This window comes from Cervus elaphus, chromosome 23 (genome assembly GCF_910594005.1).
Source record: "Cervus elaphus chromosome 23, mCerEla1.1, whole genome shotgun sequence".
Taxonomy (NCBI): Eukaryota; Metazoa; Chordata; class Mammalia; order Artiodactyla; family Cervidae; genus Cervus; species Cervus elaphus.
The window spans coordinates 54,176,895-54,281,724 of NC_057837.1; the positions used below are offsets into that span (position 1 = coordinate 54,176,895).

At 53.8% G+C, this 104,830-nt stretch overlaps 3 protein-coding genes and 1 long non-coding RNA gene across 8 annotated transcripts; 2 read left to right on the forward strand and 2 right to left on the reverse strand.

Annotated features, from left to right (window-relative positions):
- Positions 1-27,609: 27,609 nt before the first annotated feature.
- On the reverse strand, positions 27,610-42,221 carry SLC17A9 (solute carrier family 17 member 9). Of its 2 annotated transcripts, XM_043884625.1 has the most exons (13): positions 42,019-42,213; positions 36,116-36,313; positions 35,745-35,884; positions 33,878-33,977; positions 32,451-32,581; positions 31,857-31,953; positions 31,593-31,689; positions 30,926-31,013; positions 30,241-30,275; positions 29,760-29,875; positions 29,094-29,149; positions 28,919-28,948; positions 27,610-28,536 (listed from the first exon to the last, which is right to left on the reverse strand). In XM_043884625.1, exons 1-13 carry the CDS (start codon positions 42,075-42,077, stop codon positions 28,373-28,375), a joined length of 1,311 nt encoding a protein of 436 aa, XP_043740560.1. In that variant the 5' UTR covers positions 42,078-42,213; the 3' UTR covers positions 27,610-28,372. The 2 variants fall into 2 exon arrangements, with proteins under 2 accessions (XP_043740560.1, XP_043740561.1); XM_043884626.1 differs by lacking the exon at positions 31,593-31,689 and having other exon boundaries at positions 31,857-31,975; positions 42,019-42,221.
- A 131-nt stretch (positions 42,222-42,352) lies between these two features.
- Positions 42,353-47,488, forward strand: LOC122681985. Its single transcript, XR_006337181.1, has 2 exons — positions 42,353-42,509; positions 45,936-47,488. It is a non-coding gene; the product is annotated as an uncharacterized LOC122681985 (long non-coding RNA).
- GID8 (GID complex subunit 8 homolog) lies at positions 46,840-53,203 on the reverse strand. The gene is made up of 5 exons (XM_043884627.1): positions 53,027-53,203; positions 50,288-50,417; positions 49,239-49,435; positions 48,410-48,607; positions 46,840-47,747 (listed from the first exon to the last, which is right to left on the reverse strand). Exons 2-5 carry the CDS (start codon positions 50,403-50,405, stop codon positions 47,574-47,576), a joined length of 687 nt encoding a protein of 228 aa, XP_043740562.1. The 5' UTR covers positions 50,406-50,417; positions 53,027-53,203; the 3' UTR covers positions 46,840-47,573.
- A 145-nt stretch (positions 53,204-53,348) lies between these two features.
- On the forward strand, positions 53,349-102,589 carry DIDO1 (death inducer-obliterator 1). 4 transcript variants are annotated; one of them, XM_043884622.1, is made up of 17 exons: positions 53,349-53,491; positions 71,212-71,385; positions 71,977-72,090; positions 72,769-73,606; positions 74,420-74,741; positions 76,578-76,790; positions 77,457-77,670; positions 86,044-86,515; positions 86,782-86,941; positions 87,336-87,452; positions 87,599-87,703; positions 87,939-88,074; positions 88,205-88,733; positions 89,283-89,436; positions 90,627-90,716; positions 91,431-91,626; positions 98,195-102,589. In XM_043884622.1, the coding sequence occupies exons 4-17, from the start codon at positions 72,771-72,773 to the stop codon at positions 101,236-101,238; spliced, it is 6,588 nt and encodes a 2,195-aa protein (XP_043740557.1). In that variant the 5' UTR covers positions 53,349-53,491; positions 71,212-71,385; positions 71,977-72,090; positions 72,769-72,770; the 3' UTR covers positions 101,239-102,589. The 4 variants fall into 4 exon arrangements, with proteins under 4 accessions (XP_043740557.1, XP_043740558.1, XP_043740556.1 ...); XM_043884623.1 differs by having other exon boundaries at positions 71,212-71,316; XM_043884621.1 differs by lacking the exon at positions 53,349-53,491 and adding an exon at positions 61,035-61,188.
- Positions 102,590-104,830: the final 2,241 nt, after the last annotated feature.

The window sequence follows — 104,830 nt, forward strand, 5'->3', positions numbered from 1 at the left end:
GCAGGATGTTAATAATAAGGGTGGGGTGGGGAAACAGGGTGTGTGGGAACTCTGTACTTTCCCATCCATTTATCTGTAAACTTTGAAACTGTTCTTTAAAATAAGTGTATAAAATTTTTTAATGCCCATAATGCTGAGTCTAAACCAAGTTTCAACAAAGAAAATAAGCAACCACATTCATTTCCTTAGGGAACAAATTTTTCAGATGAATCTTAACATACCCAATATAAGAGCTTAATGGACTGTTGTTGATTTTTTCTCACCATCTGTCAATTTTTGTCTGATATATTCAATAATATGGTAAAAGACGTTCTCACATCTGTTTCAGCACCTATCAGACAAATACTCAAGTAAGAATATAAAGGATTTGAACAACACAGCACACTTGATTGAAGACATATATATATATATATATAATTTCAACTATGTCCAATAAAATCCCCATCATATATATGAACCATCATATATATGAACTGCAATGTGATGAAACTAGAAATCAACAAGAAAGGAAAACCCCAAAGGTATTTGTAAATTTGGGTGTTTCACCCAATATTTATTTAGACTAGCTTTCCTATGAGGAAATCTTCTAACACTGTTACAGAGAAACTTAAAGACTCTGGGCCTAAACCTGGGGAAGCAGGCAGTAATCTCAGAGGGAAATGATGAGTCTTGATCTAATGTTACAAGCTTTTGGCCAAGCTTATCACTCTTAATGAGCCACAGTGGGTGGACATCTTGTATGGCTGGGGGAGGATGTCAGGAGTGCTTCCTGGAGGAGGAGGTGCATTCAGGCCAGTGGGATGGGCAGGGTGTGCCAGGTGGGCAGAGAGCCAAACCCAAAGCACAGAAACCAGAAACATGCACATCACTGGGGCAGTGCAGTCCATCCTGCCAGTGCTGAGGGCGAGCTGTGACATGGCTCTGGAGCAGGGCTGGGCAGGTGTAAAGACCTGGAACGCCCCAAGGAGCAGGGACTCTATCCCACAGGTGACCGGGACCTACCAGGAATCTTAAGTGGAAGGAGATGAGGTCAGCCAGGAATCTGTGCTGATGGAGAAGGAGGGGCAGAGAAGATGCAAGAAAATCAGAGCTGAAGCCACCAGCGCCAGAACCCTGGGAGGCCCCACTGCCTCGAGTTTCCTGTGGACTCAGGAGCTCTCTCGTTATTACTCAGGGGCAACAGTTTTGCCGCTAACCAAGGAGTCATTTGGGGAGACATATTCATGTTGATGCATTCCATGCATGCCACCTAAACACACAGCAGGGACCACCTCTGCAGGGGGACCCAAAGGTCCAGTGGGTGGAATGTGATGTGGCAGTCATGAGCAACATTCGGGAGATGGTCAGAACCAGGGGACTGTCTCCTACATACCTCACCCAGAGGCCACAAACCAGCAGCTCATATAGCATTAATACCTCCTCTCCTGCAACATGGATAAACTTGGGAACATGTGCAGTGAGAGAAGCCAGTCACAAAAAGCCACACAGTGTGTGAGTCCATTTACGTGAAACATCCAGAGCAGGCAAATCCATGGAGACAGAAGGCAGATGCTGGTTGCCATGGGCTTTGCGAAAGGAGGAACGGGAGGGATGTGGGTCTAACGTATGTGGGTCTTTTTGGGGTGACAAACGTGCCCTGGAACAGATTGTTGTGATGGACACGTGATACTGTGAATAATCTAAAAACCTTGACTTATACACTTTGAATGGGTAAACTGTGTAGTACTTGAATTATATCTTGATAACGCTTTTTTTTAAAATTCTTCTCATCACCCTGGACTCACCCAGCATGGTGCACACTAGTGGAGTGGAGGGAGAGAGGGAGGGGGAAGGGAGGGCTTCATAAGCTGTCAAGTCCTGTCCACGTGCAGGAGGTGGTGCTCCTGTGGGGCTTCTAACAACCTTAACAAACAGGTTCTGGTAAGAGGGCTGGGAGCATCTTTCTTTGCCTTCCCCCCACGGGACACAGAGATGGTGGACAGTCAGAGGCCAAAGCTGCCACCTGGAGGCTCTGCCACTCTACTTAGGGGACTTGAAGGGCAATTACCAAGCATTACCCAGAGGTACTTGGCGAGAGGTACAGGGAACACACACCCCTAAAGTGAACCTCGGCCCAGGCCCTCCATCACCGGAGAGCCCCAAATGCAGGACCAGTGTTGCCCCAAAGCAGCTGCTAACCTCTTCCCTGCTTGGCAGGGCCTGACACTTACTGGCTGTCCCAACCTGCTGCCCTCAGCCTACCCACGGGGACCTCACCCCAGAGGAACCGCCCACACCAAACAGCAAAGAGCTGACCGCATTTAACCTTCTGCACTTAGGAAATAGCCCAGAAAAAAAAAATCACAACCCAAAAGCAAGTGTGGGCATGCAACACAAAACCAATAAAAACATGAAGAGGTTTGAAATCAATGTTCTTTGGGCCTCTTTCAGCCATGTTCCAGGATTGGCCATGGAATGCCTCTTAGTGTAAACAATTAAACAACTGCCCATCAATGACGTTTGGAAAGAAACTGCTGAGACATCAGAAGTGACATAAGGAACAAGGAACACCCTCTGAGCAGGTGGTGGAGCAGGCGGGGTTCTTGTGCCCACCCTGGAAGGCAGATTCTTCCCCAGGGCTGGCATGGCTTCCGAAGAAGCCGGCCAGGTCTGGGGCAGCGGCCAGGTTTGGGGTAGCAGCTGCACCTGGGTGCCTTGTGTTTTACCCAATTCTAGTGAAGCACTGGCCTTTGGAGCTGCCAAAGGCCTCCAAAAGCAGAGAGGGGAGACTTGCCAAGGTGTCAAGGGTGCCTCACTGTGCCTGGCTGTGCCAGGAAGTGAGGCTAATGGGGACGGGAGGGCCTGAGAACGCGCATTAAACAGCAGGGCCCGCAGGTGGAGTGCAATCTCCCAGGAGGCCAGCAGGTGGCAGCGTCTGCCCAAAAACCACGCCTGTCCAGGCATATTCGGGACTCTCAGCCACGGAGATTGCTTCTACTGCCTCTGTCAGAACCCGTGGGGGGGTGGGGGGCCGGGCTGACGTCGGATTTAACTGAACCTCCCAGCGATGCTGACCTGCAGCCACAGCGGGAGCTCCGCTCCAGCCCCTGTTTTGAAAGTCGATCTCCTGGGTGCCTGTGGTTTCAATGAGTACATATTCTGATGACATTCCCACGACCCCACAAGTGCCTGCCAGACACCCCTTGGTTGGTTCAAACGCCCCCATCCTCAGTTTGTCCACTGAGCATACCCTCCCCCTCAACCCCACCCCCAGCCCTGAGGCCCAGAGGCAGGAGGCCCTCAGCTCCCATCAGACCCTACCACTTGCAAGGGCCCGGGGGCATCAGTGGAGATGGCCCACCTCTGCTTACAACCCCTTTCACCCGGAACAGCTCTGCCAGGCCGGGAGGGACGCCCAGGAGGAAGCGCCCCCAATCCCCTGAGGGCTGCGGTGCAGTGGTCTGCAGAAAGCCTTCCCCTGAGCTCCTTCTGGGTGGCCTCTGGCCTCCCAGCAAAGACCAAACTCCCGACCAGGACCAGCCACGCGGGCCTCTGCGCCCACTCCCACCCCCGCCCTCTGCTGCCCCTCCAACAGCCTGGATGCCCCCTGCCCCTCAGTGTGCTTCCCCACTCCAGCGGCTGGGCCTCCCCCATCGCTCTCCAGACCTTGGCCCAGGAAGCAGTGCAGGGGCTCCTTGGAAAAGGCCTCCCCCAGACCCTCCTGGTCCTTCATTCCCAGCCGGACACGCAGGTAGGTGAGACCTGCTCTCCTAAGCATCTGCCCCAGGTTCCGCTCCCCTCATTCCGGGGCCAGAGCGCCGGTCTCTAATGTTCCCACGATAGATGATCCACGTGTTTGCGCTGTCTACTCGAACACTCCCATCCAGTACCGAAGTCCTGGAGAGCCAGCAGGCCCTGGAAGGAGCGCTGGGAGCGCCCAGTTTGCCCCTCGGGTTACCTGGCTGTGCGGTACTACTAGGACACCCATTGGGGAGGAACGCCCCAGGCGTGCGCCCAGCACCTGATCCGGACTCGGCTGGTCGGGCTCCGCGGTATTCTGCGCGCTCCCTGCTCTGATCCCTGCCTGCGCGACGCCGGACGTGGCTCCTGCAAACGGCACAGAAGAAGAGAAGGAGCCGGACTGAGGCGGGTGCCCACGAGGGACAGGAGCGTACAGCGGCTGCACCCCCGGGGGCGGCAGAAAGCAGCGCTGAGACGCGGAGACGCGGGAACAGCGCTTCTAGGCCCCACCGCGTCCACCACTGTCTCCAACCAGACCCCCGGCTCGCTCATCCCGGTGGCTCCCCCACCCTCGGCTGTCGGTCTGCGCCGCCGAAGCGGCCGGGCTCCGGAAAGAGGCGGTCACCAGGTCCCCTCTGATTGGACGGCCGCGAAGTTCCAGCGGGCGCCTCCGCACCTTAAAGGGGGAGTGGCGGCGAGAGTGGGAGGTAAGCGCTCCCCAGCCCAGCCCTGCGCGCTGCGACGAGAGGTGGTGGGTGGGGGTGGGGGGGGCGGTAGGAGAGAAAGAGATGGAATAGGAGGGGGAGGGGAGAAAGGGGAGGGGGAGGCGACCAGGAGGCGGGGCCGAGATGCTGGGAGGCTCGGGGACTGACCGACTGCCGGACGGAAGCGCTAGCCGAGAGCGGCACCGAGGCGGCGCTGGCGGCCAGCGCGCGCGCGGACCCTGGGGCGGCACGGCCTGGGCCGTAGGAGCACCTGCCCTCCCGGCGGGCCCTCGGGCCCAGAGGCGCAGCCATGGCAGAGCTCAAGTCGCTGTCGGGGGACGCGTACCTGGAGCTGAGCCACGGCTACGCGGCGGCGGGCCTCGCCTACGGGGCGGCCCGGGGGCCCGAGGCGGCCCGCGGCTACGGCATGCCGGGCACGGGAGGTGACCTCCCCGCGGCGTCCGCGCCCAGAGCCCCGGCCGCGGCGGCCGAGAGCAGCGGCGAGCAGAGCGGGGACGAGGACGACGCCTTCGAGCGGCGGAGGCGGCGGCGCGGGCCCGGGAGCGCGGCGGACGGGCGGCGGCGGCCGCGGGAGCAGCGGTCGCTGCGGCTGAGCATCAACGCCCGGGAGCGCCGGCGGATGCACGACCTGAACGACGCGCTGGACGGCTTGCGCGCGGTGATCCCCTACGCGCACAGCCCGTCGGTGCGCAAGCTCTCCAAGATCGCCACGCTGCTGCTCGCCAAGAACTACATCCTCATGCAGGCGCAGGCCCTGGACGAGATGCGGCGCCTGGTGGCCTACCTCAACCACGGCCAGGGCTTGGCCGCGCCGGTGGCCGCCGCGCCCTTGACGCCCTTCGGCCAGGCTGCAGTGTACCCCTTCTCTGCCAGCGCCGCGCTGCCCTGTCCAGACAAGTGCGCCGCCTTCTCCGGGACGCCCTCGGCGCTTTGCAAACACTGTAACGAGAAGCCCTAAGGGCCCTGGGCGGTCCCTCCTTCAGCACGCGTCCTTCATTTTACCTTGCCCCCATAACTGCCAGCCTCCCCCACTGGACTCCGCTCTCGGGGAGAAGACGGCCGCACCTCGCTTCCAGCCCCTGTGCTCTGAGCAGTTGGGCCGGCGGAACAGAAGGGCAAAGCCCAGACGGGAGTGGGACTGAACCGGACAACGGGGTGCTGGAATCCAGGTCCTAGAGCCTGCAGCGCCCCTGGGCACTCTCCGGACGCCGCCAGCCATCGACCCTGGAGACAGGACCGGGCTGACCAACCGTGTTTGTCTGGGCGCCACCGCTCAGCCTCAAAAAGAAACCCGGGGTCGCAGCGGGAACAGGGGTTGGCGCGATCGCCGCGCGGGTGGTCCTCCCCAGAGCCACCTGGGGGCTCGCAGAGCGCAGGGACGCAGGGTAGCCCGGGTCCCGGTCCTCTCGGGGCGCGTGTTTGGCCTCCGTCGGCAGTCTTGCCAGCCGCAAGGCCGCGCTCTGGGTGGACGTGTTCCGCGTCTGCCCGCTCCATGACCGCCCCCCACCCCTCCGCCCCGCGCCTCAGGAGCGGAATTGCGGGATGCGCCCCAACCCGGTCCCGCAACTGTGGTTGCAAGGGAGCTAGACCGCGGACACAAGAAGACCCCGGTTGGTAGCTTTTCGCCTTTCCCGTTTGTTACGTTTCTTTTCTAGCCTGCCTGGAGATGCTGACCTCTGGGTGAGCGGACGTTGACGCCGGCTGCTTCCCATTGTCCCTAAGCAGCCCCTGGACTCTCCGGCCACCACCGACCTGGCGCGGCCCTGGTGAAGCTGTATGGAGATGCGCCCTCTGCTTAAAGGCGGCTGCTTGGAGGAGGGCTCCTGGGGTGTCAGGGGAGGGCCTAGTTTAGCCCTGGTAACAGGCCAAGGCCCCTCTCCACCGACCCCGCACAATTCTGGGAGAGGTGACCCGGCCACGGTGAGTACACGCTGCTCGGGGCACGCCCCGGCCGATGTGCACGGTGACGGGATCTCTTTTAAAGGCAGTTCTCAACTCAGAACTCTGCCGCCAGCCGGGGTCCACGCGCCGCGCACAGCCTGGGCCTCCCAGAGGGACCGAGCTGTGCTCGCCGGTTTGCGCTGGAGCGGTTCTGCCACAATACCCGGCTTTATTAACCCAATTTCCTCGGCTGTCCTTAATGCTGTGCTAATAGGGGCAGGACTGCGGCCCTACAAAGCGGCCTGTCTACAGCGGTTAACTTTAATTAATACATTTCAAAAGGCCCTTTTGTATTTGCAAAATGAAGTGTGTGATTAAGTCTTATTCATAAAGACATATGTTTAATACTGGTTTTTGCTAATTTCCATATTTATTTCTTATTGTTTCCCCCCCCCCCCTCCGAAACAGACTAGTTTATCAGTTTTGCACGTTCTAAAAGCTGAATGTTGGAAAGTGTGTTTCACATGCCTTTTAGATAACTGCATACTGAGTGTCATCAATTTCTAGGGTCATTTCAAAGTGACTCTGAATCAACTTTACAAATTACTTATAATCTGAAACAGAGCTGCTTATTCTAAAGTCAGAAATGTTTAGCACATCATTTATATTCAGAATAAAGTATTTGATTTCCACTGATTTTTTAAAATAATATGGTGAAATTTTATTATCAAATTAAATAGTGCTCATTTGTGACAGAACTCATAATTTCAGCATTCTGAGAGTTGTGTCAGTTTGGGCCACATGCTTCTAAATCAGTCTAAGAAGTCTCTAAGACACAGGCAACTGATCCGTAAGCAGCCACTCAGCAAATACACCAAATAATAAGAAAAAGAGCTTCCCTGGTGGCTCAGATGGTGAAGAATCTGCCTGCCGATGCAGATGCAGGACACCCGGGTTCAATCCCTGGGTTGGGAAGATCCCTTGGAGTAGGAAATGGCAAGCCATTCCAGTATTCTTGCCTGGAGAATTCCATGGACAGAGGAGCCTGACAGGCTACAGTCCATGGGATCGCAAAGAGTCAGACACAACTGAGGAACTAACACACACACACAATAAGAAAAAGGGGAAGAAAAAAATTTCTCTGCCCCTCTAGGTGAAAAATAACAAATTTTAAAAAGAACCATTAAAGTGAATTCTTCCAATAATTTCGTTTAAGTAAAAGTTAAATTTAAATATTTTTAAAAGCTGCAAACCTGTTTATCCATGTCCTCCCAAAATGGTAGCCATGCTGTTCCCTGGGATTGAGTGAAGGAGTTTTATAAAGTGAAATTAGGTGGGTTTCTCAACAGCAGCCGCTAATCACGCAATCTGAAATATTAAAATGAATGCTTGTTTGGCTTCTCCCAAGTTTATACGACAAAACTCCTCATTCTAAGACAACCTAGACATTGGAAGAACATTCCCAACAGGAAGGGTCTGACCACTCCATGGCCTGTGTGTCCCCAGTATAACCAGCCAGAGGTGCCTGTTTGTGAGCCCGAAACTCTGGGAGCTTCTGATGGGGTTTCTGGTGTCTTCCCCTAAGGCTCATTTTCCTGCAGGGGTGGCATGAGTTGCTGTGAATGAACTTGAGAAAACTCATCACCTGGCGCCTAACCCAGAGCTCGCCTCCTGAACAGGGGACAGGCGGGGGCGGAGGCAGGGGAGGAATTCAGTGGGAAAGAGCTTTTTGTAGCTCAGGTTTGACAGAGCTTATTTTCAAAGGATGTTGTTTAGTCACTCAGTCGTGTCCGACTCTCTGAGACCCCATGGACTGCAGCATGCCAGGCTTCCCTGTCCTTCACTATCTCCTGGAATTTGCTTAGACGCACGTCAATTGAGTCAGTGATGCCATCCAGCCATCTCATCCTTTGCCACCCCCTTCTCCTCTTACCCTCCATCTTTCCCAACACCAATGGGAAATCAGTCTTTTCCAATGAGTCGACTCTTCACATCAGGTGGCCAAAGTATTGGAGCTTCCCATCAGCATCAGTCCTTCTAGTAAATATTCAGGGTTGATTCTTGGAGGAGCAAGATACTAAGGCAAGCCTTTTTTTTTTTTTTTTTAAGGCAAGCCTTTTAAAACCGGCTGCCCAACACAGATAGTGCTGGCCGTGTGTGGAATCTTACATTTTCTGGTGGCTATGTAAAGAAAATAGAAGTAGATGAAATTAGCTTTAATGACTTATTTATTCCACCATAGCCCAACTATTATCATTTTAACATGTAATCAGTATTTTTTAATTATTAGGAAAATATAAATTACTAGGGAAATATTTTACATTTTTTCTTTTTTGTCCTGAGTCTTCAGAATCCAGTGTGTCTTGCATTCAATTGTGCAATTCACACAATCAATTCACAATTCACAATTCAATCAATTGTGTCTGACATTGACAGAGCCCATGTCAGTTCGGAACAGCCCATTTCAAGTGCCCAGTGTCCACGTCCCGGTGGAGATAGCAGCTCGAGATGATAAAAGTGCAAAGCATTCAAAGTGCATTTTTTAAGTCTTTATTTTTAATTGGAAAATAATTGCTTTCCAATGTGTTGGTTTCTGCTGTACATCAGCCTCACACAGTCCAACCACACTGACTCCTGGGGAGTCAGTGGAGTGACCCTGGGGTCCTCCCCGCTCTGGCCAAGGGGTTGTCTTGATTCAGCGGGGCCTTCCTCTACTGCCCCACAGATGAAGGGCTCGACCGCACTGGCTGCTTGCGTGAGTCACTCTCGGACCGAGACTCCTTCACACTCAGGTTACGAGCCCAAGAACCCCGGCTCCTGGCAGCTTGGGGCAGGCTTCTCAAGCCCAGTGGCTCCATGGTGACTCTGGCCAGGGTCAGAAGAGGCAAATTACTTGATCACAGTCCTGCACCTCATTTTCATTTACTGACTGACATGACGGGTGTGGCTCCAGCACTTTCGGTTCTGATGGTGCCCAACACACTTTATGCCCAAAGATCATTCTTTTCTTGGTAGGAAGTTCACGTACCTAAAGCAGCATCCCAGTTTCCAGTAATAGGTAAGGGCGCTCAGACTCCGAGGGCAGAACTCTACCTACACCAGGCTCTACCCCCAGAGACCAGGAGCGTGGACCACACAGAAGGCATCCAGCCCCCACTAGCTCAGGGGTGGACCCCCGAGCACCACACGCATGCTTCCATTGTTTCATTTTGTTGACTTCATCCCAAAGGTGAGGTTTCCTTTTCACATCTGCAGAGGTCATGGAAACCTCCGGGAACCTCGTTTTCCCTTACGAGTAAGCTGAGGAGCGTCCTAGTGCAGATGCTTGCTTTGTCAAGTATGCCTGTCTGTCTCTTTGCAGTCTGGGGGCATTAAAAGAAGTTCTGCCTCACAAAGGACAGATACATGTTTTCCTGAATTGATGGGGAAATGCATCAACCATCACTCTGCCTGGCCCAGCCAGCCTGCCTCTCCCTCTGCTCCGCAGAGGCTCCGGGCCCTGCTTAATCCAGCAGAGAGTGATTACAGCAATTTTATCATGTGAATTTGCCTGGGATATGTTTTTAGTCTTTAATCCCTTTGGGCATCCCATTTGAAGGGATGGGATAGAAGGATTTATGATGGATTAAATAATTTCTCCCTCAATTGCCTCTTTGGGCTTGCAACTCGATGTTCCAACTCCCCAAGTCTGTTCATAAAATCAGAGAGTTAATACACATTTGTACATTTAACCCCAAAGGAGCAAAACCCACATTACCATAAATGCAGGATAGCTGAAATAATTAGCAAAGTAACCTTTGATCCAGGGTTTACCCCATTTAAAAAAGTGACTTGTGCCATTTTCTTCCCAGCCCGAAGTGCCTGAGGCATATGCGTTCATATCACAGTATAAAAGCTGTTTTTTCAGTGTGGCTCTGAGTGGGAAGGCGGCCAGAGTTTTTCTGGAGGTTAACATCAGGGGGTCGAGTTTGTAAATGAGGATGTTTCGCTGTCTGGGCTCTGCAGGACTCCCGGCTGGTGCCCGGTAGGGACACAAAGGGAAGATGCTCTGTGGCCCCCGTGTCTGGGTCCGCACTTCCTGGGGGCACAGCCCCCTGAATGCACCACAGAGACCCATGTGGCCTTGTCCCCCACGACCCACAAGGCCTCCTGGGGTGCCAGCCCAGCAAGGTGCTATGCTGCCACCGGGGATGGCAGTGAGGGAGGTACTTGCGAGAGAAGCTTGCCTGCATGTTGGAAGCAGCCCAACCTTCCCAGAGGCCTGGCTTTGCCTCCAAGCTCCATTTTGTCTAAAGTGATGAGTCCACAGTCAGTTGCTCTCCTGGGGGCCCTGATTCAGCCTGATGGCAGCACAGTCTCCCCAGTTCCGCGTGGACAGCTCTCGCTGCCCTAATGAGGCCAAGGCCAGCCTGGGAACCTGGCTTCCAGTCCCGAGATGCCGTAGGGAAGCGCGGGGCTCTTGGACGGCCTCGAGGCATCTGCCAGGATGCGTTTTGTCGCCTTTCTCACTCCGCAGCCACTAGCTCGGGGCACCAGCTTGCATCCTTGCCTTTGACCACAGACGGCACCCAAGTTACAAGATCCATGGGAATGAGTGGCCGGTCTGAGTGCCTCGTGCATGTGGGGTGACAGGTCTGGGTTGGGCCCAGCCTGCACCTGCCGGGGGTCCAGAGACAGGCTCACGTGATGCAGCCCCGAGTCATCACCGAGCAGGCGGGAAGTCAGGTCCCCCCTGCCAAAGTCACTCCAGGTTCCAGGATGGTTTGGGTAGAGCAGCCTGGATGCTGACCGAAAGCTTGATAGGGGCCAGCTCACCACTCAGGAGTGGACACGTCCATGGGGCTTGGTAACAGGGGCACAGAAACCCCACTGTTCATAAGTTGCTCTCTGGCCCATGGCGCCCAGACTGTGGGTGGGAGGAGCTGGGTCTCAAGCCTCTGGGCATTAAGACCCTTTGTCCTTCCAGCACCTCCCTGAGCCGGCCCTCAGCCACCCTTGAACCACTGAAGGCCTAAGACGGCAGGGCTTCCTTTGACGCATCACAGACTCATGGGAAGGTGTTTGTTTTCCATGCAGGCATCTGGGTTTCCCAAATTAATGTGAAGTCTGTAACCTGCTTCCTGGACGTGAAAACACTACTCTTCATCCACCCTGAGCCCTTCTGGGTTCAGGGTCAGCAGTGATGTTCCAGAGCTTTCCATGAGCTATCCCCCCCTCGCCCCACCTCAGGGACCTGGGGCTGCCAGATGGGATGAAAGCGCTGTCCTCAAATGTCCCAGGGCTGCTTCCAGGGAACAGAAGCTGCCTCTAGGTCCCCTGCACATACAGCCTGGCTCATCTCCTCCCTTTCTCTCTTGCTCTCTCTTTCTCTGTTTCTCCCTGTCCTTCTCTCTGCTGCAGCTACTTCTGGGGAGAAGAGACTATAACCCTCCCTTCCCTTTGGCAAGCCCTCCTCCCCTAACAAACACATTCCTTCAAATATTGCAGGTTTAGGGTCTCATGACCCTGCTCACTGCCCCTAATGCAATGCTGGTTGCCTCTGCTTTGGGAAGACCTGGCTGGTCTGGAAAGGGAACACCTGATCCAGAACAGCTGACCATCCCCTTTCAGTCCAGCCTGGAGCCGGGTGGACACAGCCTGGGGCAACCATGCTGTCTGCCCAAGCATCACCTGAACTCACATTCAGGTGAGCACGCTCACGTCCACGAGTGCATGTACAGGCAAGACACACTGTAGACGGTTTCCTCTCTGCCAGGGCCACATGGTGCCCTTCAGGGGTGGGAGGGGGCTGTTGGGGAGGTGGGTGAGACAGCTCTGTAGGTCAGCGGGCAGGACCCGAGAGGGGACAGCCTCACCATGAAGGAGCCTGGATGGCCGAATGTGGCCACTGTCGAAGGGACTCTGCAGAGACGGGGGTGAGGGCAGTGTTCCCCGAGCTGCGGTCATGTCCTGAGTCCCCCAGACTGGCCGGCCCCAGCACCCGACCCTCCGCACTTAACCTGTAGCCCAGCCCGATTTCAACAGAGGCAGAGGGGAGCTGGCCGAGAGGGAGGAGGCCTTGGCCGCCGCTGGAGCTGCAGGAACGTTGGGCAAGGGTCAGCACCTACTAATCAGCACGTTGTCGGCAGGTTTGCTCTTGTTTTCTGTTTAACACGCTGGTTAAACAGTGCTTTTGAAGGGCCATGGGTGCCCACACCTGTCGTTCTCACCTCTCTCTGCACTGCAGGGAACGCCGCGGCTAATTAATGTCGTGCTGTGAAGTGGCCATGCTGACGGATGAGGGATGCAGATGAACTTTCAAGGATACTGACTTCATTAAACCGGCTCATTACAGCCGCAGACCTGCTAAAGACGTTTTTGAAACAAGGCCCTTGGCTTTCAACTGCTCCTCCGCCCACCGCGTCTGGGAAAGAACAGTGTTTCCAAAATAACTACAAATGAGCAGACACGATTGAGACCCAGTGAGCATCAGCCCAGCACCCAGGCAAGGATGCAGAGCCCAGCACCCGTTTTCCCCTCTGTCCAGGGACCCTGTGCCACAGGAGAATTGAGTGGGGGTCCTGAGAAGCAGCTTCCACCGCTCCCACCCTGTCAAGGCTTCATCAGTGCCAACTGTGCTCCCGGCCAGGGGAGGTCACAGCCAGCGTCTGGGATCACGTACTCGGTGACCCTTTGCTGAAGATCCCACCCCCACCCCCTTAGGCCCCCTGCAGAGCCTGCAGGAAAAGATGAGAGGGCAACTGGGCACCACTACTCCAGAGGGGCAGTCCCTTCATTCTTCAAGGGGTTACTGCTTCCTGTATCTTTTTTTTTTTTTTTGGCTGCACTGGGTCTTTGTTGCTGCGAGAGGGCTTTCTCTAGCTGTCAGGAGTGGGGACTCCTTTTCCTTGTGAAGTACAGGCTCCAGAGTTCTTGGGCTCAGTAGTTGGGGGAGTGGTCTTTGTTACCCTGAGATGTGTGGAATCTTCCTGGACCAGGGATGGAACCCAGGTCCCCTGCACTGGCAGGTGGATTCTTAACCTCTGGACCACCAGTGAAGTCCTTTACAGTATCTTTTTATTGTGGTGAAACATACTTACATAAAACACTGTTTAACCCCTTTTTGAATGTATGATTTGTTGGCACTAAGAACATTCACAAGGTCATGCAACCACCACCTCCCCGCCAGTCTATTTCCAGAGAGCTCTGTTAACACCTAGAATTTGATTTTTTCAAGTTAGGTTTATTGAGGTGCAATTTGCACCCAGTAAAATGCACCCCTTAGATGCAGTTCATTGGATGTGGGTAAATGCATACAACCTGAGACACAGCAGAGCAAGATACACACTCTAGCCATTACCCCAAAAGCCCTCTTGTGCTCACCTGCCCTGAAACCACGGGCCTGCTGTCTGGCCCTACAGTGAGTTTCTCAGGAATGTCTCCTAAATGGATTCTTAGGGCGTGGGGTTTGGGGCCTGGCCTCTGTCACTCGGCCCAGGGAGTCTGGAGCTTGTAGAGGTTACCATCTGCTATGTGGGTGGTGAACTCAATGGTGCTGGAGATATGGGAGCTGGGTGGTGGTGTCTCCTATTGCTCCAACATGGGCACTGATCTCTGAAAGTCAGGGGCCACCCTGATTGTTGCAGAGCCTTGCATGAGCCGCCGTGTTGTGGAAGAGGCTCTGGGGGGACTCAAGCACCCCACTTTGCTCTTTATGGAGCTGTTTCTGAAGATGACCCTGCTGGCCATCTGGGGCACCCCATAAAGGAGGTCCAGCATCTACCACTCCGTCCATGCCAATCACCCTCTGGAGTCCTCTGTCTCCTGCATTTACTCTTCCTTCCAAAGACATGTCCTCTCCAGGGACACCTGGGTTTGGCTTCCCTGACAAGGTGGGGGCAGTGAGGTGGTCCAGGCCCAGGAAAGGTGAGGGAGAGTGGTCACGTCCGGCCCCTGAGCTGCCTGGTGTCCATACATGTCCTTGTGAGGGGCCGGGCCAGTGCGTCTGAGTAAATGGGGCTGACAGCAGTGGTCAGGGAGGGGCCCCAGGAGGGCCAGGCGGGCACGTGGCTCATGATATCACTTTTCCATGAGTCCAGTGCCCAGGGCTGCTGCTAAGCTGCTTGTCAGTTAGCGTTAACCTGGAGACACCAGGCCCCTTCCTGGGAACCACAGAAGGGCAGCCAGAAGCCTCAGACTCTCCTGAGGGAACAGGAAAAGCTTGCATAGTGGGCAGGGCCCTGCCTGGGAGGTGTGATGATGTGCTGGTGGGGAGATGATCCAGTGCGGGGAGACGAGAGGCCATATCTCAACCACTGTCTCCACAAAGTGGGAATGTAGCCCAGGGTTTTGTGCTTGAATTTTGTCTCAGGTTTTCCTCCTGTTGTACTTTTTTGATAGAGAAAAATATGGAGAAGGTTCTAGAGAGCAAAGTGAGTGTCATGGGCTGTGGTCGGGGTGAATTACTGCTGCTGGGGTGACCTGAGTGCCCCAACACACCCTTCCTTGTCCTGGGGGGTGGCTGTGGGGGCCCAAGGCACAGACATCAGGGGAAACTGTCCTAGCAAACAGGAGGCGTTCCTAATCCCCGCGTGGCAGCTCCATTATCCATTGGGTGGCACGGGGATGTTCGGATGGGACTGTGATTAAATTTCCTTGCATAACGAATGACCCTGAGTAGGTTTCTGCAATTTTCATTTTATGGAGATTTAATATAAATCAGTGCCCTGTTGCTGGCCCCATTTTAATCCAGAATCACTCATTAGATGAAGACCAGCAGACATTGGTGGGTGAGGCCTATGGGCTGAGCCACGGACTGGACCCACCTGAGTGCATCCAGATGGACGGCTGCTGCCCTGGATCTGTGATGGGTGCTAATCTCAGGCCTTGGCCCGCTTCCTCCCATTACACATATTAAATGCAGCCAAAATTCCAGGGTGGCACTGTCCCCGCTACTCTCCTGAGACTCCTCTGTTGCTGCTCCCGCCTGCCCACCCCACACAGAAGCAAAGCTGCCCAGGAGCCGGGGCTGGGGGGTGCCCACTGACAGATGCCTCCTGGAGACCGGCAGTGTCCGCATCCTCCTGGCCAGACACACAGCTGGCTTCCCAGGTGAAGAGCAGGAAGTCATTTTAGTAAGCCTCTGCCTGAAGTAACTGCACGGTTCGTACTTAATACTGAAGACACATTTCCTGATCATCTGAATTCAGATTGCAGCAGGTGTCCTGTGTTGGTATTTGCTGCTCTGGCCACTGTCCTGGCCCCCGCACGCTTAGCCCTGAGCCTCCCCGAAACCCATTGACCGGGTCACTCATGTGGCTGCAGACCCCCTGGCAGCCCTGCCTCCTACGACTCCATGGGTTTCCTGGGGGCCAGATGAGCTACAGAATAGCAGTCCCAGTGCAAAATGAAACTATGGGGCCCTGGCTCCAAAGTGATTAAGAATTACAGGATGGAAATTACAGAATTACAGTGCTGGGCTCCTGGCACACTGTTCAGGTCAGGCTGCCTCCTGCAAAGCCAGCCCTGCTGGGGGAGGAGGAATGCAAAGAAGCTTGCCTCCACATGCTCACACACAAGCATGCACACATGTATTGAGACACATGTTCACATTTGCACACATGCATACATGTATCCAGACACATGTTCGCATTTGCACACATGCTCACATGTGTGTACATGCATGCACATACTGCCCATTTACAGGCATGGTGACAGGTCTGGCTTGGTTGTGTCCCCCTCTCTGCATAACTGACTGTAACCTTGCAGGTTCTGCATTTATGAGCTCCCCCCATGCTGAGATCTGACAGAACACAATTCAGGTGCTTCTTGAATCTGTTTCTCCCAGGCTTCAGTCCTAATAAACCCCAAGTAAGCACTAGCATTTTAATCAGGTCTCCATTTCAGAAATTTTGGTTGACACGACAATAGGCATGATTAAGGATCCTGAGAAGAGGCAGCTACCTGACTCATCTGGGTGGGCTCTGAGTGCTGTTACATCTGTCCGCATGAGAGAAGGTGGAGGGAGCTCAGTGACAAGAGCCACAGAGGGACAGCTCCCGCCAGAGTGGCCACAGGCAAGGGTGATGCTCCCTGGAGTCTCCAGAGACTGTGGCCCTGCCCACACTGACTTAGGACCTCTGGCCCCCAGACTGCATAAAAGCAAGTTTCTACTGTTGAGCCCAGGTCTGTGGGCACTTCCATGGCAGCTGCAGAAGCCATGGCCAAGCCCACCCTGGAGGATACAAGGACCCCACCAACCCTCATGGCACTACCTCTCCTTCATGGGCTGTCCAGGGCTCCTCCATGGCTTTATCCTCCCAGAGGTTCAGGGGGGCAGGGAAGGGCCCATGGTGGCTGCTCCAGGCCCCCTGGCCGACTGTGTGCACACAGCCCCTGGGGTGCTCACAGCACCACCATCCTCTTTGCAGGTCAGTCCATGGGTCGTCAGAAACAGCACAGAGCTGCCTAGATGGACCCACAACCTCTGCATCACTAGGAGCCGTGTCGCAGAGTTGTGGGAGGGTCACGTGGACCCTGACACAGTCACGAGCTGGGCATGCCTACTGGACCCTCTGGGGACCCCAAGGTGTTAGTCGTTCTGGGAAAACCACCCTCACATCTCACAGGTGGGAGACAGTGAAGCAGGTGGAAGGCTGTCTTGAGTCACGATGGCCACGGGGCAGCTAGTCCCTGAGGCAAACAATGATGGGTGACATCGGCTTAGAAATCACAGTCACCCCTCCCACCACTTTTTATTCATTAGAAGCACATAGTTATGCCCAGGCCACACTCAAGAAGAGGGAATTAAGCCTTCTCCTGTGGTGAGGACTGTCAAATAATCTGGAGGTGTATTTTAAAACCATCATGCTAGAATAGGTCACTTGAAGGGGTGGAAAGAAAGTCACCAAAAGATACCCTGTCTGGCATGTAAAAATGTTCCCACAATCACAGAGTCTGATTGCAACTTTTAGGTGTTCATTTCTTTAAGCATCTAGTCCCCAAGTTCTAAAGTTGGATGCGACTGTCTCAACAAGGGGTCACGTGCGAGGAAACTCCTTGTCAATCCTTTCCAAGAGCAAACTGCTGTCCTCTCTCTCTGGGTCTCTGCTGACTGTCCCCTCAGCCCCTGGGTCATGCTCAGAAATAGGAGGCACTCAATGAGGAGATGTGACATGTGACCCTGGACCCCAATGGGGCCCCAATCCTCTCCAGTAAGTCCCCCAAGTCCGGACGTCAGGCCCAGGTGCTCAGGAGGCAGAGAGCCCGAGATACTGGCTCCATCAGTGCCCTGATGTTGTCCTTCATTGGCAGCAATAAATGCCTGTGCTATTTAATGGAATGAGTTTAATTGTGATAATGATTTTGTATCATAGGAGTGGCCATTCAGAGTCTGATATAAAAGCTACAGTAATAAAACTTCCTCTGTGGTCTTTTCATTTCATCTCTATTTTTTTGCAATGTGGATTGTGCTAGAATGTTCTGGAAGAGGTGCCCTTCTGGGCATGGAAGGAGTCCCGGGACTGGAACAGCCCACAGGACATTTCCCACTGCAGATGTTATGGTCTAGCTGGACAGGGGCCGGCTGTGAGCAGCAGATGGGGCGCCCCTGACCAGGCAGGACCCAAGGCCTGGATCGGCCACTGGCCACCTGGAGCCTCAGTGTCCTGGTGTGTAAAATGGGTTAAGTCTCTGCTGGGCTGGGAGGTGCCCATGGGACCAACAGACACCCAGATGGGCAGTGCCCTCAAACAAAAGTCTCGCCTGGGTCCCCTGACATTGTGTAAAGGGTCGAGCACAGACCCAGCTTGTGTGTGACTCTCCTGATAATCATGCTGTTCTCCAGGACAAGACCCTTAAGTCTCCCACGTGGATCAGCTCCCGGGACTCATTCTTGGTTGCCAGACTCTGGGGCTAACTGTGCTGATTGACTCCGTGCAGACATGGGGAGGCCACGTGGGCAGAGGGCTTCTCAAATGCCAAAGAGGGTGGATCGGAACCAGAGGCCCTCCCCCAAGAGGCCTGGACCAGGCCTTTCAGGGGGCCCAACTGGGCTCAGGTGGTGGGAGCTCCAGGCCAAAACCACTGTCACCAGCACAGTCAGAACCAGCAACTCAGGGGTGCAAATGAGACCAGACCATCCACACTTGGAAGACCCAGCTCTTTCCCCTCTCCCTCCATTGGCAAGGCCAACAGTCCCCACCTTCCTAGACCCCATGGTTAGTTCTTCCTGAGCTACATGTGCTACACTTGGAGAGCAGTGCTAGATATTAACCCCTGGATTTAAAAATCAGCCAACTGAGTTCAGGCTTTCTGCTGATTAAATAGTTCTCAGCTGTCTATGCTCCTCTCGGGGCCCCATCCCTCCCTGCACCCCACCCCTCAGGGCTCCCCTTTCTCCCTCTCTTCCTCTCAGTCTGGGGAGGGCTCTGCCCTCTGCCCTCACAGGCGCCTAGGGTGATCTTCCATCTCCCAGGTGAGGACCATGGCCTCCCAGGTCCCTCTGTGTCTCAGATGCTTCTGCAGACTCTGAAGGCAGAGTGCTATTTGCAGCCCAAGCAGAGAGCTGACATACTGCAGAGAGAGGAGAGAGGAGAGGTGCCGGCCAACCATGAATATTGATGGCCCTTCCTCTGTGACACGTCCCACCTGGGCCTGCCGCAGAGCAGAGCCGCGGCCGCGCTGAGATCCATGTGCCTTTGTTGAGTGTCGGGACGCACGGCGCGACAGATGGACGCTTGCCTTCAAACCCCCGTGCCCGAGCCCGAGCACCGCGCTGAGGGCCGGGACGTTTCTAGTATCACACACTTGCCTCGGGGCTTGTTCTAAATCCCACTTACTGGGGGCTCCAGCTTTTTATCAGTCAAACGCCTTAAGCACTTTGTCAACTTGGACATCTGGCCGAACAGTTTAAAATTTTTTTATTTGCTAAAATATTTAAGATTTTTATATTTCAGGGGTTTCACAGGGGACTTGTGCTGCCAGGCATATGTGGACGTCAGCCACTCCAGCAGAGAACTACGGGGCCGCTAGGCACAGGCCTGGGCAGCAGCGATAGCAGACACTGTCCTGGCTGGCACAGTCCTCCCTGGTTGAGAGGTTAGAATTCACTTCATTTGGGAAGGGAGCACTTTGTCCCTCTTGAAATTGGGAGTGGCTGATGGCCAAGGGAGGGTCATGGGCTCCCAGGACGGTCACAGTTGAGAACAGGGACGCGGGACTTTGGACGCCTGTGTCTCTGCAGCCCCTCAACATGCTCCTCTTGCTGCTGAGTACTGAAAAGGAGCCTAAACCAGAACCAACCAAATGCCCACCAGCTGAGGAGTAACCAACAGAAGGGGCTCATCTATTACTCAGCTATACCCTGATGAACCCAGAGGATATCACCATCAGTGAGAAAAGCCAGACACAGGAGACCCCACAGTGTGTGATTCCACTTGTACAAAATGCCCAGAAGAGGCAAATCCAGGAAGACAGAAGTAGATTATTAGTTGTTAGGAGCTGGAGTAAAAGAGTGTTGTGGTGACTACTAATGGGTACAAAATATCCTTTTGGGGTGGTGAAAAGGTTCTGAAACTTGATAGAGGTGTTGACTGTACAACATTAAAACCAGTGAAAGTGGTAAATTTGAAAAAGACAGTCACCACGATGAGATGATGTTGGTATCAATCGTAATGACCTAACCCTGACCAATTAACTGACTAACCTACTCAAAGATTGTTAATGATCAAGCGTCTCCATGTGCCAGGCATAGCTGTCTGCTGAAGACAAATTGTGAGCAAGAACAGGTGAACCCTGGCAGAACCCACCGTTGAGAACTAGCATGGACAGTAATCAGATAAGTTAACCTGAGATGAAGGAAGGCTTCCTGGAGGAGGTGACCTTGGGCTGAGCTTGGGAGGATGGGGTGAGCAAGCCAGGCAGAGGAATAGCAGGTACAGAGGCCCCAGGGCAGCAGTGGGGCCCTAAGGGATGAGGGAAGGATGAACTTGATGGAGAGGTAAGAGGTTGGGAGGGCAGGGCTAGGGTCCCCGCTGAGCAGAGGTGAGGAGTACAGGACCAATGGCGGGAGCGTCCCCACAGCAGTGGACACCACTGTAGGAAGAAGGTGAGTCCAGGGCAGCTCATGTGCCTGACACCAAGCCTTTCTCTGAGCCTGGTCAGCACCTTGGACAGGGCCTGGGGGCTGAAGCCCAGCAAGGACACCAGAAAGACTTCACAAGGCTGTCACCCTGACTCCCAGAGAAGAGGACAGCAGACGTGACACAGCAGCAGGCACTGGACCTGCTCGACCTGGCAGGGGAGAGGCAGCAGAGGCCGGGGATGGGGAGGGGGAGGGGAGAGCGGGCAGCACACAGAAGTTGGCATGCCCATGCAGCCTCATCGGAGACTCTGTGTCCTTCTCACTTCTTCCAAGGGGAACTTGTCCTCCTCTCAAGGAGACCAGCTCCCCAGCCCCCGTCCTTGGGTGAGCTTTTATGTCCCACAAAGGCCCAGAGTGGACGGGAAACGGTCTGTGGATCCCATGCTCCGGTGGCCTGTGTCTCAGGCTGACCCTGGTCACATCCATCCCCCGATGATCCCCTGCTTCTGTCCTGCACCCGATCCCTGGTGGGTCTGGGCCTGCAGCCCCCTCCACCAGCAACACGGGGACCCAAGCCAGCCGGTTTGGATTCTGTTGTTTCTCTTACCTTTAGATGTTCAACAGCATGAATATTCTTATTTTTTATTTAAAACTAATTTGGAGTTCTCGCTCTCCAAGGGGCTTCTAATCACCAAAAAGTGCCTACGGCAAGAGCTGATTGACAGGCCAGCGTGGCCACTTCTGAAGAACAAATTGGCCATTGGCAGAGCCACATACAAAGGAGGACGCCCAGGGCTGGTTATTTATGAGCTATTAGGGAGGCGCAGTCAGCATCTGTTTCCCACATGGGCAAAAACACCTGTCAGACATCAGGAGGCTGTAAAACACACACGTTTAACAGTTACTTTGTTTAAAAAGTCATTAAAATTGAATGTCAGCTAAAACTTAGGAAAACATTTATTCTTCAAACCCCTTTGAATCTTGCTGGTGAGCCAGAGACAGGACTGTCTCTAATTCAACAAAGACATGAGTGTGTAAACAGGCAGGCGAGGCCCCGGGGTGGCCATAGCGACAGAACAGAGTGTGGAAGGAAAGGCACCCACCAGGGCCACCCAAGCCTCCTGCCCACCCCGCGCTGACCGCAGATGAGCTGGCCCTCCACCTACGAGGAGGCAGTTACCGGCGCCCCACTCCCATTTGCCCAGAGCTGCCCATTAGGCCAACTCTGGAGACAAGTCCATGATGGGAACCCACTGGCCCAGGCCCAGGATGGGGTCCAAGCAGCAGGCAGGACCTGGGGCAGGGGTTAATCCAGGAGTTACAGCAGGGCCAGGCCAGCCCTGAGGGTCTCCTGCCAGAAGGCTGAGACCATATCCTGCTGCTTCTGAATCACAGATGTGCCCAGGACGAGAGGGTAGATGCCCAGGACGAGAGCATAGGTGGATATAGGCCTCAGAGACTGGACTTTATAACTGGTCAATTTTGACATAGACCAAGTAGCCGAGCCTTGTATGTTTTTCACGTAAAAGGATTAACCAGGGGACTTCCCTGATGGTCCAGTGGCTAAGACGCCTCACAACCAATGCATGGGACCCGGGTTCGATCCCTGGTCAGGGAACTAGATCCCACAGGCTACAACTAAGAGTTTGCCTGCCGCAACAAAGTTTGAAGATACCGTATGCTGCAACTAAGACTTGGAAGCTGCTGCTAAGTCACTTTAGTCGTGTCCGACTCTGTGTGACCCCATAGATGGCAGCCCACCAGGCTCCTCTGTCCCTGGGATTCTCCAGGCAAGAATACTGGAGTGGGTTGCCATTTCCTTCTCCAACGCATGCATGCATGCTAAGTCACTTCAGTCGTGTCCGACTCTGTGCGACCCTATGGACAGCAGCCCTCCAGGCTCCTCGGTCCACAGGATTCTCCAAGCAAGAATACTGGAGTGGGTTGCCATTTCCTTCTCCCTGGAAGAGCCAAACAAATAAATTAAAATAAATGTTAAAAAAAAATTAACCCTGGGAATTCCCTGGTAGTCCAGTGGTTAAGACTCTGCACTTCCACTGCAGGGGGCATGGATTCAATCTCTGGTCGGGAAACTAAGATCCCATATGCTGCATAGTGCAGCCAAGAAGAAAGAAAGAATTGACCTTGGTGATTTTCACTTCAGAAAAGGAAGCATGGAAATAGAAATGATAAAAATGTGAGTGGTCCAAAGGACAGATGACTGATGAATAGGAAAAGCCCAGCAGTGGGGAGACAGTTGGGAGGGGGTGTAGCTCTGGGACCTTCATCACCTGGCTCCTTGGACCTGTCCGTGTTCAGTTCATCCACTTGGGGCAAAAATACTGGAGAGTGAGAAGACAGAGAAACCTCCTGAAGTCTCGCCAGCCTATGGGGAGAACTCCGGGAAACTATGGTGCTGAGGGTCCTTAGGACCCTGGACTCTGAGGTGCTGCAGCACTGTGAGTGTCTCCCACCCCCGAGCCCCAACCTGACCAAGCTTGTCCTTAGCCAAAGAGAGAAAAAGTGCTGCCTAAGCCCAGCTCCACCGTCCCTCAGACGAGGGCCGGGCTGCAGGGTGTTGGTCCCCACCTCCTCTGGGAGCAGGATCAGGCTGGGCTGTCACTTACTGATCGCCTGGGGCCTGGAGGGCAGTTCATCCGTGTGGCATCTTCTAGTCTAACGGATGGAGAGTCTCAGATGCAGGAGCTGTGTGTCCCTCCCAAGTTGGGAGGGGTTCTGGAAGCCCCCAGCCTGGGATGCAGGGCCTGCCTGCAGATGAGGCTGAGGTGGAGATTTGCAGCAGGAGGTCATGGGGGTAGTCTCAGCACCAGTGGTTTGAGGGGAGCAGGGGGGAGCAGGGGAGGAATTGGGATGCTTTGCTGCTACAACCGAAGGCTCCACCACCCCATGGGAGCTCTGAAACCTGATACTCTTTAGGGTTGTCCCAGCTGAGGCCAAGGGCAGGGCCTCTGTCCCTCCATGCTGGAGAGGGGTCAACCCCAGGAAGGAGACTCAGCTGTGAGCCGCTAGCAACCCCACCCCATCCATAAGGGGGTCTGAGTGGCCCACAGCACCCACTAGGTCTCCAGGGCAGCTTCTCCTGGTTCCTATGGCTCTGGGCTCCAGACAGGTAGAAGTGGGGGAGCCACACTGTTATGAGCTGAACGAGGTCCCCAAAATTCATATGTTGACGTCCTGAACCCCCAGGATCTCAGAACGTGACTGTGTTTGGAAATAAGGCCTTTCCAGGGTGGGGATAACTTTAAACCAAGATCCCTAGGGTGGCCCTGATCTGATCTGTTTGTCCTGATAAGAAGAGATTAGGACAAAGACATAGAGAAGGGACAAGCCCATGAGGACACGGGGCGGGGTAGGGGTGGGGGGGTCACCATCCACATGCATAAGAGAGGAGGGACCTCTGCTGGAACCTCGACCCCAGACTTCCAGCCTCCAGGCCTGTGAGAGGTCTGCTGTCCCAGCCCCGGGGCTGAGAGCTTGATCCTGCAGCCCCAGGACACTACCACCTCCAGACCGCAGGGGAGAGCTGGGCTTCACCCTGTGCATGTGCCTTGTTCTGGTCACAAAACGCATCCACACCCATCAGAACAGAACAGAGACTCGGAGCCCAGGAGTGGGAGGAGGGCTCAGCCAACTGGCCCAGGGGTCTTCCGTCCTGCCCCAAGGTGTCAGGGCACTGCTTTGAGCCCCCACTCACAGGACACTAGCCCGCAGGGCTGCGAATACATCACTCTCTGGGCCCTCCTGCCCGGGACCCCTTCTGCGCTGACCTGTGACCCCACAGGACCTCACATGGCCACCGCCTCTGGGCTCAGGGAGGAACAGCTGGGGCCCTTGGCCTCAGAGGGGCTGGAAGGCGGAGGGTCCCGAAGCCGGAGGACGCCAGTCCCCTGAGGCCTGCACCAGCCTCCTGGCCAGTTTCTTTGAAAATTCAGATCCTCTTTTGTCTTCCAAAGGTCAAAGGGCCAAGCTTGCCTTTAATTAAAATGCACATCCTTTAATTAAAGTCCCCATAACACATGAAGGGCATCCACTGAAATACGACGTGTGACACAGTCATTTCTCTGCTGTTAATTACTAATTAATGAAGCTATTTCAATTAATAGCTTTCCCACCTCGCTCCCCCTTTGACAGGCCGTGTGCTGGGTGCGTCCTGCAGTCTTGCAGTCTGAAGAGGCTCCTGCCACCTCGCTGAATATTCATGCCATGGCCTCAACGGCCTTCAATTAAACATGATAAAGCAAATTCCCTAAAAGTGTGTTTCTACGTGCAGCTCAGCTCCCTCTGCTGCGGAGGGGGATAGTGGCTCCACTGCACACGGGAAAGAACTCAGCCGTGGTCCCCAGGGTTGGGGGTGGTCCAACTGCCCAGGGTGGCCCCCCGTACCTCCCACCCAGGGAAAGGTGAGCAAGGGGTCCCCAGGGGCAAGTGGTGACCCACAGGGCCTTGCCTCCTAGGGCTGAAAGACAAAGCCAAGAAATGGGGGTGGGGAGCCCAGAGGGGTGGGTCTAATTAGCGTGCTAATTACAAATATTAAGTGGCCGTTAAAGATCCTATTTTAAAGAAAAGACAGAAAAGAGTCACTTACTGAGGGGACACCTTACCTGTGGGGGTAGGGGTGGGGGTGGGGGCAGAGGGGTTTGGGGGGTGGGGCACCTAGTGAGGCCTGTGTGCGGCTTTTGGGGTCTAGGACAGGACCTGGGGGGACTTCAACCGGCCCTGAGCCCTTCAATCCTGAGCACCGGAGGGACCCCAGCCCCACCTGAGGCCAGACTTCCGCAGTCCCGAATGGGGTGGGGGGACAGTCCTGCCCCTGAGGACACCTGCGCCCTGGGGAGAGGAGAGGGTGGGGGGAACGGACCTCGGGGCCTCCAACCATTAAGTCCTGCTGGCATGTCATCTTCTTATTAGAAGTGGACACAGAAACCCCGCGTGTGCAGGAGGCCTGACGGCCAGTGGGAGGTACTCAGACTGGGGGAGGGGTGGTGAGAGAGGGCCCCCGTCCCCGGAAGTCGCCCCACGTGCGCACTCCCAGGCCCGGCCACTCCTGGGTCCCCCTCCTGCTTCGGGCTCCAGTCATGTGCATCCTCATTCCTGGAACATCCTTCCAACCTATTCCTTCCTACAGAACCGAGGGGCCCGAGCGCCGGTGCACTGGTGGCCAACCGGATCCCTCAGCCCCCAACCTGGCGTCCCAGGGAAGAGCCAGGTCTGCTGCTGGGGGGCCAGGACAAAGCCCTGTCGGGCGGCGCCCTCTGTCGGCCGGCTGCGGGGCAACAACAGCCTGGTCCTCCCAATGCACTTCTGGCCGCGGGTGATGCAGGCATAGACAGGAGGCACGCGCGCCCGCGCGCGCGCGCACACACACACAAACACCGCGCACAAATGCACACTCATGGCCCTGGGCAGCCAGAGCCCCTCCTCTCGGGAGTGAAGGCACAGCAGGTTTGGTGCCCAGGGTCTAGTGACCCTGCAGAAGCCTGCCCGCCCCCTGCCTGACCCCGGCTTCCCGCCACTGCACTCAGGGTCAGTGTTGGCTCTGGGATCCTGCCAGGGCCACCCAGGGGTGAGGCCGTGTCTGGGCCTGCCTGCACCAGATAACACATGGCTTCCTGCCCGCCCTGTCTCTGCTAACAGCACTTGTCTGCCCACCAGCAAACGCTTTCACCTAGAATCCAAGGAGCCCATTCCAGGGCCCAGCATTGGCCTTGGGAAGGGGTGGAGCTGTACCCAGCTCCCAGAAGACGCTCAGGACCAGGAACAGCAGTGATGGGAGGAGAAGGCCCAGCTGCTCACAGCAGGCCCAGTGCCCCCACCCCGGCTCCTCCTTCTCCTGCCCTCTGAGGTGGTGACTGCGAGGCCGTGACAGAAGTCCAACCGAGGCCTGGGATCCCAATTTACACGAGTGCCCTGGGCCCCCATCCCTCAGGACTCAGGCACAGAGATACCAAATGGGATAGCTGTGTTCCCACAGGCTGGGCCGTCTCTCTCAGTCTCTCCAAGAGTTTACAGTTCGCTGTGGGTTAAAGACAAAGGAGAAGAGGATGAAAGAAGATGAGATGGTTGGATGGCATCATCAACTCAACGGACATGAGTTTGAGCAAATTCTGGGAGATAGTGAAGGACAGGGGAGCCTAGTGTGCTGCAGCCCATGAAGTTGCAAAGCTTAGCAGATGACCAGTGACTGAACAACAAGAGACAAAAGTGTTATTCTTACACCCAGGCTCACAGCAGTGAATTCACAGTGGCCAAGAGGTGGAAGCAGCCCGTGTTCCCCTGACGGATGAAGAGATAAACAAGACGTGGTCCATCCACACGATGGAATATTACATGGACTTAAAAGGAAGGTGATCCTGGTACATGATTCAGCATGGATGCACAGTGAGGACATCATGTTTAGCGAAACGAGCCATCATGAAAGGACAACTACTGTAGGATGGGTTCCCATGAGGGCCTCGAGGGGTCAGCGTCATAGAGACAGAACACAGATGGTGGATGCCAGGGGCTGGCAGGGAGGGGACAGTTCTCATTCTGGAAGAAAGTCATGGCGGAGATGGGGGTGACGCTTGCCCAACAAGGTGAACGTACAGCGGCACTCATAAACAGCCACAAGCCCATGGCTGGCCCGCGTCCCGTGTCCTAAGGAGGACACCCTACTATGGGGGAACTTTCTGGGCTGGGTTCCCAGCTCAGGTCAGCACAGCCTGGAATTCCACCTGAGGTTTCTCGTGAAAAACCCCAGCCGAGCAAAGAGAAAGGCCTTCATGGTAAATTCATATTCTTGCTGCGTCTCTGTAAACAATCAGGCCAAACCTAGAGAGGCCAGACTCACTTTGTAATCGAGAATCTTTCTTTCTGATTCTTCCTGATCAAAAGTGGGGGTGAGGGGCTGTCGGGGGAAATCTTTGCTCACATGGAAAATTAGAATTTGTCTGATTCTAGAATCTGCACAGAGGACAGCACTGCCAAGAGGCTCTGACACAGACGCACAGACAGGGTCTGTCTGGGGTGGAGCAAGGAAGGCCCATCTCAGTGGTGCTTGCGCATTCATGTCAGCACCCACGTGGATCAGTGTGTCTGTCTGTTCGTGATGTTTTCCTTGAACTGTTTGTAACGCTTTGCTGGTTTCCTCAAGTGAATGAAATAAATCTTTAACATGTGTTTATTCTTTTTATAAATAGAGTGTTAAATGACATAATGGTCTTCTTTTTAAATAGTTTAATAGTCATCATTTAAATAAGGCTTTGGTGTGATTTTCCATATTCTCATAGTTTCTTTTTTCTACATATACATCTTGCAGAGTCTATTATTAATCTGTAAGACGACTGGCCCCTCTAGTGTAAACAGGGAGGGAGAAAAACAAGGACAGGGGTTTCACTGGTTCAGGGTGTGTCCTGGCCAGGAGGGGTGCCCATGCACCCTCAAGAGGCACTAGGGGAGCAGGTCCATCAGCAGTGCCCAGGGATTCACAGGAGGGGGCACCAGGGACAGGTCCCCTGGGGACACTTGGTCATGTCAGGGGGCAGGGCTGGCTGTTGGGACTAGGGGCCTGTCTGGTGGGTGGGGGCCAAGGATAGTGCTAAAGACCCTAAAGTGCATAGGATGGCCCCCTCCAGAGCATGATCTGGCCCCCAGTGTCGAAACACAAAGCCAAGCAGGTTCTGGGGGGAGACTCCAGTCGACCACCTCCCTGACCACAGGGAGGGATGACTGCGTGGGGCTCGTATGAATCTACACAGAACAGACCGTGTCTGTCATGAAGCTGCTGCTACTAAAGATACTAATCCATCCACACCGAAGTTTCACCAACTGGAAGAAGGGTGAGACCCCCATGGGCGGAGGAAGCAGGCCGCAGCCCCCCTGGGCTGAGGCTCCCTCCCTTTAGGGCCAGGAGCAAAGGGGCCCCTAAGCAGGGCCCATTTCCCTGCTGATGGCCCAAGGTCCTCAGGGATGTAGGTCAGGGCGGCTAGAGGTCCTCATGGGCGGGACTCAGGTCCACCCGCTGGGCCTTCCCAAACACAAGGAAGGTGCACAGCCCCAGGCTGCTGATGGCGGCCACCAGGTTGAACACAGATGTCCAGGAGCCCGTGGTCTCGATGAGGTAGCCGCCCAGGCACACGCCCACTACACCTGTACCGCAAGAGGGGACAGGCTGGTTGGGGGACAGACAGGCCGGCTTGAGGACAGGCTGTCCAGCCCCTGCGAGGACAGTGCAGAGAGAAGCTAGGGGCCCTGAGGGCACCAGGTCTGTCACTGCAATCCAGTCCTCAGCCTCTGAGGACCCGCACATGTGCAGGGGCTCCACATCATTGTGAGCGTGAACACCACGAAGGGCAGCTCTATTCTCGCCCCACAGCCAGCTCCAGGGTCTGAGCTCCCCCCAACTGCTCTAACACTATGGGACCCCCAAGGGGCACCATGCCGCATCCTGAGGGCTGAGGCAGAGGGTGGGAGGACACAGGGGTGGGGCAGCTTGAAACCCGCAGGCAGGGGACCCCAGCCCACCTCTCACCTGCCAAGGCCCCGGCTGTGTTGGCCACGCCTGGAATAGGACAGGGAGAATGAGGATTGGTCAGTGGAAGCCCACTGGAACCCTCCCACAGCCCACATGCCAGGGGGTAGGCCCTAGGGGCCCTGAGCAGGAAGGGGCAGCTACTCCCTATTCAAAGAGGGCCTGTGGTCCTTACCAAACAGAAAGCCGGCACAGGAAGGGGCCAGATCCTGGATATTAACGGAAATGCCGCTGCGGGAAAGAGGAGAGAACGGGGTCGAGTGATCATAGGATGGCTGCCACCCACCATGCCAGCTGTAGCTCTTTTGATCACCTGGATCCCAGAGGCCAGCCAGGCCTGTCCACCACACCAGGAGGTCAGCCCCAGCTCAGCAGTAGTGATGGCGCGGGACCCACTCCCAGAATGAAATAAGACGAGAGGCAAGCTTGCTTGAGTGCATGCTCAACTTTGCTGCCCAATAATTTGGAAAATGACATCAAGTTCCAACTCAGAACAATTCAGAGCTGTTTTCCTGATTAAACCCTGAGCTGTAGCGCAGGTTAGGGGCCTGTAGAGCAGGTTGTGGGACATGAGGCTCGATCCCCACCTTCGGCTCAAAGGATGCTGCTCAGAGATCAGCATCTCCTCTGCCAGCCGCCCCCCAAACACCGCTTCATTTTCCCAAAAAGCCCTGGTCCTCGCCGGCTCCATTTCTCTTTGCCTCATGGTTCACTCATGGGGACCTGTCACCACCCACCCTCCATGCGCATGCTGAGACACATGGCTCCTCCCCCGTACCCAAGACCCGGGAGCCCAAAGGCGGCGCGGGGGGATCTGGTGGATGAGTCACCTGGCCCTCACCTGTGGTTGAAGGTCTGGAGGCCGATGGAGGCTGATGCGAAGACCACAGAGTTACAAAAGCTTGACGTGTGGCCCAGACACAGGGCAAAAACACTGGACAGGCCGAGGCCCATCACCTGCAGGAGAGACAAGTGGGGACGCGGTGGGAGCCTTGGGCCTTCCTGGGCTGCCCGGGGTGCCCTGAATGAGGGTGGGTGGGGCTCCCTCTCATGCCCGGAGGACATGGGACAAGGCTACGCTAACCAGCTGGCCGTGCTAGTTGCAGCCAGAGAAGCCCCAGTCGACGAGTGCAGACTCAGGCCCAAAAATGGGTACCGGGGCTCAGGGAAGGGCCTCAGCTAGCCAGGCCAGTCCCCAGAGCTGACCCAGGGAGTCCTCCAGCCGCTGCACCACACTAGCCACCTTCTAGGTCAGGGGCCCTGGGAGCAAAACAGGGTCAGAGTGGGAAAGTCAGGAGAGAGCGGTCTCAGGACCTTCCTACCTGCATGAACTTCCGAACGGTGATGGTTCTGTAACCTGGACAGGGGAAGACCAGAGAGTCCCGCTGGCCATCTGTGCCGCCCCACCCCTGACAGCATCTGGAGGGGTCCCACCTGGCAGGGCTGCAGGGAGAGGAGGGCCGGGCCAGGCTCGCGGGGGACAGCCTGCATCATCTGAGCCATGTGCACATGTGTATGAGTGTGTGTGTGCACTTAGAGGCCAAGCAAAGCAAGGCGCTCAATGATTACAAAATGTTTTCTTTGTGTTTCTGCAAATTTTCTACTTTTCCCTCAGTGAGTGGGTGGTTCCTTTGGTAACAAGGACAAGACTGATATTTAAGGCCATGTAGGGCAGGGTTGTGGGGAGCGTGCCTGTGAGATGATCATCCTCGGGTGTGCATGGGTGTGCAGGTCTGTGCTCTGACCCCACCAGGGGGGCTGTGTCTAGCACCCAGGTGGGAGAATCTACTGCTACATGGTGAATATGTCCCCTTCACGGGGAACAGGCTAGGGAGGAGGCAGGCTGGAGGCAGCCATTGGCTGTCGGGCTGGGAGCCAGGCAGGAGCCCCCAGGGCTGGCTCTCTGGACCGGGGACCCACATCATGGCTAGTCCTCAGGGGTGAGGCCTCCTCCTTCCTACAGTGGCACCCAGGAGGGATGCCTCCCTCCCCTCCCCCAGGGCTCACCCTGATTGATGAGATGGTCAGAGAGAAGCCCGCTGAGCAGACTGGCAGGAATGGCCACCAGCCAGGGCACCACGTTGAAGATCCAGCCCTGGAGGGAGGGAGTGGAGGGATGTAAGAGGCATCCAGAGTGGGCACCTGGCCACCCGGAGAGGACAAAGGAGTGGGGTGGCTGCTACCCATGACCACTGTGCAGTAAGTCTCTCTTCTGCCCACAGGCTAGGCCTCCCAGCCCCTAATCCATCCCCGACACGGACCGAGCGCTGGGCCCACTGGTGATGTCTCCCCTGTGAGCAGGACCTCCCTCGTGGCTCCCCACAGGGTGGGGGCAGAGCTGGGGATTGCATCCTGCCCAGAGTGTGTGACCCGACGTTCCTGGTCACCAGACCGGGGGGTCTGGTGGCTGGGCGGCTGGAGTGAAGCCAGCCAGGCTGACTGCAGCACATCTGTGCCCACATCAGGAAGCCTGCATGCCCCCCAACCCCAGGAAGGACTGTCCACAGTTGGGTGGGCAGACAGGGCAGCAGCTGGGCCTCTCCTGTGTGCACCCAGGCGCCGGCGCTGAGCCACAGGGTGTCAGAACTGCCAGAGCCTGGGCAGAAGGAACCCAGCTCTCTGCACACGCCTTGCGGTGCCCCCCACCCTGCGAGCTGCCTGGTGGCCAACCCACCTTGGAGCTGGGGAAGGTCTCCTTAAAGAAGGTCGGCAGCCAGGAGAGGAGGATGAAGAAGGAGCAGGCCGCCGAGAGCTGGGAGATGATGGCTGCCCTGGGGGGCGGGTGCCAGGCTCAGCATCCACACCTGGAGCCCCTCCCCACACCAGGATGGCCAGGGGCTGAGAGCGGGGAGCCGAGTGGAGCTGCCTCCATGCCGGCCGCTCCCCTGTGGTGGTGGACCCAGGCCCCCAAACCCCATCCCCACGACAGCCCGCTCACCAGACAGAAGGCTTTCGGAAGAGCTGTCTCCAGGGCACCTTGGTGTGTCTGGACACGGGCAGGCCCTGCGCCAGGATGCCCAGGGCCAGGATGAGATCTGAGGGGGGAGGCAGGTCCACCTGAAAGCCATCCAGGGGAGGATGGACCTGCTCCCAGAGACCAGAGGCTGGGGGCAGCTTGTGGGCCCCTGGCTGTGCGTGGGGGCTGTACACCCTCTCTGCCAGCCTCTGGGGTCAGCAGCACTTGCCTTTGGGGGTGGACATTAGTGCTGACTATCTGTCCCCTGAGCCCTCAAACCTCCCAGGCCCCATTCCTGTCACTGGAGGCCACCACTTCCCCTGCAAACTGCCTGTGCCGGCCGAGCAGCCCCTGCACGTCTGCATTCATCCAACAGCTCCCAGACTTGACTGTAGCCCGGATGAGACTCAGGGAGCAGGCATCCTCTCTATTTGGGGCATCCTTCTCTGGAGGGCAGAGCCACAGCCCCGGGTCCCCGGGCCCACCTGCTCTCAGGGTTCAGTGGCCCCTCCCTGGAGGGGACGATGCACCAGGAGGGCACCAGGCCTCCCAACCTCCCCAGGGAGCGGCACGTACCTCTCTCATTCAGGAGACACCTGTACACATAACCCACCCACAGCAGGGTGAGCCCGCCCGAGAAGTAGAAGACGCTCGGCCAGCCGTACCAGTCCAGAAGCAGGGAGCCCACAGCCCCAGTCACCAGCGTCCTGCAAAGACAGTGGGCGTGGCCAGGACCCTCACTTCACAGGGGCCAGAGCTGCCTCTGGGACCCCACCTTGTGTGAGCTGAGTCCCTGGAAAACAGGGCACCCTGTCATCTGTGGAGCAGCTGCCCAGGAGGGCAGGCTCTGTGCGGGATGCTAGGGGTGCGAGCTGGCAGGGCATTCTGATGCCACGGGCCGGCGTGGGACTCAGGCATAGCCACGCAGCCATGATGTGGCACAGGGGCCCTGCTTTGCTCTAGGATCTCTCTACTAGGCCTTCAGTTGCCCTACACTTGCACATGAATCTTTTTAAAATAAAAAAAGGCAACGAGAAGACAGTGATGACAAGAATTCGCTGACATAAAACCACCACGCTGTTTTCAGCTCCTCGTTATCAGAGAGGATGAAATTTCAAAAAGACTTCTAAATGCAGAAACAACCTCCAAACCCCACTGCCTCCTTGTGTCCCCCTTGTGGGGGCCTCCCCGCCACAGGCTGGCCTGTCTGCCCAGGAGCTTCTCCCCACTGCCCCCCATCTGCTGAGGCTCGACCAGGAGATGGTTAAAAAAGGAAAAAGCTTCCCACCAAGGCCCATGGAGGCTGCCTTCTGCTCTGAGCCTCCATTTCCCCATCTGAAGGGAGGGGGGTGGGCACGGTCTCTCCCTGTGCCTCCCCTCTACCTGCTCCCACCCAACAGGTCCAGGTCACCCAGTGAGATGGGATTTCAGATGCACTGTGAACCTTTCTTGGTGTGATTCGTCTCATATTGCTTCTCTGAAATTCATGTTTCACTGGGCACCCAGGGCTTCCATTTGGGCAGCTCCCAGCACCCCCACAGGCACCCCTGGCCCCTCTGCATTCTTGCCTGGAACATGGCAGCAGTGAAGTGAGGCCCTGAACCCAGGGGTTGTAAAGCCCCATTAGGACAGCAAGACACCCCACGGAGGGTCTGGTGCTCTGGGGGACATGCACTGGAGAGGGACACAGGATCAGATCTGTCATGACTGGACCACTATAGGTGCCCTCTAAAGCAAACGCAGGCCACCTCCCCCATGGGGAAGGCCCCCATCCAGTTCTGTCAGTGCAGATGGAAGGGAACATAAGTGGGCAAGAGCCCCAAAGCCCATTTCATCTGCCACTGGCCCCAGGGAGGCAGAACAAACACAGTGATGGGGGGGGGGAGGTGGGCAGCAAGTGCCTCCAGGAGCAGACTCTCCATGCGTCACCATCACTGAACGTGTGTGGCCCTGTGGCATTCGCACGAGTGGCCTGTCCCCGTCAGCCCCAGGCTGGGACTCACCCGAACTGGGAGCCGGCCCCCACGGTGCTATAGGTGAAGGCTCGCTCACTCTCCCGCACCTTCTGGGACAGCAGGCTGGTCAGCGCAGGGAAGTAAACCCCTGGAGCAGGTAGAGAAAGAAGGGGCCATGTGGAGCTGTGTCCCAAGCCAGCTGGCCCACGAGGCCCACCAGGGCAGCAGGTCGAGGCATGAGAGATGGGCTGGAAGTACCAGGGGCCCTGGGTGATTGTCCAAGCCCAGGTCTCCTTCCTCCTTGCATCACCCCCAGGACAGTAGATCTGGGCTTTTCCTGACACTTGGCTAAGAAGACATTCAGCTAGGGCAGTTGGGGGTGGTGCGGAGGGGGGCTTATGCCGGCTCTCAAGGCCACAGGGCTCCAGAGTCCTGGCACTGACACAGAGGATCATGCACACACGTGACAAGTGCACACACTAACACACACGGTGCACGAATGTTGGGTGAGACCTGCAAGGCCTTGAGGGACCACAGTGCCGGGTCCTGGCTGTGACATTGCCCTGTAGCTGTGGAATATGTCGCTGCAGGGAGGTGGAGGGGGGGCAGGGGGGAGCAGCTTGGGGCCTCCCTGCAGCCTTGATTGCAACTTCCTGTGAAGCTATAATTATTTCAAAATCTAGTTTTGAAAAAAACAAAACTGTACTGGGGGCCTGCAACTCTTGCCTGTTACACTGGGTTTTTCTCCAAAAGCACCCAGGAGAGGCTCAGAGGCAGGGGCACTGGGAAGGGACATGGCCCCCACCTTCCCTTTGGAACCCAGCACTGCCCACACCAAGCGCTGGTCACCCAGGGTGAGAATTGCCCCTGGACCCCTGGTCTGTTCACTGTAACAGGCCACAAAGAGAAGTCCTTCCGCCTCCTAGGAGGGTGGGGAGAAACAGCCGGGTGCCCAGGGGGCAGCCACCAGCCAGATGTCACACAGCTCAGTCCTGCCTCAGCCGCAGGACAGACAGTACTAGACATGGTCACGTGGGGTGAGTTGGAAGGAGTGCAGGTGCTGGACTGCCTAGAGCACCAGGACCACCCCTAGGCTGGGCTGATGGGGCTGATCAGGAATCAGGGAGAGGCCCAGTCCAGGATGTCTGGGATCCTGGGGGTGTGGGCTGGAGGCAAGCCCACCCCCAGCCCAGGCTCTGGGAAGCAGGAGATATGGTAAGGAACAGGGTGTATCCTGTCAGATGCCAGGCTGGGGTAGGGCAGGAGCTCAGAAGGTCATCCCACCCCCGGAGGGAGGGCGTGAGACCCTGCCACCAACTCCCCCCGCCCCCTGGGGGCCTTTGAGGAGCCCTCTCTCCAGAAGCGTAACGTCCCCAAAGCATGAGACCCAGAGGTCTTGGGAAAGCTGGCATCCCTCTGCCCGCTGGCCCAGCCAGCATGGGATGTGGCCTGCAACTGGGCACATCTCCGTGGTGGAGCTGACAGCACCACGAGGCAGCCTGGTGGCCACCATCCCTGGAGCAGACTTTGTGGCAGGAGGACAAGTGACATTAGAACGTGCCAGCCAGCCTGTGAAGTGACTCTAGAAAACAAAGTGTTCGGGTGCCAAGGCACCAGAGCACAGACAAACACCGGTGCAGGGATGTGAGACTGAGAGCTGGCTGCCCACTAGTGGGAAGGGTCCTCCGCTGACCACCTGCCCCACCAGGCGCGGCCTCACCAGCAACAGCCTTGGGTGCTAATGCACCCACTGTGATCTGAGGCAGAGTTTGAGGCATATCATACACAGGCCCCCACACGAGGACACGTATGCATGCTCAGGAGCACCTGCCTGAACATGCACCCATACGCACAGGTACACATGCACACACACGTGTGCACACAATCCCTTGCTCTGCTGTGCTTGGGCCCCCACCTTGGAGCAAGCCTGTGAGGATGCGAGAGAAGGTCATGAAGGCCAGGTGGGCGCTGCCGAGGTGCGCGAGCAGTGGAGTGGCCACGGTGATGAAGCCCCAGGCAGAAGCCGAGAGCAGGATGACCTTCTCGCCGCCGATCCTGCAAGGGGGACAAGAGGGAGGCCATGCGGAGCTATGCGGCCAGGCTGCCAGGATGGGCTGGACCAGGAGATCCTGCTGAGGAGGGGATGGGGTCCCCAAGGAGCCAAGCACCCCGAGACAGCTGAGTGCTGGCCAAGCCCACCCCAGCTCAGACCTCGGGTCTTCCAGTCCCCACATTCTGTTCCTAGGAGCCCCCTCTCCCAGCCTGGCCTGGGGGGGCAGGGATTACCGATCCCCCAGGTGGCCGCCCACCACCTGAGTCAGGCAGTAGCCCCAGAAGAAGCTGCTGAGCACGACGCCGGCCTCTTTCTTGTTCCAGCCGAAGTCCTGGCTCATGGAGGCGGCGCAGACAGGCATGCTGACACGGGCACAGTAGAGCAGGCATGTGCCCAACAGCAGCGTCCCTGTCCATACCTGGCACTCGGGCCTGGGGAGAGAGAGGCTGATGTGAGGGACAGCTCGGCCACTTCTCGAATGCCCACCTGCCCACGTCTGGTGACTCCTGGGAGGAACAGGCAGATGCTAGAAATGACGCCTGAGGTCCCCTGAAACAGCGGAGGTGGAGCACACGGTGGCCAGCAAGGGCAGGTTAATAAGCTGCAGTGGGGGAGATCCAGTGCTCCAGGACATAGGCAGTCAGTTTCCACAGACCAAGGGTAACCCACCAAGGGGGCAATGGGCTGGCAAGAGGACCCCAGTTGAGGCAAAGGGGAGGTAGGAGCTGTGCTGTGGCCCCTGCAAGGCCCCCAGGAAAGCTGGGTCTGCTCAGCAGGGAACCCAGGGGAAAGTGGTGTGAGGTGGCCGTGGGGGCCAGAGGCCCCTTAGAGGAGCCTGGGCAGCAGGGAGGCAGCCCCGATCTTCTAGGAAGGTTGCCAGACAATATCCATACCGGGACTGTCTTCCAAACTCCTGGCCAGCACTCCTTAATTATCAGTCACCAAATCAGGAGAAGCCTGAGACAAGAGCCCAGGGGCTCAGCACCTATGGGACCCTGGTCCAAGGAGGGTGGGAAGAGGCATCCCAGGACATCAGGGGGAAGTGCAGGACCCAAGCACAGTGTGGCTTGGTGGCAGTACTGTCCACGGCAGTCCACGGACAGTGACAAATGGACACTGATCTGGGATGTGAAAGGGGGACTCTAGTATGGGGCACAGAGAAGTCTTTACCAGCTTCGCGGTAGCTCTGTAAATCTGTGTGTGCATATTAAGTCTCTTTAGTCATGTCCAACTGTTTGAGACTCTACTTTGGGACTGTAACCCGCCAGGCTCCTCTGTCCATGGGATTCTCCAGGCAAGAATACTGGAGAGGGTTGCCAGGCCCTCCTCCGGGGGATCTTCCTGATCCAATCTACAACTGTTCTTAAAGATGAGATGGGGGTGGTGGGATTTTTGAATGAGAGAGAGAAGCGCCTCAGTGCCCTTTCTGTGGGGGGAGGATGGGGAATGGCCTGGGAGAGGGCACCACTAGTGACTTGTGATGTCTTTGTGCAATGTGGGGACATCCCCTGCAGGGGTCACAGCATTGGGGAGTTCAGGAGGGGGGAGGCCTTGAGGCAGCCTTGGGGTGCCTTGGGGATACTGCATACACCTGGGCTCACCTGCCTAACTGGGGCAAGGGTTCTCCTGGGGCAGGGGTGAGGTGGGGGCGGGGTCAGGAGAGTGGGGAGGCCTTGAGGCAGCCTTGAGGGGGTGTCTCGGGCATCCTGTTTACACCTGGGCTCACCTGCCTAAATGGGGCAAGGGTTCTCCTGGGGCAGGGGTGAGGTGGAGGGGGGGTCAAGAGAGTGGGGAGGCCTTGAGGCAGCCTTGTGGGGGTGTCTCGGGCATCCTGTTTACACCTGGGCTCACCTGCCTAAATGCGCAAGGGTTCTCCTAGGGCAGGGGTGAGGTCGGGGGGCAGGGGAGTGAGATGCTGCTCGGGTTGTGGGGAGGAGACAGGGCAGAGGCTTCAAGTCTGCCCCCCCCCCCCCCATCCCCAGGCCTGGTGGAAAGGGGCCAAGGCATCAGTGCTGTAAGGCTTTGGACAGGCCACTGGGCAGGCAAGGTCGGCAGGAGTGCATGGGCAGTTCTCAGAACAGTTCAGTTTAGTTCAGTCGCTCAGTCGTGTCCGACTCTTTGCAACCCCATGAACCGCAGCATGCCAGGCCTCCCTGTCCATCACCAACTGCCGGAGTCTACCCAAACCCATGTCCAAGAGAGGGAATTCCCCTGTGATCCAGTGATTAGGACTCTGGGGCAGGGGGTAGGGGGTGGGGGTGGGAGGTGGGTTTCAATCCCTGGTCGGGAAACTAAGATCTCACAAGGCATGCAGTGGTGTCGCCAAAAAAAAAAAGGAACAGAGGAGGGCAGGGACCTCAAACCTGGCAGATGAGCCAGAACCCTGGAGTCTCACCCTTGCGCCCCAAGCCCATTCAAACTTTTGAACCCCTGTCTGGACCTGGCGGGGGCTCCCTTGGCTGCCTTGCTGGGCATTGGCCTGAAAACAGCGAGAGGGGCCAAGGGCGGCAGAAGCTTGGACTCCATCTGTGGGCACGGAGGCATATCCCCTCCCTGTGGCATCCCCCCAGGCTGAGGCCGCCTTGGGGGACAGTCCAGGGTGAGGCCAGGACCAGCCCTGGGAGAGCCAGAGCCCTTGTCTGGATGCCTCCCAGGAGTAAGAGACCTCAGAGGCCCTGAGTGTAACTTCGTGCCCTGAGCCAGTGGGCATCACGCGCACCAGGAGACTGGTAAATGGGCATGATGGGCCATGTCCATTATCTCCAGGTCATGGCCACTGCCACCTGGGGTAAGTGCAGCCATATGGGGGGGCGGACATGGGCCCTGCCACCAGGCCTCCTGAGCTTCAGTTTCCTCGGTGAAGATGGGCTCATTCCCCTGACGCCTGTCTCCTTCACACGTCAGTGACTAGCAAGGTGACTGCCAGCACCCGAAGCCCCAACAAGGAGCTGTTGACTTGGGGGGTGGGGCCGGGGGAGGCTTGGCAAGAGCGTCTACCTCCTGCCAGCATTTCCCCCCCAACCCCGTTCCGCTCCCCCTAGCAACTCAGTGCACTTTCCCACAGGCCAGGAAATGAGATGGGCAGCCTTCCTATGTCTCAGGCTTGCAGAGGCCCTGGGTGGGGAGAGGCTCAGGGCCACATCATCCAGCTGCTGCCCCCTGGAGGCTGTGGGGTCCTGCAATCCCAGCAGTGGAGACAGACCTCCACTTGAGGGGACTTGGGGGGCATAAGCCCAGCCTGCTTCCCCAGAGGGTCGTGTTTGCCAGTTAGGAGTCTGGGAATTACTGTCCAAAGTGCTATTAGCTCTGGACGAAGGGAATGGTCTGATGTGATGAGCAACTCTCCCAAGGAGACACTTGGGTGCTACTCTGGGCCCCAGCCTGACTGGGGGAGCCCCCCTTTCCCTGGCCCTCAGTTTCCCCAGGTGCACTGGACCACAGATTTCATGCTGCGTCTCTGGTCTCTGGGTGCCCTAAGGAGGGACAAGGACAGGGCTCCTGGGCAGTACTCTGTGACAATTTGCATTTTATGTTAGAGCTTCCTATGAGTCCAATGGGAAAGTGTCCCATGTTGGAAGGCCCGCCGTTCTGCAGTCCCAGGAGCCATCTGCTTGACTGGTTGGGGGCAGATGCCCCCTTGGAAGCTGCCTAGTGACCCTGAGTGACCAGGGAGAGGCCATCGTGCCCCCACCTTCCTTCCTGTTTGGCAAACTGTGACTGGAATGACTCAGAAGTGGGGATAGCAGCGCAGTGGCTGATGAGGCAGGTCTGGGGGCTGCCCCTCTCGAGAGGTGAAGCGGGGGCAGAACCCCATAGGGCAGGTGGAGGACTCTCCTGGGGCCTGGTGGCCTCAAATGCTAATTTTCTTTACAGAACCAGACTGTGAGTGGGGTCTGGGGGTAGGACAGGGGAGGGGCATCAGGAAGGCCAAGGAGGCCACAGGAGGCACTGGCTCAGCGACCCCCAGAGGAGCTCAGGGCCTGTCTCCTCTGGGGCTCTGACCGTGGAAATGACGTCTCCAGTCCCCCCTCTTGCCCCCACTTTTCCAGCCTGGCACGGCAGGCCAGCCGGCAGGAGCGGGCAGAGGACTGGTGAGTGCAGGTCCATGAGCCTCAGAGGCTGGCGCAGGGTGACCTCCACAGCCTGCAGGTGAGCCCTGCGAGCCCAGGCGCAGGGGAGCAGAGCTTCCAACATCCATGAACAGCCACAGCTGGAAGGTGCCTTTAAAAAGGAAGCTTTGTTCCTTTCTGTGGCCAAAGTTATGAAGGGTCACCTGCATAGATGGGACCGCGCCCCTAGCACACCTGCCCCTCCTTTGGAGCAATTTGCCAGCGCCCCAGGAGCCTGGTTCTGTTTGCTCTCTGGGTGGGAAGTCCAGTTGGAAACCGGGGAAAGCCGGCTGAGACTGGCCTACTCTGGAAGGCTGGCAGGGCACCTAGAGGTCAGGAAAGGCATCAGCTTCCAGACCACCAGTTGGCCCTGAGCTTGAGGCACCAGAATGGGGACCCCCACAGGAGTTGGGGGGCCAGGTGCTATGGGCTTCCTCCCAGGGCCCTGGAGGACCCGCAGCCCTGTCCCTGAGCTGGCAGGCAGTGCCGCTGGCCGGGCGAAGGGACATCCTCCATGGGTGCTGGGGACACCGAACCAGCAAGTCTGCTGGTGCAGGTGACCCAGATATGGCGGCTGATCAGAACGCCAGACCCAGAATCCTGATCTCCGGAAGGGCTTACTGGGAACACGTAAGGTCATGACAGGATCAGCCATGAAAAGTCCCGAAGACCTTCGTCCCCTCATTCTGCCCAGTCCTGAGTCTTGTCCATGCCCCCAACTTTTCTAGAAACTTCTGTTTCCTGCCAAAGGCCCCCATGCCTGAGAAGCACCCATGGTTGAGCAAACACGAGGTCACGTGGACCCTCGATTCAGAAAAGGGAACTGTGCCTGCTGCTGGGGACAGAGGGCAAGGGCCAGAGAGGAGCGGGGCTGAGGCTGCTGGCGGCCCTGTCAGATATGTCCCTGGGGAATGGCCCTGCCTCTGGGTGGTCCACACAGCAGTCAGCAGCTGCACACGGTCGCCACAACCCTTTGTCACAGTTCTCATCACCTTTATCCACACAGGGTGTGAACCACTCCACCCAGGACCCTGCTGCCTGCCTGTAAGGTGCTCCTTTCTAAACCAGGCAGGGAGGGAGGGAGGTGGTGAAGGCAAAACCAGACTGCTACAAAGCAACAGGACTCTCTAGAAGCTCCAGCCCTCTGCCCAGCCGCCTGCAGAGCTCCTATCACTTGGGTTGGCTCCTGGGTCAGCTCGAGGGAGGAGGCCTCGCCTAAACAACCAGCAGGGTGGGGAGGGAGCAGGTGAATGGGAGGCAGTTACACCCAGTGTGCAGCCCTCCTGGCACCTGGCACCTGGTGGGTGATTTGGGCTCTAGAGCTCCCCTGTCCTTGGGCCCTGTCCCCAGGGAGCCCCTGGCTTCCAAGGTCTTCCTGTGACTGGCTCTGGGATGCTGGGGGAGGGGAAGGCAGAGGTGATGAACCAGCCCTGGAAACAGGGCCAGTTCAGGGGAGGCAGGGGAATGTCAGGGGCGGCAGGGCCTAATGTTCACTGACTTGGGGACCTCAGTCCCCCCAGAACCGGAGGGGGTTCTCTTGCTCCTGGTCACTGTGTGAGGCACGCTGGGGGGAGAGCCCCCAGCCCAGGGGCATGACCTGCCCAAGGTCTCCCTGTATGGTGAACCCCCAGCCCCGGGGCGGGGGGACCTTGTGTGCATCACACAGCTGGCCCAGGATGGCAGGGGTCAGAGTCTGCTGCAGGCTCCAGCGTAGCCCCCTGCCCCCAGCCCACTGACTGGGCACCTACAGGTGGCCCTCCGGTGGGTGGTCACAGGTGGGGGCTGGGGCCTGTCAACGTGTGTGGTCCTGAGCTCGGAGGCCCTGCCCCCAGCCCTCCCATCCCCCCAAGACCCGACCTAGCCTGCAGAGAGCTGACGGCGCTGTGGGGAACCGGGCCCTGGATGGAAGGGAGGCGGCCGGGTGGTACGTGGCCCCTAGGCGGAGCAAAGGTGCCGCCAGCGGGAGCTGTCTCCGCCCAGGACGCCCGCACCCTCCCCTGACCATCCCCCGACGCGCGCGGCCCTACCTGGACCACTGGGTGTCCTCGGCCGCGTCCCTGCGGGTCTCGTCCGGGGGCGGCTGCATCGGGCGCAGACGGCGCGGGCGCAGCGTGTCCGGGGCCGCTCCCGCCCGGCCGAGCCACCGGGCAGCGCCGCCCAAGTCCACGTGTCAGTCCCAGCGGCGCTTCCGTCCGGCGCGCTCCCAGGACGTGTCGCCCCCGGACGGCCACCGCGGGGGGCGGGCGGGCAGGGCGGGGCTCGCAACTCGGTACACGCCCCACTCACATCCGTCGGGGAGGCCGGGCCTGGCGCTCCCGCGGTCTGGGCAGACCCCTGCGCGCCCCAGGGCATTCTCGCGGCCGCCGCGGACGTCCGGGACGGCGCGGGCGCTTCCCCTGCAGCTGGCCGGAAGGATGGGGCTCTGGAGGGGCTGAGCCGGCGGTGACCCTGGCGGGCAGCCTGCATGCCGTCCACACATGGGGGGGCTCCTCACCTCGCAGGGCTGTGCACACCTCAGGTGAGAGTTGGGGTTGGTCTCACCCACTGCAAGGGGAGCAAGACTGGAAAGGAACCAGTTTCAAAATGGGTCTTTGAAGGTGGGCTCTGGCCCCGGGACCCTGGAGCAGTAGGGGGAAGCCTGGCGATCCAGAGCCCACGGAGGGGACCGAGAGTTCTGACTCCTGGCAGGTGCCAGGCCCCGCCCTCGAATCCCTGGATCCTCGCTCTTGGGGGGATTCTCGTGACTTCAGAAGCCTTGACGCCCAGGGGTGGTGGGCACAGCCACAGAGAGGCAGCAAGTGGACTTCTGGGCAATTTCGCTTCTCCTAGCTGCTGCCTCTTCACACCCACAACCCCACCTCCACCCCACTCCCCTGGGTTCATCCTTCACATGGCAGCATGGTGAACCTGGCCGGGTCACACCAGGAGAAAGCCCTCTGAACAAAACCTAAAATGCCCTACCCCTTGGCCTTGGCCTTCCCCCTCCCCCAGCTCCTTCTGTGCAGTGGTGCCCACCGCAGGCCTGGCTCACCCTGCTCCACACACGCTAGCGGAACAGGCGGCACTTCTTCTACCCATACGATGCTCAATGGGACAGAAAGATGGTATGGAGAGAGGGGTGCTCCCCCAAATAACCCAGAACTGAGGAAAGTGTGAGAATCCTTGCTAAATTCTACCTGGCAGTTCACTGCCACCCACTGCCCCAGGTGCTTTGATGATGATTTAAAAAATTTATTTTTGGCTGCATTGGGTCTTTTTTTTTTTTAATCTATTTGTTTACTTTAGGCTGTGCTGGGTCTTCGTTGCTACACAGGCTTTTCTCTAGCTGTGATGAGTGGGGGTTACTCATCGTTGTGGTGCATGGACTTCTCACTGCGGTGGCGTCTCTTGTGAAGCACAGGCTTCAGTAGTTGTGGTGCTTGGGCTCAGCAGTTGCGGTTCCCAGGCTCTGGAGCACAGGCTCAATAGTTGAGGTGCACTCACTTAGTTGCTCCGTGGCATGTGGGATCTTCCCGGATCGGGGATCCAACCTGTGTCTCCTGCATAGGCAGGTGGATTTTGAACCACTGAGTCCCCAGGGAAGCCCTGCACTGGGTCTTAGTTGTGGTATGCAGGATTTCTCATACATACAATGCAGTGTGCGGACTTCTCTCTAGTTGTGGCATGCAGGCTCAGCAGTTGCAGCACATGGACTTACTACTCCCCCCACAGCCTGTGGGATCTTAGTTCCCTGGCCAGGGATCAAACCTGTGTTCCCTGCATTGGAAGGTGGATTCTTAACTACTGGACCACCAGGGTAGTCCCTCATGGTGATTTTATATGAAAACCCAGAGCCGCACCATGGGGGACATTTGTCATTTGCTTACCCAAAGCCCCTCTGCTCCTGGAGCTGTGCATGAGCAAAACACAGAAAGGAAACCAAGAGGGCAGGGAAGGGTGGCTTCTGCCATGGGATTGGCTGGGAAGTGTCCCTGAAAAGACCTACGCTTCAAGTCTGAGAGCAATGAGCAGGGCATGAGGGTGGGGTGGGCAGAGGCCCAGGGTAGCTCCAGGACCACAAGGAGCCTGGTGGGTGAGTAAGGGGACAGGAAGGGGGACAAAGCAGTGGGGAAGGGCAGGCTCATGGGTCTTGGTGGTCAGGTAGAGTCCAGCCAGGGCTCTGACACTGAAAGCCCTAGAGGGTCACAGGATCACTCTGGCTGCTGTGAGGACCACTCAGGGTGGCCAGGGCAGAGGCAAGGAAGGACAGGCCACTGCAATACTCCAGGCCCAAAGTGAGGAGGCTTTGGCTAGTGGGGAACAAGAGGTGGAGGGTTGCTCGGAATGCACAGAGGCCAATGGAGGGCCAGGGGTGAGCATCTGACCCCTTCCTGAGCCTCTGAGCTGGGCAGGGTCATCCTCCATGAGGCAGAAAATCTGGGCGTCAGCTAGGGCTACTAGACCACATGTCCCAACCCGAGAGGAAGCCACGCTCACGTTGGCAGCAGCTGGACACGCCTCCAGCTTCCAGTAACCTCTGTGAGGGACCTCATATCCAGCCAACCCACTGTTCCTGAGTTTCAAGGTGCAGAGTGATCAGTGGGTCGTGTAGAGACTAGCCCTGGCCCCCAGTGCTGGTGACAGCTGTTCCGGCCGTGCCCACTGGTGTTGGGGCCTTGGCTCTTACTCGTTTGGGGCCTGTGCACCTTGCCTGAGTTTTACTTCCAGTTTTGCTGCCTAGACACACCACAAAGGCCTCACTGCTATGTTGTGACCTCACCTTCCTCAGCCTCCAGACCCGTACCTACTGCGCAGCACAGATGGGCTGCTACATCTGGCACTTCTGGCCAAGTGCAGCCCCGCTGGACCATGGCCTGGGTGTTCCTGGGGTCCTCGCCACCTCTGGCCCCTGTGTAGCCCAGTCAGCATTTGGGGAAAGCACAGACGTCACGCTGCTTTAGGAAAGCTGCCCACCACATGCTTGCTCTGCATGTCGGTCTTCAGGGGGCATCCTGGCTGGACGGTAGAGCCAGCCTTGCAGCCACCAGGCTCACCCCTGGCATTTCAGTCTGCGCCAGGACCCATCCCAACCAACAGCTGCCTTTTCTAGAAGCTGGAAACCTTAATTCAAATAACAAAATACAGTATTTCTCATGTGCCTTGCAATAATCCCTATGCTTTGAAAGAATTCAAACTAGGGGTCATTCCTCATGTGACTTCACAATATCAGGAACACAGAGCACCAAAATATTGTCACGTTTTATTTATTTCAAGGCACTTTCCACCAGAAAGTGTAAAAAAGAAGAAATAAACTACCCTGGCAAAACATCACATTTTAACAAACATGACAGCGAGATTCAAATGAGATGAAGTAGAAAAATCGACATACTTAATGTTCATTATCTTGAAATGCTTGCTGGAAAAAAAAAAAACAGACTGCAAAAGGAGGAAACAGAAAAGTCTGCAAAGTCGCCCCTTTAAAGATTTCCAGCCCATGGGAAAGGAACCACGCTCTTTATACAAAGGAAAAGAACCTAACAGCACCATCTGAGTTCTCCACATCTCGCTGGCACCCAGCTCACATGGGTCTTTGCACTGACTGGTCAAGCCCCTCACTGACTAAATGGTGAACAAGCCAGCAGTACTTCTCTTAAGCATTTGGCAACACTTCCTACACGTGACAGGCCCTCCTCAGGTCCCTATAGTTTATGGATGATTCTTACCCAGTAATATACATCTCAAACCCGCTATTTTGAAAAATGTCAGATTGATTGTATGTTAATGATGCACATAAATTAGCTTATATACACTAATAATAAAGGATAGGAATATGCTGAATTACTTCGTGCTTTTCGAAAAGTTTAATTTTACCTCTACTTCCCTAATATTTTTCTTCAGCTTCTGCTGTATTTATCACCTGAAAATTAAAGGCCCCTTTCTCCCTACATTTATTCCCAAATCTTAGGAGGAAATGATCATACAGAAAGGTCACATCTGAGTTGATGACTGAGACAGAGATGAAGCTCATCACTTCCAGGGGGTGAGCAAAGGACCCGTCCCAGGGCCTGATGGTCTCCTGATGATCTATGAAGACCTCAGCGCTTTTGCCTTTGCTCTGTGACTGGGGAGGGAAAACTCTGCCTGAAGCTGTACCCACTGAAAACCAGTGACCTGCAGCCTTCAAGCGCAGCTGGAAATGAGTGGGGAGAGGAGCTGAAGCCAGAGACCTTGCGGGACAAACACTGAGTGTGTGGGGATGTGACTGAGACACCCCACAGCCAGAGCAGACCTGACCTCCCCAAAGACCTGCCCAGCCGAGCACTAAGGCCAACGGACTCTCCAGATTCGTCTGCTGCTGATGTGTGTCTCTGTGGAGCCCAGGTGCCAGCACAGCCCACCATGCGGGAGGGATCAGGTGAGAACTGAATCCCAGCCACGCAGGTGCTCCCATCAGAGGATGTGTGGGGGTCACCAGCCCCAGGAGCTCTACACGCCAGGGCCCCTCCATCTCCACCGGCCTCACTGAGGGCCGGCAGCTCTGCACTGGCACCCTGGGCCACCTGCCCCAAACCCCAACACCTGAGCCTGCACTCAGGACTCTTGACAGCAGTGGGCACTGGGCAGGGGACAGACGTGAGGGAATAGGAGCTGGACGTCTGCCATACTGGCTGACGAGGGAGAGGCAGAAGTGTGGGTCACAGAGCCCACAGCACCGTAGCGCACGCCTGGCACCATCACGTGTTACCAGGAGCTGCCCCCTTCTGGCTGTAGGTACCAGATAGTGTCACCACGGTCACCCCGGGGAAGCCACCCTAAAAGCAAAAGTTGTGCTCGAGATGATGAACACTTCTGAGAGACCATTGTGGTCATTCTTGAAATTAAGGAGAAACCTTTATTTTCAACAAAAGTGCCCAGGAGAGATGGTTCATTGATCCACTAGGAAAGAGTCTCTCACCACTTACAGCACCAAAATATATATTTAAAAAATTAAAAAACACACAGCCCACCCCGCATACACACACACACACACCCATCTCCCCCAAAGCCACATGACCCAGACCAAACAGGAAGACAACCAAACTGAGTGCCCTCGCACAAAAGAAGTCTTTGAATTGGGGTTTACAAATTCATATAGTCTTTCCTATGAAAAAACAAAAACAAACCAAAAACCAAAGAGGGAAAGAAAACACTTCTACACGAAGGCCGGCCGTGATGGGGGGGAGGAGGACACGCTGTCCTCCTGGATGCTGACAGAACAAGATGGTCATCAGTGCTGCCTGGTGCTCTGAGCGGGGCCTCGGGTGGACCAGCGGCCCTAAGATGAGGCGCCTTCAGGAGCTGAAGTGCCCAGAACGCTGAGCACACGCCATGGGGCAGTCCTTGCCGGCCTTCCAGAAGAGACGGTATCTTGCACTGGGAGTTTTCCAGTGCTTAAAAGGGCCAGTTTCCCTTTCAAAATGATGCTGGGTCAAAAAAAAAAAAAACAAAAAACAAAAACACAAACAGTAAAAGAAGGGAGAAGAGAGTCCTCTGCTGCCGTAAAAATCTTCAGTCCCAGGTGGCGCCCGCGGGCCCAGGGCCATGCAGCGGGGCCCCACACAGACTACTTGGGCTCCTCGATCACGCCTTTGCTGAGGTCTGTCATTTTAGGGTATTTTACTTTCTTCTGGTCCAGCTCATTCTGAGCCCAGAGGAGTAGTTTCAGCAACTTTGCCAGCTTGGGTGTTGACTCACGATTCTCATAATCCAGGACAGCTTGGTTCACTTCACTCCACACCTATAAAATGGACAGCCAATAAAAACCACCTCACACACAGAGCACCTGCAAAAAGGATCCATTATAAGATGCATCTTATACGTCTTCAAAACCATTTTTACACGAGAGGCTGGCTACTTATTTAAACAAACATGAAGCCTGTGATCGTCGGGCACTCTGGGGATGTAAAACACACTCCTTGCCCAGAGGGGCACACGGTATGGTCAGCAGATGTCACATCTGGCTGGGCATGAGGGGACTGGCAGAGAGGAGGGACCAGTTCCACCCAACAAGCCCTAGGAGGACACCTGATGTAGACCCCAAAGACATCCTGTTTTCAGGGCAGTGCGGTCAGGGAGCTGCCCTGTTGGTGGGAACACAGAGGCCATGACAGAGTGCAAAAGTATCCAAACCAAGTGTGGGATTTTCATCAAAAGATACTTGGAACATCTGTTCCTAAGAGTCTCCACACAGTAAGCCAGCTCAGATTAAAGAAAAAAACAGGCAAAGAGGCTTAACTATCATTTAAGGGTCTCTACACCCTAGGCTCCTCGTATGACACAAGTAAAGTGTGGGGCCCTCCCAGCAGTGTCCCGGTCACACCACATACACCACCCCGTTTCCTTGGAAATCCTGCCCTGAATATCCACAGAGGATGTGGACAGAAGCCCTCTGGAGCCCACCTTCTGCCTCTGCATCATGTTGAGCAGGTCTCCAAAGGGGGAGTCCTCGGGGTTGTCAAAGGCCAGCAGGGCCAGTGTGCGTTCCATCTCGGTCAGACACTCGCGGCTTTCCTCACCCTGCTCAGCCAGCTGGGTCTGTGCAAACTCCAGCGCTGCCTCTGTCTCCCGCTGGCGGATCAGCTCGATCAGGTGTTGTTGCTGGTTGGGGGCCAGGCAGACAGGGGTGAACACCTTGCGCCCAGCCAGCGACACCCACCCACCCTAGGGCTGCGCCTGCTTCTTATGAAAAGGGCCTCTCAAAGGACAGAATTGTTGAGTACTCCAAGCTCCTGAATTTGCATTTTCCAAGCAAGAAACAGCTTCTGAGATACATGACAGAGCAGCTAACTTAAACCCCTTCCCTTGTCAATTACAGCAATATTCTAACGAAATTAGCCTCGTTATCTCTCAGTAACAGAAAGCATCTGTCCCCAAGCTTTCTGGAAAAGGGATTGGCTACCCACTCCAGTATTCTTGCCTAGGTAATTCCATGGACAGAGGAGCCTGGCGGTCTACAGTCCACAGGGTCGCAAAGAGTTGGACATAACCGAGTGACTAACACGTTCACTTGCCAAGCTTTCTGGCACCTAAGACCTGTTTTGTGGAAGACAATTTTTCCCCTGGACTGGAGTAGGGCGGGGATGGTTTGGGATCACTCAAACACGTTATGTCTATTGTGTCCTTTATTTCTAATGTAATGTTGCCGCTGACCCAACAGGTCTGTGGCCCGGAAGTTGGGGATGGCTAACATGAAGAACCTTAATTCATCAAGTGTCTGCAAACAACTCACTTGCAGATGGAAGTAGAGATAACGGTTTGTGTCCAGCAGCTCTGGGTGGAGGCTGTTGATGAGCGCAATGGCCTCCTGAATCTGGCCTTTCAGTATCATCTCACGGATTTTGATTCGCTCGTCAAGTGTTTCTAGATCAACACTGGGTTCAATCCCAGATTCCATTCGAAACTTCTCTGCTGCCTCCTTAAAGCCCTCTGGAAAAGAAAACTACCTTCACTGCTCAGAAAATCAGCAAGATGCCAACACCAGGGCTTTTTATCCCACCCTCTGTGAGTGAAAACCTCTAGTAAGAACTGCACTTTCTTGGGATGTGGGAGTCACACCTCTGTGACTTACCAGCTATACTTCCTTTCCCCTGCCCCACCCAACTCTAACTTCCAGTCAGGGGAGGATGGGTGTTGAGGCCCCCGAACTAGGGTCCAGGCCTATGTGGAGAAGCTGCCAACCTGCTCCAGGGGCAGCACGGTGCCCTCCCACTGTGAATGAGTACACAGTTTCTTCAATCTCAGAGACTGATGGGGGCCGAGGTCACTGGGAACTCCAGGAAGGAGACTCACTTTCTGGAGACATGTGGGTCTTCTTACTTCTGCAGAGCGACCCTCTCCCCCACAGGGTCAGGAGGATGGGGTGTTATCACAGAGCACTTGCATTTCCTTCCACAGGCCCCTCCCCCTTTCTTCTTTTGACTTGGACACACCTTCTAGGAACAGTCCAGTATCATTTACCAGACTGGCCAGAAGAGATTAATTACTTGGACTTTAAATGTACTTTTGCACATTGTTAACGATGTAGATCAGCTGCAAAAATGTCAAAGGCCAAGGAATACGTTTTTTCTTTAGATCTCAGAGACCTGGAATCATGATTTCATCTCCAGAAGAGGACATCTTTTTAAAATGGTAGTTACAAGTTTGTTACAAGAGCACTGCAGTTTCCATGATGCCTGAACGCAACCTAACTTTCAGGACCCTCCAGTGGTAAAGTCCTGCTTGTGAGCCCAGAAAGGGAGAATGGTGCCCAAGAGGCAGTACCCATAGCAGAGCCCTCACCTGTGACCAAGTAGTTCATGATGAGACGGTTCATGTCTGCTCGTTGGACATGTAAGTTATTGAGCTTTTCCATCCACTCATCCTTTGTGATTTCATCGGGTTTTTCTGTGTAACTCATTCTGATTTATTTCTACAGGGAATAAAAGTAATATTTTAAGAATTGGTGAAGAATTCCCACAATTGTGATCATTTCAGATATTAACAGTGACCAGGAACCAAAGGGGAGAGAGAGGGAAGACACTTAAAATGTAGAAAACAGCACATGCAGAGGGCCTGAGACTCAAACACAGGCTCAGGGACCAGAGAAACGCTTGGGGGGTTCAGAAGGCAGGATGAACATGAGGAAGAGCCAGGAGCCTGAGGACCAGGAGGTCAAGAGGTCAGTCTGGGTCAGATGAAGGCCCTCCAGGCCCCGCGGCAATCTATTAATAGATGGATGCTCCTCTAAAGAGCACAGGGTGGCATAGAGAGGTACAAGCTGAAGATTCACCTGCTATGATGTGTGTGCTCAAGACAAGCCATCTCGCACACCCTCCAGGCTGACAAAAATGAAGCAGCCTGACAACACCAAGTGCTTACACAGACATGTGCGTGGTCTCTTGAGCCCCCTTACCCTATGGTGAGAACGGACTGCACAGCAACACACTCAGCACCACTCTGCAAGGTTGTGCATGTGCGCTCCGCTCCTCACCAATGGCTCTTCTGCTAGCTGGGACCCCGAAAAACAGCCTACTGTGTCCCAGACACAGACAAGCCTGTGCGCAGAGTCACTGTTCAGGATGGCAACACTATGGAGACTACCCACCCAGGATTTAGTCAACAGCAGCAGGGACAAGCAAACGATGGTTCATAGGACTGCAGTCCCAAAGGACCAAAGCCCTGGGGCAGACCAGTTTCTGACTTCAGAACAAAGACTATTTGGTACATGTATCACAAGACATCCTCCCTGGGGTCTGTGGCAGCACCCCACGATCAAACATGACTGCTTCAGTGAAACCCATGAGGATCACACCGAGTGGAACAGAAGTTACTAAACAGCTTTTGCGGGGTTGGGTTCTGCCATGAAATCAATTAAAAACAAGACTAAAAACTTTTGGTTTTCAAAGTTTTGTGGATTTTAGGACCACTGACTGTAGCAATGAAACAAAATTTACCAAAGCAGTTAAAATACATGAACAGGCCCACACAGGGGACTTAGAAACCAGCTGCATGAAGAGAGCAAGTTGCAGCACAGACCCAAGAGCAGCAGTTTTTAAAGAACAAAAACAAGAAAAGTTATACAATTTTTACTTAGTAGTAAATACATTCATAGCAAAAACCATTTGCTATTTTTCAAGTAAGAGCGTGAACCTTGAAACTCAGGAGGTGGTTACCAGGGGAAGGGGGGCCCTGGGAGCCCCAGCAGGGGTGTCAGGATGGGTGGTGAGCCCACCCACTGTCCACTTCAGTTTTATCCTTTGTAACTGACATAGGTTTTGTGGATATTACTTTACGTAAAGCAAAGCACATGCTCAATTACCTCAATAAATAAAAGCAATTTAAAAGATGGCTCTGGTTTCCCGGTGGACATGGGATGGCTGTGGGGTGGTGAGAGCTGAGCAGGAAGACCAGTGAGGAGCCACCCAAACAGGAGGACAGCAGAGGGAGAACCAAGAGCACAGCCCACAAGACTGTGGACTGAGCCAACGGGCCTTGCTGCTGGACCCACCGGTAAAAGATAAAAGAAGATTCATTGACCATGGAGAGGCGTCAAGCTTGAGACCTTGGAGAATGGAGTCCCAGATGAGGAAAGACTGGGAGAAGAACAGGTTTGAGGAGTCGGGCGAGTTTGGGGTGACTATCAGACCCACAGTAGGAGAAGTCAAGCAGGCACTTGGATTACAGGTCCCAGTTGGGCGATGGAAACATTAATTAGGGCAATGTCCACCACAAAGTGACTGAAAGCCAAGCGTTCACCAGAGATCGCCCAGGGAGACAGTGTCGGTGGGGAAGCGGGGAGCAAGAGAAAGTCCTCGGTCGTTGGGGGATCCCATGCCCAACTCTGATCCGCAGAAGAGAACTTGTCTGAGACAAAACAGACAAGTTTTGTGTGAGGGGCCGTCCCCTCACACAAGGTCATTTCTCTAAGCTGCGGCCACTAGCGCAACTCACCGCAAACTCTCACTCATGGGCGACAGAGCAGTACTGGAAAGTTAACAACTTTGAAGAACCGGCCCATTCTGTTTTGTGTAGGAAAAACTGAGCACCTAGACACCCCACAAACAGTACGGACAGCGAGGAACCCTTCGCCCCACGAGCAACGTCCTGTCTTGGCAGCTCAGTGTCTGCTCGAACGCGGTCCTGGTGCAAACAGTTCCCGCCGCAGACCTGTGCGACTGGTGAAGAACTATCACCTCCCAGCAGGCGTCGCCGCCCCTCAAAACACGCTCCATCAACAAACACTGAGTCCACGCCCGGACTCCGCCGCCTTAGGAAGAGGAGACAGTTGGACCTGGAAACTCTTGAGGGCGCCGCCTCCCCCGAGAACGCGGCCCGAAGACACCTGCTCGTACGTCCGAAACCGGCAGGCACCCTGCACGGTCGGCCGGCAGGAGCAACCCCGCAGCCCGGTTAGCCTCCTCACCGGCCCGCCTCGATCCCTCCCTGGCCCCCACCCCAGCCCGGCCCTCCGCCTCCCGGCCGCCGCACTCCGGCGGGGACGCTAGGCCCGGCCGCCTGGTCTCGCCGCGGCCATCTTACCGTGCGGATCCCGCCTGCCGCGCTGCGCGGTCTCCGCGGCCGCTCGAAGGGCCCGGCGGGGCCAGGCGGGGAGGGGGAGGTGGCGGCTCCGGGGTCTGGGAGGCGGAGGCGGGGGCCGCGGCGGAGGCGGAGGCGGGGGCGGGGAACGGGAGGGCAGACGCACCGGCGGCCGCCCCCTCAGCCACTTCCCGCGAGATCGCGAGGTCGCGAGCCGGGAGCCAATCAAGTGCTTTCACGAGGGGGCGGGGTGCGGCGGCCGCCCGGAAACGCGGAACTCCAGCTTCCGTCCTTGCGCAGAACTCTCTTCACGGCGCCTTCGCTCTACGGATTGGCGCGAGAGTCAAAAGGCATCGGCTGCCTCTGGCTAAGATGGCCGCCGTGGAGGCGTCGTTGTAGGGGAACTTCGCGCCGGGACGGCGACATCTAGACTGAGGCTAAGGTCCCAGCGTCCTTCCCGTCGTTTGTGTAAGCCCGAGGGCATGGGGCGGGGAGGGGGTACAGGCGCCGGTGCTCCGCGCAGCCCCGAGGAGGGGACCCTCCCGACCCGGTGCCTGCCTTCGCGCAGGCCCGGGAGGAGCCGCCCGAGTGCGGACGGCGGGAGCTCTCAGTTCCGACGGTTGGGGTGGGCTCCGGGGCACGCGACCGCGGCGGGAAGCGCACACCAGCTCGCTCCAGAACAAGTCTACAGGGCCAGACCTGCCCTCGGGGAATCTCCCAGGGGCCCGGCGGTCTTTCCCGCCCGTGGTTCAGAATCCGCGCTCAGGTTGGGCGGGGACCGCAGGCCCGTGCAACTGGGGCTTCGAGGTGCTGCGGCCGCTGCTCGAGGAGCGGGGGGATCTTCCTGCCCTGCGGCCGGGGTCGCGGAGGCGCAGGAAGACATTCACGCTTTTATTCGGTTATTATTGTGCGTCCACGGGAGAAAAGGACAGATTACGTCAGAGCAGGGTCTCATTTTCCAGGTCAGTTCAGTTGTGTCGCGCAGTCGTATCCAACTCTTTGCGACCCCGTGGACTGCAGCACGCCAGACATCCCTGTCCATCACCAACTCCCGGAGCTTGCTCAAACTCCTGTCCGTCGAGTCGGTGGTGCCATCCAACCATCTCATCCTCTGTCGTCCCCATTTTCCAGTTGCTGGAGAGTCAAGTTAAAAGATTTTAGAATCCTTCGGGAAGGAAATTAAGGGACAGCCCTTTATTCCATCCGATGAACTCCAGTGTCTTCCTGTTAAAAGTCAGGGTTAGATGGTTTCGTGTGATTGCGTGGAAATGCAGTGGGACTTGTTGCAGAAAGTAAGTGCAATTTGGTAAACAGATTAGACAAAGACGACTAATTGTGGAAATTTACCGTCAGTGAACTGAGCTAAATCTGCAAGTCCAAAGCTTTGGCCCTAATCTATTTAAAATGCAAATACAGTGTGTCTGCAATTACATACTTTTCAGGCACTTAATCCTCTGAACAACTTTACACACCAGCTTTACAGTGGGTGAGGGGTGCAGATTTTTAAAATTCTTTTCAAGGGTGCACAAGCATAAATTGGTGCCCTAAAGAGCTAGGGTGTTCCAGTCTAAAGAAGGTTCAGCTGCGCCTTCTCTGCGGGTCATAGGTTAATGGCCCCACACCCCCAGAAGTGGTCTTGCTCCGCTTTAATTCTGTCCAGATACTGGCTTCCTATTGAAACCCATACCGCAGGCAGGGTCATCTCTCTTGTCCTTGGCCCCCTCTTCACACCCATCAGTGACTCCCCCAGTTGCCTGTGCAGACTGAGCGCAGCTGAAATCCTCAGCACCCTGCACTTCCTCTGGGCTCTCAGAAGATGGGTCTGTGTGCAGCACTCCTAGGCGCCTAGGAGTGGGAACACCATCCGGACAAGCAGAGTGTCTTCCACCGCTTTGTGTTCCCCTGGTCCCTGAACAATCCCTTCGTTGCCTTCAGCACACCATTCTACGTCATTGATGCCTGATAGTGTCACAGTTCTCCACCAACATGTGACCCTCACAAGAGCTGAAACTTACTAGTGTGTGGCAGGGGTTCCGTAGATACTTGTTGAGAATGTGGAGGAACAGATGAGTGAGTGAGGGTGAAGACCTTCGCTAAAAGCTGTCTCAGCGGAAATGGACAAAGGACGGGAAGCAGCAGTCCGGGTGGAATGAGAGCGGAAGAAGTTGAGAATGGCGCTGAATCACAGATCAGCAGTCCCTTGTTAAAAAAAAATTTATTAGTTTCTGGCTTCTTGAGGGTTTTCCCTAGTTGAGGTGTGCAGGGTTTTCATTTCAGTGGCTTCTCTTGCAGAGTGTGGGCTCTGTAGTGCACAGGCTTAGTTGCCCTGAGACATGAGGGATCTTCCCAGATCAGGGATCAAATTGGCGTCCCCTGCATTGACAGGCAGATTCTTAGCCTCTGGACTACCAGGGAAGTTGAGCAGTTCTTTAAGGAGAGTTGTTAAGGTTTATTAGTTTTAAAGGAGCATGCAAGAATTATTTTAAAGTGAAATGTGTTTTGAGAATAAAATACACCTTGCCTCCTTTAATCAAATCCTGGACTATTCAACGACCAGGTGTCAGGCACATTTTACAGAACCACAGTGTTTTGGAGGGTGTTTCTGTCTTACTCTCAAACCATCAAAGCATGAAGTCAAACCCCTGAATGCTGGAGCCCTGCTTTCCAGGGAATTTGGTAAATCAAACCTGCTTCTTCAGAGTAAGGCATAAGCTGATTGGACATTGCTGCTCAGAATTGTTATCGGTTCTTGTTGTTGAGTTGCTAAATCATGTCCGACACTTACTGACCTCATGGACTGCAGCACACCAGGCTCCTCTGTTCTCCGCTATCTCCCAAAGTTTTCCTAAATTCCTGTCCTTTGAGTTGGTGATGCTGTCTAATCAGTAATGGCTAGATGTCCTTACCACTAGTGGGCAGTAAACTCCAAAAGGTCAAGTGCCATAGCTTTGACTTTACTCAGGGTCTTGTTCTCAGGTTCATCCTGAAACTGTTGAAAGGAGTAAGGAAGACTGTTTTTACTCTTTAGTTCCGCTGCATGTATCCAGATGAATTAGCTGAATGAAGACCCTGTGAAGCATGTGTCATGGGGTCTGAGATGGTCGCCCTCCCGCTCCCTGCTGGACTGTATTTCCCTTTCTGGATTATATGACTAAACCAGCAAGCACTGGTTATGTCATCAGTTGCTTTCGATGGGTAAAGTAATATTTTAGAGTAATATTTTTCTTGCGTTTTTAATTCCTGCAGAGGATGTAACATAAACTGTGTCCAGCATTGGTGCTACCTAAAACACATGGGGTGGGTTGAAGGCTGGGCTGGACAGTGGGGCACAGGCAGCAAGCTCGAGTGGCAGTTACCTACCCTGTCCAGTCAGTGGGCTGTTTGCAGACCATCTCTGCTGAAACTCTCCATTTCCTTCCCTCCTGCCTGGAGAGGGCTTTGATAATTACATTGGTATAGATACAGACACATGCACGTGTGTATATAAACACCTATAATATATATGTGCACAGCTATTGAAAATTTATCTGTATATGCTTTAAGGGGTTTCTTGTTTTTGTTTGGTTTTGGTTGGTTTGTTTTTGCATGAGCCCAGTTCTGATCAGATGTCTGATATGGGAGATAGAACACTGAATAAAGATGAGCCATTGTTTCAATTGATAACCATGTGTTCCTTTTTAAAAACACTTGCCAAATTTTGTTTTTTTTTTCTTTTTATGACTTTAAAATCCTCTTATGTTTACTCTTTTAAATGCTTTTACTTTCCATCGGAATGAGAGGAACTTTTGTATGCCGGACAGAATCCCAAGATTTTTCATTTTTATGTATAGTTGTAAAAGACAACATTCTTGGTTTCCTATATTGATTTGTTGAAATTTAAGAATAAAACCTTTTGGGTATCTTTTTGAAATTTCCTAATAGCTCGACTTGTGTTATTCTTGTTGAGATTTCCTTGAAATACACTTTTCTCACTTTCACCATTTAGTTTCTGTGATCCAGGCAAGCACAGGAAATTACATGTTTTTTTTTTCTCTCTCTTTTGGACAAATCCCAAAAGCCACTGTTAGATCTGACTTTCGTGAATCTTTCACTTTTCAAGTATTTTAATTTTGGAAAAAATAATCTCTTAAAATTTAGCCAGTACAGTTACTTAGGGCTTCCCTGATAACTCAATGGTAAAGAATCTACCTGCAGTGCAGAAGACCAGTTCAATCCCTGGGTCAGGAAAATCCCCTGGAGAAGGAAATGGCAACCAGGTCCAGTATTCTTGCCTGGAAAATCGCGTGGACAGAGGAGCCTGACGGTCTACAGTCTATGGAGTCGTGTCCGACGCGACTTAGAGACTAAACAACAACAGTTATTTGTCAATGCGTTCTTGTGTCTGAGGACTGGCGGCTGCGGCCCTGCTCTGGGACCTTCCTGTCTCAGTTGACCATCCCCTCCCACCCTGTGGAGGGAGGCTCCTGTTCCTGCTCACCAGCCACGTTCGGAATTCGGTTCAGATCTGTGGGCCTGTTTCGCCTTTCTCCTTTGTCACCTGCTCTTCTGGTGTGATGGACGAGCTTGTGAGGAAATGCTGGATCTAGGCACAGTGTGGTGGAGGCAGCACCCCACGTGCTGTGTCTGCTCTACTCTTAAACTGCTTTTCTGTCAAAACCGCTCTTCTGTGAAAGGAGTTGATTTTTTTGTCTTTTTTTATTTGGTGTGTTCTTTCAGAGACTCAAGATGAAACTAGCCAGCAAGGAAATACAGTTCTTATGCCTCATACTTATTAAAATATTTCAGTAGTCTCAGTATCAGGAGCCATCCTGAAAGGTAGGAGTAACCAGCGTTGTTCTGAAGTCTGCGCCCTGGAGCCCATGGCCCCTGGGGTTAGAGGGCACATGCGTTAGCTATTCAGAAACACCCAACGCTGACCAAGGCCAGGGAGGAGGAGCTAAGGGGACCATGACTTTGGCCCTTGGTTTCCTCTCTTCTCCCAGACATCTCCCCTCCAGCCCAGAACTGCATCTGAGTTTGGGTCCAGATTCACTGGGGACCTTGCCCCAGGGCCAGGCAGTGGGCCCCACCATTGACCCCAACTTCCTGACCCCTTCTTGGCCTGCCTGCAGGGTGGGTGCTAGCCTGTTCACCCTTGAATTCTGAACAAGAGTAACAATAAAGCAACTTGGCTGCTGCCTCATCTGGTTGTAAATTGTCCTTGGAGAGGGTCTTGACACATTCTACCTTGTCTCTCAGGGTTGCACTTGACCACGAGGAGAGAGGGGTGCTTTGCTCAGGACCCTGCTTTCCACTGGGCTTTAACTCAGGGGTGAGAGGAGGCCGAACACCAGGAAACGGTCTTCTAAAAAGGATTGCTGACTTTTCCAGTTGTGCTTTTCTGCCTTCATAAATTTTCTCAGAATTGTTCATGGGTGTTGGTGGCAGGACCTGGTGTCCACACATGATGAGGATGCATCAATCGTACTTTTCCCATACTTTTCCTCAAAGACTGAAACCCGTTGAGGCCTGGAAGGTTGCTTAGCTTCCTAACCTCTGAACCACTGTTGTTGTCAGTTTCCTGAACTTCAGGATTTTTATTTGTGTATTTGGGGTATTTGAGACAATTGGAGACTCCTTTTAAACCTATTTGTTCCTCAGGGTTTAGCTATTAAAGTAAGTTTGTTAGGAGAAGGTATTCCTTAGCTGAAAATGAAAGTGTTAGTTGCTCATTCGTGTGTTTGCAGCCCTGTGGACTGTAGCCTGCCAGGCTCCTCTGTCCATGGGATTCTCCAGATGAGAATGCTGAAGTAGGTTGCCATTCCCTTCACCAGGGGATCTTCCCGACCTAGGGATCAAACCCAGATCTGTATGTCAGGCAGATTCCTTACCATCTGAGTCACCAGGGAAGCCCCTTCTTAGCTAGTAGACTTCAACTAAAAGTACTGCAGTTCTAGAAATGCCTTTTTCACCAGGGAAGAGCAGCTCCTGTGAGGAGTGACAGCAGGTGAACTGAATTACCTGAAGAGGCTGTAGAAGGACAAGGGCCTGACTCCTCCCACAGGTGGCAGATGCCTCTGAACCCTGTAGCCCATGGTCACGGCCAGCTCCTGCTGGGAGATTAGAAAGGGAGGCCAGTTGCAGGGGTAGGTGGGGATGTGCAGTTTCCTTTCCTCTGCTGCCCAAGCGCCCACCTGAGCTGCCACCCCCAACCCAAGTACTGTAGTGGCACAGGTGGGGCTTCCTGTTGGGGTCTCCTTTCTGTCCTCTGAGCTTTCTGCCCAGAGCTTCCTCCTGTTCCATCGGTAGCCCGATCCTCGGTGTCATTCACAGGACCCAGTGCCCACCTGAAGCTGCACACAAGTTAAAAAGAGACACAGATGTAAAGAACAGACTTTTGGACTCTGGGAGAAGGCGAGGGTGGGATGATTTGAGAGAATAGCATTGAAACATGTATATTATCATATGTGAAATAGATCACCAGTCCAGATTCGATGCATGAGACAGGGTGCTCAGGGCTGGTGCACTGGGATGACCCTAAGGGATGGGATGGGGAGGGAGGTAGGAGGGGGTTCAGGGTGGGGAACGCATGTACATCCATGGCTGATTCATGTCAGTGTATGGCAAAAACCACTACAATATTGTAAAGTAATTAGCCTCCAATTAAAATAATTTAAAAAAAAAGTGAAAAGACAACACAGATTGGAAAAAAAAAAAATCCCACCTTGTAGAAAGACATTGCTGCTGGGTTTGCTTCTTGTAAAGATTTTCAGCCAAAGATGCTGGGTGGGGTTTCCCCATTCCAGCTCCCATTTAGGGAGCCTTTTGCAGGGAGCTTCCCCTGTACCCCAGCATGAGTCCCATTCAACAGACAGCTTGCCCAAGATCATACTGCTGGTTCAAGCCAGTTTCAACTCAATCTGTCATGTTTCTGAACTCACTACACTCGTCTGGGACAAACCTGAAGACGGTCAAGATGTTGGAGTGTGAAGTTAGTCTGTGCAAGATTCCATGGAAGTGGTCCTAATGGAATCACACCAACAGAAACAAGCTGTGTTGGAATTCTTTGAAGAAAAGGGGCATTCTCTGAGAGCCTGGCAGGCAGTGTGGTCTTTCCAGATGTTTATTTAGAAGCACACCTGCTCCCAGGCCCCTAGTACTCCCCTATGGAAGCACCTGGCAGGCCTCTGTAGGGTCTTGGGTACAGCTTTACTACACACAGGGCACTTTTTGCCAAGGGGTTCCTGCTTGTAAGGAATGTGGAAGCAGGGAGCTGTAGAGGCAGTGATAGAGACAAAAGGCCTTCAGCCAAGGAGTTACTGTCCTGAGGCCAGCGTTCCAAGGTAGCAGCTGTTTCCCCTCTGAGGTCTGTTTGTTGAGTATTTGGGGAGGGGCAGGTGCTGGGGGGCTTCCGTGGTGGCTCAGACGGTAAAGAATCTGCCCGCAATGCTGGAGTTCAGGGTTTGATCCCTGGGTTGGGAAGAGCCCCTGGAGGAGGAGCATGGCAACTGACTCCAGTATTCTTGACTAGAGAATCCCCATGAACAGAAGAGCCTAGTGGGCTGCAGTCCATGAGGTTGCAGAGTCCAACGCGAGTAAGCACGCACAGGTGCTGGGGTGTTAATTGATATTAGCACTGAGTGAAGAAAATCCAGGTGGAGGGTTATCATTTGTCAGATCCCTTTCCTTGCATCCCCCCTAGGCAGGTGTGCCCGGTTGTGTGCTCTGAGGCTGGAACTGCCCCGGCGCTGAGCTGTTTGGCCCGGTAGGGAGCGGGCTCGAGTTCCAGAGAATCTGGGAACGCAGTCCGGCGGGAAAGGAGCGCGGCGCCTTGCTCCTCCGTCCGGGTCCCTGCCTTTTCTGCCACAAGCTGGGCCCAGGGTGGCCGACGGGAGCCGCGCCGCCTAAGCTGCCAGCCTTGTGCCTTGGACTCGGCCACCGTGCGGCGCAGGGCAGGGGCGGGGCCTGGGCCGGGCTCCTCCTTCCGCCCGCCGCGCTGGGGCGCTGCTCGGGCAATGACTGGCCCCTCTACCCCCCGGCGTCTCGGTGGCCGGCGTCTTCCCTCCACTGGGAGCGCGGGCGGCCCCTCTACCTCACGCATCTCGGTGGCTGGCGCCAACCCCGCCCGCCCACTCTGCGGCGCTCTGAGGAAATGGCTGCGAAACCCTGGAGACTTGCGGCCCACGGTGAGTGGCGGCCGTGGCGCCGGGTGTAGGGGCTGCCGCCCGCGGGACCGCGTGGGACGGGCGGGGATGGCGGGCCCTGAGGGGCCAGCCAGCCTGGCCCCGGAGGGCCCGCGCCCGGCCGCGCTCTGCCAAGCGGAGAAGATGGCGGCGGCTGCGGGGAGGGGGAAGGGAGGGCCGCGCGGGCCGTGGGCTGGAGGGGGGCGGAGGGCGCCGGCCTGCTGGGCAGGGTCCACTCCAAGGGGCCGGGCTCGGTCCACTCGCTGCGGGCGTGTCCGAGGGGCCGGGTCGTGGTCGGAACGGATTGAAGTGCGCCAGCAGGACGCCGCCCGGTGACCCACAGCGGGGTGACCCTAGAGCGGGGCGATGCTTTTTCCTAGAAGTTCCTGGTCTAGCTGCTGGTCCGAGGAAATGATTCTGCCTAGGGTTGAATTTCCACCCCACCCCACCCTTTCTTTTTTTAAACCAGGGTAGTTTCTCTAGACATTTTAAGGGAGGTGAAGTTTCCCTGCCGGTCTTTTTTTTTTCCCCACCGTAACGTGTGGTTTTTGTCGCTTTTGTTTCGCTTGTTTCTAGTCGACTATCCTTGTAAAGGATAACATTAGGACAGTTGTGTGGTATTTGATGCTATGTGAAGCAAAGAACAACAAAAAAGATTCAGAAAATCGGGTTTCATTTTTTGAAAGAGTATGTGCCTAGCCGTAAAATGCAGATATGTAGCTTTTATTGCGCCACTTGTCGATTTGATATAAGATTCAAATTTATGTTGTATTTTATCCTTTGGTCGACCTCACAGTAGAAAGGGATAACTTTCATCTTCCTCGGGAGATGTGCCCCGCCATCCCGTTTCTGGCTCAGGCCTGTGGGTCCTGATCCCACACCCTCTTGCTTTCTCTCTGTTCTTTCTTGGGAGACCCTGGAGGTCAGGGCAGGTTTTCTGCTCTGAATCCAGCACCCCAATCAATGAGCTCAGAGATGAGACCTTACAACAACAGCATGTGAGTGAAATTTAAGATACTGTTTAATTTGTGTGTTGGTCTTAGGTAACATCCGTGTAATTTGTACGCTTGATGGAATGAGATTTGAGCCTCATGATCTTGGGCATTTTGCAGGAGGGAAAGGCAGATGTTAAGATCTTTTCAATGTGTTTATATGTTCACATACCTCATTGTATCTGTTGGTTGGTATGGGGGAGGTTGAGCCTCCATTTGGCAACAGTTCGCAGTGGGCAGTCCACCCAGGCTGACCCTGTTCTGAGCAGTTCATGTGTGCTCATTCGTTTCAGTGACTACGATGCTTCTGTACCTGTTCTGTGTTCTAACCTCCAAGAAGCTGGGCTTGCCCAAGATGGAATACCTGGGTTCTAACTGAGCCTTTGGGCCAACCCCAGACAAAGGTTCTTCGATTTTCTCAGAGCTATGTAGTTTGGTTTCAACGTGCTTCCAAGGAAGGTGCTTTAGCTGGAGACTTTAAAGAAATAAGATCTGTGACCTTTAGGAAGACTTCTCATTGTATTCAGCAAATATTTATTGCATCCTGTGTGCCAAGCACCCTGGCTGTAGCAGAGACCAGAAGGGTGGCCTTCACAGGCCTGGAGACTTGCAACAGGGAACTAGGACGGTTACCAGCCATGTAACCTGGAGCCTGGGGCCCTTTTTGGCACTTGGGGTTGGCGAATAGATATAACTGTCTGTATGACTGGCCCATTTTTTCCCAGCTTTTAACATGGCATAGATCTGTCAAGGGCTACCTGCGAAGACCCAGCCCCAACCCTGTTGTGAAACTCCTTGCCTAACGCACTTCCTAAGCATTCTGTTTCCTAGTTGGTTGTGTTCTTGCAGACTTATTTTAGTAATGAGTTTAGGAATAAGGTGTATCTTTAACTTAGTTCTGATTTCCCACCAAGAACTATCCTTTATTAGTATTTGATTATTCAGGTTGTTTCAAGTGAAGTGAATTATGCTCTGATAAGAAAGGGCACAAATTAAAAGTTGTGCAGTTGGCCGCTCTCCTTACTGTCTGCTAGTTCCCACAGTGACCTTTGCTTTCTGGCCAGCCATGCCCCTCACAGCACACATGCCTGTGTGAACCTCACAATGGCTTGGTGAGGAAGTGTGTCATGGTGCCCAGTACTTTGGGTGGGCCTTCGTGAGGTGGAATTTGTCTTCGTGTTGAGGAGGGGATGGATTGGAGTGGCAATTTGGGATCCCATCTTCTTTATTACTGTGGAGTTGTGGGACCTGCTGTTGACACTGTAAGCCTTTCTATGACCATAGAGGCCTCAGAGGTGCTGACCCCCTTCCCAGGCAGCCCACAGACTGGGTCTCTTTCGTATGTGTTTTGCAGATGTTCCAGGTTCTGGTGGTTTTATATTCCTGTTAACAGGACGTGTTTTTCCTTTTTTACACACTTGTCCCAAGATCCCTGGTGACTTCCTTCCACTTGGCTCCTGAGAACCAGGGTTGAGTTTTTCACAGGCCGACTCACTCATCCTTGGTCCCTGAAATGGCACTGTTTCCAATAGCAGACTGATTTCTCACATACTTGGTGGCCTTGGGAAACCTTTAAGAAAACTTTCCTTAAACAGTCCTTTGTGCACTTCTTACTTAGATGGGTGGCGTCTTTAACAATGGATACCTAACATGACCCTGTTTATGGCCTGCATCCACTAATGTGTGTTAATTCCATTGCAGAATCTCCACGATTAACAGTTAATGGGCACATACTAATTGGGAAGGGACGGGCCAAACAGTCCTCACTTGATGTGACGTGCTCACACCTCCTGGAGTCTCTTGCTCAGGCCTTTTTTTTCCCCTTAACTTCTAATTTATCCTCCTACCCAAGCATGCACTTCCATCTGGTAACCATAACTTTGTTTTCTATGTCTGAGTTTATTGCCGTTTTGTAAGTAGTTTTTCTGACTTAATAAGATAATCTCTGGGTCCATCCGTGTTGCTATAAATGGCATTATTCTTTTTTTATGGCTGAGTAATATTCTGTTGCATACAGACACCACATCTGCATTATCTATTCATCTGTTAGTGGATATTTAGGTTGTTTCTGTGTCTCAGCTATTGTAAATAGTGTTGCAGTGAATGTTGGGGTGCATGTATCTTTTTGAATTAGAGTTTTCTCCAGATATATGTCCAGGAGTGGATCACTGTTTTGTATGGCTACAGTCCATGGGGTCGTAAAGACTTGGACACGACTGAGCAACTAAGCACACAGCACAGTATGGCGACTGTCTTTTTAGTTTTTTTCCTCTTTTTGAGTCATATAATTGATCCTTGAACAACACAGGTTTGACCTATCCAGGTCCACTTGCACAGGGCCTGCTTTTAAGTAGTAAGTACTATATGGTACAGCACAGTCTGCATACACAGAGGCCAAACATAAGTTATATGTTGGTTATCAGCTGTGGGCAGATGGGGAGCCCAGTTTGTAAAGCAGCTGTTTCTCTCACACGGGTATCAGACTTGGGTGCTGATACTTCGGTGCTGTGGTTTTGTTTTTCATATGCTGATGCAGACGTGTAAGTGATAATTAATATACCTTTACAACAGGAAGGTAAATGGGGCCTCCCCCAGTATAAAGCCAGCTGTAATGTGTTTGGGTTGCAAAGATAAATTTATACATAGAAAACAAGACAATATACAAGAATATAAAGAAAGCAGAGACCCCAGAAAGTAGCAGCCTCTGGAAGCCCAGTTACGGCTGTGGACATGTTTGTGAGCTTGGTTTTGGGGGGTGGGGGGGGGGTAGGCAGTATGTCTGGGAACTGGATGTAACCTCCTGTTCCACTTACGGGCGTGGGGCTCTTTCCATGGCAGGGGCTCTGGGGTTCATCCTGTTCTCATTACAGTCTTAGTAGAGAACACCATCACGTGAATGTTTCCGGATTTCTTTCAAACAGGTCTCCTGGTGATGGTCATAGGTTTGTGTCCATGCTGGGAGCACCCTCATAAACACACACACCTGCTCTTGCCTAGTTCTCTCTGCCAGGTCGCAATGAAGCAGCCACCCCTGTGGGGAACAGAGATGCTGCCTGCTCTGTGCTGAGCACTGGGGGGCCCTTGATAAATAAATATTCACAGACTATTCACGAGGGCCTGTTTTCCCAACCACTGACAAGCAGACATTGTCATTTTCATAAACTTGCCATTTATCCTACACTGACTGGTACTTGATGCTGTGTCGTTTCAGGTATCCTGTTAGGAAACTGAGGTCATAGTTGTCTATATATGCCTGGGCAGAATGCCTAGCTGTTAGGTTTGCAGCTGGGATTGAAGTCTGGGACACCCTGGGACTTAGGCATTAACCTGGGAGGGTCATGCTGTAGTCACTGAGGGTGGACACTGCTGACTCCCTTGGTCAGAACCCGGGATGCTCAGCTGCACCAGGGGGAGTGGTCCCCCTGAGATGCCCCATCGAGACAGGTTAGTACTGCGCTACCCATTGACTCTTTAGGTTGTAATTTAAAAAGAGTTGGCCCTTTCACAAGGTGTTCTAGTAGTAAAGTGGTCTTCTCAGCACGTCCCCATCCGGGCAGCAGTGGCAGTGGCGGGGAGTTGCATCAAGTTAAGTTCTGTGTGGATCTGTAAAAATTAGTAGGACAGTCCTGTTGTTATAACTGTTTTGTTTAAGCTCGAACCTGCCCCACTGCCCACCACCTCCCCCTCCCCCACCCCAGACCTAGACATTGGCCTCTGCTAATCTCAGAGAAAGAGGACAATTCCAGCTGAAGCGTACAGTGTGGATCTGGACTTTGCGTGTCCGTGGTCTCCAAGCATCGTGCTTGCCCCATGGCTTGTGGCATGAGTTGCAGCTGCACTCGGGAAGCAGATGCTTGTGAGAGAGCATGCTTTGTTTCTCCCCAACCACTTGCTCTTTGGACGTGGGCGGCAGTCCCTCTGAATGCTGCAGTTTCATGATCAGTGCTTCTCCATAATCCTGGAAAGGTGGTGTCCTGAGGCTCACATCACGGCCCTGCAGTCTTACAGCCATCTGACATCACCCTTCATGTCAAGTATATGCTGTCAGTTCTCAGACTGACCCCTTTACACCTGAAATTAACAAGGACCCCAAGGGCTTTTGTTTCTGTTTTGTCTATTGATACTTCTCATGGTTGGCATTAAAAATGAGACATTAAGTTTACTTCCTCACTTAGAAATACTATTAAACACCTGCATATTAACATAACTATACATAACATAACATAACAGTCTGTAGAAACTATGTTCCAAGATAAGAAACAATGAGAAAGGTGGCTTGGGGTTTTAAATGTCTGACTTAAGCAAGGGAACAGTAGCTGGATTCTCCTGCCTGCTTCTACATTCCAGCTATCATCACGCCAACATCATTTAGCTTCTGAAAAACTACCCTGCCCCTGAAAAGTCACAGAACACGTTCGTGTTATTGTTTAGTCACTTTGCTAAGTAGTGTTGTACAAATCGTTTGACCTTGGAGGCCTGCTGGAAGGTCCGGGGGGGCCACACTTTGAGAACCTCTGCCCAGATCATGATTAGAAATGCTCTTGTTGAGAAATGAGAATTGAAAAAGACAGTTGTCTCAACTTTAACAGCTGGGGAATGGATTACTGCTAAGAAGATAGGCAGTGTCTTACAATGCGGGGGTCTCAACCCTTCCCTTGCTTTGGGGGAAGAGTGGAATACGGCCAGTTTGCCATCCCCAGTGAGGAGGGTTCAGTGCACACGTCTCCCTCACAGTGGACCGCCTGGAATGAGAGACTTGGAGTGCGGACAAGGTGCCTACTGGGTGAAGAGGTCTCGGGTCTTTTGACCTGAGGGTGTTTTGCCTTTACTGTGCGACGTTCTCTCCTCACCCACAGCCTCCCACTGGACCCTAACTAGTAGCTCCTCCACCGTGAGACAGAGTCAGGGCCTGCACTGGGCACTGTGGGTGATGTGGGATCTTGCCCCTGCCATGGGATTAGCCAACCCAGATGCACTTGGGATCCAGATGGACCGTTGTAGATACAAAAGCAATAGGCAGGCAGTGGGGAGCTGGAGGGTCAAGGTTCTGTGTTAACAGCCATGGGACCTGGAGATGCAGGGGAAGCAGCTGCTGGGGTGCCTGCATGGATGGCTGTTCTGGGAGGTACTCCGTGCCCAGGTCCCAGCTGTGACCACACAGTCACTGTTGCCCTCTGTCTTGGTTGGGGAAGGGGAGGCGTGGCGCCCATTTGGCACTCCATCCCAGTGCTGTCCAGGGGGTTTTACACAGTAGACTTGATTTTCTGCAGCTCCAGGGGCAGGGGGCCTGGGGTCAGGGTGCTGGGGCAGTTCGATCCTGGTGGCAGGGCCATGGGTGAGCTCTGGGGCCTCTTGCCAGGGCAGTGACCCCATCTGTGAGGGCTCAGGGGGTGCAGATGTGCAGACCACCACAGGAGTTTGTCCACGGTGGCAGGGCCCTGTGGAGAACGGGGAGCCTCGTTTCCTCTGTGACCTCAATGTGTTCAGGTGGCTTATCTGGTCACAAGCCTGTGTCTTCACTAGAAACTGGGGAGAGACACTGGAGTGGCCACTGCCCCCCTGCACACAGGGAGCTGGGGGCCTGACCTCATGGAGCTTGGCCTAGGGAGACGTCGATCCCAGCGAGGTTTTAAAAAAAGCAAAAAGTTTTGTTTTTTTCTCCACATACCTACCTATAAAGCAAAAACACCTCAGAAATATTAAACAGCAGGGTTGTTCCTAGATGTCTCTCTGTGGTTACCTCTTGAGAAGCTTACCGTGCTGCGGGCACCTTTGCTTCAGGGTAGTTTTAGTAACCTCAGGGTTATCCTGACGGGGCTCCTGAAGGACTGAAGTGCCATCTGTACATTCGAGTCAAGATGAGCATGGGGTCACCCACGGTCAGAGGACACCCACCCTTCAGGGTGTTTCTCATCTGAAATCCCTGGGCAGGCCATCAGTAGTGACTGCCCTGTTAATAAAAACAGAATAGTGAAAGGGGCATTAATTGGGAAAGCTTGCCTTTTTTTCCTGGTAGGTAGTTTAAAGAACTTTCAGCATCTTCTCAGTCCCTCTTCATCCACAGCACAGAATTAGTCAGAGACGGAAGACACTTAACATGAAATCTCAGTAGCTGTGAACCTTGGCCTCACCTGGCAGAACCATAAAGTAAGTTAGCACAGCCCAGAGTAATGAGGTAATGCTGTAGTTGGAAATACTTCGCTGTTGTGAGGTTTCGAGGACCAGCCTGTTTTGCTGCCATGTAGGGCAGGGCAGATGTGTGCTTGCCTGTTACCTTCTTGAGAAACATAGCTGTTTGGTCGTTGTACTGTGAAAGTAGGTGCTTCATTGCAGTTATATATTATAACTTAAAGTGTCTCGGAAATGAACTCTCAGTCCATAGACCTGAACATCTTTAAATGACCAAGGTGTGGTTATTTGCATGTTGTAAGTTTGTAGAAGCTGAGCCTTCAGATGTACCTGGTTGTAGAGTCCAGTGTCACCCATGTTGTTTGAGAGCATGTTTTTTGTTCTTAAGAAAATCATTTCTGGCGGCTCATTTTTCAAGGGTTGGACAATCTGAAGGGAAAATTAAGTGGTGGTTTTAGACCAGTTTTGTGGAAGGAAATGTTTGTTCCTTTCTGACCCTAAAGTGTGAATACATGTTACTGCTTGACATGGATCCAGCGTGTCCTTAAGCAACTAGAAATGTCATGTTACAGATGTTCGTGGTATGTTTCAAAACCCTTCTGGAGGGTAGGCTCGGAAACCCTGTCCAGGGTCACAGCCTTGTGAGCAGGTCCCACCAGTGGGCATGTGCCACTGGCATAGAGGTTCCTGGCAGCATGCCCCCCAAGGGGACAGAGGTGCCCGCAGAGCATCGCTGCTGGACTGCATTTTCCGGGAATGTGGCAGGTGTTTTCTCAAAGATACACAGTGTGAGTCTTGAAGAAAGCAACTGACAGTATTTGTTACTGATGAAAAAATGCCAGCTTAAGTGAAAATTAGAATTTTGAAAAATTTTTATCTGCCACCATGAGCTTGATGGCTTCCCAGTAAGGAAAAATGTTTCAGGAGATGAACGCTGGCATTAGCAGATGTGTCTCATACTGGCTAATGACATGTGCCAGTCTGTGGGCTCTGCATGTGTGCACATGGGCACAAGATGCACTGAGTGCCTTACAGTTTTATATGGCTAGGCTGTAAGCCTAGGAAGGTGTGCAGAGTTCACAGATGTGGCTTCAGGTTTCTGTCACAACTGCTTTTTGTGGAAGTGCAATTTGTCAAGGTTTACTGTGGTATGAGGGAATGTCCGCAATTCTGAAAGTCTGTCTTGGGTTTAATTTTGGAAATATACATTCCCACATGAGCAGATGCTCTTTGGGGTCCTCAAGTTTTAGGGATATCACGGGGCCTCGACAACAAAAAGTTGGAGTGGAGAGCTGCCTGGGAAGTGGGCTTCCACTTGTCCTTGGGTGCTGATGTCCAGGAGGTCCTGCAGAACCCATGGTTTCTCACTGGTATTTGCTTGTCTAGTTAGTAGGAAATGGAACCGTTTTCAACTGAGAGGACATTTGCACTTAGAAACTTTAAGATTGTACATTTTAGTGTATCCAGTGTTCGCCTCTGGGTTTCTCTTTCCCAGTTTTAGGAGTGCCTACCGTCCTTTTCCTCTCTGGAGTAGTTGTTGCTGGTACAGTGTGACCACTGTTTGGTGACCTGCTGTTGTATGTGGACCTACTTTAAGTTGTGTTAGGAACGTAACAATTTTTTTTTAAACTTGCCTTGATCTTAGAGGTTTTGTTTTTCTTTTGTCTTGATAGACTTTTTTGTTTCATGACCTGAAATTTTATGTTTGAATTTGTGAAGAAATCATGAAATTGATTTTGCAAGTATAAAATCAAGAAAAATGAATCAAATTGTCTAAAATTATATTTTCTTTTCTGAGTTAAGTATTTCATTCCACTTAACAGAAGTAACTGGATTTTCCTTTTCTGATTTTTCAGAACTGAAATCCAAAGGCATGATTTTTTTAGATTAGCATAAATTTTAAAAACTTTTTTCCTGAGAACATCCTAATTTCTTTACTTTTTTCATTGTTGTGAAATATAAAAGAATTATTTCCAGTACCTTCTGAGAAGTTTCTCATTTTGAAATGGGTTTACCACTTAAAAGAGATGCAGTGGCCATGGTGTTGGCAATGGGGGGTGGCCAGAGTGAGATGGACCCTGTCCCTTTAAAAGGAGGGAATGGAATGTTTGTCTTGAGGTCACTAAGGAGACCACAGTTACAGGGGAGGCAGTTGGAGGGAGGCGAGGAAGCCAGGAAGAGGCGAGGCGAGGTGCAGGCACTGGTCTTGGGTATAGAATGTGAAATGTGTTAAAAAATGTTAATACTGAGGATTTACCTAGAAACAAAAACGTGTTTGTGGAGCATTTAGGTATGATGATTGATTGAGGAGACTGGAGGAGAAATGTTCTTTAAATGCATAAATACACAAAGAATAAGCTACCACAGGGATGTCCAATAATTATAACATTAATCTTCTGAAATCTTTTTATTAGATTTTTAACTAAAATGACAACAGAGCTACAGTGTTAAGAATTTCTAAATAATTGCTTTCATGTATAATTTTCTTGTTCATCTTTTCATGTTTTGTTCCTGTTTCTCCCTCTGGTTTTTATTGGCCTGGGTCCATCAGAAGTAGGGTTGTAATTGGGAAGCAGCTGATACCAATGACTGATTTTGAAATCCTCCCGCCCACTGAGGCCTCTGCACTTGACCACCAGCTCCCTCTCCACCAGGGTGCCAACTATGGCCTGTCCCAGCCCCTGCTTTCATCGTGTAGTCAAAGTATACATCTTCCCTTTTTAAAAAAAGTCCTTAGAGGAGGGGGCCATGTTTGTGGACTTGACAAATGTCTTTGTAGGTCACATCATGTAGACTTACGAGATTGCTTGGAAAGTTTTGTGCCTTTTTTTCCTTAAATGTGATTTTAGTTCTGGTTGCTTTAGATCTTTAAACTTGTTTTTTTTTGTTTGTTTGTTTGTTTTAGGAGCTTACTCCGTGGACACAGTCTCAAGATAACTTGCCTTGTGATCTGTGAACAGTGGCTGACGACAACAGCATTGGGGGCCTGGCGCTTTCCTTGTGCCACGAGGTTGTAACGGCCCTGTTTGTGCTGGGTTTAGGAAGTTGGGAGAAGTGCCCATGCTTCTGTGTGGGGCAGGTAACAATGGCAGTAGTGTTGAGAGCTTACTGACCAGAGATGTACTGATGCGTCTTTTGTCATCCAAATGTTATTTACCAGAGACGTTTCAGTATTCACTTACATAACAAATTGTCAACCACAGGTGTTTGTTTTTGCAAAACTCCCACAGTTGATAGTATGTTAAATGCCAACAACACAATTTTAAGTTTTGATGTCATGTTTTTATTTCAGAAGTGGCATTATATATGTATAAAAACTGGTGTACCATTAATATTTGTTTGAAATATTCTAAACTTTAGCCCAAGAGTGTCTAATCAATCATTAGATTGAATGTTCCTTTAGTTTAGTGACGTGTATTCTTGATGGTGAGGGCTGTATCTTGTAGAGGAGAGTCCTTCCTGCAGAAAGCCTTGGGTGACCAGGACAGTGGCGTGGCCCTTGAGGGCGCAGTGTCACAGAACGGGTGCTGATGTCACAGAGTGTGAGCCCAGGCCCAGAGTGGGAGGCTGCAGGCCTGGATGGGGGATGGGAGGTGACACCACTTGGTGGGAACCAAACAGAGAGTTCCATGGTGTGTGACTTTGAATTTTGTGTGTTTTCTGTTTGAAGGTTTTCATTCTGTACGAGTCCTTCCCCTGGGATGGAACGTGGCATAAAATCTGAGTTGTCATTAGCATTTAAATGTAACTGAAGCCTGTACAGCTTGGGGAAAAAATTCTTAAGGTATATACTGTATGTTTTCAGGCTTTTTTCATTTGAAATAAGAATGAAGTTTTCACAAACCGGAGCCTTTAATAACCTTTTAGAAGAGAGAAGAAATAGAGACACAAGGTGCCATCTGGCTCAGTGTCCTTGCTGCGGACCTGAGCGCAGAGCTTGGTGACCCCTGTTGTGTCGACACAGTCTCGGCTCTAGAATCTGGGCAGATTCAGCAGGGCTGAGTGTTCAGGGTGCCGACAATCCCATCTCCACCCTTCCCCTGTTGGGTGATGGATGTCTCACACTACCTGGGGCTCCAGAGTTCTGGGCCCGGAGCCAGCCAGGTGGGAGGTGGGCCCATGTCTCCCTGCGGGGAGCCAGAGAACCCCTGCTGCCTTATCCTGGCCCATCCTGGCAGCACCACTGCCCAATTCCTCGTTCTCTTCGACTTCCGGTATACATGCTTGTCCTCAGCAGTCAGGGACATGTTCACAGATGTAGTTTGCTCGCTGGGTTTTCCTCATGAGCATGGGGTTCGTAACTGAATCCTCCTGCACTGTAGAATCATTTTTGCTTTCTGTAGGGAGGGTTTCCTCATGTGTGAGGGAGTGCCCCCTTTGCTTGCTCGTAGCTGATGGGTGTCAGGCCCGGACCGCAGCCCTGGCTGATGCCTGACGTGGCCTGGTTGTGTTTCTTTGTCAGGTATGGATGAGAAGGGTGACCCAAGTGGTGAGGAGGCGCCCAAAGCCATCAAGCCTACCAGCAAGGAGTTCCGGAAGACGTGGGGCTTCCGGAGGACCACCATCGCCAAGCGCGAGGGTGCCGGGGATGCGGAGGCGGACACCCTGGAGCCGTCGCCCCGGCAGCAGCAGAGCCCGTCTCTGCGGCGCAGTGGGCGGCAGCCAAAGCGCACGGAGCGGGTGGAGGAGTTTCTGACCACCGTGCGGCGCCGCGGCCGTCGGAGCGCCCCCGCGTCCCTGGAGGACTCCGGGGAGCCAGCGTCCTGTCCGGCGACAGATGCGGAGACCGCCTCTGAGGGCAGTGTGGAGAGCGCCTCAGACGGGAAGAGCGGGCCCAGGTCCAGCTCCACGGGTGCTAAGCAGCGGCAGGCCTCCTCGGCGAAGGCCAGAGAGGGTGAGGACGAGGATGACACGTCCGACAGCGACAGTGACGGACTGACCTTGAAGGAACTCCAGAACCGCCTGCGGAAGAAGCGTGAGCAGGAGCCTACAGACCGGCCCACAAGGGGCATCCAGAACCGCCTGCGGAGGAAGCGGCGGGAGGAGGACCCGGCTGAGACCGTGGACGTCCAGGCGGGTGATGCAATGGAGGGCTCGCTGCCCTCCTCACGGGAGCCTGAGGGCGACCTGGGGGCTGCAGCCCAGGCAGCGAAAGAGGACAGAGAGGGCCGACCGGATGGGAGAGTGGCCCCGGGAGGGAGAGCTGAGGAAGCTGCAGACTCGGTCCGGCACAAGCCGGAGTGTGAGGTGTACGACCCCAGCGCCCTATACTGCCTGTGCCGCCAGCCTCACAACAACAGGTGGGTCGTGGGGGAGGGTTGGGGGGCAGAGCCAGGGAAACTGCCAGAGACTTCGCTGTTCTCTTAAGAGAGCCTTAAGCTGGCCTGAATGAGCGACTTGTTCGTTGGGAAAGATGAGCAAGTCGTTGTCAGAAAGAAACCAGTGGAGTGGGCGGGCACTACCCAGAACCATGCCCTTGGCAGGAGGTGGCTGGTGTGGTATGTTGGCTGCCTGGTCACACCAGCCATGGCAGTGAATGGGTGAGATGGCTTGCACCAGAGTGGGTCTGCCATCCAAGAGAGCCCTCAGGACACTGCTTGGACTGGCTGTGACTGGAGCACAGTGTGGACATTGGGTAGTTAGGCAGGCGTAAAGGCGTGGCTGCCATTCTGTGGACAGGCATTTGAGGTTCAGGGCAGGGTGCCTTCGAAGAAAAGGATGATGTACATTTGGTAATGTATAATGGTAATAGAACTGAGAGAAGGGCACACTAACATTCTTTATGCTCCATGTTTCTGTAATTTTTTTTTTAAAGAGTTTTGGAATTTGACTTATTGATAAGTTTAAAGTTGAGTTTGTCTCTGCCTTTTCATTCCTGATACCATTGGCTTCCCTGGTGGCTCAAGCAGTAAAGAGTTCGCCTGCAATGTGGGAAACCTGGGTTCAGTCCCTGGGTTGGGAAGATCCCCTGGAGGAGGGAATGGCAACCCACTCTAATATCCTTGCCTAGGAAATCCCATGGACAGAGGAGCTTGGCAGACTGCAGTCCATGGGGTCGCAAAGAGTTGGATACAACTGAGCGACTTAACACTTTGACCGTTGTTTTCTTTCAGGTTTATGATTTGCTGTGATCGATGTGAAGAATGGTTTCATGGTGACTGTGTGGGCATTTCTGAGGCTCGAGGGCGGCTCTTGGAGAGGAATGGGGAAGACTACATCTGCCCCAACTGCACGATCCTGCAGGTGCAGGACGAGGCCAGCTCAGAAGCCACAGACATGCAGGACACGAGGTCAGGACCCCTGGGTGCCGACAGCACAGACTTCACCAGTATAGGAACCGTGGAGCAGAAGTCAAGTGAAGACCAGGGAATTAAGGGTAGAATTGAAAAAGCTACAAACCCAAGTGGCAAGAAGAAACTCAAGATATTCCAGCCCGTAAGTACTTATTTCCTGAGGCTGATGGTAGAGGTGACTGTAAGCCCTCAACTGCCTTGGGCAGAAACATCAAGATTGAAAGAGTCTGTCTTCTGAGATAAAGTTAGGTTTTTCCTATAATGATTGGCATAGGGCTGGGCTCTGTGGGCTCTTGGGGCCATGCACCTGCTCAGGGCCAGTATAGCCTATTCTATTTTCTGTTGTTGTTGTTAACTGTGTCTGTCTCCTGTGCTGTCATTACTGATTTAATGTATTTCATAATTTTTTTAAAAAATTAGTCTTCAGTGGTCTCATGACCTGCATCTTGAGCTTAAAGTGCATGTATTAAGAAAATTACTTTCGAGTCACAGAAGCACGTGTGCACCTGTATCGCCTGCCCTGTGTTGAGAAAACCAGTAGTCTTGTCCCCACTTCAAGGCAAGATGCCAAGGCCAGCCATGGTGGCCGCACAGCTCCTCAGGGTGACAAGATGACTGTGCCTGATATGCCCTCTGTGATGGTGTCCCCTACTCACCAGTGTTTTGCAGCTCTTTTTTTCTCCTTTCTCAGCTCTTTTCACACATGTCTTGTCCAGGGGCCATGGTTTCTGTGCATCTTGAGAACTGTCTCAGGCTCTCACGAGTGTTGTACTCAGAGTGTGTTTTCACCCCAAGCCTTCCTTGAATTGGGGCCCCACCCCACCATCATGGCCCATCTCTTATAAGGTGTTGTACATGCAGGGGGCCTGGCGGTGGCCATGTCAGCACCCTTGCCATCACCCCCTTGCAGTGAGTTAGCTTTGAGGGCTGGACCCTGTCCTGGGGGTGTGAGGAGGCACTGAGTGGAAATATGAGAATAACTGGTAATTAAGAAAAAAATAATAGAAATGGAAGTCAGCAGGGAGCATCATCTTACTACTGTGTTTGAGACTGCACATAAGCTTAAGTGTGTTTTTCTGGGTCGAACTTGAATTCTGTGGAGGGAAGTCAGTTAAGTACATTATTTGAGGAAAAAGATTTTGCTCAAGTACATTTGATGTATATGTCACATACATTATTAGTTTTGACCATTAAAATGTGCTTTAGTAATCATGGCCACAAGCAGCTGTGTTCAGCCCTTGTCATTTTCCAGATTCCTGCTGCATAACAGGTGACCAAAACTTAGTGACTTAGACAATAAACGTCCATTACCCCAGAAACCCAGGCCTAGCTGAGCCGGGTCCTCGGTCTTACAAGGCTGATCTCCATGTGTCAGTGGGGCTGGGGTCTCATCAGTCTGCTTTCACGTAACTTAGCATATAAAGTATGTTCCTGGCAATTGTGGCATACTGATATTGGACCTGTTGTTTCTGAGATCCATGTGTGGTTGGGTGTCCTGACTATTGCTTGAGGTCCTTGACTGCAGAGCCCAGGCCTGGGCACCTTCCCAGCAGAGCCAGCAGTGGAGTGTTCCCTCTTTTGGAGGCTCAGTTCCTCTTTTGAGGGTTTTTACCTGATTAGTCAAACCTTTTGGACTAACTCAAAAGTCTCTTGCCTGGTATCTTAATTGAACTGGCAAAATCCATGCCCATTCGCTCAATGACAGAACCTAATTCTGGTGTGAAATCCCGCTGTGTTGAGAAGTGTGCAGCAGAAGTCCTCTGAAAGTTCTGCCCACCGTGCAGGGCTTGAAGGGTGGTTGACCCCTTTCTCAGGGGAGAGGTGGGTTTATGTGTTTTGAATAAACAGATACATTTTTATGCATAATCATTCATACATGATTAAAGGCGTTAATCTCGGTACCCCGTAAATAGTAACCTTACAAAGCATGGTGCCTGCCCAGTGGGTGAGTACATTGAACCCGTGTCTGGTCCTGCAGGTCGTGGAGGCGCCTGGTGCTGCCAAGTGCATCGGCCCTGGGTGCTCAAGCGTGGCGCAGCCCGACTCGGTCTACTGCAGCAACGACTGCATCCTGAAGCATGCCGCAGCCACCATGCGCTTCCTGAGTGCAGGGAAGGAGCAGAAACCCAAAGCAAAAGAAAAGCTCAAGACAAAGCCAGAAAAAATCGTTCTTCAAAAATGTAGCGTTCAAGTAAGTTGACCAAGACCAGCCATTTGCATAGTTGAAACCAAAAGTGCCTGGAGGTGCCAGGCTTGGTAGGTTGATTGAGGGAGAGGAAGGTACACAGGCCCAGAGAGGCCCAGACACCTGCATGCACCCTTTGCCTTTCCCACCAGTGTTCTGGTCAGAATTACGAAGAGGCACGTGTTGTCATGTTTTCTTCCTCTGCCTCTAGCTGAGGGACTAACAGAAACACAGAAGCCAGTGGCTGCATAGAGTACCTCCCCCTGCAGATCAGCCCTCCTGGGAGCGAGTGTTCCCTGTTGGAGTCTGTGTAGGCAGCGGGGTTGGGAAGCGGGCCCTGAGGGTACCCACACTGAGTGTGTGGGGGAGGTGCAGGGGGTGTCACTGGTGCGCTTGTCCTCTCCACGTGCTGTTGTGCACACAGCCCCTGTCTGGGCGGTGTCACACGGGGGCGCTGCCTGCTGTGCTCGCACTTCTTTCACTGCTTCGCCCCAAAGCCCCTTGTTACCCTGGCAGCCTGGCCCCTCAGCAGGATGCTAGGGCAGTGGCCCATGCAGGTCATGGGCTGGGGTGACCCAGGAGCTGAGTGTGTCCCGGCCTGCACCGCCGAGTAAAATGAGCGCAGGCTAACTTCTGATCTCCCTAGTGATTGGGGCTTTACTGATTATCCAGGCAGGCATTAAAATCTCTTCTGTGCACAAGAGACTGGCTTCAGACAAGAAGGAAAACGCAGTGAAGAAGGCGGCAGTGGCCCCTCCCAGGAACGAGGTCCTCACTAAGGAGCCAGCCTGTGAGAGCAGCACTCCATCCTGGGCCAGCGACCACAATTACAATGCAGTAAAGCCAGAACAGACTGCTGCCCCCTGGCCGCCACTGTTGTATAAATGTATGTATCACCCAGGGGGAACTCTGGACCCTTCCTGGTCTTTCTGGACAGCCGTGCACTTGGGCCTGTTCAGAGCTAGGAGTTCTAGCCATGTGTGGTGCTGTACCTGCAGAGATCGGAGCCCTTGCCCGAGGCCAGGAGGCCTCCTGAGCCTGGCGCACCCTTCCTTAGTCTGTCGGGACTTCCTGTCAGTATTTCCAAAAAGCTGTACCAGCTCATGGCTGAATGTTCACCTCTGACCATTGATGTCTTTAATCGCTTTCTTTATTATTAGGCTCTGGTAAGTATGTATAGTGTCTTCAGCAGAACCTGATGGTGGGGCACTCAGCCCGCCCCCAAGGTCCGCCGGAGTCTGCCATGGTGCCACCACCGCCGGGAGCTCTCCACGTGGGGCTGTGCCATGCAGTCTGCTCCCTACACACGTGACCCTCTCTTCTCTGTATGTTGTGGGAATCTCTTACTGCACAGTAGTGTTGTAGCTGATTTTCAGCTGAAGTAAGATTTTCGGGAGTTAAATTATTTTTGACCAAACTGGAATTTTTTTCACGTCCAATTCACATACTACACACGACACAAATACACACGCCAGTCCTGAAGGCCGTTGGCCCGCTTCCTGTGCTGGAAGGTAAGTGAGCACGACGTCTCTGCGCGGAGCAGCACCCAGACCAGGAGTCCCGCCCTGCCCTCCTCCCCTGCTTCCTGGGAGCGGGGTTGGATGGGTCAGACAGACTCATGCAGTCCCAGAGGAGATCATGCAGCTTGACTCTCCTCTGTTCTTGTTTCTCAACCTCATTCTCCAAAATTAAATTTTGGATGCTTAAATTGCTCCAGGGCACATTGTATTCTGTGATTGAGATTATTTTGTGCTCAGTTTTAATTTATGCTCTTAAACTCTTGCAACTTTTTTGAAAGCACCAAAAGGTTAAGTGGTCCTAAGTTTGCAGATTACAGGCGAGTGCTGCCTCCCTTCAGCCCAGTCTTGGGCCTTTTCCCCCAAAGGGGGACCTCCTGGATATAATGTGGCTGGAAAACTGCATTACTAGATGCATTTTGAGAATGTAAATGACCCAAGACCTAAGAAATGAATTTGCAAGTAAACTGCAAGATGATAACTATGTGTATGTATATATATTTTTATATATTTATTTATTTTCGGATATTAGGAGTGAGTGGTTAAATATTAACCAGTTGCTGTATTAAAATGAGTTTCAATACACCTCAGGTTGTTTGAACTAAGAACTTCATGCTAACAACATGTCAAATTTCCATCAAATTATAGCACCTCAACACAGTAGAGGTATACCTCTACACAGTAGCACTTTACAGGGCTTAGGATTGGACCTAACTGTAACCATTGCCCAGCTGTGAGCGGGCGAGGAACAGCCTCTCTCAGATCCTGTGCTAACTGCTCTTGGTTGGTTCTTAGGCATGTGACAGAATAAAAGATAGACCGGGGTGTAGCCACAAACTTGGGTGATTGATTTCTCTCCAACTTCCTTCTCTATCAACCAGAATCCGCCAGGCTCTGAGCTAGGAGTCAGCTGTAGGGCGCTCCACAAGTAAGGAAAGTTGACAGACAGGAGGGGTGGGCACTTGTCCCCCAACTCTTTCTTCTGGGTTTTTGGTGGAAGACTGAGGTGGAGGGGTGGGGAGGTGGGGAGACCGGCCCACGAGGAGGCAGTGACTGCTCACAGGCGGGGTTTTCTCTCCCCTCTGCCCTGCCTTTTCTTTCTGCGCATCAGCTCCTCACTGACTTTCCCAGCACATTTATGGCTCAGAACCACGTGGATGCATAGCCACAATTTCAAGCCTACATAAGGCTAGTTTTTGAGCTAGTTGGGCTAGTTGCTTCTGATGATTTTTTGTTATCCCAGAAATGTCATCTTCCCAAAAGATGATTGGGAGGAGCGTAAAAGGGCGCTGGTAAACACCCGACTTCGCCTCGGTGAGTAGCAGCTGTGCCTCTGCCTCTTCCCCAAACCACCCCCTGACAGGGCGGGGGCTGCGGACCTTCCCCAGGGCCCTGCACACACACTCAGCAGGACCCTCACCTTCCACCTGAGCCTCGGCTGTGACTTTTCTCTGGGTGCAGGTGATGCCAGGACAGTCATCAGGAGAGGGCGTTGTCCACATGGCTCTGGGTCCAGGTCAGGTCTTGGGTAGCAGTTGGGTGGTCAGCGTGCTGCCCCGGCTGTGCTCTGGAACCTCCTCTCCCAGGCTGGTCCCGGCCTGGGGTTGTGGGTGAGGGGCAGCCCATTCTGTTCATGAGGGCTCTGACCTACTGCCCCCATGGACGTAGAGCCCTTCACATCCTCGGGGTGATGGGAGTAACATGTACTTGCTCTCTGGTATTTATGTTGTTTTTCAGAGTTTCTGTACAGTTTTCCTTAGGGAAACAATTGTCTTTTTATTTCTCCCCCAAATTATGTTTCTTCATGTTTTCATAGTTCTGCAACTCAAGTTTTCCTCTCCATTTCCTCCTCTTTACTTCTCAGTACTATCCAGGCACAGAGAGGGCTGAAGTGTTTTTTCTGAAGTGTCCCTGGTTTGTTAGAATTTGAAAGTGGAACTCTGACAGACTCAGAACATTTCCCCATGTTTTAGGCTTCTTCCATGGCCCCGAAGTGATTTGAACAAACACGGGATTTGAACAAAATTTTGAATGAAAAATGAGATTTCTGCAGTTTCCTTTAGCTTTGAGAATTAAAATGGGAACCCCTGGCAGAACCTGTGCACCAGGTCCAGTGATGCTGAGCAGCCTGCTGGGACACAAGCGTGGCCCGCGTGAGCCACGTGTCCAGTCTCCCAAGTTGTGGCGGCTCCGTGGGCTCCAGGACCCAGGGATTGGTTTCACAGGGGTGACACCTGTCACAGACTGTGAGAGAAGATGAGCTTCCCAAAGCAGAGTAGTCAGTAGCGATGGCCCACTCAGAGAGACATATTTTATCAGCTGCATGAGCCATTTTTATCCGTCTCTTCCAGGATAGTGGCAAAAATGTGTTTGGTGACAAACTAGCTTTGCACATCTGCATTTTTCCCCCCACTTTGAGAGTCAGAACCTGTTCTCATACAGGGTTCACCAAGATGGCTGTTTTTTGTCACCTATACAGTTGGAATGTTTTTGGATGTCATTGACATTCTTTGGTATTTTTTAAATATTTTACTTCTTCCAAGTGTTTGATTTTTTAATAGTCAGCTATTCAGAAAGTTAGTGCAGGGAAGGTTTCGCATGCACAGATGTTTTCTCTGACAGACCCTCAGGTGTGCCCAGGCTGCCCCCCGTAGTTCTGATGTTTCACCAGGGGATGGGGTAGAAGCTTCCAGCAGGACTGGTCTTGCTCACCATGCCTGCTCTTCTGTGGCCTGCAGCATGTGGCCTGTGGGGCTCTGCGTCTCCTGTGACACATGCAGACGAGCCCGAGGCAGAGTCCTGAGGTGGCATCGAGTCCACGGGCCTCTTTGAAGATGCAGCTGTAAATCCTCCCCTGTGGTACACGAGGTTCGGGTGTACTTGAAGTTGAACAGTTAACGTCCTTGATGTTTGTTTGTTGCACATTACTGTGCACATAGTTATAGTCTTCCTTCTGAAAGTTAAAGAAGTTAAGCTAAGAAGATCGATAAGAAAGTTTTCCACTTTAAATTTATGTAAACGAAGCTTGGGGCGTTGCCGTGCACCGGGAGGCATCAACAGGACAAACACCAAGGTAACTGCCGCTTAACCCTTGGGGTCAGCAGGTGCCTTGGGCCACAGGCTCCACTGAGCACCACCCTTGGGGACTAGGGGTCTTCAGGGTGGGGGCAGTAAGCGTCCAACCTGCCCCTGGCCCCATCATGGTTCTTAAAGCTGTAGGTGATTTAGGCACAGACGAGTGAAAACAACCTCATTAAAGTGGTAGGAGTGCCTGTTGGCAGGGTCGGAGCTCAGGATACACAGCAGCTCTGCTCCTGGTGGGGTCTTGGGGAGGGGGTCACCACCACCACTAGCCATGCAGACAGGACACGGGAACACTGCATCCCATGGCCTCCGTCCCATGTCATCCTAGTGATTCCTGTTGAAGGGGTGACTTTGACTGTTTTTTTCATACATTACCAACCCATTGTGAATCATTCAGTATTTTATTTTCAAAATACTGTATGTGAAACTATTAAAACAAGGAAGGGTTGTTTGCCTCTGGAAGTGTACTTGGTTTTTTGCAAATTTTATATGGATAGTTCTATGCACCTCTCAAGGTGTAAGTCGCTCAAATACTGGATATCAGTGAGAAAAAAGTCCACCTGGACAAACTTTGGCCCCAAAGGAGGACAGTTAGGCTATGCATCCACATACAGACAGACCCCTGCTGTGAGAGTGCAGGGCCAGAGCTCAGGCCTCCCGAGTTTTCTCTGTACCCCCACGCCCCCCCCCCCCCCATGTAAGCATTACAACTACTACAGGAGAGATTCACTGAAGAATACTTAATTAAGCAAAGGTACAAAAGCAAAATGGTGTTTTTCACACCAGGAGGAGTCAAAAAGTTAAAATGAGAGGCATCCTCATACATGGCCAAGCTGAGCTGAAAATAGAGCTGCTGATACAGTGTGCGGAGTCCATACGCCAGGTCTACTATGGCCTCTAAGTCCTGGTTGGTCCCCTTACCTGATCCTTGGGCAGTAGCTGCCTTGTCTGGGCAGGTTTGTGGCCACGTGGGAATGGGCAAGGGGGGAAAGGGAGGGGGTCCTCTGCTCATACCATGTGGTGAGTCTTGCTTGGTGCCTGGTCACACCAGAAGCCCTAATTCCTTTGACGTTTACAGCCCATGCTTCCTGAGAAGTGCCCCCCGCCTGTGCTTCCTCTGTACCCCGCTTTCATTGTGACACTAAGCCTCATATCTAGGGGCTTTTAGGGTAAACTGGCACCTCGTCTGGGCAGGACAAGAGGCATAAAGCCATGGCCGTCGCTCAGGGTTTCTTGCCGGGCCCTGTGAGGAGCCACCCTGCAACAGCCTTGACTGGGCGCGGGCACCCCAGCGCTGCTGCCTCGTCCTGCTGCAGCTGCACGGCACTGTCTGCCCAAGGAGGGCGGCCCTCCGTGCCTGTGTCCTCCCGTCCCCACCAAGGCCCACCAGTGCCACCCAGTGGCCAGCGAAGCCGTAGCGCCACAGCCGCCTCGCCGAGTGACAAGGCCTCCGGTTTCATGCTGATTGGGAAATTAGCCAATTAGAATGTTGCTGGTCCCTGAATGAACCCGGCCTGCCTGGTTCCTACCGGGCTTCACCACAAACAACTCATTTCCAGTACAAACCAATGGCCGGACCCAGCAGAAACGACGTCATCTGGGGCAGTGACCAGGCCACCGGGCAGCTTTTCCCTCCTGTAGCTGCTCCCCAAGGAAATGCCTTGCCTGGAACTCCGGCCACTCTTTGTTGCAGGCAGGACCCCAGGATGACCCAGACTGGGCGCACACTCCTGGGGGAGGGGGCTTTATTCTTCCAACTTGCAAACTGATAGTCCCCCCTGCTTCCTGACAGCACTGTGGGGGTCTGCCGTCCCTGGAGCCACGATGCCCTGGGGCTGCTGCTTTCCTTCCCTTCTTTGACGGTGCACACACAGTAACAGCTAGGAGGAATTTGGGTGAAGAGTTGGCAGGTGCAATTTAAGCTGTACACAGAAATAAGTTTGTCACTGCCACACTCCAGTGCTGTGTGGTGTCGCTGCCATTCCAGCAGCAACCAGCCCACGTCTCTGACAGTGGGGCCAGATGGACAAGGGGGACAGAGACAACTAGCTGTTAAGGTTCACCAGTGTCCACATATTTACTAATTTACACTAGTTACATCTACCTACATACTCTGAGAGGCAGGGAAGGCAGGATGAAAGGTGACTTTAAAAAAGCCAGAGGCAACTAGTTTTCCAAGAGAGCTGAAGGCTGGTTCGGGAAAGCTGTCCCCTAGTTCTCAGGTGATGTTCACTTACTGCACTTGCTCCTGGACAGCAGGTCACTCACTTCAGTCACCTGGACTGGGAATGGCCCAGAAATAAGCCTCTGACTTCTGTTTCCCTGAGTGAGAGCACACTGGTGAGATAGCACAAGCGTGGGTCTTAAAGAGTGAAGGATGTGAAGTTAATAGGAATTGTCACCTGAAACAATGTAGATGCCACAATGGCAGGATTTGAGACCCTATCACAGGTGCCTCATTTGAGGATTCTGGAAGCACTTTAGGCTACCTTTTTGGAATTACTTTAAAATGCAGTTAAAAATAATCTCAGTGAAGCCTGTAAAAAACCATCAGTGACTGGGCTGGTTTTAGGTCTGGATCTTAATCCTGATGGGCTGGTTCCTTCATCCCCTGCTGGTGGTCACATCTGGGACCGCATCCTGCTGCACTCTGCTCCGTTTCCCCAAGAAGAGGGCCTCCACCGGTCTCATTTAACCTAAACTCTAGCAGTCTGTACATTAGGTGCTGCAGGCCCTCTTAGCCAAGTCTGAGCTGGTGAAGAGTTTCCATGTACTGAGGTGTGGCAACTCCCTTAGGGACATGAACTTGAGCTGATGAAATAATACGCACAGAAATGTAATTTTTCATTTTAGTTGCTGTGAGGTCCCCGGGTTTTACTGTATTAACTGATTTGCTGATGGGATGTGGGTATTGGCCAGCAGGGCAGATGTAGAGCATGAGTGGGCCCTCCACGGGGAGCGGGTGGTCTTGGGAAGGCCTAGACAGCATCACGGGGGGGTGCCAGCAGACACAGGACTAGTGGTTGGGACACCGTGGATGAGGGGCATGAATCAGGTTTTGTGAGATGAAAGTGGGAGACTGGAAGTCAAGATTGTTGCTTGATGACAGTGAACTGTCTCTAACCCGACTCTTAAAAAGTGCTGGGTGTGCATAGTAACACTGTTTCAAACTTGGTTAGAAAGTAATTTCACTTAAACTATGAAGTGGAAAAAACTTGCAGTCCCTGGGCTTTTAGCACCCTCTCTGCCCTGGCATTGCCAGTGTTGGAGGCAGGGCAGTCCTGGAGGGCAGTGCTCTGACCCTGTGCCAGGATGGCCCTGCGGGGTGTTGGCTGTGAATGCCTTGGGGCTGTTGTGGAGTCAAGCCTTAGTTGCAGATAGGGTCTCACCTCCCTCACTGGACTTTCTCCCTGGGTCTCCCTAGGACAGTTGCAAGAAGCACCAGCGGGTGACAAATTGGTGACTCTAATCTCTGGGTAAAGTGGGAAGGTTGCTGGAACATCTTGAAGTCTCCCATTTAGGTGCTGGGGGCCCACCATGCCGTGGGTATTTGAGAAATCTGCACCTGGGCAGGCGGCCTCTCCACTGGTCCCATGTGAGATGACCAGCTGCCCCAGGTTGTGTCCCCATGCTGTCCAGCTCGCACCCTGGGCCTGCCTGTTCCCCCCATTCCGCCCGTCTGGGTCCAACCATTCTGGGCAGTGGACTGGAGCGGGGCTGTCTGGGAGTGGGCCACAGAACCCAGTACCAAGGGACTGTTTGTAAAAAAAAAAAAAATCAAGTGACTGGGCTGGTTTTAGGTCTGGATTTTAATCCTGACAGGCTGGTTCTGAGAATGACCTGCCTTGCTTACCTGCAGGTGCAGCTCTCTTGGTCTGATACAGGGTTAGGTATACTCTGTCAGCATGAAGTACTGGCATAAAGATTTCTGTTTTAGATTTTGACCACATCCCTGTCTGGGTTAAAAGCCCAAACCTACTGTCTTACCCAGTAACAAGCTGCAGCTGGAGGCATGTGGATGGGAATGTGTTTTGGTCTTGCCACCCGGCTCCTGGTTTAAAAGTAGCTGGCCTCCCCATGTTGCAGTCTTCTGCCAGAATCGTGTGTCTCATTAATGTTACCGTGTCCAATTGACTTTCCGAAAGAATGATGAACACCTGTGAGCCCCTTACCCCCGGGATGGACAGTTGCTAGTACTTCCAGAGCCTTTGGGGGTGGGGGCAGTGAGTATGCATTAAAGAGTATGCTGCATCCTGGAAAGGTTTTCTAAGTTCATGTTTACCAAAAATTGCACTGGAGTTCTCTATGAGAGTGGTCTTTGAAATTATACCTTTTCTTGATAAAATGAAATTTGCCCTTCAATCTTCAACGTATGTTAGCTGCTTAAATTTAGCCTTTAACAGCTTACTGGGCTTATTGGTTGAAGGAAAAGTTTTAATTAATAATAAAGCATTTGTCCTCGAAGTATATAGTCGCTATCAGAATTATTGCTGGTAGTCCTTTTTACACTCCTTTTGTGAATTTAACAGTTACTTTAAAAGTTCTCTTTAAGTCTGTCTCACAGAGTGATGCCTGGTTAACTCTGCTGGTTTCTGGTGCACATGCTGTGTGGGGCCCCCACACCTCCACCTCACTAAGCGGGTCTCTCTCCTCTGCAGCTGTGAAGGAGGACAGACGCATGGAGGAGAAGACGGCTGTGGTGGTGGCGAAGAAGTTGGCTCCTCCAGGGTCCTCAGGGGCCGGCAGACAACCCCCAGGCAGAAATCTCCTTCCAAAGAAGTCCCCTTTTGCAAACACAGCAGTGGCCAAGCCCACTGTCAGAAAGTCGCCCTCCGGCTTCAAGGGCACCATCCCCAAGAGGCCGTGGCTCTCGGCCACCACCGCCCCCTCAGGCAGTGCTCCCCCTGCCAAACAGGCAGGGCTGGTGGCTGCTGCCGCCTCATCTGCTTCCAGAAAGTTCCCCAGCTCTGCTGCTTCTGTGGGAGCTGTCAGGAAGCCTGGGAATACCTCAGTTCCCCTGGCCTCTCCAGCCCCGGGACGCTTGGGCCCCGTGAGCCCCGCTTCATCACAGCCAAATTCACAGATTCGGCAGAACATAAGACGCTCCTTGAAGGAGATCTTGTGGAAAAGGTACGCTGTTTCACTGTTTCTTGTCTGTTAGAGTGGATGGTTTTCCCCATAAAAGGTGGCAGTTTCATGGTGGCCCCACTGTTGAAAAAGTCACACGAGGGACTCCCCTGGTGGTCCAGTGGTTAAGATTCCTCGCTTCTTCAGAAGAGTTTGGGTTCAATCCCTGATTGGGAAACTAAGATCCCGAATGGCACGTGGCGCAGCCCAGAAAATAAAGTCACTTATAAGTGCAGCAGTTGATGGGGAGCTTTTTTCATTCCTTCTAGAGTCAATGACAGTGATGACTTAATCATGACAGAAAATGAAGTAGGGAAAATCGCGCTGCTCATCGAGAAGGAGATGTTTAACTTGTTCCGAGTCACGGACAATCGGTACAAGAGCAAGTACCGCAGCCTCATGTTCAACCTCAAGGACCCCAAAAACCAGGTGTGTGCCTGACCCTTAGGAGTGGGACAGCCCTGGCCAGGTGCTGCCCAGGCCTGCAGTCAGGGCACTTGTTCCCCGCAGCGGCTATGGGTGAGCGGTGCACTGTCCTCATGGAGCCAGGCACTCACCTGGCCAGGCTCCTGCCTGCCTGCACTACCTCTTAACTCTGTACCTTCTTCATTCGACTTTTCTGTGAGGTGATCTCTAGCAGGGTTGGTGCAGCAGGCCAACAAATCGGCTGCCCACCTCGGGGCCCCTGTTGTCTGGGCCCTCAACTGGCTGTGGGGCCTCCGGGAAGGAACTCACCTTGCTGTGGTCTCCACATCCTTTCTAGTGTCTTAGAATCAGACCTGCAGAGATTTTGAAGGCATGAATGAGACCTGTTTGTTTATAGGGACTTTTCCATCGAGTTCTGCGTGAAGAAATCTCATTGGCGAAACTGGTGAGAATGAAGCCAGAAGAACTGGTCTCCAAAGAGCTCTCCGTGTGGAGAGAGCGAACGACAAAGCCCGTGAGTACTGGCAGGAGCGGCGACTGGAGGCCCAGAAGCCTCCTACCCCCCACCCCCTACCCCCTAGAAGTGAACTAATAGCCTGTTGGTGCAGGCGAGTCCTCTTGGGTAAGAAGGGCTAAGGCTTTATGTCTTTCTCATTTTAGGTGATGGAGTCCAGAACGAAATTGCACAATGAGACTAAGAAGCCTGCCATTAAACAGGAAGCCGTACCCGACATGGAAGACTCTCCACCAGTGTCAGACTCTGATGTAAGCACCTGCGCCTTTGGGGTTTCCAGATTATTGCGGGGTGCTTGAGTTATTGGGAGGACACTGACCTTAAGCAAGTGTGTGGAGTTCTGCTGCTCCTCAAGTTCTTGTGTCCAGTGGTCCTGTTTTCTTTCTTCAGTGATCCTTAGTCATGTGGGGTGCTTTCTTATGGGTGCTGTTCATTTGGGGATGGGTTGGAAAAGAAGTGATCCCTCTGCCGCTTGATGTGTGTTAGGAGCAGCAAGAGTCGGTGCGGGCAGCCCCCGAGCGGAGTGCAGCGCCGCTGCCGGGTGTCTTCAGCAGCATGCTGCAGGACACGACCAGCCAGCACCGGGCGCACCTCTTTGACCTGAACTGCAAGATCTGCACGGGTGAGCGGGCCTGGGGACACTGGAGAACCTCTTCCTGACCTTGGGCTCAAGTCAAGTCAGATGGTCAGGGGCTAGAGTTCGCCCTCCACCATGTGGGATTTCTCATGCAGGCCTTCCTCTTGTTCTCCAGGTCAGGTTCCATCCTCGGAAGAGGAGCCAGCTCCGAAAAAACAGAAGTTGTCAACTTCTGTCAAGAAGGAAGAGTCCAAGTCCAAGCGCGACAGCCCCCCACCTGAGCCGGTTCTCAGCGAGGCAGATGATGTGGCGCCTGAAACCCCGCCTGAAAATGCCTCGGAGCCAGACCTGGAAAGTGCAGCTCGAACCCACTTAGAGGGGAAGTACCTCCCAGCGCCTCTGGAGGATAGCCAGCCTGAGGCCCCCGCCCTGGAAGGTCCACCCTGCCCCACCCCTGGTGGTGGCAGCGTGCTCACCACGGTCACGATGTCCGGTCGGGACCCCAGGACTGCATTGGGCGGGCCGAGCACGGCCACAACTCCTGCAACAACCCACCCGGAGGGCACCACCCCAGCAGAGCCCCGACAAGACATACCAAAGCCAGTGCCACCCTCCGTGACGGTGCCCAAGTCCATCCTGGCCAAGCCATCCGCGTCCCCTGAGCCTAGATATCTCCTGTCTGTGCCGCCGTCCCCAAGCATCAGGTGCGGCTTCTGCGTCCTTCCTTTCTGATGAACAGGGAGAGCAGTGATGAGTGACAGTCATTCAGCTCTGAAATCACCCAGAAGTGCAGCTCTCTTCAGTTTTCTGTTTCATAGAAAGGCGTATTTTGAAGCTTCGGTTTTAGGGTGACTAGTTATCCTCTTAGAGATATAGATCTTAAAAACTAAATTTAGAGCCATCTGCTTTTGTTGCCTATGCAGTATATATTTCTTTGACCAGGATGTATTTGGTGTCTCAGATGGTAAAGAGTCTGGCTTCCCTGGTGGCTCAGATAGTAAAGAGTCTGCTGCAATGCGGGAAACTTGGGTTCGATGCCTGATGGGGAAGATCCCCTGGAGAAGGAAAGGTTGCCTGGAATGGCAACCCACTCCAGTATTCCTACCTGGAAAATTCCACGGACAGAGGAGCCTAATGGGGTTCCATGGGGTCGCAAAGAGTCAGACATGACTTTCACACAATTTAAGTAAATACTGGCAATTCTTTGGGCAGAGAGAGAAGGTTCACTTACTTTCTGTGGTTTTGTTTTGCAGCATCTCAGAGTCCCGGTCCCCTCCTGAAGGAGACACAACTCTCTTCTTGTCTCGACTCAGCACCATTTGGAAAGGATTTATTAACATGCAAAGCGTAGCCAAGTTTGTCACTAAGGCGTATCCTGTCTCTGGATGTTTTGATTATCTCAGTGAGGTTAGAACCGAGAGAAGTGTGAGAGTGTGTATGTGTGCACGCGCGCATGAACACACCTGTTTTCCAAGGAACTCTGATTCCTCACTGGAGTCAAATGTGAACCAAGAGAGAAGTGTGTGTGTGTGTGTGTGTGTGTGTGAACACATCTGTTTCCCAAGGAACTCTGATTCCTCACTGGAGTCAAATGTGAACCAAGAGAGAAGTGTGTGTGTGTGTGTGAACACATCTGTTTCCCAAGGAACTCTGATTCCTCACTGGAGTCAAATGTGAACCAAGAGAGAAGTTTATGTGTGTGTGTGTGTGTGTGTGTGTGTGTGTGTGTGTGTGTGTGACTGGAGTCAAATGTGAACCAAGAGAGAAGTTTGTGTGTGTGTGTGTGTGTGACTGGAGTCAAATGTGAACCAAGAGAGAAGTGTGTGTGTGTGTGTGTGTGTGTGACTGGAGTCAAATGTGAACCAAGAGAGAAGTTTATGTGTGTGTGTGTGTGTGTGTGTGTGTGTGTGTGTGACTGGAGTCAAATGTGAACCAAGAGAGAAGTGTGTGTGTGTGCGCGCGCGCGAGCATACCTGTTTTCCAAGGCACTCTGATCCTGTACTGGAGTCAGAAGTGTGACCGTCTTCCTCTTGAGTGTCTGGATTCACAAGCTCCTCTAAAGGCAAAATAGGGGTTGTTTGTGCTGGGCTAAGTCGGAGATTATGCAGTTCGCACAGTGGTGAGAATTCAGACCCTTCATCTTCCCTGAAAAAGCTGAAGCTCATCTTCCTCCTCCCTCTGCTCCACTAGAGCTTGTACAGGACCTGGGTGGGTGTGCGTGTGCCCAGCTGCCTGTGTGCAGGGGCACACACACAGCACCGTTGTTTTTCAGAATTAATGAAACAGCACTAGCATTTCAGACTCAGCCAAGAGTGCTCAGGCACTTCTGAATCATACCTGATTGTTACTCTGTATGTTTGTTCTTAAAAGAGAACGTTAAAATGCTTTGCCGTCACCCTAGTTAGCAGCCGGTTGTCCTCGTACCATCCTTGGGTTTGGTCATTCATGGCCTGGATGTTAGTTAATGGAGCAGCGTTTGACTGCGTGATCGCTACTTTGTTTGGAACAGTTGTCGTTTTCTTGTGGATCTGGCGTCTGGGATCTCTCTGCGACCGCCAGGGTTTTACTGGCCACTCATCAGAGTCTGTTCCGTTTAGGACCTGCCCGACACGATTCACATTGGCGGGAGGATTGCTCCAAAGACCGTGTGGGATTACATCGGCAAGCTCAAATCCTCAGTGTCCAAGGTACCTGCCCGCGGCCTGGTCGCTGCGCCCGAGGAAGGAGGGGTTTGTTAGCACTCGAAATGTCTCAGTTTGTGAGGTGTTTCCAGGTGAATGTTTCACATCCAGCTGACAGCTGGCCACCCTGTGAGGGTGTGTTTGGGGAGCATGGCGGTGGGAGCTTTGTGATGGGTGTGCTGCTGAGTCGGTCAGAAACACGGGCGCTTGGCTTCCTTACTGTTGAGCTGCTGGAGTAGCGTTGGCAGCGGCGGGGCGGCCAGCGGAGATGTGGACCCAGCCATGTGTCTGTCTGCATGTGTGCTGCTCTTTGTTGGAGGGGCTCTGGTTTTTGTTGGGGTCACAGAGGGTGACGACCCTGGTCCAGTTCAGCCCTTGGGTTTCAGAGCTGCAGACAGCTCATCACATGCTTCATGGTCTCTTAGCTCTGTGTCAGATGCTGGCCCTACACGCAGATGAGCCCTTCGGTTCAAGAGCCCCATGAGGTGGGATCTGTGTCGAGATCCCCTGGGACTATAAATAGAAATAATTTTAAAGAGACTCCTCCGAGACCAAGATGGAACCCAGCAGTCTTGAGTGTGGGGCCTGTGCTCCTTCACCGCCCTGTTTTTCTCATGTGTTGGGCAGCAGGACTGGGCACTGCTTCCCTCGCAGCTGCTTCTGAGGCTCAGCAGCTTTTCCGAGCAGCCACAGACCCATGGTCCCATCCTGTCTGTCCAGGAGCTCTGTCTGATCCGCTTCCACCCCGCGACTGAGGAGGAGGAGGTGGCCTATATCTCACTCTACTCCTACTTCAGCAGCCGTGACCGCTTTGGCGTCGTGGCCAACAACAGCCGGCACGTCAAGGACCTCTACCTGATCCCACTCAGCGCCACTGACCCCATCCCCTCCAAACTGCTGCCCTTTGAGGGGCCAGGTAAGCACCAGCCTTCAGACCCCAAGCATCCCCTCCTGCTGACGCCAAGCCTCCCCTAGACCTGCCTCGGCAGTGGAACTTGGAGCAGGGCTGAAGCAGGTTGGGCTGCAGAACTTCCAGGGTAGAGGAGGGGCACTGTGGAGGTACCTTGTCAAGGCGTAAATTGTCTTAAAGAGTTCTGTGCAGAGGGCCAAGCCTGCAGTGTCCACCTAGAGCCTGCCTGGCGCCAGGTAAGCAGGTGTTGACGCGCAGGAGCTGGGGCAGTGCAGGGTGGGCTGAGGTCTGGCGTTTCGGTCCTGCCTCCCTCTGGACGTCGGCCGGGCTCTTCCTCCTCGTCTTGGGGATTCATTTCGAGGAGATGCAGGAAATGGCAGTGAGATAGGAAATGGCTCTAGAAATAGGCACTTTGAAACCTGCTGCTCGAGTTTTACCTTCAGTGGGCCTCTTTCTGCTTGCTCCTTCCTTACAAAATGCTGTGTCAAAGCGTGACTTACACACTGATCTCTTGTGGAGGGGCCACGGTGGTTCCAAGGGGGACGTGGTCTCTGAGGGCCCTCTAAACCCTGAGACGTTGATGTGACTTAAGTTTCACAGAAAGATGCCAATGTGGGAGCGTCCCCTTGGCCATGATGCCCTCACGACTGATGGCCCCTCAGAGATGCCGAGTCCACCACGTGTTCGGGGCTCTTGAAGTACTTTACTTCAGGGGTGGTGGCTGCACCTGGCATTTTTAGGGGCCCGCTGCACCTGGCATCTCCGTGTCCATGGCCATGCTCCTGCCACAGCCACATGCACACATGTGCCCACCTGTGCTGGCTGGGTCCCTGCAGGGGGCTCGCCCCTGGTGGGCTCTGCAGCTGTGCCGCCAAAGTCCTGTCAGTCCCCATAACCACAGGTTTGTGCTCCTAGCACCACACACAGACTGTCTCAATGCCAAACACGTGTCAGAAGCCAAGTGCTTTGGGGGGCTGTCCCCCTTCCTCGTGCCAAAGTGGTGCTGCCTGACAGATGGCTGGGAGGGCTGTGGCCAAAGTTCTTGGCAGGCAGCTCCTGAGGCTCTGGCCAGTCCCTGGACACCGTGTTCCTGATGCTGCAGTGATGGTCGTGAAGCCAGCTACCCGACACCGTGAGGAGCCTCTGGTCAGTCCTGAGGGCGGCAGCCTTCGTGGGGCCTAGCTCAAGCATAGACGGGGATGGGCACGCACAGAGTGCTTGTCCAGTGGGGCAGGGAGACCGTTCCAGCCTCATCGGAGCCCCTCTTGTAGTTCCACCTGCAGACTTCGTGGCTCTGTCCCAGGGCATCTTGTCACGTGAGCCGGGGACTAGCCAGGCTTGGGGCCATGGGACAGTCCCCGGGAGAGCAGGGGCGGATGAGTCAGGAGTGGGGATGGAGGAGGGAGGCAGTGGTCGGGGGCCACCAAGGAGACTTCCCCAGTGAAGCCCAGACAGGAGCTGACACACGGTGCCGTGCTGGGTGGGGGCCGCAGTGGGCACTCCGGGTGACACGGCCACAGGGAGGCCTGGGTGGGAGTGCTTTGCTCAACCACCAGGTGACCACGCTGGGTGACTTAACAGGGTGGACTCACTCCTACCCCCACACTCCCGAGGCTGACTGCTGAGGGGTGCCCCACAGCTCCTGTGGCAGGTTTTCACCCACAGTAGGAGAAGACGTTTCAAGACTTTGATTGAAAGGCTTCTAAGTCTCAGCTCGTTTAACTTGGTATATGTGTTTTTAATTCTCCTGGGATGTTCATCTGCCAGTGGTATCTGTGTGTCTTCTGTCCACTTGCACATCGGCCAGACGCCCAGACCCTGGGCCACACTCCTCCCTGAGCCGCTTCACACACTTAAATCATGATGCGGTGCAAGTGCTCGTGGGCAGGTCACAGGCTTGTGGTGTGTGCAGTGTCTGCCAGGTGGGCAGGGTGCTCTGCTGTCTCTGCACCGTGTTGATGGCACAGGCCCAGCCTGAGGGGCGTCATGTCCCTCACAGCAGCCAGCCCGGCTGAGCACCCACACTGCCTGGGGGTGTTGCTGCCTGAAGTCACCGGGCCAGGGAATGTGGAGCCAGGGTCTTCCCTGGCCCTGCCTCCATCCTGAGGCCTCTCTGGGGCATGGGGCTTTGAGCAGTCCGTAGGCCGGCTGCCGGGGCTGGAGGTGGAGAGTGACCTACTCAGCACGACTCGTTTGCTGGAAAAGTTACCAGTGCCCCTCACTGCTGAACTTAGGAGCCAGTGGGTTTTCACTGTGTGGCTCACACCCAAGAAGCAGGTGGAGACAAGGCTTTGAACCCGTGTCCAGAGCTGGGGAGGCCTGCACCCCCTGCCTTCTCTCATCGTCCTCTCCACCCCGCACTGTGGATGGTGGACCTGGAGGGGTCTCCACGCAGAGCCCACAGCCCAGCCCCCTGCACGGCGTCCAAGCACAGCCCAAGCCTGCTCCGCCTCCAGGACCTTCTGTCCTGTGTGCTCCCAGACTTGTCCCAGAGAGGCCAGGCCGCCGTCATGTCACATGCTGCCCTGCATGTTATTTCGAGGGACAGCTGGGAGGCCTGTGTCCCTCTGACCCAGCTGAACAGTACTCTCTATGGTGAAAAGTAGCCCAGCTCGGCGCCCCTCACACTGGGACAAGGCTCCACTGCTGGGACGCGGGGTCTCAGCCAGGGCTCCCCAACCACATTGAGCAGAGGACAGGGTCATACCTTCTAAGGTGTGGCAAGGAGAAGGCTGTTCTCTTAGCAGATGGGGTCAATCCGTGGTGTCTTCTGTCTTCACTCCTAATTGTCTCCCTGAATTAGCTGAAAATGTCCGTGACTTGCAATGTTGTCAGGTAAGCATGTCTCGAGTGTCTGCGTGTGTGTGTGTGTGCGCACGCGCCTACTTGCGTGCTTCCATAGCTGTGCAGAGATACTGTTATCAGAGTCACAGTCATGCCATGCAGAATGCGTTTCTCTCTCCTTTGAAATCAATAAAAAATATTTCATGGAAACTGGTCATTGTTTGTCTGAGTTTGAACCGTTTGGTAGGTCTTGGTACCTGTCTAGGTGCACCGTGACCGAGGACTATCTCTGCCTGCTTTGCCTAAGCCGACACCACGAGCTTCCGGCTCTGCGGGCAGCACTGCACATGCTCCTGGTTGCGGACGGACAGCACTCTGCTCACTGGGACCACAGGTCTTAGGGACCCAGCGTGGGAGGTCTGCCGGGGAGTGAGTGTGCGGGGGCAGGCAGGGCTTCTCTGCCCAGACACTGAGGGCGGTAGCTGTTAACACCAACACAATTTCTGTTCCCGCAGGTGTGAACATTTTGTCTTGTCGGACTCAGGCCATAAGAAGGTTTTCACTTTAAATAATGAATAGTGGAGCATGCCAGGTAGACTTAGGGGTAGGAGCATCATGATGATGGGGTTAAGGAGTCAGCTCTCAGCTGGTTTACTAATTAAAGCTAAACCTCACCCTCCAAGCACCACATCTGAGGTATCTGGGGGCACCTCCCACCCCGCGGAGGGGGATGCTGCTTCTCATCACTTTCCCTGGCCACCCTGTTGCTGACACACTCAGACACAGGCCCTTGTTTGGACCTTGGCTCAGGAAATAATCACACACCTTTTCAGTGAGTCCAATTCTGTATGGCCAGTCTGGGACTGGCCCTCCCACCATGGGGATCTGGGGCTGCGCGAAGCTGAAAGACTTGTTTCACCCCCTTGGACCATTGTGAACCATTTGCTCTCACAGTTTGGAGAGTCAAGTGGGGGTGCCAACACACTGGTGCTCAGCCTGGTCAACACCCCTTGTCTGGAATCAGTAGTTCAGTGTCCCCCGCACCTACTTCTCATCTACTTTCTCATAAGCCTCACAGCCACCCTCAAAGGGAGATGGGTACATCAGCACCCTGGCTGGTCACCCCTGCTGGTGCTGGGGGTGCCCCATGCCCTCTCTGAAGCCCCTGTCTCTGCACACCCTTCTCAGGATGCCTCTCTTCCAGGACTCACACTCAGCAGTGGTCATGGCCACATTGGCCCCAGTGGACGTCTTCGGGGACAATTGTCCCACCACCACCCCAGTGGCAGCCTTGCCAGACGCCCACGTGTGAGAGTGCAGAGCGGGTGCAGTGGACATGCTATCGTCTCCATGAGGGTCACTGCTAAGGCTCCAGTGTAGTGCAGGGAATTGTAGGTCTCCCATAAGCAAGTCCATTCCAAGGTGCTGGCGACATTTCAGGTCTTCATGCTCCATGAGCTGATTGTATGACTCGGATGAGATCTGACTGCTTCCAGATAGGGGCGTGCATTGTGAGACAACCCAGTTTAAATGTAAGATCCTGGAGAAGATTAGTAGGGAAGTCCAAAACTAACACTCCTCCAACTCCGGAACTTGACGAGGCGTGTGCAGATGGGGTAGCTGAGACCAGAAAGCATTTAACCACAGACCTGCTCAGGAGATGCCAGGGAGCTTAGTGTTTTCAGAGCAAATGTAGATGTGAAGCAGTTCCATCATAAACCTTACGTGTGATGGCTGTGACCACAAACGCAGAGTCTGAAGTGTCTTGCCGAGTCTGAGGTACACTTTGTTGGTTAGGAAGCATCTGGAGCTGGTGAGAGCCATGGTGGGAGCAGTGCTGACTGAGGACAGGAGGCTGACCCTGGAGCTGACGTGGTGACCGTGGTCCACACACGGCCACTCTGGCCCGAGCTCGGTTCACACCCCAGGCAGGCCCTAGTATTGGCCCTTCAGAGGTATAGCTCTTCAGAGGTGGCACAGCCTGTCCATGGTGAGAACTGTCATGGGCCCTGCCCTGAAAGGATGGCCCTGGCCAGGGCTCCTGCCCGCCCTACCTGCCATCGCCAAGCACATCAATCTGCTCACAGGGCTGCCGAGGCTCCAGCTTGTGCTCAGCACGGGGACCTGTTCTGCCAGCTCTGGGGCTGTGTCGGTGACAGCCCAGAAGGGCCTTGAGAGCCAGCTGAGCAACTGACTACCCCAGTCTGAGTTTTCGTGAGCTATAAATACTCAGTAGAAGGCTGTTAGAGTGAGAGGCATACTAAGAGTAGTGCATTTTGATTAGAAAGTGAACTTGATTGGTTACCTTTGACATCTGAGCAGAGCTATTTGGATACGATGCTTGGCGCAGTGGGCCTGGCCCTCCTGTGCCCATGTCCCCATGACCCCCTGTGTCCAGCTCCTCCCCCCATTCACAGCTGTGTCAGGTCAGACGGAGGACATTCTGGAAGCCTCTCCTCTCACTAGTGGGGTTCTTCATGGGTCCTTGGCCATTGAACGTCAACCTGTGAACAGGAGGCCCAGAAGCCATGTGGGGAGGGGCTGGAGGTGCTTCGTGTGGAGGTTACCCATGTGGATGCTGGCCTGGCCCTCTCTGCTCTGCTGGCATTTAGGAAGGGCGACAGAAATACTTGGAACCACATGATGGTGTCCAGGGGCAACTGATTTGTGAGCAACTTAAAATCACAGAAAGAACAGGAAAAGCAGTCCTGATTTTCTTCTTAGTGAGTAAACAGGAAATATGTAGTGTGAATATCTATAAATAGTGGTGATTTATCTATAAATTGAAATCATACAATTTGATTAATTTTAACTATTTTCTGCTGTGGCAGCAATTTTTCTCCTGTGTTGATCATTTCTTCCTAAATCACTGATTTGTGACTTGGGTTTTTCTGTTCCCCTGTCAGTATTCTGGGTTTATTATGAGTGCTGGGGGGCGGGGAGTGGGCATTCCTGAAACAGTAACATTTCTGATGTAGAATACTACAATTCAGCCTTATTGAAGAAATAGTCATTTTTAAGAACTATGCTTTTTCTGAAATTCTCAGCATGTTTTCCATGTGGCCTGTCCATCACTGCTCCTGTCCTGAACACCTGTGCGCTTTAAGGCTCATGTCCTCTGTTGACAAAGACCTGAGCATTACGTAGCTCTTGATAAGTTACTGGTCATTGAATTTCTTTCTAAACCTGAAAGAATGTTTATTTTAGCCCTTTCAGTCAGCGTCATTTTTCCTATTGTAATTTTTGACACAAGTAAGTGATGAACTTAATGGAATGCTGTGTGCTATATTGATCATTGTAATTGAGTTGTAGAATTGGTCCCTAATTGAATCTTTAACATTAATATAAAATAGCTTAATTTATATATTGCAGCTCATAAGTTAAAGTCAAAAGAGGGTGCTACCCTCCTGACTTGTAGCAAGAGACAAAAGAACAGAGCTCAGAATTTTAGAAAACATTGTGGTCCATACAGGCTTCATTCCTAGTATATTTACGGTCAGGGGCGGGTGCTTCTGTCTCAGCATTGTGTGTAACCGGAAACCTGTAGAATTCCAGCCACTGGGATGAACGTGTCTGTGAATCAGGCCCTCTGTTCATGGGTTGTGGGGCGTCAGGCCGGGCAAGTGTGCAGCGCGGTCCCGGTGCAGTCTGCGTCTGTCATAGTAACTCTCCAAACTCTTGATTTTATCTTGCCACAGAATCTCCTCCCCCTCCCTGCCTGTAATAAAGCTTACCTCTCAAGGACAAAGGTGATTTCGATTCTCACATTCTCACAACTCTTGTTTTTTAGGTCTCGAGTCACCGCGTCCAAACATAATCCTTGGGTTAGTGATCTGTCAGAAAACAAAGCGGCCCTCAGGCGTTGGGGAGCTAGACAAGGCGGAGGAGAAGCGGGCTCGCCTGCTGACACAGGATGAAGTGGAGCCTGTCCATCCCAAAGTGCCTGCTGCCCTGCCGCCAGAGAAGAGGCCCCCCAAGTACCAGCTCTGCCCAGGGGACACGGCTGTTAGCGCCACGCCCCCGGGCTCTCCCCCACCCCCACCCCCTCCTCCAGAAGCACCTGGGGCGCCAGGCTCGTCTTCCGTGGTGAAAATACTGTCGTCCCTCAAACCAGGAGCCACAGCACCATCTGGGACAGCGGCAGCAGCTCCAGCAGCGGCTTCCTCTGTCTCTTCAACTTCAAAGACCGCCTCGCCCCTGGAACACATCCTGCAGACTCTCTTTGGGAAGAAGAAGTCGTTTGACCCCCTCTCCAAAGAGCCTGTGGAGTTGGCCCCAGCCCCCCACCAGGACTCCAAAGCCAAGACTGATGGGGGGCTGACGGCAGCACCCCTGCTGGACCCCATCGTCCAGCAGTTCGGTCAACTTTCCAAAGACAGAGCCCTGGAGGAGGAGGAGGACGATAGGCCGTATGACCCTGAGGAAGAGTACGGTCCCGAGAGAGCCGTGGACACTCCGCCCAGTGACCGGGCCAGGCACCAGGACGCAGAAGAGGCCCCCGAGGCAGCTGAGCGGGAGGAGGTGGCCTACGACCCCGAGGACGAGACGATCTTAGAGGAAGCCAAAGTGACCATCGATGACCTGCCCAACAGAATGTGTGTCGACACACGTGGCGGGCCTGGCCTCTCTGCCCCCTCCTTGGTGGAGCAGCAGAAGATGATTGAAGAGCTCAACAAGCAGATTGAGGAGCAGAAGCGGCAGGTGGAGGAGCAGGAAGAGGCACTCAGGCAGCAGCGGGCCGCCGTCGGGGCCTCCATGGCCCACTTCTCCGTGTCAGATGCACTCATGTCACCACCTCCGAAGGCCACGCTGCCCAAGACTGAGCTGTTCCCGCAGGAACCGCAGGCTGTGGTCAAGCCGGCTGCCGCCTCCGCCACCAGCCAGGCCCCTGGCCCAAGCGCCGAGGCGCGCCTGAGCCGGGATCCCCGGCAGGCCCGGCGGTTGGCCGTGGAGAGCAATGAGAGTGAGGCTGCACTGAGGGCCCCAACGGCCAGAGAAGCATCTGGAGGGGCCCCTGCTGGCCCGGGGATGCTGCCAGCCCAGGAGGAAACTGAGTCGGCCCCTCTGCCTTGGGCTCCGGGTGAAGAGGCCCCACTGCCGGCCAAACAGGATGGTCCCCCGCGTGAGCCCTCAGAAAGCCTCGGGCCAGAGAGCATGGCCAGCCTGGACGCTGTGGCCAGACCTGCCCGGAAGGTACTATTGCCCACACCACCGGGCGCCTCCTTCCAGCCTCTCTACCCTCCGCAGAGCGAGGGCCAGGCCTTCCCCCCTCCTGGTTTCTCGGGGCCCATGTATGCGTCTCAGGAGAACCCGATGGGCTCCTCCCAGTACGATGACCCGAGAAATGCTCAGTTTGCCGAGAAAAGTGACGCCCTGGCCACTGACACTGAAGGAGACAGAGAGCCCCAGGCCAGGCCAGGCGAGGGAGCCAGTGTGTTTCCCCCCTTGGCACAGAAAGGGGGACCTCCACCCCAGTTTCAGGGCCAGAGGGAGCCCACACCGCGTGCTTTTGGGATGTCAGGCCTTCATGGCCCCAGTTTCCCAGCTCCTCGGGGGCCAGTTCCTCCGTTCCCAGAAGAGAATGCTAATAACGATGGGCCAAGAGGAGGGCCTCCGCCGGCCAGATTCGGGCCTCAGAAGGGGCCCATCCCTTCCCTGTTCTCAGGGCCACATGGGCCACCTCCCTATGGGGATGGCAGGGGCCCCTCCCCATCCCACCTGGGCGGACCCAGGGGAGCAGGGCCGCCTCCGTTGGAAGAGCGCAAGGACGCCCACGGGGAGAAAAGAGAGTACCCGGACGCCCTGTACGGCGAGGCCTCAGGTGGCCCTGCCCAGTGCGAGGGACCTGAGCAGGCCCCATTCCCAGGAGGCCGGGGTGCCACGCCGTTCCAGTTTGGAGGCCAGAGGAGGCCTCTGCTGTCGCAGTTTAAGGGACCCCGAGGCGGCCCTCCTCCCTCTCAGTTCGGAGGTCAGCGAGGACCCCCACCCGGCCACTTCGTGGGCCCAAGGGGGCCGCACCCTGGGCAGTTCGAAGGCCCCAGAGGCCAAGCGCCCAGCTTCGTGCCCGGACCCAGGGGGATGCAGCCTCAGCAGTTTGAAGAGCAGCGGGTCCACTCGCCGCCCCGGTTCTCCGGCCAGAGGGCACCTGCACCCCTGCCCTTTGGGGGGCCCCGGGGGGCTGCCCCATTCCCGGAGAAGAGTGAGCCGGTGCCCCCCCGCTTTCACTTCCAGGGCCCAGCTGCCCCTGGCCCCAAGCCGGCACCCAGGCCGCTGCTGGAGCTGCCCAGCCACCCTCCTGCACCGTCCTCCGCGCAGGCCCAGGGCCCAGAGGCCGACTTCCGCGAGGGGGGCCGGGGCCACGAGTACAGAGGCCCGGCCTTCGAGGGGCGGCCCCGCGACAAGGCCCCAGAGGAGCCTGAGGCCCCGCTGCCTGACAGCCGCTCGGGCCGGGCCCTCGACGACCGGCGGCGCGAGAGGGAGCGTGGGAAGCCCTGGGAGCGGGAGCGTGGCCGGACCTGGAGCCGTGAGCGGGACTGGGACCGCGGTCGGGACTGGGACCGCCACCGTGACAAGGACGCTGGCCGCGACTGGGACAGGAGCCGCGAGCGGAATGGGGGCAGGGACAAGGGGCGTGAGTGGGACCGTGGCAGAGAGCGGAGCCGCAACCGGGACCGCGACCGCAGGCGCGACAGGGAGAGGTCTCGCAGCAGGGACCGCGACCGCGACAAGGCCCGCGAGCGGGAGCGCCGCAGGGACCGCAGCCGGAGCCCTGAGCGGCCCCGGGACCCCAAGACGGAGACCCCTCGGGCTGCCGCCCCCACTGCCCAGACCTAGGGCCCCGCGGGAGCGGCACTCCCTGCTGAGCAGATGGGCTTGGAAAGAACTGCGGGCTCATGCTCAAATAGAACCTTATGGACTTGAAATATTACTGTAATTTTGTGTATAATGGTTTCTTACAAAATTTCACACCTTTACAATTCCGATGCTTTTTTAGAAACAAAAAACTAAGAACTCTTAACATTTCCATTTAAATGTACTGAAATGGGAACGTACCTACAAAAGCATATTGCTTTTTCAGATTATAAAGTTATCTTTTCTAATAACTTGACTGTTGTAAATTCTGAGGGAGTTTAGTGGCTGTTAGGGCCATACCTTTCCTGACATCTCACCTGTGTGTCTGTTTCCAGAGGTGTGGCTGTTTCCAGAGTCTGTTTTTACAGGGTTCTGACCTGGTGGCCATGGGTTTCTGCGTATAGCTGTCAGCTAACCTGTGGATGGTTGAGAAATGCCAGAGTTAACAGATGCATCTTTCTCTCGTCACAAAGAAATTTGAATTACAAATTTCAACCAGGAAACAAAACATTTCTTAGTTTTGCTCAGTTTTTATGTATTGTCTTACACTTTTTCTTTCCCAAAAAACATGATTAAAAGCAACATCTGAATAGAAACTGTTGAATTTTAAATAACATTTAGTTTAAAAGATTTAAATTTTACCAGTCTAAAGAAAGGAAATAAATCAATTAAGTGTAATTTAAAAGGTGGGGTGGGGTAGGGTGGGGTGGGGGGGCGTTCTTTGACTTGAATAATCAGGAACAGTGTTTTGGTTGAACTTTACCACCTGAGCAGTTCTTTTTTATGTCCCAGGAAAAGTGCACTAGCTCCACACTGCTGTCCTTGTCAGGTGATAAATCTCAGCATTTGTTGTTGAAATGGAACAATATTTGTATAAAGCCTGAGGTGAAAATAGTGCTATTAGCTCAAAAACTGCAAATTAGAATGCTTTTCACCATGAAGCACAGTAAGCTGCTTCTCGTCCTGTGTTTCCAAGTACTTCTGAAGTGGAAAGTAGAGGAAAACTTGCTAATTTATTTGACTGTATAAAATACACTTTCATAATTTTTTTATATTTTCATAAACTTAATTTTGCAAACGTAAAGTTAGAGAATTTCCTTTGTTCTTTGGAGTCTATTCCATTGTACATCACTACAGATTCTTCCCTTTCTAGCACAAACATTTAAGCTGCGAGAACATTGAGAACTTAGCAGTTTGGGGTGATTTGTGGGTGTTGACAGACCCTGTCAGTAGGTTAAGTTACATTAAAGTGGTGACGAGTTCCAACATCTAATGTGATGTGAAGGTTTTTTTTTTTTTTTACATGTAAAACAAAAATTTTCTAATTTAAATACAACCAAATTAAAAAATCAAGTGTGTTTCTTTAGGTTTACTTGATAGAAATTTCTGTAAATTGTATTTTATATTGCAAAGTATTATATCACTGTACATTTAAACATGGAACTTCATAGCTTTGTTACATGAAGTAGAATAAACATCTACAGAAAGTTTTTCTGTCTTATGTGGCATTACGTTGGAAAGTCAGGTTTGGACAGGACATCTCGGCTCCCTACTTCCTGTGGGTGAGTGTGTTGTGGGCAGGGGGTGCCTTTGGCCTGAAGACCCCTCCCAGATGCACCCCCATTAGGGCACAGTTCCAGTGCGGGTCCCCACATCCAGCAGGAAGTCTGAGGCCACAAAGGGAAAGACAGAGACGCACGATCAGGGATGACAGGGACATGGGGTCTGGGGACAGGCCGTCGATGCGGGTCCCTTGCAGGATCGGCAGGCACCCAGAGTCCTAGTTGCTGACTTGGGGCTTAAAGGTGCATCGGGCTGGCTGGCAGGTTGGTAAGGAGCATGTGGTGAGGCAAAGCAGGTGGGCCAGGCGCCATGCAGGGTGGAATAAATGGCGGGGAGTGGTGAAGTGGGAGGGAGGGACATGCGATGCTTTCAAGTCAGGAAAACAGCCTCCACTGGGAGGAGATGACGAAGCTGTGGGTCTTGCCCTTGAACTTGAGCTGCATGACTGGCCCCAACCTGGTGACCCTGGCACCAGCATTTGGCTTCTTAACAAGGCTTGTGCACCCATCATCCTGCTGTGAATCAAGACACCCAGAAAACGTCCCTTGGGCAGGACAGACTCCACCCCGTGGGCTGAAGAGTCAGTAACTGACCATCGGTTACTGACCAGCTGAACACACGAGAAACCAGGGGTGAGTGCAGGGGCCCCAGCCTGGGGCCACCGCCACCACTGCCATCTTGGAAACGCATCAGGCCCGCTGACACACAATGGCCCACGAAGGAGGCCGCTCATCTGTGGAGAACCCATGGCCCTAGCCTGACCTCGGCGAGTCCTGCCAGAGAGAGGAGCCCAAGTGCTGCAGGTCAGATGCTGGGCAGGGCTGGGGGAAGCAGGTGCCCCGGGGTACGATCCTCAACCGCAACCTGGGTCGCTCAAGATGGGGATCAGAACTCCAGGTTTCGAATCATTGTGAAGCCTGCTTCCTGTCAGACCTTAAGAAAGGGGAGACCCACTGAGACCACCCACATCTTCCCACCCAACAGGTCACTGGTTGTGTGCCTTTTCCCTTAATCTCTTTTCCCTCGATTTTTCTTTTACACCATCGCGATTGTATACATTCTTGTATCTTTTTTCACTTCTTATAACCTGGGTGATTCCCAAAGACATCAAGTATTCATCGAAAGCCTCATTTTCATTTTTCAAATTGTTCAGAAGATTTCAAGCTTCTCCTTCCCAGAGAATGTGTGCTCCCTGGAGATGTGTGGTGTCCCACATGTTCATGGAATGGGGGCAACAAGAGGTGTCCCAGGGAAACCAAGATTCCCCAGGTGCCGCCGTCCAGAGGCACGTGTTCCTTGCAGTGTCTCTGGCCTTTTCCTGTACCCGTGTTGCTGGTGCTCAGGCGGGGATCACCAAGGAGGTACAGAGGTTTTTGCATCTTCAAGCAACACATGAAGGTGGGGAACAGGCAGCCCCAGCAGGTGGACTGACTTATGATGTCACTGAGGGTCCCCCGAGCTGCCATCCTCTGCTCATGACTTGTCCTCTTGTTTGCAAGAAGGCTGCCTTTGGAACCATCACATCATCCCTTCACTATTGTAGGAGGAAGCCAGTGTCCCCCCCTTTAAAATGTCTGGTTTGACCTCGTTGGCCAGGTGGGCACACAGCCAGCCCTGGCTGCAACAGAGCAATCAGGGTATCAGTAAAAAGAAGAGGAATTCAGCCACCATGGACACCACTCCAGGAAAGTTACACGGCGTGAGTCAGAAAGCTGATGGTGGCAAGTGCTGACGAGGATGCAGGACAGTGTAGAGGGAAGGCAGCACCCCCAGAGAAGAGCTGCCAGTTTCCAATCAGTGGCTTGTCACTGAAGTCCATGCAAACCAGCCATGTCCCTCTACATTCACCCCAAAGCATGTGCTCCCAGGGGGGCAATGGCACCCCAAGAGTGCGAGAACCTGAATATTTTTAGTGATACACATTCACGATCGCCCAAACCAGCAAACCACCCAGGTGCCGTTTAGCCAACATAGGGGTGGATTGAGGCCCAGCTGCCAGGGGGAGCCACGT

What these genes read in the sequence shown, in the direction of transcription:
- SLC17A9 (XM_043884625.1), bottom strand. Translation starts at nt 42,077, where the DNA reads ATGCAGCCGCCCCCGGACGAGACCCGCAGGGACGCGGCCGAGGACACC. An exon ending in CCTCACAGGCTTGCTCCAAG is followed by an intron (nt 33,978 to 35,744) that starts GTGGGGGCCCAA and finishes TACCTGCTCCAG; the next exon opens with GGGTTTACTTCCCTGCGCTG. An exon ending in CTCCAGACCTTCAACCACAG is followed by an intron (nt 29,150 to 29,759) that starts GTGAGGGCCAGG and finishes TCTTTCCCGCAG; the next exon opens with CGGCATTTCCGTTAATATCC.
- GID8 (XM_043884627.1), bottom strand. Translation starts at nt 50,405, where the DNA reads ATGAGTTACACAGAAAAACCCGATGAAATCACAAAGGATGAGTGGATG. An exon ending in CATGAACTACTTGGTCACAG is followed by an intron (nt 49,436 to 50,287) that starts GTGAGGGCTCTG and finishes TTTCTTTTCCAG; the next exon opens with AGGGCTTTAAGGAGGCAGCA. An exon ending in ACATGATGCAGAGGCAGAAG is followed by an intron (nt 47,748 to 48,409) that starts GTGGGCTCCAGA and finishes TCCATTTTATAG; the next exon opens with GTGTGGAGTGAAGTGAACCA.
- DIDO1 (XM_043884622.1), top strand. Translation starts at nt 72,771, where the DNA reads ATGGATGAGAAGGGTGACCCAAGTGGTGAGGAGGCGCCCAAAGCCATC. An exon ending in AAGGAGATCTTGTGGAAAAG is followed by an intron (nt 86,516 to 86,781) that starts GTACGCTGTTTC and finishes CATTCCTTCTAG; the next exon opens with AGTCAATGACAGTGATGACT. An exon ending in CACCAGTGTCAGACTCTGAT is followed by an intron (nt 87,704 to 87,938) that starts GTAAGCACCTGC and finishes GATGTGTGTTAG; the next exon opens with GAGCAGCAAGAGTCGGTGCG.